Below are 144,179 nucleotides of genomic sequence, written 5' to 3'. Positions count from 1 at the left end.
CCACTAGCCACGCATGGCCTTCTGCAATCAGCAGCATGGGATTGGCTGAAGAGCCATAGTTACAGCCAGGCTCTGCACCCAACCCCGTGCAGTTGACCAACCCCTCATAGACCCCTGCACCAGGTTATGTTGGGGTCCCATTGGAGTCCTACAGAGCCACATGTGAGGGGCTACACTGGTGCCTGACATCTATAACTGCTGAATTTCTGTTTTTAATTTAGTCTAAAATGTTTATGCTGTCACTGAGAAATTCACCTAACAATAACATTACTTTAAACTTTGTTTATTCAGTATATATACATATAAATAGATACATGTAAATATAGAATCAAAACTTCTCATATCCCATCTAAAAGCACTACTGGGAAGAGCATGGAGGACTGTAATATTTTGGCATCGTGACTAATCCTTTTAATGGGAATAGAAGCACCCAAGGGTCATAACTTAGATGCTGAACTATTAGTACACCTGTAAGACTTATCTCCACCACAATCCATACTGTTTTGAAACAGTGCATGTGTGAACTTTTGACCAATATGTGTTGTTAAAGTGTGTTAAGGATGTACTATCTACTCTGCATGAAAAGGGATATTAGAGCTATGTGAACATTTAGTGGAGAAAACTACATGCAGTGTGATTTTGGATTGAGTGTAGGTTTCAGTTGATGAAAATAATATGAGAAAGTCAGACTTAGTTCCCTAACATAGCATTGTTAACAAAAGCACTTTAAGCACTTTTAAACACTATACACTTTATAACATACTAATGTTTACTGCAATTGCACTTTAGACATAGCACATTTGCATGTAAAAATGTTTAAAATTAAGCACATAGGGATACACTGTGCCTCTTTCTCTCCATACTCGCCTGGAACCAAATGTTATCAAATTGTATTATCCTTTTATCCTATATCTAATGTATTTGCACTTTACGTATAATTCTTTTGTACATTTCAAAGTTTACAATAAATAGGATCTAATGCATCTGCACTTAACATTTAACTCCTTTTCACATTTCAATATTTACATGTCAATGTATACAATCAACAATACACAGAAATCCATATATTACTTCCCTTTGTACTCATACCTATGATCCTTAATGTCTCTATTAGATTGGCATAACCATCTATTATGATTGTGATTTGATATCTTGTGGGAATTGAATTTTAATGAAGGAATGTTTTGAATAAGAATAGGAACTCTCTTGCAAGTGATAATGCTGTCTCTTTTCATCAATTTTATAATAGAGTACTTTACTATAAATTATGCTGAAATATGAGCTATATTCGCTGGCCAATTTCAATGGAAAAATATTTAAACTCAAAAGATTAGCCATTTTATGAACTATTGTTGAGTAGTCATCTCTATGAACTACTGTAAAAAAGAAAAGAATGATGTACTTTAAGGAAATCAATTAAAATATAATATGTTTTAAAATGGTAGATGATACTAGCCAACTGTATGTAGATAGTATGCAGTCTACTTGTTTTCATAGTAATAAGTGATGATGGACTACGTTGTGAAGGGCACATTAAAAAGGACGAGGGACTCTATGGTCCTGTTGAAGGCAAACACTGAAATGCATTTACTTTACCCTGTTTGTATGCAGTTTTGGTGAGAAAATCCAAATAAAAATAATAAATCCATTCTTGTGGTGCCACTCAATTCCTTCTGTGGTGGGAGAAGAAACAGAGAAGCAGGAGCTTGTGCCTATATTATCTACTGGCAGTCGCCAGTAGATAGTTATAGTTAGGACCGTGTTTCCATAGGAAATCTGAAAATTCTATTTTGATTAACTTTGGCGCCGGTTGACGAATCCTCACGAAATGTTCAACACTAATGGGGCGCTCCGCTCAGCTCCTACCCTGAAAGTCTCGGGGTGATTCGTCAAGCGGGGGCTGAGAAAAAAGGGGGGTCCCAAAACGCGTTTTCCCCATGCATTTTCCCATAGGACCTTTAGTCGAAGGTACAGCCCGACCGGCTGAACAGAATTACTTGAAATTTGGCAAAGAGGTAGTCCTCAGGTCAGGCATGTGCCTTTTGCATATATGGTGTCAATCTGTTCAGTAGTTCCTGAGAAAATTGCATTTAAAAGCACATAAATATCTATAGCCGCACACGGTACGCGCATGGTGCCGTGCGCGAGCGTAATTCTGATTGGTGGATTCATGTCAGTCAACATTCGAATCGGTCGAAATCAGGAAGTGTCTACCGCCATTTTGTTTGTGAGAGTGACAAAGAAAGGTGGAGAACGTGAAAAGGAGGCAGGGTACAGAGTTCCTGACCCCCTAGCTTTTGTCAGGGGGTCCCTGAAGGACCATGAAGGGTGAAATTTTTTTTTTTTAAATCACGGGGTGCACGCACGGTGTGCGCATGGCGGAATCATAAAATAAATAGAATTAAATCAAATTTAAGTGTTTAGATGTTAGGTGGCTCTAAAAAGAGCCGTTGTGTTAATTGAGGGACAGAGGAAAAAAAAGACATGGCAAAAATTATAGGGTGCCGCACGTGTGCTGCTGTATCTTGCTCTCTATTAGCGGAATGCTGGTGTCCGCATATGAGAGAAGAGCATTGCACGCATTGCACCGTATATGCACCCTCTTAAACAGAGGGTGTATATCCAGAGGAACCGAACCAGGTGAAGCTGCCGCCGCAGATGAAGTGCTCGGCTGAGCTGCCGATGATGTGCTCGGCTGAGCTGCTGCGGATGTGCTCGGCTGAGCTGCTGGAGGGTTTTCTATAGCAGGTCGAGCATAAGCCACAGGATGTACATCTCTAACGTGCCTAATCATAGTGAAGATACTAAAAGAGTATTTCTTTTCAGGATCTCCTCTTGATAAGACACGATCACAAAGAGTGCAGGTGACTTTTGGAGCATTCACCTTCTTCTGCCCCTGTGGAAATGTAAAAAATTGCCATATAAAAGAGTCTTTCTGTTTCCTCTGTCTCTGTCTCACAAGGGTCTCCTGCTCACTCCCAGAAGATGACTGCTGCTCTGCCATTCTCAAGTACTGGAGTACTGGAAAAGCTGCTCAGCTCCTTCTCCCAGGGAATCAGAAGTAATAATGAGGGGAGTGTGTGTGGTGTTGGAAGTTTCTGGAACTGAAACTACTATAAACCAATGAAAAGTGTTGTTTGTAAATCACATAACTTGCCGTGCACGCACGGTGCGCGCACGGAGCACGCACGAATGTGCGTACGGAGCACATGCGCGTACGCGCACGGAGCACGCACGCATGCGCGTATGCGCACGGAGCACGCGCGCATGCGCGTACGGAGCACGCACGTACGGAGCACGCACGAAGTACGCATGCGCACGTGGAGCACATACGCATGCGCACACGGAGTACGTACGCATGCGCGCACCGTGCGCGCATAGACAAAAACCCTTAAAAAAAAAAGTTTTTTTTTAAAAAGTGTTTATAAGTTTATCGAAGATATTAACTATGCTGTTCAGCTCTATCCAAATAAAAAAAAAAGAGCCATTCCATATTACAGGATAAAGTTAATCTATAACTATATATATAGGTAGCTTATTGTAAAATAAATATTTAAAAAATATAAAAATACATTCATAAATTAGCATTTAAAAAACCTTGCAAATTCACTTAAAAAACCATAGGTTTCACACACGTTATAGTTAGGAATTAGCATTTAAAAAACCTTGCAAATTCACTGAAAAAACCATAGGTTTCACACATGATATGAAGTACTGGGTTTTTCAGAACCCAGCGGTGCCAGGGAACACACCCTAAGACTTCGAGTTCTTCCTGTTTCAGACTACAGAAACACAGAGTCTTCTTGGTGAATTCAAAGATCGTATTTATTGGCTGCAACCAGTAACAGGTATCCTAGAAGTACAACACGGTGTATATTCTCAGGAGAATGCTCAAACTTACAAAGCCAGCCTTCTCTTTTTATACAAAATATTATGCTTTAGGCAAACATTCCTTATTTTACAGTTGACCATTCACATATTTTCACTACAAAGAAAAAGCAGAGTCATGATGACAAGGCCATATTTCAGTTTGTCCAGCCCTCAATCAATTATCCGGCAAGGCTTAGTACTTTCATCAGATATCGCCGGACCCCCAATAAAAACGGGCACCTCCTCCTCGTAAAGCAAGTCGTAAAGTAAGAAACAGGGACAGGTGTGTGTAAGATTAGGCATGGTTTGTGTGTGATGAAAGGTTTTATGATATGTTGTGCCTTGATACTAATCTCATTCGGCCACTGGGAAAGGAACTGGCCGAACAGGTTTGGCTTCAGGCAGTGGAGTCAGCTTGCCCAGGTCACAGAGGAGTCAGCAAAGGTGTATGTGTCCTTCAGACTCGATTTTTGGCCTAGTCATTGGCCTATGTGAGGGCAATCACAAAATGGCTGCCGTTCAATGGAAACCGAGGGTTCTGAACGGAAACTATGATTTCAGGGCGATTTCTTCACCCGAATATGGCGAAAATGCTTGTGCATAGTATCCTAATCATTTGCGGTCTGCTGATACCAAAATCGTCATGATACGGCGATGTTTATAACACAGGTCCAGAATTTTCAGTACCACAGATATAGTTAGCTGGACATTTCACTCGTAAAAAACCGATGAAATTCCCCCGTTATAGTTAGTTCAGCTAACTATAACTCTTGCGCCCGCAATCCACTGCTGATGACGTCACATATTACATCACTCATGACATGGTCAGTGACATCACTCATGACATCACTGATGCGTGCGCGTAATTTTTTTTTTTTTTTTTAAAAACACTAAAAATCAATAATCACATTACAAGGACTTTGAAACACTACAATTATTATTATTGACTTACCATACCCACTCAAAAAAATATTTATTCATTTGTTTTTTTTAAAAAAAATTGCTTTAAAAATGGTTCTAGTTTTCGAAAATTTTCTATATCAATCTGAAAAAAAAGAAAAAAGTATTAATATTTTTTAAACATTTTAAAATACAGTACTCGTATTTACATATTTACCAAAAAATATTTTTGCCTTATTTTTGCTGTTTTCAGAATATATTGCATTTCACTTTAAATTGTGAAAGCAATTGCATTCATCATTTAACAGCGGGCAAAAAAAAAATAACAATCTCAAAGATTGTATTAAAAAAGCCCAGAATCTCTTCTCACTTAAACTTAACATTACAGAAATGCATAATATTCTAAAAAAATATCATCAAAAAACAATACTTATTTCTTTAAAATACCGTCTGATATTTTTGTTTCAGAAGTATAATCACAATATTATATCTCAAATAACTCCACAATACATCTGATTCCATTTCCTTTAGGCCAAATAGTAATTTTAAAAAATGTTTTGGATTAAATTTCCAACGGTAATCCAATAAAATTCTAAAGTTTAATTTGTCCAGATCTCACCGATTCTCTGTAACATTTTGGTTCAAGAATTTTTTTTTAATAATTTAATAAGTCCACAATAGAATTGGTTACTTTTCCGCATGGCCAAATAGTAATTGTTAAAATCATTTTTGAAAAAATTTCCAATGGCACTCCAATAACATTCCAAAATTTAAATTGTGCAGATGTTACCGATTATCTCTAAATTATTGGTTTTTGAAAGTTTCATTAAAAATTAAAAAAGTCCACATTACAATTGGTTATCTTTCCATTAGGCCAAATGATAATTTAAAAAATCTTTTTTTTAGAAAATTCCAATGGTAATCCAGTAAAATGGTAAAATTATTTTGTCCAGATCTTGCCAAGTCTCTCTAAAATTTAGGTTTCAGGAAGATTAGATAGGAATTTGCTAAATCAAAAGGCAAACGTTGTTTGAAAATCAATTGGGAATCATTACACAGTGTCCAGCCTTTTTCACATTTAAGACAAACTGTGTAATGTCCAGAAGTAACAGTAGGTCCATCATGGAAAATTATTGCAACAGTTACAAAAGTTTTTCCTGAAATTGATAATTGCTGTCCTATAAACTTCTTTATTAAAGTATCCAATTTTGAACCATCAGCTCTACATCGTTGCATCATTAAAATTACATACTGTCCGTATTCTTTTAAAATTAATGTTGAAAACATGTCAGATTTACACTCACCGCATTTCATGCTATGATTAGCATCTTTAACTAATTTTGCAAAAGTGACTGTTTTACTCTCTGGCAATGTCAAATAAATAAACCTTTCATTATCAACATTAGAGCCACATATATTATAACAGTTTTCACAACTATGTTCCCATTTATAAGAGAGACCAAATACATTTTCAATGGGAACCCCTTCTTCTTCCAGTACCTGAAGAAAATACATCAAGAATTCCTGTGCATCTTGCTGTACATTTTGAGAAAACTGTGTTCGTCCTGAACATATATCTAAAAGTTTTCTAATTTCAGTAGCACTTTCTATTTGAGTTTTATCTTTACTCAGCTTTTGAAAAAGGAGACTCAGCTCAGAACAGAATCTTTTTCCCTGATTTACTATTATCTGCTCTTGCAAACTTTCCAGATAAAATGCAACATTCAGCACTACATTTGCGTAGCAGTTGACACCAGAGCTATTTTCAAAATGACATCCTACAACCTGTTCTTCATTTTCCTTTTTCTTTTTGCTTGCAATTACATCACTCCTCTTTTTTTTCCTCTTCTCTACATCTTCATTACAGATATTCTCATTTTTTCTTTTACGAGAAACTACACGTTTCTCCAACACAGGATACTGACCTAAATGAGGAGCATAGCTTCTTCTTAATCTATTATACTCCTTTACACAGTTTGTATCAGCACTAACTTTTGAATCATCAAAGTCTATCATGAATAAACCTGATAATGTTTTCACTCGTGACAAAGCAACATATGCCATACCTTCTTTGAACACAGTTGAACCAATGTTCACAAATGCACAATCTACAGTCAATCCTTGAGACTTGTGAATAGTTACAGCATATGCTAGAGAAAACGGAAACTGCTTCCTACGTACATATAAGTCTTTCACAAGCATGAAACGAACTGTACAACGACAAATATCTTTAACTTCTTCTATCTGATCAAATTTTATTTTTAAACATTCAATTCCATCTTTTTTCTGATAATTAATAAAACCCACAACTCTTCCCATAGCTCCATTAACTAAACCTTTTTCAACATCCAAATTTCTTCTTAAAAATACTCTACAGTTCATGCAAACATATAGATTTTTTTCTAATCCAGCTGTTTTGGAGATGTTCTTCTCTAGTGAGTCCAATTTATTTTTCAGTTTGCCTGTTACTGTGACAGTATTTCTTCCATCCTCAATTTTGTCCACTGCTTCCAATTTCCTGATCTCTTCCTTTTCCAATTTCAAAAGCTCCTCATTAAATATTGAGCATTCACGTAGAGTTGGCATTAAGCAGATGACACTTTTGTTTTCTGCAATGTTCTTGTATATTTTCTCTGCAACTATTTCTTCCTTTGGAAATAAATTATGTAGCAGCCGACTCTGTAATGCTTTTTTGCCAACTTCTGTGAGTAGTCCAATTCTGATATCTTTCAGAATACTTCCATATTCTTCATCGCTTGCTTGCCTCATATTAGTAGTAAGTTCCTTGTACTCAAAGAAGGACCAAATATTTGTATTTCCGATGCTTCCCAATGACTTCTTCGTGTCTTCATGTGTGACAGTACTAAACACTGGTTGTCCTTTAACTGGAGTAAGTTGCAAAAGATCTCCAAAAACTATGACGTGTTTTCCACCAAATAACATGTCATAGTCTGTCTTCAAAATTTGCTGCATTCTTAAATGCACAAAGGCAAGCATTAAGTTTGATACCATGCTCACCTCATCAATAATGAGAACTTGCATCTTCTTCAATACTCTTGAAACTTCCAAGGATGCTTCTCCAGTTATCTTGTTGTATTGTATTTTGTTCTCATGCTCCACTGGTAACATTAGCAAACAATGTAAAGTGATTCCTTTTATGTTATATGCTGCTAACCCAGTTGGAGCAGTAACCACACAAGACAAAGTAGAATCTGTTTTTTGCTGTAGGTAGCTTCTGATGACTTTTATAAGGAAACTTTTTCCAGTTCCAGCTTGTCCGCTTACATACATCCTGATTGGATGAAATGATGTGCATGAGCACTCTTTTTTTTCATGTAGAAATCCGTGATCAATTTTGTTTCTGATCTCTTCATAAATTTGTTGCTGCTCTTGATTCAGTTGTCTTTCCAAATTTTCTAAGTCTATAAATTCTTCTTGAGCTTGATTCATAGCCATTTCCACTTCATTCATGGCTATTGATGCTTCATTTTCAACGATTGGTTGTCCTAGGGGATCTTGACTGAGTGTTCCTGAACTTTGGCTGTCCTGAGAACTGTCTCTAGCTATTTCTGCTGCTATTGTAGTTTCCTGTTCAATTTCTTCATTTAACATTTGCAGATAACTTGAGAATGTACTGCATTGTATGCTGTCTTTGCAAGCATTAAAAGAATCTTCATAGCTTTGAAATTCTCCCAGTAGTTCATCCTCTGTACGCCATGGTTTAAACAACTGTAAAAGAGCCAAGTAGTAAAATTCCTTCTTGTCAGTAGTGTCGCAACTCAGCTTCCTGTGCTTTATCAAACTTCCTTTTGTTTGCTTCACCAAACATCCTTCCTCACCAACGACTTTATATTTTCCATTGTTGATGTCTTCTGCGGCTTTCCGTGAATAAATGTAGTTCTGCAGCACTTCATAGAGACACATGTTCTCCAGATGTTGACTTCTCTTGGGATAATATGTGTCCAACATGTTTGATTTCAAAATATCTGTACTTTCTGGGTCATTCTCGGCCAAATATTCAATTTCTCCAACAGATTTCAGTACCCGATTTCTCATTGCTGCAAGGCCTAAACTTGCCCAAATTATTCTTCTTGACTTCGAGTAGAGACTTGCAGAAGATAACCTATCTGAACATTCGTAGGATCCAATTTCTCGATGCGATAACATCTTCAAACTGAAACTGTACAGCTTCTTACTGACAGTCTTCTCGTGAGAAATCTCTTCCCACATTTCCTTCAATTCTGTTTTTTCTGATTTCGTAATGTAAGACGTTACATATCGAGCAACAGCAATGGAATTGTCAGCTACATACTGTATATCCATGTTAGCGTTCCACATGAATAAAATGACTGGGTTGTAGTCATTTATATTTTTGGATTCTTCTTTTCGTTTTAGGTTGTAGGTATTCTTAGGTGATTTCCTTGTGATAGTATGTCTCACAGCTGACATAAAACTGTTGACTCTTCCATTTGAAAGAACAGGTCTAGGAAATCCAAATCGACACTTAGTGTAGTATTCATCTTTGCTCTTGTATTTCCGTCGACAGTATTTTCCACACCGATGACTTTGGAAACGTAAAACTTGCTCCTTTAACTTTTTCTCTTCTGTGCTTTTTGGTATAGCACATGTTGCATATTCTTCAATGAAAGATAACACTGCTTCATCAGTATCTGTTCCAAACTTTGGGGCATCCTTGATCCACAACAGCATATGAATATGAGGAGCACCTCTTGCCTGGTACTCTTTTCTCCAAAAGAAATCTACTACTTCTCCAAGAGGTGGATTTTTTTATTGCAGATGAAGGACATCATAGCCTCAAATCTATGATTGAAATATCTGCAAACATTAACCGGATCCAATGAGCACAGTTCTCCTGCTGTCTTGTATTCAATGTTTTTAATGTTTGAATTTGCCTCTCGTAGAAAATCCAGTAAATCATCCCAAGCGTACTCCGCACAGCTTAGGGTAACGAACCAAGTTGGTGTTCCTAAATTCCGTAACATGCATTTTAGTTCACCATGGCGTCGGTACCAATATTCATTTGTCCCACGCTGACAAGCCATCAGATTGATCAGTTGTGTTTCCAAATGATCATCTCGGTGCTGCACTTTCTCCATAAAATCCTTAGCAGACACATTTTGTAAATGTACTCCACTTTTTAAAATGTGATTTACTGCATAAGACAGTGCAGACAAGTCGCTTTCAAATAAAAGATGGAACAAATAAGGAATACTTTGTCGAAATCTGGGATCTTCAGCATATAGTCTTGTAGTCCGATACTCAGAAGCTGGAATCTGTTCTGGACGTTCATCGTATCGTCCTCCTTTTCCTTTAGGAAACAGCTGGGGAAAACATCGAGCTTCCAAGCTCTCCTCCCATACACTCACGGGAGTTCCTTTTGCTTTCTTCATCTGAAAGAGATCAATATTATCTCCCATAGCTTCTTTTGAATGAAGAGGATGTATGCTAAAATGTTCATAAATTTCTTCTTCCTTTGACTTGTCCACTTTTTCAATTTGTCCAGTTGGTGTTTCTGTGTCTTCTTGTAAATCTTCTTCTTCTTCTTCTTCTTCTATATAAATTGATTCATACCATTTGTTATTCCTTTTCAAATACAAATTTGCTCTTTGTACTTTCCGCACATCTACCAGCTCCTGCCAAATCTTCTTATTCTTTGTAGGTACACCATTAACCAGAATAATTAATGGTTCAGTTTCCAAAGTATCCGCATCAATAGTTTCCATATTTTTTTTCAAATCCAAGGGCAAATACACCACTCTTCCTTTTAAACCTCTCAGTAAATCAGAAGGAGGTAATTTACCAGTTTTGGGCTCCATACGTACTATGGTCTGGAACGGATGAACACATTGAATGAGTATAGACTCATATGTATTTAATTCAGAAAGTTCAGCAGGAATAGCATCCAATTCTAAATTATTATGTACAGCTCTGGTCGGCATTCTATTTTCCTCTAACTTGTTGTAACAGTATTTACAAATACGCTGATCTTCACCCAAATCAAAACAATTTTCTAGAAATATATATGTGGCAAAATCCTTCCACTTATAATTATCTTCATTTTCACTCTTTCTGTAGAGATCAACATTCCTAGTTTGTTTTCTATAATGAGTTCTGCGGCAACAAATACAAGTAAAATTTGGTCTTTCATTAGAGACTATTGCAAATTTTGTTATATGATCATTAAATGTGTTACTTACAGAGGGTTCTACATTCTCTTCCACTTCTTCCTCATTTACTGTGTCCTTCTCTGCACTGTTTTGTTCAGGACCAAAGTAACAAAACTGAATTTCATCAACAACCTTCTCTACATCTGATACCGTTCCTCGGAACAGAGCCCTATTCAATTCATTTAACTTTATTGCTGGACTTTTGGCAAAATACAACCGTCTCACAAACTTTCTCATTTCAGTATGATGAACAGCCAGCATCCTAAAATGATGGAAAACACTATTGCACACTTTTCTAGATAGACAAGCCAGAGAATGACCCTGCAAACCAGTATTCTCTCTCACTCTGCATGGATCCAGACTTTGAAGCACCTTAATCTTCTGTTTTATACTTTTTTTACTATATTCTCTTAGAAACTCTCGAAATTTGTCAATAGATTCCTGACGCACAGTGCAAATACTACTACAATTCCAAGTGTACACTGGGGCTTTAGGACGTCTCCCCATAGCCTCATCTGCCATCACTTGTACCTCATCTCTTGGAACCATTATCTCCTTCTCCATTATGCAACCATTTTTTACTTCGTAAGAACGACCTCTGGTGTCAACTGCATGCAGCAAACTATTACTTTGAAAATAGCTCTCTTCATTAAAAAAAGGTTCACTACTTGAACTATGCATCCACTTTCCTAAAAACACTTTACAAAAGTTTGTTCTGTTCACTACTCTTTTCCTTTTGCTATGTGATTTCAGTACATTAACCATTTTGTCTAATGTACGCATCCTATTCAAAATTAAAATGAATAGTTTCCTTTTTAATTCTAATGCCTTTGCTGCAATGGCTTCTATTTCTTTTTTTCTTTTATAAAACTTTGTCTTTTTCTTATATTTCTTCACATCCTTCATCAAATTGGACATAACTCTTCTCTGAAACATTTTTCTACGTATCTCTTTAAACGCTGTTTTTCTATTTATATAAATCTTTTCAGTTGCTGAAGGTATATTTGCATTAACTAAATTGTCAATTTTTTCCTCTCCTTTTTTGTTCAAAACATCCTTTCGAGTACAGACATTTTGTACATTTTTCATTCTTTTGAATATATTTTTTAGAAATTGTTTTTTCTGCTTACCAGAAGATTTTTTCTTTTTCCCAACATGAGCATCTTCTACTAACTTTGGTCCTCTAGTTGTCTTCAAATATAGGTTTTTTCTGTGCGTTTTTTGAACTCTGGATTTTGTAGGCATCTTAAATGTTGTCCACTGCTCTTCAGCAATACCTGAAAAAAACTAAAAAAAAAATCCTTTATTTTATTTAAATATATTACTACATTTCTTTTCACAATAGTCACAAAACGTAATTTCTTTGCCAATTTGAATGCACACTTACTGCTCTTTTTTTTTGGCAAGTTAAAATCACTTTTACAGACTGACACATTATGAAACCACTTTTCTAAAAAAGCCCATGTCCAGACTGCTTTTTCAGACCACCACCATGTGTATCCTCGGTGACTACCTACACTCCAGCAAGGGCAACCAGCCTTAGTGATGCTGAATGTATTTGCATTACAGACTGAAACCTGAAAACCCCACTCGCTTCTAAATACTGTGCATGATTATACATGGAAAGGAGCTGGGTGTGTGCTAAGAGTCTGCTTCTTCCCCCAAAAATTCGCTCCCCCTTTTTCCTACTAATGCAACTGTGAAATCACCAGAGCAAAACACAATAAATCTCTGCCTGTAATTCCTATTTCCACACAGAGTCATGTTTTCACATTAGTCCCAAAACGAAATTTCTTTGCCAATTTGAAAGCACACTTACTGCTCTTTTTTTTGGCAAGTGAAAATCACTTTTACAGACTGACACATTATGAAACCACTTTTCAGATTTTTTTAAAAAAAGCCCATGTCCAGACTGCTTTTTCAGACCACCACCATGTGTATCCTCGGTGACTGCCTACACTCCAGCAAGGGCAACCAGCCTTAGTGATGCTGAATGTATTTGCATTACAGACTGAAACCTCAAAACCCCACTCGCTTGTAAATACTGTGCATGATTATACATGGAAAGGAGCTGGGTGTGTGCTAAGAGTCTGCTTCTGCACCAAAAAAATCGCTCCCCCTTTTTCCTACTAATGCAACTGTGAAATCACCAGAGCAAAACGCAATAAATCTCTGCCTGTAATTCCTATTTGCACACAGAGTCATGTTTTCACATTAGTCCCAAAACGAAATTTCTTTGCCAATTTGAATGCACACTTACTGCTCTTTTTTTTGGCAAGTGAAAATCACTTTTACAGACTGACACATTATGAAACCACTTTTCAGATTTTTTAAAAAAAGCCCATGTCCAGACTGCTTTTTCAGACCACCACCATGTGTATCCTCGGTGACTGCCTACACTCCAGCAAGGGCAACCAGCCTTAGTGATGCTGAATGTATTTGCATTACAGACTGAAACCTGAAAACCCCACTCGCTTGTAAATACTGTGCATGATTATACATGGAAAGGAGCTGGGTGTCTGCTAAGAGTCTGCTTCTTCCCCCAAAAAATCGCTCCCCCTTTTTCCTACTAATGCAACTGTGAAATCACCAGAGCAAAACGCAATAAATATCTGACTGTAATTCCTATTTCCACACAGAGTCATGTTTTCACATTAGTCCCAAAACGAAATTTCTTTGCCAATTTGAATGCATACTTACTGCTCTTTTTTTTTGGCAAGTGAAAATCACTTTTACAGACTGACACATTATGAATCCACTTTTTAGATTTTTTAAAAAAAGCCCATGTCCAGACTGCTTTTTCAGACCACCACCATGTGTATCCTCGGTGACTGCCTACACTCCAGCAAGGGCAACCAGCCTTAGTGATGCTGAATGTATTTGCATTACAGACTGAAACCTGAAAACCCCACTCGCTTCTAAATACTGTGCATGATTATACATGTAAAGGAGCTGGGTGTGTGCTAAGAGTCTGCTTCTTCCCCCAAAAAATCGCTCCCCCTTTTTCCTACTAATGCAACTGTGAAATCACCAGAACAAAACGCAATAAATCTCTGCCTGTAAATCCTATTTGCACACAGAGTCATGTTTTCACATTAGTCCCAAAACGAAATTTCTTTGCCAATTTGAATGCACACTTACTGCTCTTTTTTTTTGGCAAGTGAAAATCACTTTTACAGACTGACACATTATGAAACCACTTTTCAGATTTTTTTAAAAAAGCCCATGTCCAGACTGCTTTTTCAGACCACCACCATGTGTATCCTCGGTGACTGCCTACACTCCAGCAAGGGCAACCAGCCTTAGTGATGCTGAATGTATTTGCATTACAGACTGAAACCTGAAAACCCCACTCGCTTGTAAATACTGTGCATGATTATACATGGAAAGGAGCTGGGTGTGTGCTAAGAGTCTGCTTCTTCCCCCAAAAAATCGCTCCCCCTTTTTCCTACTAATGCAACTGTGAAATCACCAGAACAAAACGCAATAAATCTCTGCCTGTAAATCCTATTTGCACACAGAGTCATGTTTTCACATTAGTCCCAAAACGAAATTTCTTTGCCAATTTGAATGCACACTTACTGCTCTTTTTTTTTGGCAAGTGAAAATCACTTTTACAGACTGACACATTATGAAACCACTTTTCAGATTTTTAAAAAAAAAGCCCATGTCCAGACTGCTTTTTCAGACCACCACCATGTGTATCCTCGGTGACTGCCTACACTCCAGCAAGGGCAACCAGCCTTAGTGATGCTGAATGTATTTGCATTACAGACTGAAACCTCGAAGCCCCACTCGCTTCTAAATACTGTGCATGATTCCACATGGTAAGCAGCTGGGTGTGTGCTAAGAGTCTGCTTCTTCCCCCAAAAAATCGCTCCCCCTTTTTCCTACTAATGCAACTGTGAAATCACCAGAGCAAAACGCAATAAATCTCTGCCTGTAATTCCTATGTGCACACAGAGTCATGTTTTCACATTAGTCCCAAAACGAAATTTCTTTGCCAATTTGAATGCACACTTACTGCTCTTTTTTTTTGGCAAGTGAAAATCACTTTTACAGACTGACACATTATGAAACCACTTTTCAGATTTTTTTAAAAGCCCGTGTCCAGACTGCTTTTTCAGACCACCACCATGTGTATCCTCGGTGACTGCCTACACTCCAGCAAGGGCAACCAGCCTTAGTGATGCTGAATGTATTTGCATTACAGACTGAAACCTCAAAACCCCACTCGCTTCTAAATACTGTGCATGATTATACATGGAAAGGAGCTGGGTGTGTGCTAAGAGTCTGCTTCTTCCCCCAAAAAATCGCTCCCCCTTTTTCCTACTAATGCAACTGTGAAATCACCAGAGCAAAACGCAATAAATCTCTGCCTGTAATTCCTATTTGCACACAGAGTCATGTTTTCACATTAGTCCCAAAACGAAATTTCTTTGCCAATTTACATGCACACTTACTGTTCTTTTTTTTTGGCAAGTGAAAATCACTTTTACAGACTGACACATTATGAATCCACTTTTTAGATTTTTTAAATTGCACATGTCCAGACTGCTTTTTCAGACCACCACCATGTGTATCCTCGGTGACTGCCTACACTCCAGCAAGGGCAACCAGCCTTAGTGATGCTGAATGTATTTGCATTACAGACTGAAACCTGAAAACCCCACTCGCTTCTAAATACTGTGCATGATTATACATGGAAAGGAGCTGGGTGTGTGCTAAGAGTCTGCTTCTTCCCCCAAAAAATCGCTCCCCCTTTGTCCTACTAATGCAACTGTGAAATCACCAGAGCAAAACGCAATAAATCTCTGCCTGTAATTCCTATTTGCACACAGAGTCATGTTTTCACATTAGTCCCAAAACGAAATTTCTTTGCCAATTTAAATGCACACTTACTGCTCTTTTTTTTTGGCAAGTGAAAATCACTTTTACAGACTGACACATTATGAATCCACTTTTTAGATTTTTTTAATTGCACATGTCCAGACTGCTTTTTCAGACCACCACCATGTGTATCCTCGGTGACTGCCTACACTCCAGCAAGGGCAACCAGCCTTAGTGATGCTGAATGTATTTGCATTACAGACTGAAACCTGAAAACCCCACTCGCTTCTAAATACTGTGCATGATTATACATGGAAAGGAGCTGGGTGTGTGCTAAGAGTCTGCTTCTTCCCCCAAAAAATCGCTCCCCCTTTTTCCTACTAATGCAACTGTGAAATCACCAGAGCAAAACGCAATAAATCTCTGCCTGTAATTCCTATTTGCACACAGAGTCATGTTTTCACATTAGTCACAAAACGAAATTTCTTTGCCAATTTAAATGCACACTTACTGCTCTTTTTTTTTGGCAAGTGAAAATCACTTTTACAGACTGACACATTATGAATCCACTTTTTAGATTTTTTTAAAAAGCCCATGTCCAAACTGCTTTTTCAGACCACCACCATGTGTATCCTCGGTGACTGCCTACACTCCAGCAAGGGCAACCAGCCTTAGTGATGCTGAATGTATTTGCATTACTGACTGCAACCTCAAACCCTTAAAGTATTCCTTATTTTTACCAGTACACCTTAATTTATCATGAAAAAATTGTCCATATTATTTTACATGTTCCTCACATTTAAATTTCTCCCAAAACAGAAAATAATAAACACAACTTCTACAAAAGGAATTCCAATTCTATTATTCATTTCTTAATTTACCATATACATCCCCTCTCAAACTCTAAACTCACCTTTAAAATTAGTTAGTTGTGAAAGAAATGTGGCACTCAAACAGCAGATTATCAGAGCCAGGATCTCTGTTCTCTACACCTCTCTCCTCTCAGCAGAACCAGATAATGGCAAACTTTCCCTCTATTTTTTCACACATATACATGTAAGTTTCAAATCTCAGTGCTTCCCCCTTTTTTTCAAATGTAATCACACATTTCTATTGGTTGAAAACCAACCCTTTTCCAAAAGTACCCTGCCCCCAACTTGACTTCTGCCTAGTACCCTTCCCCCAACTTGACTTCTGCCTGCTACCATAGCAACAGCTCATGGAACACTGCTGTGTGGAGTTAGGTCAGAAGTTCGCCACACAATGTTTCAATTCCACAGAGCAAGAGTGCTTGACTTTTCAAACCTAACAGCAAATCCATAGTACTGTTCTTTGGTAACACATTTTTTTGTACCAATACAAAACATGCTTCTATTAATTTACACATACAGCCTAGTTTTTATTCTAGAATGGTATGAAACAGCCAATCAGTTCTTTTTGTTTTGAAAAAAATATGTATGCCTCCATTTCCAAACTGTCTTTCTTTTCATATTGCCATTCTACTGAAAGACACCTCCTGAGTGCATCCAGTTCTCCTTTGAAGATGTTCACAGTGTGGATTGTAGGGCACAGCTATGTCTTCTGGAGTGAAAAGTTTGCAGAGAAAACAGGTATGGTGAGAGACCTTGCTTTGCCAAATGTAGACATTAAATGGATTGGTCAGAGAGGGTTAAAGTGGCACCAATTGATGCCATTGGTGAAATCCTTCATGCAAATCCAACACCCTGACCTCATAATAGTGCACTGTGGTGGCAATGACCTAGGCACTTTGACTGGGGTAGGTCTGGAAATGCTTATGAAGGACACCTTTGCACAACTGTTTTCACTTTTCCCTAAAACTGCCTTTGTGTTTTCCAACATATGCCAAAGGCAAAAATGGAACTGGTCCAATCATTTCTGTCCGCAAATTGACAAAGCAAGAAAGCACGTCAACAAATCTGTTTCTGCTTTCCTCCGTGACTATGGTATGGGTGCCATTTACCACAACAACTTGCGTTATGACATGCAAGACATTTATAGAGGAGATGGTGTGCACTTCAATGATGAAGGGAACAGAGTCTTCCTCTTGAACCTTAGACTCTGCATCGGTACTTACTTGTAGGTACCACTTAAAAAATCACTTCATAAACACAACGGCTCTTTTTAGAGCCCCCTAATATCTAAACTCTTAAATCTGCATTTCATTTCTTTTTTAATTTTTTTTTTCTTCCGTACGCTTACCGTAAGCTTACCGTACGCGTACCCCGTGATTTTTTTTAAAATCAATAAATGTTTTCTTTGTACTTTTCTGTCCTTCTTTGACCCCCTCACAAATGTAAGGGGGTCTGTAACTCTCATCCTTGCCCCCTTTTTTTGTTTTCACTCTTTTTTTTCTGAGTGAAACACACAAAATGGCGGCCGCCGCTTCCTGGTTTCGGCCGATTCGAATGTTTACTAAGATCTAACAGCCAATCAGAATCGCGCTCGCGCACGCCACCGTACGCGTACGGTAAGCTTACGGTAAGCGTACCGTAAGCTGGCTCAGATATATATATTGATTTAAATGCTATTTTCTCAGGACCTACTGAACAGATTTACACCAAACCTACAAAAGGCACTTCCTTGACCTAGGGACTACCTCTCTGCCAAATTTCTAGTAATTCTGTTCAGCCGTTCGGGCTGTAGCCCTGTCTAAAGGTCCTATGGAAAAATGCATGGGAAAAACGCGTTTTGGGACCCCCCTTTTATCTCAGCCCCCGCTTGACGAATCCCCCCGAGACTTTCAGGGTAGGAGCGGAGCGTAGCGCCCCACCTATTTTGAGAAATTCGCGAGGATTCGTCAACCGGCGCCAAAGTTATTCCAAATAGAATGTTGCGGATTTCCTATGGAAAAGGGGTCCTAACTATAACTACCTCCTGGCGACCGCCAGTAGGTAATATATATATATATATAAACTCCACTCGTGCCTCGGTGAACCCACCACCTCCAGAACGAAGGGCGCGTCGACGTTACGGACCTTCGAGTCTCGGTCCAAATATGCCACAAGATCCCAAAAAAGGAGAGTGACCGCCGTGTCGTACAGTTATCCGCTTTAATGTCAGCTGTTGATGTTAGACGCGTTTCGCCTGTCCAGCAGGCTTGTTCACAAGCCTGTGAACAAGCCTGCTGGACAGGCGAAACGCATCTAACAGCTGACATTAAAGCGGATAACTGAACGACACGGCGTCGACTCTCCTTTTTTGGGATCTTGTGGCATATATATATATATATATATTCACTGAAAAAACCATAGGTTTCACACATGTTATAGTTAGCGGAAATTTTACTGATAAAAAACCAATGAAATTCCCCCGTTATAGTTAGTGCAGGCAACTATAACTCACGCGACCGCAATCCTCTGCTGATGCTAATACTGTATTTAGACACTTATTTGCCCATGTCTTCTTCCATACATTTTTAGCTATACATATATTACAAATATTTTTTTTTCATAAAGACACATATGCCATCAGCAGAAGATTGCGGTCGCGTGAGTTATAGTTGCCTGCACTAACTATAACGGGGGAATTTCATTGGTTTTTTATCAGTAAAATTTCCGCTAACTATAACATGTGTGAAACCTATGGTTTTTTCAGTGAATTTGCAAGGTTTTTTAAATGCTAATTCCTAACTATAACGTGTGTGAAACCTATGGTTTTATCAGTGAATTTGTACGGTTTTTTAAATGCTAAGTTACTTTACGCCATTCGTGGCGTGCGCGCCCACTTAACGCAGTTCGTTCCGTGCGCGCACGGTGCGCTTCGCGCACCGTGCGCGCACAGTGAGCACGCGGTGCGCTTCGCGCACCGTGCGCCCACTTTACGCAGTTAGTGCCGTGCACGCACGGTGGGCACGCGGTGCGATGACAAAGCAAGAAAGCACGTCAACAAATCTGTTTCTGCTTTCCTCCGTGACTATGGTATGGGTGCCATTTACCACAACAACTTGCGTTATGACATGCAACACATTTATAGAGGAGATGGTGTGCACTTCAATGATGAAGGGAACAGAGTCTTCCTCTTGAACCTTAGACTCTGCATCGGTACTTACTTGTAGGTACCACTTAAAAAATGACTTCATAAACACAACAGCTCTTTTTAGAGCTCCCTAATATCTAAACTCTTAAATCTGCTTTTCATTTTTTTTTTTATTTTTTTTCTTACCGTAAGCTTACCGTACGCGTACCCCGTGATTTTTTTTAAAATCAATAAATGTTTTTTTTGTACTTTTCTGTCCTTCTTTGACCCCCTTACAAATGTTAGGGGGTCTGTAACTCTCCTCATTGCCCCCTTTCCTTGTTTTCACTCTTTTTTTTCAGACTGAAATACACAAAATGGCGGCCGCCGCTTCCTGGTTTCGACCGATTCGAATGTTTACTAAGATCTAAGAGCCAATCAGAATCGCGCTCGCGCACGCCACCGTACGCTTACCGTAAGCGTACGGTAAGCGTACCGTAAGCGGGCTCAGATATATATATTGATTTAAAGGCTATTTTCTCAGAATCTACTGAACAGATTTACACCAAACCTACAAAAGGCACTTCCTTGACCTAGGGACTACCTCTCTGCCAAATTTTGAGTAATTCTGTTCAGCCGTTCGGGCTGTAGCTCGTTCTAAAGGTCCTATGGAAAAATGCATGGGAAAAACGCGTTTTGGGACCCCCCTTTTATCTCAGCCCCCGCTTGACGGATCCCCCCGAGACTTTCAGGGTAGGAGCGGAGCGTAGCGCCCCACCTATTTTGAGAAATTCGCGAGGATTCGTCAACCGGCGCCAAAGTTATTCAAAATAGAATGTTGAGGTTTTCCTATGGAAACGTGGTCCTAACTATAACTACCTACTGGCGACCGCCAGTAGGTAATATATATATATATATATATATATATATATATATATTCCTATGAACTTCGTAGGCTTACGCACGCTTTTGCAATCAACGAAGCAGAGACCACCAGGTAATCCAGCAACTGCTTTATTCTTTACTTCCCTCGACCTCTACAGCCATGACGCGTTTCAGCCCGGAAGGGCCTCGATCACATGACCATGTAGTTTTTTTACATCGATTTTCCGATGTTGATTTTTCAACCATTAGCGGGCACTAGAAAGTATAGTTTGCCCAATATTGAAGCATCACGTTAGATTTCATTGTGTAGTACAATCTAGTTCATCATGTGTATTGGATTTCTCTGATAGTGTCTCAATATCAGGTATAGTACCATCATTGTATTATTGTCCATTGGCTCTCATGGTTCCACGGAGATGTTTTTATACAGTTTATCTTGTAAAATTCAAATTGTTTCCACGATTCACAGTTACGCTGACCAGTTTGCAGTGTGTTTTATAGATGGATGTAAAATTCTTCATCCACGTTCATCCCCCTCGGATTTTTTGTGCGTAATCTGATAATATATTTCGACTCTAACTGTCTGAGTTTTTTCTTCCGGTCTCCCATTCGTTCATCCTGTTCTACTGTGTCTATTGCAAAGAAGCTCATGTTGCGCCAGTCCCCATTCTGGCATGAGAGTATGTGTTTGGCAGTGGCATATGTTAGATCTTGATTTTTCACTGCCCTGATGTGTTCTAGAATCCTTTTCTTCAGCATGCAGATGGTGCTGCCTATATATCTCATCCCAAAATTACATTGTCTTATTTTGTGTGCTTCTTGGTTCTGTTCCTCAGTGGGTATTGCCTTTTTGAACTTGGATCTTCTCGTTTTCCTGTGGCTTCTGAAGACTTTATATTGCCTCTTCCAAACCCTCTGCCTCTTCCTCTACCCTGACCCTGGTTCCTTGATAGGTTTTGATCTAAATTCACAAGACGCATTTCTTCTAAAAAAGTAGTTGTGCCGGTAGTGTTTTTGCTAGTTGTTGTCTCATTTTCGCTTCCAATGATGTCCGATTCGCTTCCTAGTTCGCCTGTCGTTTGTAGTGATTTTTTAGCATAGTTGCTTTTCAATACATCAAATCTTTTGGCGAACGTTAATATTTGACCCAACTTGTTATCCGCTTCATCTCTTGCAAATTTTCTATGTTTGCGCTGTTGGATTTCGTCTTCATATTTCTCAAGACGATCCTCCATTTCTTTGCGCAGTTTTTCAGAATCCTCTTTGTCTTTTTGTGAGATTTTGGCTTCTAGGTTTGTAATCAGGATATGTATCTCCTCCAGATCTTTTTCGGCATATTTAATTAGAATCCGCATCATGTTTTGGCTACACGCCATATTATTGGCACGCCACTCCTCTAGCATGTCTGTTCGTGTGTCCGGGTGCGTCGGCATAGTGAATATTCTTAGACCACGTGGCACTCTCTTAACTTCGAGGTATTTTTGTAGGGCGAGTGCTTCCCAGCTTTTGCTTATTTCTCGCTTGTATTGTTTCTCAATTTGAACAAATAGTTGTTTAAGTGTCGAATCTGATTCAGTGGGTTTGGCTGATCTCGTGTTTGTTGACAATTCCTCATTGCCATCTGGTAAAAACAAAGTTGCTGCTTTCAAAGCGCGTTTGACATTCCGTGCTTCCATTACTGCCTTTGAAACAATTACTCTGGTGAGAGTGAAACAATGTAACAGTTGTTATATAGTCCGTGTTTGTTGTTGGGGCTGATATCTTAACCGTTTTGAAACAAGTTCCCGCTTTGGTGGTTTAGATCAGACGTATCGTTGCACAGTATTGCAATGATATCTGTTTGTTTATATTACCACCCTCAAGTCGTTTCTATTTGGAGATAATAGTGCCGTTGCTTCAAATGCGCATTGCTTAAGCACTTACCCCGTGGGGAGACTCCTGTACGGGCGGCGCTCTCTGCTCCGTCCTCCAGCGCTCAACCCAGCGCGGGTTTCAGTGTTTTGCTCTGGCGTCTCTCGGCGTTTCTCTCAATCCGGCGCTTCCGGCTTCGATTCAATTTGCTGCAATGTGGTTTACTGCCGGATCGCTCAACAGCGGGTGCAGGCGTTGGGCTAAACCAAAGCCAGGGTCAATTTTACAATAAAGGACACTGCACTCTGGAACTTGTTATATCTTTAGAATTTATTAAACAGAGCCCAGTCTGTCATACCGACGCGTTTCGGCCTCAACAGCCTTTTTCAAGTTAGGTGGCACTACTTTTTGCTACTATTTTATCTCATTTCCTGTCAGTTACTTCCTCCCATTGACTTCTGGGAATTGTAGTTTCGTTATTTTCATATGTACAGATCACCGTATGACAGATATAATGTTTATACCAGCATGATGTTTAGTATTTCACAATTACCAGTGTGATTTCAATCACTGAGCATGCCAATAACATGAAATCTAGATATCGATGTCAAAATGTAGTTTTTTTACATCGATTTTCCGATGTTGATTTTTCAACCATTAGCGGGCACTAGAAAGTATAGTTTGCCCAATATTGAAGCATCACGTTAGATTTCAATGTGTAGTACAATCTAGTTCATCATGTGTATTGGATTTCTCTGATAGTGTCTCAATATCAGGTATAGTACCATCATTGTATTATTGTCCATTGGCTCTCATGGTTCCACGGAGATGTTTTTATACAGTTTATCTTGTAAAATTCAAATTGTTTCCACGATTCACAGTTACGCTGACCAGTTTGCGGTGTGTTTTATAGATGGACGTAAAATTCTTCATCCACGTTCATCCCCCTAAGATTTTTTGTGCGTAATCTGATAATAAATTTCGACTCTAACTGACTGAGTTTTTTCTTCCGGTCTCCCATTCGTTCATCCTGTTCTACTGTACTAGCGTGGGGCCCTAACAACAGAAAGGCCTTAGAAAAGATCATACTATGGTCACGATATATTGACGACCTGTTCCTGATTTGGAATGGAAATAAGGAAGAGTTCATGGAATACTTTGAATCACTTAACAACAATGAAATAGGGCTCTCCTTCACCTGCAACATCAACCGCAACAAAATAGACTTTCTGGACATTTCAGTCTATATTGACCAAGGGCAAATCCAAACAACTCTATACAGGAAGAAAACTGCCACAAACAGCATTCTCCACGCGGAAAGCTTCCACCCCAAAGCCCTGATAAGAAGCATCCCCTTTGGTGAATTCGTCAGAATGAAAAGAAGCTGCTCTAAAAATGAAGATGTGCAAAATGAAATCGAAAAGAGTGCAAGTAGACTAAGCAAAAGAGGATACAGAGAACGAGACCTCAACATCAGCAAAAGAAGGATCGAAGAGCTAACAAGAACCGAAATCTTGGTCAAAAGACCAATAAGTAATCCAACAGAAAAACAAGCAAATCCCAGATTAATCTTGACGTTCAGCAAAGAAGCACACAAAATAAGACAAAGTGTCCAAAAATACTGGCCTCTGCTACAACAGGATCGAGATTTGGCTACGATTATTGGAACAAAACCCCAAATCACCTTCAGAAAGGCACCTTCAATCAAAGATGCAATAGTTCAAGGCCATTTTCAATCAAAGAATAGAACCAAAAATTGGTTGGAACAACAAATTGGCTTCAAAAAATGTAACAATTGCAAAGCTTGTAAAATTGGTGTCAACAAGAAAAACATAAGAGACCCAGAGGGAAGAAACATTGAAATCAACCACAAAATAACATGTTCAACAAAATATAGAGTCTATTGCATACAATGTAATTGTGGGATGAGATATATAGGCAGCACCATCTGCATGCTGAAGTAAAGGATTCTAGAACACATCAGGGCAGTGAAAAAACAAGATCTAACATATGCCACTGCCAAACACGTACTCTCATGCCAGAATGGGGACTGGCGCAACATGAGCTTATTTGCAATAGACACAGTAGAACAGGATGAATGAATGGGAGACCGGAAGAAAAAACTCAGACAGTTAGAGTCTAAATATATTATCAGATTACGCACAAAAAATCCGAGGGGAATGAACGTGGATCAAGAATTTTACGTCCATCTATAAAACACACCGCAAACTTGTCAGCGTAACTGTGAATCGTGGAAACAATTTGAATTTTACAAGATAAACTGTATAAAAACATCTCCGTGGAACCATGAGAGCCAATGGACAATAATACAATGATGGTACTATACCTGATATTGAGACACTATCAGAGAAATCCAATACACATGATGAACTAGATTGTACTACACAATGAAATCTAACGTGATGCTTCAATATTGGGCAAACTATACTTTCTAGTGCCTGCTAATGGTTGAAAAATCAACATCGGAAAATCGATGTAAAAAAAACTACATTTTTACATCGATATCTAGATTTCATGTTATTGGCATGCTCAGTGTTTGAAATCACACTGTTAATTGTGAAACACTAAACATCATGCTGGTATAAACATTATATCTGTCATAAGTTGATCTGTACATATGAAAATAACGAAACTACAATTCCCAGAAGTCAATGGGAGGAAGTAACTGACAGGAAATGAGATAAAACAGTAGCAAAAAGTAGTGCCACCTACCGTGAAAAAGGCCGTTGAGGCCAAAACGCGTCGGTATGACAGACTGGGCTCTGTTTAATAAATTCTAAAGATATCACAAGTTCCAAAGTGCGGTGTCCTTTGTTGAAAAATTGACGCTGGCTTTGGTTTAGCCTAACGCCTGCACCCGCTGTTGAGCGATCTGGCAGTAAACCACATTGCAGCAAAAAAAAAAAAAAAAAAATGTATTTATATATATATATATATATATATATATATATATATATATATATATATAGATATAGATATAGATATATATATATATATATATATATATATATATATATATATATAGGTATATATAGTTATTACCTACTGCCGGTCGCCAGTAGGTAGTTATAGTTAGGACCTATTTTCCATAGGAAATCCGCAACATTCTATTCCCAATAAGTCTGGTGCCAGTTGATGAATCTTCGCGAAATTTTCCAAACATTTGGACAGCTCCGGTCCACTCCTATCCTGAAAGTTTTGCGGTGCTTCATCAAGCGGGGGCCGAGAAAAAAGGGGGGTCCCAAAATGCATTTTCCCCATGCAATTTCCCATAGGACCTGTTGACGCAGCTACAGCCCGAACTGCTGAATGGAATTACACAAAATTTGGCAAAGAGGTAGTCCTCAGTTCAGACTCGTGCCTTTTGCATAAATGATGTAAATCTGTTCAGTAGTTCCTGAGAAAATTAGACAAAAAAAGATAGATATATCTATGGCCTCGGAGGATCCGCGCACCCTAAGCGCACCCTATGCACACCCTCCCTGAACCGAGCGCGCACCCTCCCGATCACATGCTGAATGCTAATTGGCTGTCGAGTGTCTGTCTACATTCGAAACCAGGAACTGATGGCGGCCATTTTGTGCCTCGGTAGAAGCGAGGCTGAAGAAGTAAGGGGAATAAGTATTTAAAACATATAAAGGGGGCAGGGTAGAAATACTTTGACCCTCTAGTGTTGCTTAAGGGGTCCCAGAAGGACCCCCCTGGGGCCCCCTTTAAAAAAAATCGGCGAAATGCATGCAGGGTGCGCGGATCCGGCCGGAAAAAAACCCCGAAGCACGGGCTTCCGCGCTTTGTTAATAATTAGCCCCCGGGTGGGCCAAATCCTGGGGGTAACAAATTAGAAAATTAATAGGGGAGGGGGGCTGCGTCACCCCCCTCCTTGAGCCTTCGAGGGCCCTGGGGACCGCCACCCCCCGGGGCCGGCTCCTACAGTGTCCTGGGGTGCCCACCCCCAGGACACTGGGGAAACCTGCTCTCTCTTTCAAAATCCAAACGATATTGCTTTTCCACACGGGGAGCTGCATGTCAGCAGCTCCCAATGTGGAAAAGCAATGCCGGCTCCTGAAGGATGCGGGGAGCCGGCTGGGACCGCGGGGGCGTTGGGGCTCCCCCCGTGGTCTCCAACGTCTTATTAGCCCCGGGGGATGGGGTCCCTGGGGATAATAAAAATTAGTGATAGGGGCTATTTTTTTTTTACAGTAAAATTAGGAGTCGCGCATCCTAACGTGTTGGGTGCACGATTCCTCTCGCGCTGGGTGCGCGGTTCCTGACGCGTTGGGTGCGGGGATCCAAGGAAAAAAACTGAAATTTTTGGGAGATAAACATCTAGCTTAAGTGTTTTGTTCTTGAGTGGCTCTAAAAAGAGCCGTTGTGTTCATTGAGAGTTTTTGGTGCTTATAAGTAAGTACCTATACAGAGTCTAAAGTTGTTGAGGAAGTCTCTGTTTCCTTCATCAGTAAAGTGTACTCCATCTCTCCTATACATCTCTTGCATATGAAAGCACAGATTGTTATTGTAAATGGACCCCATTCTATAGTCTTGGAGAAAATAAGAAACAGATTTATTCACATGTTTCCTAGCTTTCTCAATTTGTTGGCAAAAATGATTGGACCAGTTCCACTTCTGCCTTTGGCATATGTTGGAATACACAAAGGCAGTTTTGGGAAAAAGTGACAACAATTCTGCAAAGGTGTCCTTAGCATTTCCAGACCTACCCCAGTCAAAGTGCCTAGGTCATTGCCACCTCAGTGCACTATTATGAGGTCAGGGTGTGGGATTTGCATGAAGGATTTCGCCAATGGCATCGATTGGTGCCACTTTAACCTTCTCTGTCCAATCCATTTAATATCTACATTTGGCAAACCTAGAGCTTTGTGAATGCCTTTGTCTTCTGCATACCTTTGGCTCCAGAAAATATAGCTGTGCCCCACAATCCACACTCTAAGCATCTTGAAGGGAGGTCTGGATGCACTCAGATGGTCTCTGTAAATGAAATGGCAGTTTGAAAATGAGGATTTTTCTAAAATGTTGGCTAAGATGCAGTTTTGAAAAAAGACAAGAAATCATTGGTTGTTTGACAACCTTCTACACTGAAAGGTAGGGTGCATTTTTCTGTTTTTTAAACGCATGATTCTTATTGGTTAACAAAAAGTGCGTGAAAGGAACATTATATATGATAAGCTGATATGTTGAAAAGTCAAGCACACTTGCTGTTTTGATTAGCAACATTGTGTGCTGAACTTGTGACCTGTGTGCTTAGTTCATTGTTCCCTGACCTGTTGCTATGGTAACAGGCAGAAGGCAGATTGGGTGTAGGGTTCAAATTTATGTCATTTGGAAAGGGTTGAAATGTTTAACCAATAGAAATGTGTGTTTGCTTTTGAATTTATGTGGGAAGGAATGTGATTTGATGTTTACATGTATATGTATGGAAAATGAAAGGGAAACTGTGCCATTCTTTGGTTTTGCTGACAGGTGCACAGTGCAGAGATTCTGTATAAGAAAATCTGGTGTGTGACTGATATACTTCTTAATTTACAAAACAACTTAAAAGGTGAGTTATTTAATTGTGAGGGGATGTAAGTGGACTAATTTGATTTTAATCAGACTAATGTATTTCTCCTGCTAAAGTGCAGGGAGTACTTTGTTTTGTCTACAATCTGATTGACAGTGTGTGTATGCATGTAGAAACCATTCTGTGATAAGCATTTGTGTTTTTCATGTGTTTGCAGACAGATAACTGTGCTGTTTTTATATTTTGGTAGAATTAGAAACCAGTCATTGCTTATGAAATTGCAAAATGAGTCATGTTTCTACACTAAAATGTAGTACTTGTAGATTAAGAAATATGTTTTGGTAAACTCCTAGAGATAGTGTTGTTTGTCTAGAATCACACTGTGAGTCTGTGTGCATTTGGGTAACCATTGTGATAGAAGCCTTTGGTAACATCATGTATTTGCTGAGAGATGACTTTTTTAAAACCTGTCATGTTGTCATGTTTTAGTAGCATTAGAAGCCAGTCTCTGCTTATGCATTGATAATATGAGTCAGGCATTGACAGTAAAGTGCAGTACTGAAATATGTAGATTGCGTGCAGTACCCTTATCCCTTCAAGAATAGTGAATGAGTTTTGGTAAACTCGTAGGGATAGTGCTGCTTGTCTAGAATCACACTGTGAGTCACTGTGCATTTGCAAACCACTGTGAGAGAAGCATTCGGTAACATTATGTATTTGCTGACAGATAAGTGTTTTAAAACCTGTCATGTTGTCAAATTTTACTAGCATTAGAAGCCAGTCTTTGCTTATGCTTTGATTAAATGAGTCTGGCTTTGACACTAAACTGGAGTCCCAAAATATGTAGATTGTGTGCAGTCCCTGTACCCCTTCCACAGTAGTGAATGAGTTTTGGTAAACTCCTAGGGATAGTGTTGCTTGTATAGAATCACACTGTGAGTCTATGTGCATTTGGGAACCACTGTGGGAGAAGCATTTGGTAACATCATGTATTTGCTGACAGATAACTGTTTTAAAACCTGTCAAGTTGTCAAGTTTTAGCAGCATTAGAAGCCAGTCTTTGCTTATGCATTGATAAAATGAGTCAGGCTTTCACACTAAAGTGCAGTACTTACATATGTAGATTGTGTGCAGTCCCTTTACCCCTTCCACAGTAGTGAATGAGTTTTGGTAAACTCCTAGAGATAGTGGTGCTTGTCTAGAATCACACTGTGAGTTAGTGTGCATTTGGGAACCACTGTGACAGAAGCATTTAGTAACATTATGTATTTGCTGACAGATAACTGTTTTAAAACCTGTCATGTTGTCAAGTTTTAGTAGCATTAGAAGTAAGTATTTGCTTATGGATTGATAAAATTAGTCAGGCTTTGACACTAAAGTGCAATACTTAAATATATAGATTATGTACAGTACTCTTACCCCTTCTACACTAGTGAATGAGTTTTGGTAAACTCCTAGGATAGTGTTGCTTGCCTAAAATCACACTGTGAGTCTGTGTGCATTTGGGTAAGGATTGTGAGAGAAGGATTTGGTAACATCGTGTATTTGCTGACAGATAACTGTTTTAAAACCTGTCATGTTGTCACGTTTTAGTAGCATTAGAAGCCAGTCTTTGCTTATGCATTGATAAAATGAGTCAGGCTTTGACACTAAAGTGCAGTACTTAAATATGTAGATTGTGTGCAGTCCCCTTACCCTTTCCATAGTAGTGAATGAGTTTTGGTAAACTCCCAGAGATAGTATTGCTTGTCTAGAATTACACTGTGAGTGTGTGTGCATTTGGGAACCACTGTGAGAGAAGCATTTGGTAACATTGCGTATTTGCTGACAGATAACTGTTTTAAAACCTGTCATGTTGTCAAGTTTTAGTAGCATTAGAAGCCAGTCATTGCTTATGTATTGATAAAATGAGTCAGGCTTTGACACTAAAGTGCAGTACTTAAATATGTAGATTGTGTGCAGTCCCCTTACCCCTTCCACAGTAGTGAATGAGTTTTGGTAAACTCCTAGAAATAGTGTTGCTTGTCTAGAATCACACTGTGAGTCTGTGTGCATTTGGGAACCACGGTAAGAGAAGAATTTGGTAACATCGTGTATTTGCTGACAGATAACTGTTTTAAAACCTGTCATGTTGTCAAGTTTTAGTAGCATTAGAAGCCAGTCATTGCTTATGCATTGATAAAATGAGTCAGGCATTGACAGTAAAGTGTAGTACTGAAATATGAAGGTTGTGTACAGTACCCTTACCCCTTACCCCTTCCACAGTAGTGAATGAGTTTTGGTAAGCTCCTAGAGGTAGTGTTGCTCGTCTAAAATCACACTGTGAGCCTGTGTGCATTTGGGAACCACTGTGAGAGAAGCATTTGGGTACTTCATATGTTTGAATATGCATAACTGCTTAACCTTCCTGTTCTCAAGTTTTGTTAGAATTAGAAGGCCGTCATTGCTTATGTAATCACCCAGGAAGTGTCCTTGCAATACTGTAAACATTCAGTTAATATTCAAGTAGTAACTAAGTGAGGCAGGCCTTAGCACATGCATTGATTCAAATGCTTATCAACTATGCATGCAGTCCTCTAACTCTAACCATCTACACAGTTCTCTTTCACACCTTTTATTCCGCAGTCAGTATTCATACACTTCAAGCAAACACTCTGTCACTCCCCATGTACTCCTCTAGTGACCCATTCATTAGCATATACTAAACCATTTACTTTGCCAAAACCCAAACACTTATAAATTCACTCAGGCACTCTCTTTGTAGTACTCTTATCATTCAGTCAGTATCCAAGTACTCATGCAGCGAGCCAGGCCTTACAACATGGACTGCTTGAAACCCCTATGCAGTATGCATACAGGCCTCTAGTCACCTACACACTTGTCTTTCACTTCTTTAATTAACTACTCAGTATCTACATACTTCAATAAACATCTTGTCACTCATCTTGCACTCATCCAGTGACTGATCCAGTACCATGTACTAATCTTTTTACTGTGCCAAAACATAAAAACTTAAACGTTTTACCCAGCCACTCTCCTAGCAGTAGTCTAATGATTCAGTCAGTTTCCAGGTACTCATGGAGTGAACCATGCATTACCACATAGAGGGCTACAAATGTCTATGCAGTATGCATGCAGTCTTCTAATATACTATACACTTGTCTTTAATAGCGTCAATTCCCCAGTGAGTATCCATGTACTTTCAGCAAACATCCTGTCACTCCCCTTGCAGTGTTCCAGTGACTTATTCAGCACCATGTAGTAAAGCATTCACTGCGCCAAAACTGAAACACTTGTAAATTCATCCAGGTACGCTTCTTGCAATAGTCTAATCATTCAGTCAGTACCTAAGTACTAATGGAGTGAGGCAGGCCTTAGCACATGGATTGATTCAAATGTGTTTCCAGTATGCATGGAGGCCTGTAACTACCAACACAATTGCCTTTCAGACGTTCAATTTCTCTGTCAGTATCTATAAACTCCAATAAACACTCTGTCACTTTAATTGCACACCTCCACTGACTCATTTGGCAGTAAGTACAAACCTATTCACTGCGCTAGAATCCAAGATCTTAAAAAGATTCACAGAGTCACTCTTTTTTGTAGTACTCTAATGATTCAGTCAGTAGTCATGTAGTTTTGCAGTGATCCAAGTGTTACTCTATGGACGGTTTCAAACATCTATCCATTATGGATGTAGGTCTCTAGCCACCTACATACTTGTCTTTCGCACCTTTAATATCCCAGACAGTATTCATACAGTTCCCGCAAATACTCTCTCTCTCTCCTTATACTTCTCCAGTGACCCATTCAGCACCATGTACTAATCCATTCAGTGCACCGAAAGGCAACCACTTATACATTCACCCAGGTAGTTTCCTTGCAGTGCTTTAATCATTCAGTCAGTACCCAAGTACTCATGCAGTGAGCCAGCCCTTAGCACATGAATTGCTTCAAACGTCTATCCAGTATGCATGCAGTCTTCTAACCACCTACACACTTGTCTTTCATACCTTTAATTCCCCACTCAGTATACATAGAGTGCAGCAAACATCCTATCACTCCCCTTGTACTCCTCCAGTGACCCTTTCAGCACCATATACTTATCCATTCACTGCGCCAAAAGTCAACGATTTATAAATTCACCCAGGCTCTCTCCTTGCAGTACTCTAATCATTCAGTCAGTACCCAAGTACTCATGCAGTGAGCCAGGCCTTAGCACATCAATTGCTTCAAATGCCTATCCACTATGCATGCAGTCCACTAACCAGCAACACACTTGTGTTTTACACCTTCAATTCCCTAGTCAGTATTCAGTCAGTATTCATACACTTCTAGCAAATACTCTGTCACTCCCCTTGGAGTCCTCTAGTGACCCACTCAGCACCATGGAGTAATCCATTCACTTTGCCAAAACCTGAACACTTATAAACTCACCCAAGCACTCTTCTTGCAGTACTCTAATCATTTAATCAGTATCCAAATAGTATTGGAGTGAGACAGGCCTTAACATATGGATGGATTAAAACATGTGTCCAGAATGCATGCAGGTCTCTAATCACCTACATACTTGTCTTTCACACCATCAATATCCATGTGAGTATTCATACACTTCTAGGAAACATCCTGTCACATACCCAGTTTGTTTCCTAATAGTATTGTAATCATTCAGTCAGTTAGCATGTACTCTTTAAGTGAGGTAGGCTTTAGGACATGAACTGCTTCAAAGTAGTATGCACTATGCATGTACTGTTTTAACCATCGTCACACTTGTGCTTCATGGCTATAGTTTCTTAGTCAGTTTTTATAAAAAATGTGTTTTTACAGTAATAGAATAGTATGAATTTGAAAGCTATTAATATACTTTTATTTGTGATTCTTTTTTACAGATGCTGTTTTTCGACGTTAAAATAGAGAAATCATGCCTAACAAAAAAGAAAAAGAAAAGAACATAGACAGGAGAATTACTTGAAGAAAAGTCAACCACAAGTATTGAATGTACAAGATAATGTGGCTAAACAGAAAAAATCTTCTGGTAAGATCACAAAGCAATTTATTAAAAATGTTTGTAGGAGGAAACAGAATGTACAGAACCCTGAATCCACTGAGAATGTTTCAACTACAAAAAAAATTCAAAATAAGAGGAAAAGCAAAAAAACAAATGTTCAGTCAAAGGAGACAAAGTGTGCTAAAAGAAGGCAAAATCAGTATAAGGAATTACGAAAAAAAACTTTTTACAAGAGAGTAGTTCATAATTTGCTGAAAGATGTGAAGTAATATAAAAAGAGAGCTCTATTTTATAAAAAGAAGAAGCATATTGAAAACATTGCTGAAAAGGCATTAGAAGTTAAAAGGAAACTATTCATTTTAGTATTAAACAGAGTTCGATCACTAGATAAACCAATCAATTTAATGAAGGACAAAAGTAGGAGGAAAAGAGTAATTAATAGAAAAAACAATTTTGATTTTTTTTGGGAGAATGAAAACACAGTTCCAGTTCAGAGCCTTTCTTTAATGAAGAGAGTTATTTACAGATCAAAAAATTACTGTTTGCAGTTGACACCAGTGGTAGAGGTTACGAAGTTAGAGATGGTTGTCCAATTGGGAAAGAGAAAATGATTGAAAGAAAATCAGAAGAAGTGATAGGTGATGAAGTTCTAGGGAGACGTCGTAAACACCCTGTGTATACAAGGGATTGCAGTAGTATTTGTAGTGTACGACAGGAATTTATTGATAAATTATGTAGTTTTTTACGAGCATATACTAAAAAAAGTGTTAAACAAAAGATTAAGCTGTTGCAAGGACTAGACCCTTGCAGAGTGAGAAAAAAAACTGGTTTGCAAGGTCATTCTCTGGCTTGTCTTTCTAGGAAAGTTTGTGAAAGTGTTTTTCACCATTTCAGGATGCTGGCAGTACATCATACTCAAATGCGGAAGTTAGTGAGAATATTGTATTATGCGAAAAGTCCAGCACTAAAGTTAAATGAGTTGAACAGTGCTCTTTTACGTGGCTCAGTATCAGATGTGAAGAAGGTTTGTGAGGATATTGAGTTTTGTTACTTTGGTCCTCAGCAGGAGAGTGGAGAAACTGTGACATTAGTAGAAGAAAATGTTGAAGACAATGTAGAACCTATGATTACAAAAAATTTTGAGGATGAAATCACAAAGTTTAAGGTAATTTCAGGTGAAAGACCAAATGTTTCTTGTATTTGTTGTCGGCGAACTCACTATAAAAATCAGACCAGGGGTGTCAATCTGTATTTAAAAAGTGAAATAGAAGATAATGATAAGTGGATGGAATTTGCAACGTATTTGTTGGTAGAGGATTGTTTTGATTTGGGATCTGAGCAGCGTATTTGCAAATATTGTTATAACAAATTAGATGAGAATAAAATGCCTGCTAGAGCAATTGATAATAATCTAGATTTGGTTGCTATTCCTCCAGAGCTGATAGATTTAAATACGTATGAGTCTATTCTCATTCAATGTGTTCACCCGTTTCAGGCTATTGTTCGTATGGAGCCAAAAACAGGTAAATTACCTCCATCAGAGTTACAAAGAGGATTGAAAGGAAGAGTTGTGTATTTACCGTTAGATTTAATGAAAAATATTGAAACTATTGGTGTAGACCATGCAGAAAATGAGCCACTAGTCATTCTAGTTAATGGTGTTCCTACTAAGAATAAGAAAATCTGGCAAGAGTTAGTGGATGTTAGAAAAGTGCAAAAGGCAACATTGTATCTGATAAAAAGAGTACTATAGAAATGTGTTTGTAGGAGAAGAAGAAATAGATTTAGCAGAAGATACTGAAACATTAAGTGGACAAATTGAAAAGGTGGACATGTCCAGATGTGAAGAAATCTATGAACATTACAGTGTACATCCACTTCATTCTAAAGAGGTGATGGGGAATACGATTGAGTTTTTCCAAATGAAAAAAGCTACAGGAAGTCCCATGAGTGTATGGGAAGAGAGTTTGGAAGCTCGTTGTTTCCCGCAGTTGTTTCCAACAGGAAAATGTGGACGATATGATGAACGTCCTGTGCAGATTCCTGCATCTGACTATCGGACACCAAGATTATATGCAGAAGATCCAAGATTTCCACAATGTATCCCTTATATGTTTCATCTTCTGTTTGAAAGTGAGTTGTATGGACTTTCATATGCAGTAAATCACATTTTGAAAACTGGAACGCATCTTCAAAATGTAACTGCAAAGGATTTTATTGATAAAGTGCATCAGAGAAATGATCATTTAGAATCTCAGTTGATTAATCTGATGGCATGTCAGCGAGGGACTAATGAATATTAGTACCGTCTTCATGGAGAACTGAAATGTATGCTACGTAACTTGGGAACTCCTACATGGTTTGTTACAATAAGCTGTGCTGAGTATGCTTGGGATGATTTACTTGAATTTCTTCGAGAGGCAAATTCCAATATAAAAAATATTGAATACAAGATACCTGGAGAATTGTGCTCATTGGATCCTGTTAATGTATGCAGATATTTCAATCATAGATTTGAAGCTATGATGTCTTTCATCTGAAATAAAAAGAATCCTCCTCTTGGAGAAGTTGTGGATTTCTTTTGAAGAAAGGAGTATCAAGCAAGAGGTGCTCCTCATATACATATGTTGTTATGGATCAAGGACGCCCCCAAATTTGGAACAGATTCAGATGAAACTGTTTTGTCTTTCATTGAAGATTATGCCACATGTTCTGTACCCAATAGCAAAGAACAGAAAAACTTAAAACAACAAGTCTTACGATTCCAAAGCCATCGATGTGGAAAATACTGTCGACGAAAGTACAAGTCAAAGGATACGTTCTATACCAAATGTCATTTTGGATTTCCACGTCCTGGATTATCCAAAGGAAGAGTGAACAGTTTTATGTCAGCTATGCGACATACCATCACAAGAAAGTCTCCGAAAAATACCTACAACTTAAAAAGAAGTGAAGAATCAAAATACATAAATGACTACAATCCAGTTATTTTATCTATGTGGAATGCTAACATGGATATTCAGCATGTTGCGGACAATTCCATTGCTGTTGCACGATATGTATCGTCCTACATCACTAAATCAGAAAAGACAAAATTGAAAGTAATGTGGGAAGAGATTTCTCATGAGAAGACTCTAAGTAAAAAATTATACAGTTTCAGTTTGAAGATGTTATCGCATCTTGAAATTGGAGCATATGAATGTTCAGATCGGTTATCATATGCAAGTCTATATTCCAAAAGTAGAAGAATCATTTGGGTGAGTCTAGGTCTTGCAGGAATGCGAAATCGGGTACTGAAATCTGTTCAAGAAATTGAATATTTAGCAGAAAAAGAACCAGAAAGTACAGATATTTTGAAAACGAATATGTTGGACACATATTACCTGAACAGAAGTCATCATCTTGAGAACATGTGTCTCTATGATGTGCTGCAAAACTACACTTTTAAACGGAATACTACAGAGAACATCAATGATGGAAAATATGCAGTTATTGGTTCTGAAGGATGTCTGGTGAAACAAATGAAAGGAAAGGAAATTTAATTATTCACAGGAAACTGAGTTGCAACACTGCTGATAAAAGGGAATTTTACTATTTAGCCCTTTTGCAAATGTTCAAACCATGGCGTTCAGAACTGGAATTACTTGGAAATTTTCAGAGCTATGAAGATTCATTTAATGCTTGTAAAGATAGCATACAATGCAGTGCTTTTGCAAATTATGCGAAAATGTTAAATGATGAAATTGATCAAGAAGCTACAATTGCAGCTGAGATTGCTAGAGACAGTTCTCAAGACAGTCAAAGTTCTGCTGCACTGAGTCAAGATCCACTTGGACAACCGATTGTTGAAAATGAAGCAGCAACTGCCATGAATGAGGTGGAAACAGCAATGTATCAAGCTCAAGAAGATGTAATACAGTTAGGAAACTTGGAAGAACAACTAAATGTTGAACAGAAACAACTATATCAACAAGTGAAAGAGCAGATTGACCATGGATTACTTCATGAAAAGAAAGGGTGCTCATGTACATCATTTCAACCTATCCGAATGTATGTGAGTGGTCAAGCTGGAACAGGAAAAAGTTTCTTAATTAAAGTATTACAAGTTATCTGCAGAAAACAACTGAATCGCATTTGTTTTGTGTTGTCACTGCTCCAACTGGGCTGGCAGCACATAACAATAAAGGAATTACTTTACATTGTTTACTAATGCTACCAGTAGAGCATGAGAACAAATTGGAATACCACAAGCTATCTGGAGAAGCTTGTTGTGAAGTTTCAAGAGTCTTGAAGAAAATTAAACTTCTCATTATTGATGAGGTGAGCATGGTCTCAAACTTGATGCTTGCCTTTGTGCATTTAAGAATGCAACAAATTCTTAAAACAGAGTATGATGTGTTATTTGGAGGAAAACACGTCATAGTTTTTGGAGATCCATTGCAACTGACTCCGGTAAAAGGACAACCGGTATTTAAAACACTTGCAAATGAAGATACCAGAAAGTCTCTTGGTAGTGTTGGTAATGTGAACATTTGGACTAATTTTTAATACAAAGAACTGACAACAAATATGCGACAGGCAAATTATGCTGAATATGGAAGTATTCTTCAAGATATAAGAATTGGAATTCTTACAGAACATGGCAAACAAGCTTTGGAAAGTCGATTACTTTGCATTGTCTTTCCAAATGAAAATGTAGTTCCTGCAAAAGTGTACATGAAAATTGCTGAAAATAAATCAGTGATCTGTTTAATGCCAACACTGCGAGAGTGTTCCATATTCAACGAAGAAATGTTGAAACTGGAAAATGAAGAAATTATAAAAATGGAAGCCATCGATAAAATAGAGCATGAAGGAATCATTATTATTTTGATGGGAAAGTTGAAAACAAAACTGGATTCTTTAGAAAAAAAATATCTAAAACAGCTGGTTTAGAAAAGACACTGTATGTGTGTGTAAACTGTCGAGTAATTTTAAGGCGAAATTTGGATGTAGAAAAAGGGTTGGTTAATGGTTAGTTAATGGCGCAATGGGTAAAGTGGCAGATTTTGTTAATTATCAGGAAAAAGAAGGAATCGAATTTTTAAAGATTAAATTTGATCAGATTGAATAAGATAAATAAATTGGTCGTTGTTCAGTTCGTTTTTTGCTTGTTAAAGATTTATATGTCCGTAGGAAACAATTTCCATTTTCTCTGGCATATGCAGTGACTATTCATAAATCTCAAGGATTAAGTGTAGACACTGCATTGGTGAACATTGGATCTACTGTATTTAAAGAGGGTATGGCATATGTTGCTTTGTCGCGAGTCAGAACATTATATGGTTTGTTTTTGATTGATTTTGATGAGACAAAGGTTACTGCAGATGCAAACTGTGTAAAAGAGTATAATAGGTTAAGAATGGTGTATGCTCCAAATTTAGGTCAATATCCTGTATTTGAAAAGCGTGTGGTTGGTCGAAAAAGAAGGTTTGAGAGTATCTGTTCTGAAGGTGTTGAGAAGGGAATAGCACAAGATAATGTTGTGATTGCAATTAAAAAGAAATTGGACACTGTTGAAGAGGTTGTTGGTTATCAGTTTGAAAATAGTTCAGGTGTCACCTGCTATGCTAATGTAGTGGTCAATGTAGTTTTTTATCTTGAAGGTTTGCAAGAACAAATTATGCAGAATCTGCAACAAAGATTTTGTTCTCTGTTGCATTCTGTTTTTGAAAAATTGACAACAGATATTATGGACTTTTTTGTGCTCATTGACTCAGTGAATATTTTTAAGCGACAACATTTACAGTTTTGTAAGTTAAACTTATTACATTTTGTTAGCCATAAGCATTTTATATATGTGTGATTTGTATCTTGTGGTATTTTACTGAGAATAGCATGTTGTTTTTTTGTAAACAATCTTTTTGATTGTTTTTTTTGCCTGCTGTTAAGTAATGAGTATGATTGAAATCCCTTTTTCTAGTGAAATTCAATATATTCTGAGAACAGCAAAAAAGGCAAACAAATTACTTTGTTGAAATTATGCTGTGTTGTAAAAAATGTATTATTACATTTTATAACTATTTTTTCTTTTTTTACAGATCCTAATTCTAAAATAAGCAGTTTACATCAATTTGTATTGTAAAAAAAATCTGAAAAAATGTATATCATATTTATTTTCTATTACTATGAAGGTAAGTTTAAGTAAATATAAATATGCAGAATGGGCAGATCTGCAAGAACCTACAAAGATTGAACAATTTTTTAAAAAACACTCTGTTCATTCCGATGTAGTTTTGAAATCGCTCTGTTACCGGATATTATGTGACCTGCAAAAAAACAGATTTGAGTGGTTCATCAAATTTCCCATTGTACCTATCGAAGGACCACAATCATTTCAATCATTTTTCTTTGAGCATCTTTGCAGACAAAACTCAGTGCTTACCTTCTATCATTCAAAGCAATTTAAAAACAGAAATATGTCACTTTTTTAAACATAGTTATTGCGCAAGACACTCTTTCATATTTACAAATAGAGGAAAAGGCGCTCTGTGCACTTTTTCTACACCATGTAAATACAACCTCATCATACACACCACTTTGCGATGAAAGGTTGTTCTATAAGTGTTGTTGTACATGATTGCACTGAATAGTCATAGAACAAGACACATCTCTAGATTAATCAGAAATAATAAATCTCGATATGTGTGTGAATGCTGCACCATTCTCTAACTGGTGTACGAATGCACAACAAGGAGAATTTTTTTTTTCTCCCGATTTTTAAATCTTCAATGCATGCTAAAATGTTCAGCATACATTGAAAGAGAAAAGTGCATTTATTGATTTTTTTTGTGCATGAAGGTGTGTCTTTCTGCACAAAAACAAACAGCACATGAGACAGACATCCTTCCACTATGGTGCAAGGGTGCCTGTGTCACCACATGGCTGCAATTGAACCACTTCCGTGCTCAGGATTGCTCCCAGCCATCACGAGTCACGGTAGTCGTGTGCTCATGATGGTCGGGAGCTGTCTGACCGTTGCCGCTCTGCCCACGCGCAGCTAATTCCCCACCTGTGCGGGTGAATTAATCAGTGGGTGGAGTTTGGATGGCTCCCAGCCGTCATGAGCAAATGCCCACCGTGAATTATGAAGGCCGGGAGCCGTCCTGAGTACCTGGGCACCACGCCCAGCCCCATCCCCCTCGCACCGCGGCATAATTTGCCGCACATGGAAAGGGTTATGCAGCTGTGCAGAGAGAAGCATAGATGTGCAACATATTTATGTACATATGTTGCATCCCTGTGCTTCGGAAGTACTACAGCACACTGCAGTTAAAGGGGTTACTGTGTGATGCTGCAGCACTTCCTCATATTTCTGCGCTATTACTTTCACCATACACTATTAATGCATTCATTCAGTCAATTACGTTCTACACATACACTCATCTAAACTTTCACACACCAACAAACAAGTATATAGCTCTTTTTTTAAACCAGGAAAGTTAGTTCTTAGAAGAACTTTTTTCTTTCTTCTTTTTTCTTTTATATTTTTTGTTTTTGCTTTTTGGAACAATTTTTACATTTTTTTGGATTTTCTTTTTTTTAAAAAAAAGGAAAAAATAGAACTGGAGGAACAAAACAATGAACTTCAGGGAGAAAAAAAATAAAACTAGCAATGGTGACTTTCTTGCTTGCAGCAGATCATATCGATAGACTGCTCCCCGTAGCATAAAGTTTCATTGCATTTTGTGCAGAGCACTTTCAAAAATTGGAATTGTGGACGGATGTCCAAATGTTGTGCAGAAGGATGCACTCTTGAAGTGCTTGGCACTGATGAATCCGTAGGAGCAGTAGCAGGAGCGACTCTCATCCTTCGGCATTCCTCCTGAGCAAGATTTACTGGATGAAGGGTCCTCAGATGCTTCATCATGCTCGCTGTTCCCCAGGAATATTTCTTATTTGGATCCCCACGAGACAGCACTCTCTGGCAGATCTTGCAAGTGACCAAGGTGGCATTGGTCTTTGTTTGCCCCTCTGGATAAGTGAAAGATTTCCACACCACAGATGAAAAACGTGGTGTGCATGCTGGCTCTACCAAAAATGCATCCTCAGATGAATGAGGAGATCCAGGAGATGCCTGCTGCCCTGAAGCCATTGTTTGGTTTGAAAAAAGTTAGAGCTAAGTGTAAACTTAGTCTAAAAAAGCTTCTTCTCTGCAAAGAGATGCTCCTCCAAAGAAGGTCAAAGAAGAATGATTGAAATGGGTGGGGTCTTTTAATAGTTTGAACAGGAAGTGTAATTAACCAATCAAATCTCTTTTTGTCAGGTCACATGGGTTCCGCGCACTGTGCGCTTATGCAGCACGCACCCAGCGCGCATCCGCGAAATTGAATTTAAAAAGAATATAGGATTAAATGTAAAAATATATTACTTTTATGAGTAGTTTAGAGTTTGTGTTCAATTAATATTCACATAAAATACATATATATATGTTTTTTTAAATGTTAAATATTTAGCGGGATTCGCGCACCCACCGCGTCTTGCACGCATATGACGCATCGCGGAAGCACGCAAGCATCGCGTAACAAGCATCGTACGTGTCGTGTATACGCTTAGAGAGGCGCACCAAAAACGTACCGAACGCTTACCGTACGCGGATGCTTTTGCGTAGGGGTCGTGAAGGGTGCGCATAGGGTGCGCGGATCCCCAAAAAATAGAAAATAAATAAATAAATAAAAAATAAAGTTTTGAAAATATAGTTTGAAAAATATTTTAAAAATATATAAAAATATATTTTAAAACATTAACAATTAAAAAAAAAGTGGAAAAACAAATATTATTTTTTAATTTTTAAAAGCATTAATTGAAAAAATATGTAAAAAAACAGAAGGTGATAAAGATGAATTTTAAAAAAACATAAGTAAATGAATTGACACACTGAAATTGAAAAATTTAGAAATCCAATGAAAATCATTATATGTCATAGCTTTAGTGATAAATTATAGATAGAAATTGGCATTTAAAAACCTTTGAAATTCACTGAAAAAACCATAGGTTTCATGCACGTTATAGTTAGGAATTGGCATTTAAAAAACCTTAGAAATTCACTGAAAAAACCATAGGTTTCAGGGGCGTTATATTTAGCTGGACATTTCCCTCGCACAAAACCCTAGAAATTCCCCCGTTATAGTTAGTTCAGCTAACTATAACTCGCGCGCCCCCGCAATGCACTGCTGATGATGTCACATATTACATCACTCATGACATGGTCAGTGACATCACTGATGACATCACTGATGACATCTCAAATGACATCACTGATGACATCACTGATGACATCATCTATGTAATAAATTAGTGCATCTTCTCACACCCTAATATAACCTTTCATACACCGACTCAAAATTTCAGACAGCCATTCACAAAACCATAAATACTCCAATACCAATAACTACATACCCACTCATTGACTCTTAGGTCTACACACACCTCCACTCACTCACCTGTAGAGTCACTCATACTTACAGTCACTCAGGACTATCATATGCATTTATACACCTATATAGACACTCAGACACCGCCAATCATCCACAGACATACTCACACACCTAGTCAATTATGCAAATAAATAATCACACTCCAATTTACTCACCTATACAGTTATACACACAAAAGTTCACTTACTCATAAAAATACTACCACATTCTTATGCTCTTGTATAATTACTGATACAAGCACACACTCATCCATACAGCCACTCTCACAATCACACACTCTCACATATAGCCAGTTATATACTCTTACAAACATATACCCTGCCTTTCACATATGTAGTTACTCACACATGTACCACTGAGATATAAATTCAATCACTAACACACCCATACAAACACTCACCCAACCATACAGTCCATCACAGATGCACTCTTAAAACCATGCACCCATAGAATCACCCACTCACACATCTATGCACAGAATCACACACACCCTACCCGCACAAACACTCAGGCACCCATACAGATACTCAGACAACCAATCAATAACCCATATAGACACTCATATAGCTATTCACAAAACCGTGCAGCCACTTATACAGCAACAGACAGACAGATACAGACATTCACACAGTTTAGTTACTAGTCTGCAGTAAGATACATTTCATGACTTACTTATAGAGTCAGTCACACACATAGAAAATCATCCATTCACCCATTTATACACCCACTCATTCTTCCATAGGTCTTTCCCTATATATATTAAACATATTAAAACTTTAAGAAACACACATTCACTGGATGATGGTTTTTTCAGTGAATATATAAATATATAACTATAATATATATATATATATATATATATATATATATATATATATATATATATATATATATGTACACACACATATATATATAGTTATAGTTATAGTTATAGTTAGAAACTAGTTTCCATAGGAAAGGCGTTTTTTGATTTGCCAATAACTTTGGCGCCCTTCGACGAATCTTCACAAAATTCTCAAAACTAATTGTTCACTCAGGTCAGCTCCTGTCTTGAAAGATTTGGGTTAATTCGTCAAGGGGGGCAAGAAAAAGGGGGGTCCCAAAATGTGTTTTCTCCATGTTAATTTCTATAGGAAACTTTGGACACGGCTACAGCCTGAACTGCTGAACAGAATTACACCAAATTTGGCAAAGAGAGAGCTCTTGGCCCAGAAAACACACTTTTTTAAAATGGTGTAATTCCGTGCAGTAGTTTTTTAGATATTTATAGATTTACAGATATCGATATTTGAGAATTATGAGATCTGATTGGCTGAGCCCTCCTTAGCACGAGCTTGCCTCTGATTGGCTGCCAACACTTCAAACCAGGAAGTGTTGTCAGCCATCTTGTACCTCGGTACAAGGAGAAGGAAAAAGGTGAGCAAAACATTAAAAAGAAGAAAAGGGGGCACGGTAAAAACACCTTGCCCCTTAGGCCTGATCAGGGGTCCCTGTCCCGAATAAAAGCATGTGTTTTTCATTTTCGGCCGTAGCCACGCCAGGTACACCAATCCGGTCAAAAATGAAAAAAATCCTAATTGCTTAAAGCCACTGGGTGGGACAGGTCCCAGAGCAATGCTTATTTATGTAGCGGGGTCACGCAGGGGCCCCCGCAGCCCCAGGGACCACTTCCTCCCCAGGGCTTAGTTATTTATGCGTGGGGGCACATGGCCCCCTGCAGCCCCAGGGACCACTACCTCCTCGGGGCTTTTATTTAAAATATGTGAGGGAACTTCTGCCCCCCACACTGCCCTGGGGACCTTGACCTCCCCGGGGCAATCCTTATTAATTTGCGGGGGGCCTCGCAGGCACCCTCAAGTCCTGGGGACCGCCACCTCCCTGGGGCTTAAAATACAAAAAAATTAAGTATGGGGAGGGCTCCGGCGCCCCCACAGTGCCCCAGGGATGACCATCTCCCTGGGGAACTCTTTAATTAAATGCAGGGGGCTGTTGCAGACCCCCGAGCCCCAGGGACCAGCACCTCCCCAGGGCTTTAAACAGTAAGGGAGGTGGGCCGCACAGCCCCCTTTCCGGAGCCCTTGATGGAACTGGGGACCGCCACCCCCTGGGCTGGCACCTGCAATGTCCCAGGGTGCCCACCCCGGGACATTGCCATTTGCAATGACAGGGCGGGAGCCGCGTGGCTCCCACCCTGTCATTGCAAACTCTGCTTTGGTTTTTGGATGTGAGTGCAGGAAACCTGCTCTCGCTTCCAAAAACCAAAGCAGATTGCTTTTGCACAAGGGGAGCTGCATGTCAGCAGCTCCCCTTGTGCAAAAGCAATGCTGGCTCCCGCAGGAGCCGGGGAGCCGGCGGGACCGTGGGGGCATTGGGGCTCCCCTATGGTCACCAGTGCTTGGGCCAGCCCTGGGGGAAGGGGTCCCCAGGGCCAGAAGTGGCCTGGGAGGGGGGCCATGGGACCCCCCTCCCTTTAAAAAAATAATAAATGGCCAGGACCCGGGGGATGGGTTCCCTGAGGCCAAAATCTGTTGGGGAGGGGGGCCACGTGGCCCCTCTACTCAAAAATAAAATGAATAATGGCCCAGCCTCGGGGGATGGGGTCTCCGGGGCCAATAGTGGCCCAGGGAAGGGGGCCACACGGCCTCCCTTCCCTATAATAGTAAAAAAACAAAAAAGCAGAAGGTCCCCAGGGCCATAATTGGCCTGAGGAGGGGACCACGCAATCCCCCCTCCAAATGTATTTTTTTTTTAAAAACAAAAAGTTTGACCATGCCCCAGGGATGGGGTCCCCGGTGCCTACATTGGCCTCGGGGGCGCACAGCCCCATTCCAGTTTTTTTCTTCATTTTTTAAATAAAAAAGTGGTCAGGCCCAGGAGGATGGGGTCCCCAGGGCACAAAAAATGCTAAAAGAAGGGTGGCCACACAGCCCCCCTCCTAAAAAAATACATTTTAAAAAAACGGTATCTCGCCGGAGGCCCCACCCCCTCCCTGCACCACTCTACAAATGCACCCCCTGGCGCGTTATAAGTTGGGGAATTAATTCCCCTTGAATACTGAGGGTCCCTGGGGGCCAAGTAGCCCACCAGGTACCTCCAGTAAGCGCCACAGAGCTGGATTGCAGAGAAGTGGTCTGAGGCCATACCCCCTTTTATACCACTCTGCAAACGCGCCTCTTGGTGTACTGCTGGTGGGGCGATGAGGTCCTCTAGTGTCCTGAGGACCTCAGAACACAAGTGGAATTCATCCTCCGAGCAACAGTGCGCAAAGCACTGTGTTTGCAGAGTGGTGTAAAAAGTGGCATGGCCTTGGACCACCTCTCTGCAATCCAGCTCCGTGGCGCTTACTGGATTTTCCTGGTGGGCTAGTTTGCCTCCAGCGATCATCAGTATTCAAGGGGAATTAATTCCTCAATTTACAACGCGCCAGGGGACGGGTTTGCAGAGTGGTGGAGAAAAGGGGAGTGGCCTGATATGAGAAGTTAGCAATCCTGCTGTGTGGGACTTACTGGAGGTAATAGGAGGGGTAGTTGGCCCCCAAGGTTGACTTTGGGGGCTAACTACCCCTGCTGTGACCTCCAGTAAATCCCACACAGTGGGATTGCTAAGAGGTGTTCGGAGGCCACGCTCACCTTTCTCCACCACTCTGCAAATGCAACTGTTATGTTACAGTTAGAAATTAGCATTTAAAATCCTTTGAAATTCACTGAAAAAACCATAGGTTTTAGGGATGTTATAGTTAGAAGTTATCATTTAAAAAACCTTAGAAATTTACTGAAAAAAAACATAGGTTTCAAGGACATTATAGTTAGTTGGAAATTTCACTCATACAAACCAGAGAAATTCAGCTGTTATAGTTAGTTGAGCTAACTATAACTCACACCCCTGCAATGCTCTGCTGATGACATCACATATTACATCACTCATGACATGCTCAGTGACATCACTGATGACATCTCAAATGGCATCACTGATGACATCACTTTGGTGACCAGTAAATTACCCTGTACCTTAATCTCCACATCCAAAAACACACTTTGCTCCTTGCTTATGTGGAGGAAAAATGTAAATTCATGTCATTATCATTAAGAGAAGCCACAAACTCATTTGCAGAAAATTCGTCCCCTTTCCAGATAGGTTTCCAAGCTATTGGGCACTTTCTCCTCCCACCAGCCCATGAATAAATTTGCATAGCTGGGGACAAAGCAGGTTCCCATCGCTGTTCCTTGTATCTGTTTATAGATACTCAGACCAAAGAGGAAGACATTATTGTAGAGTAGAGAAACTGGATTGGCCTGTAAGAAGTATCTAATGGCCTGGATCCCCAGGTCATGTTTGATGCACGTATAAAGACTGGTTACATCTAATGTAACCAGTAAATATTTGTCCTCCCTTTTTTTTTTTTAATCTGGAAAGGGGAAGAATTTTCTACAACGGAGTTTGTGGCTTGTCTTAATGATGATAACATGAATTTACATTTTTCCCCCTATATAAGTAAGGAGCAAAGTGTGTTTTTAGATGTGGAGATTAAGGTACAGGGTAATTCACTGGTCACCAAATTACACAGAAAGAAGACTGCAGGGAATAGCTTATTGAATGCTAATATTGCACACCCTTCCAGCCTAATTCAGAGTATTCCCTATGGGGAGCTGATTAGGGCTAAGCAAAATTACAGCACACAGAATGAGTATGAGTAAAAGATTTGAACAACGTGGCAATAGCAAAAAATAATTAGACAGGCTATATCATAGGCAGATGCATTAATGAGACCTGATCTACTGCATCCAAAATCAGTTGCAGTAGAGAGTATGGATCAGGTTAGATTTATAACAACATTTTCTAATAAAGCATATCAGATTAGGAAAATGCTCAATCAAAATTGGCACATTCTTAGAACTGAGTCTATAATTCGAAAACATGTCCATGAAACACCATAGATTACATTTAGAAGAGGTAGATCGCTTAAAGATGAACTAAGCTATAATGCAAAATATACCATAGATTCTAGGGGACACAGTGGCTTTAAATGCTCTAAACATTGCAAAGCACGTGCCAATAGTACAGATTGTATGAAATTGAAAATTCCAAACAGTGAGAGAGAAGTTGTAATTAAGGGTAATTTTACATGTGAGATTGTGTCTATTGTCTGATATGCCCTTGTGGCACATTTTATATAGGCAGTACTGTTCATTGGGCGAAGAAAAGAATACTAGAACACTTACGTGCAATCAAGCGCAATGATGGGCAATATCCTGTTGCCCAACATTTTTATAGGATGCATAATCAGAATGAGAAATTGTTATCCTATGTAGTTTTAAATGCGATTGCACTGCAGGAGAGAGGAGGTGATAGGGAACACCAATTAAGAAGGATGGAATCAAGATTTATTATTGATTTCAACACCCTAATACCTATAGGCTTGAATTCTAGTGAAGAGGTGGCAGTACATTTGTAAATAATTACATGATGTTATAGCCAAATATGTAGAGAATACGATTCGGGTACCAGCTTTCAGAGTACAGTAAACAGGGTTAATAATTAACTGTTGTTAACATGTATGGAACAGAATTTGTTTTTTAAAATACATGTATTGTTGGAGTTGTTTTAGAATAGTAGATTTATTAAGTAATCTTTTTTCTGTTGTTTTACACACATAGGAAAATTATGTGACGAGGCAGGAAGTACTGGCATCGCTAATCGGACAATCTAATATAACATGAAGATGGCAGTTCCATGTTGGAGCCCACTTGGGCTGGATATACATTTACCCCCTGGGGCGGTATTGTTTGTTCAGTTTATTCAATTTGGACATGCTTGCTATTGCAATAAACAGGACATTTTATTGCAAGTAAACACTGCAGTGCGATGCAATACAAACACGTCTGGAACAAAGTGAAATGTATGTCTTGGCACAGGCAATGTTTTGGTGACCAAACTAGGTTATTTTTTTCGCTATGGATGTAGTATTCTACTGTAAATATCATGAAATTTGGATGAATGATATGTAACAGAATGTACATTGAATTAATATTTGGTGATTATATTGTACAATTTATGTGGTAAGAATTGAAATTATATCATTTAATTGTGTTTATACATATGCAAGGAATGAATTGGTTACAAACGAGGGGTCTTAAGGTGGTGTTTGTGAAAACAGTTTAAACCGTATGCATTTAATGCTGTCCTTCCTTAATGTCGATGATATTGTGTGTAAAAAATTGCAGTGTAGAGGAGCTAAACATGCCGAGAGAAAGCCGAAAGGTGAAACGCATTGGTGAGGTGCGATCTTTCCCAATAAATGAATGGAAGCATCCCTGGGTGTCCTGGAATTTCTTTTCATGTGGAGAAAATTGTTCATGATAATAAGGGCTACCGGAACCCTTCTAGGACCGCCACAGTGGAAGCTCCGGACTTCACGGTTTTACGTGAGTGGAAAAATATATATATATATACATATATATATATATATATTCACTGAAAAAACCATAGGTTTCACACATGTTATAGTTAGCTGGACATTTTACTGATAAAAAACCAATTAAATTCCCCCGTTATAGTTAGTGCAGGCAACTATAACTCACGCGACCGCAATCTTCTGCTGATGCTAATACTGTATTTAGACACTTATTTGCCCATGTCTTCTTCCATTAATTTTTAGCTATACATATATTACAAATATTTTTTTTTCATAAAGACACATATGTCATCAGCAGAAGATTGCGGTCGCGTGAGTTATAGTTGCCTGCACTAACTATAACGGGGGAATTTAATTGGTTTTTTATCAGTAAAATGTCCAGCTAACTATAACATGTGTGAAACCTATGGTTTTTTCAGTGAATTTGCAAGGTTTTTTAAATGCTAATTCCTAACTATAACGTGTGTGAAACCTATGGTTTTTTCAGTGAATTTGTACGGTTTTTTAAATGCTAAGTTACTTTACGCCATTCGTGGCGTTGCGCGCCCAGTTAACGCAGTTCGTTCCGTGCGCCCAAAGTGAGCACGCGGTGCGCTTCGCGCACCGCGCGCGCACTTTACGCAGTTAGTGCCGTGCACACACAGTGGTCACGCGGTGCGCTGCGCGCACCGCGTGCCCACATTATGCGGGATGGCCCATGTACGCACGATGCGCTTCGCGCACCCTGCGCACATGGGGGACATATTATGCGCATCTTTTTGAAATGTATTCTTTGTTAATTTTATTGTTGTTATATGCCATGCACAAATGGTGCCCTTCGGGCACCATTTGCACACGGGGTGGCACCGTGCGCACATGGGGGACATATTATGCGCATCTTTTTGAAATGTATTCTTTGTTAATTTAATATGTGTAATATGCCATGCACAAATGGTGCCCTTCGGGCACCATTTGCACACGGGGTGAGGAGAATGTGGATAATTTTTTTTTTTAATAATTTTTACCGTACGCGTACGGTAAGCGTAATCGGCGAATTTCCGAAAAAAAAATTTTTTTTTTTTTGGGCTTGAGGGTTGTTTGGGGAACCCTATATCAATGCTGGGTGGTTAGGATGTGACGAAACTGACTCTTTAGCCATTTTTTGGCTTCGTTTTTGCTGCCCAACTCAGAGAGCGAGAGAGAAAATGGCGGCCGCCGCTTCCTGGTTTCGACCGATTCGAATGTTTACTAAGATCTAAGAGCCAATCAGAATCGCGCTCGCGCACGCCACCGTACGCGTACGGTAAGCGCACCGTAAGCGCACCGTAAGCTGGCTCAGATATATATATTGATTTAAAGGCTATTTTCTCAGAATCTACTGAACAGATTTACACCAAATCTACAAAAGGCACTTCCTTGACCTGAGGACTAGCTCTCTGCCAAATTTCAAGTAATTCTGTTCAGCCGTTCGGGCTGTAGCTGTGTCTAAAGGTCCTATGGAAAAATGCATGGGAAAAATGTGTTTTGGGACCCCCCTTTTATCTCAGCCCCCGCTTGACGAATCCCCCCGAGACTTTCAGGGTAGGAGCGGAGCGTAGCGCCCCACCTATTTTGAAAAATTCGCGAGGATTCGTCGACCGGCGCCAAAGTTATTCAAAATAGAATGTTGCGGATTTCCTATGGAAACAGGGTCCTAACTATAACTACCTACTGGCGACCGCCAGTAGGTAATATATATATATATATACACACACACACACACACATATATATATATATATATATATATATATATATATATATATATATATATATATATATATATATATGTTTATTTAAGGTTAAATCGTGTTGAAAATATGAAACACCAAATCTACTTTGAATGCATTTGAGCTCATATAATGTAGTCTTCAGATTAATTTGGACCAAATGTGAAGTACTATTGCCCAACATGGGCATAATCACATAATGTAGTCTTCAGATTGATTTGAACTAAATGTGAAGTACTGTTGCCCATCCAGGGCTCTATTATATAGTAAATGCTGTGAGACTGTCTGCAGTGCATATTCTGTCTCATCACTGCTTTCGCTGAAAGGCCTAACAAAGTATGTTTTTTTCTATGACATATATGTCTGAGACAACAATAATTTAGTTTCAGGACACAGTAATGAAAAACAAATCATTCAGTCCCTTGATGTATATAAATAATTATTCTTTTCCTTTTTTTCTTAAAAAAATAATTTTGCAGTGATTGAGACTACAATTAATATGTATAGGAATTGGTTATATAGATTGATTGCTCTTTAGTGATTAATTGCTCATCCAGAGCTAAACAAAGTCATACAATTTCTATAAATTTATGTCATATGGCATACTTCATGTAAAACTCTATTTGCAAAGTCAACTGTAATACCACTTACAAGATGGCGCTTAACATTGTGAGAGTATATTTGTCCTTCATTTATGTTTATGCTGATAGAAGGAGCATTGTAGATCTACCCTGTCTTGTTTCTGTTTATGCATGAATTTAAAATGCACCGTTCCCACTTTGCTGTGGAAAAAGGCGCAATGCCGAAACGCGTCCTGTCCCTCTTGATTTTCAGTAAAAAATAAAGTAATTATATTTACCCCCTGGAAGCTGTGTGCGGTCGTCTTGTTTCCTGGAGAGACAAGTTGGGAACTGATATATATATATATATATATATATATATATATATATATATATATATATATATATATATATATATATATTCACTGAAAAAACCATAGGTTTCACACATGTTATAGTTAGCGGAAATTTTACTGATAAAAAACCAGTGAAATTCCCCCGTTATAGTTAGTGCAGGCAACTATAACTCACGCGACCGCAATCCTCTGCTGATGCTAATACTGTATTTAGACACTTATTTGCCCATGTCTTCTTCCATACATTTTTAGCTATACATATATTACAAATATTTTTTTTTCATAAAGACACATATGTCATCAGCAGAAGATTGCGGTCGCGTGAGTTATAGTTGCCTGCACTAACTATAACGGGGGAATTTCACTGGTTTTTTATCAGTAAAATTTCCGCTAACTATAACATGTGTGGAACCTATGGTTTTTTCAGTGAGTTTGCAAGGTTTTTTAAATGCTAATTCCTAACTATAACGTGTGTGAAACCTATGGTTTTTTCAGTGAATTTGTACGTTTTTTTAAATGCTAAGTTACTTTACGCCATTCGTGGCGTGCGCGCCCACTTAACGCAGTTCGTTCCGTGCGCGCACGGTGCGCTTCGCGCACCGTGCGCACGCGGTGCTTACTGTGCTTACGGTGCTTATAAGCCATGCGCAAATGGTGACCATCGGGCACCATTTGCACACGGGGTGGAGAGAGTGTGGATAATTTTTTCTTTAATTATTTTTGTTTAAAATATTGTGGTTTTTCACATCACTGATAAGCACTCCACATTTGGTGGCCTGCGGCCACCAAAAGTACAGGGGGTGGGGAGAGTGTGGATAGTGTTTTTTTTTTTTACATTTTTTACCGTACGCGTACGGTAAGCATAATCGGCGAAATTAGCGAAAAAATAAAAATGGCATTTTTGGCTTAGGGGGGTCTTGGGGGACTCCCTCAACATGGCTGTGTGTGTGAGCTGTCAAAACAGCTCCTTTACATGTGTATTGGTTTTATTTAACAACCTAACTCTCAGTGCGAGAGAGAAAATGGCGGCCGCCGCTTCCTGGTTTCGGCCGATTCGAATGTTTACTAAGATCTAAGAGCCAATCAGAATCGCGCTCGCGCACGCCACCGTACGCGTACGGTAAGCTTACGGTAAGCGTACCGTAAGCTGGCTCAGATATATATATTGATTTAAAGGCTATTTTCTCAGAATCTACTGAACAGATTTACACCAAACCTACAAAAGGCACTTCCTTGACCTGAGGACTACCTCTCGGCCAAATTTCAAGTAATTCTGTTCAGCCGTTCGGGCTGTAGCCCTGTCTAAAGGTCCTATGGAAAAATGCATGGGAAAAACGCGTTTTGGGACCCCCCTTTTATCTCAGCCCCCGCTTGACGAATCCTCCCGAGACTTTCAGGGTAGGAGCAGAGCGTAGCGCCCCACCTATTTTGAGAAATTCGCGAGGATTCGTCGACCGGCGCCAAAGTTATTCAAAATAGAATGTTGCGGATTTCCTATGGAAAAGGGGTCCTAACTATAACTACCTACTGGCGACCGCCAGTAGGTAATATATATATATATATATATATATATATATATATATATATATATAGTGTGTGCCATATATTCACTGAAAAACCATAGGTTTCAGACATGTTATAGTTAGGAATTAGCAATTAAAATCATTAGAAATTCACTGAAAAAAACATAGGTTTCAGGGGTGTTGTAATTAGCTGGACATTTCACTGAAATTCCTTCATTATAGTTAGTTCTACTAACTATAACTCACACACTCGCAATCCACTGCTGATTATGTCACATATTGCATCATTCATGACATGGTCAGTGGCATCACTGATGACATCACTGATGACATCATCAAGTGAATGTGGTTTGGTTCGATATTCAAATGTGTCTTATATATATAGCAATCTGCATTGAAGAATGAGTGGAAGTATAAGTGTCTGGATGGAGGATTTACTAGCAGTGTGATTGACTGTTTAAGTGACTAATTTAAAGTGTCTCACTAAATATATGGGATAGTGATTAAACTGTGTGGATATCTGTATCACTCTGTCTCTTGTTGTATAAACTACTGCATAAGTTGGTTACTAGCTATGTGAAAGTCTACATTAGTTATTGTTTAGTTAAGTGAGTATTTTTATGTGAGAGTGAATGTGTGTGTGGTTAGGTGGGAGGTGTGTGACTGTCCAAAGATGTGTCAATAGTTGATTTAGTAGGTATATGAGGTTAAGACTGCATGTGGAAACAGTTGTTTGGGTGAGTGAATGTCTTTATGGGTGTAGTGATGAGTAAATATATTTCTCAATGATACATGTCCAACAAAGAAGAAATATAAAAGTCAGTGTATGTGACAGTTGTTGTATATAATTAAGTATACATAAGACTGAGTGATTCTATGAGTGACTGTATGGATAACTGTATACTTGTAATAGTGATTTTATAACACACTAAGTATGAGTTACTATCTATGTGAATAAATGAAGTGGTGTTTGTATAAGTGTGTAGCTGAGTAAATGTAAGTATGATCAATTGTTTGCATAAGTGTGTAGGACGACTGCATACGTGAATAGGATGTATGCTGGTGTGTAATGTTAATGTAGGTATATAAGTATTTTTGATAGTGTTCTATTGATCTTTGTTAGCATGTATGAGTGAATCTATAGGTAAGTGTTTAGATGTGTGTGTAGATCTAGGAATCACTGAGTGGGTTTTTAGAAAATTACATTGGTGTTTCAATGGTTTCAAATATGGTACTGCATATTTTATAATGAGTGATGAAAGGTTATACTAGTGTATGATGAGGTGTATCAGATTGTCACGTGGATGATGTCATCAGTGATGTCATCAGTGATGTCATTTGAGATGTCATCAGTATGTCATCAGTGATGTCATTGACCATGTCATGAATGATGTAATATGTGATATCATCATCAGCGGATTGCGGGCGCGCGAGTTATAGTTAGTAGGACTAACTATAACAAAGGAATTTCAATGGTTTTGTACAAGTGAAATGTCCAGCTAACTATAACACCCCTGAAAGCTATGTTTTTTTCAGTAAATTTCTAAGGTTTTTTAAATGCTAATTCCTAACTATAACATGTCTGAATCCTATGGTTTTTTTAGTGAATTTCAAAGGATTTTTAAATGCTAATGGCTAACTATAACATGTCTGAAACCTATGGTTTTTTCAATGAATTTCAAAGGTTTCTTAAATGACAATTTTTAAATGTAATAATAGTTATATTTATTTTTTTGATACTGATTTTCTACATTTTTGTAACTATTTATTTTCAGATATTTTATTTTTTAAATGACATTATATATTTTTAATATAAATGGAAATTATTATTTTAAATATTGAAACCAATGTTTTTTTGTTTTATATTTTTTGTAATATATTTATATTTTTTCTTTCTTTCAAATTTTTTTGGGAATCGCGCACCAAAAGCATACCTTTCTTGATCACTGCGCGGAACCTAGCCACCATTTTAGGATTGTTGTGTAGGATCCGCGTAGGATGTGCGATGGGTGCGTATTTTCGTGCACAATCGCTATGCGACCAGTACTCGACTTCAGGCGCATAAGCGACACATACGTATTACTTTACGTGACGCTCGCACGCTTGTGTGTGAAAAGCCCTGGGGGATGGTGGTCCCCGGGGCTGTGGGGGGGCTGTGAGCCCCCCGCATATATTCTAAAGAACACCCGGGGGGTGGCGGTCCCCGGGGCTTGGGGGGGCCTTAGATCCCCCCACCCATGAATATTGAAGCCCCAAGGTGTGGCGGTTCCCGGGGTTGGGAGTTTCTGAGCCCCCATACATAATTTTATAAAGCCCCAGGGTGGCGGTCCACAGGGCTGGGGGGCCCCTCTGGGCCCCCATTCACATAATAATATTGCCCCCAGGACTTGGCCCCCTGGGGGCTAATTACCAACAAAACGCGCTTTGTTTTTTTTTAATCGGCAGGATCCGCGCACCCTGCGTGCATCTTCCCATTTTGGGACCTTGTGAGACCTCCTAAGCAGGCCTAGGGGGTCAGGGTGTTTCTACCCTGCCCCCTTTATGCGTTTTGCACACTTTTTTCAAGGATTTCTTGTGCCTCGGTTCTACCGAAGCACAAAATGGCTTCCAACACTTCCTGGTTTGGAGTGTTGACAGCAAGTTGATAGCCAATTAACATGCAGCTCGTGATCGGGAGGGTGCGCGCAGGGTGCGCTCAGGGTGCGTGGATCCACCGCGCCCATAGATATATATGTGATTTTTATTTTGATTTTCTCAGGAACCACTGAACGGATTTACACCATTTAACCAAAAGGCACGACTCTGAACCAAGGGCTACCTTTTTGCTAAATTTAGTGTAATTCCGTTCAGCAGTTCGGGCTGTAGCTGCGACTAAAGGTTCCTATGGAAAACTGCATGGGGAAAACACATTTTGGGACCCCCTTTTTTCTCAGCCCCGCTTGACGAATCACCCCGAGACTTTCAGGATAGGAGTGGACCGGAGCTGGCCAAAAGTTTTGAAAATTTCGCGAAGATTCGTCAACCGGCGCCAAAGTTATTGGGAATAGAATGTTGCGGATTTCCTATGGAAAATAGGTCCTAACTATAACTACCTACTGGTGACCGCCAGTAGGTAATATATATATATATTATGCAGGATCTGTGTGGGCCATGGTCATGTTCTGCCACACACAGGGCTTTTCGACCAGGTTAGTGTGTTTAAGGAGACCAATGGTGGAATGATGAAACCCGTTTTGAGGCAAGAAGAACTCGGCAGTTTGCACCTACTGAGGTGAAACTAGTGCTATGCAGAACTATGACACCCATAATGCACCACTTGGAAAAGAGGTGTGTTCTTAACTTGAATGCTGCACTTTATCAAATTGCTTTTAACCTACCTGTGAACAAGGGCTGTGTGAGCCCGAAATGCATCAGGACTTAAATGGTTAATGTCATCAAGTGATTTCACCGGATTTTCTCTGCGCTGCCAATAAAGGGTGGTGAAAAGCGAGTGCATCTCCAAGTGCGAGGCAATTCTTTCTGAACACTTAAGCGGCGGCCCTGTCACAAAGAGGCACCACCGTAATCATTGTACAGAGAAAAACCAAAGCAAAGAGACAGCTTTCTTTTTCGTTTTTCTCTGTACAATGAGAATATGAATAAACACTATGCACTGGAAAATTATCAATAAATGATTGGAAATTATTCCACCAAAATTCATACAAATTTGGAAGGCACAATCCTTCATCAATCTCTAGACTTACCCTATAATGGCTCTTGGGTGTAGCCATTTGTGAGGAACGTGCCACCACCAAGATTGGACCCTGACAACTGTAGCACAAAAGCCCAGATTTCTCCACCCATCAGAGCATACCACAATGTATGGGTGAGTGACTAGATGTGTGGCTGTATGGGTGATTGTTTGGGTCTCTGATTACCTATATGAGTGTCTGTGTGGCTGGGTGAGAGGGTGTGTGACTGTCTGCATGGATAAGTTAGTGGGTAAGTCAGTGGCTGCATGGATTAGTGAGTATGTAAGTGAGGGGGTATAGGTGACTGAGTGTGTGTATGGTTTTGTCAGTGAGTGAATGAATGTGTCAGTGGTATATCGGTGAGTAACTGGATATGTGAGAGGCAGTATAGGTGAGTGTTGGAGTATATGAGTGAATTTATGTGTCACGTGTGCCAACAGGAGGGGCTTAGGCAATCAGCTTCCATTAATGCCGGCTGCAGCGCGGGAGCGGGCACTCTAGGTAAGAGGCCGCCACTCGGTAACAGTGATTTTTTAACTGCAACGTGTTTCACATTTTTAAACCTTTTAAAAGTGTATGAATTTGACTGTGTTTTTTTAAATTACCAAAGGAAAACTAACCGCGTTTGAGCACTCATAGTCTAGAGTGCTCCAGCAACTTCCTGCCTCCTTCCCCGGTGTCCGATCACGTGAGCCAACAGGAGGGGCTTAGGCAATCAGCTAGCATAAATGCTGGCTGCAGCGCGGGAGCGGGCACTCTAGGTAAGAGGCCGCCACCATGTAACAGTGATTTTTTAACTGCAACGTGCTTGGCATTTTTAAACCTTTTAAAACTGTATGAATTTGATTGTGTTTTTTAAAATTACCAAAGGAAAACTAACCACATTTGCGCACTCATAGTCTAGAGCACTCCAGCAACTTCCTGCCTCCTTTCACGGTGTCCGATCACGTGGGCCAACAGGAGGGGCTTTAGGCAATCAGTTGGCATAAATGCCAGTTGCAGCACGGGAGCGGGCACTCTAGGTAAGAGGCCACCACCCGGTAACAGTGATTTTTTAACTGCAACGTGCTGCGCATTTTTAAACCTTTTAAAACTGTATGAATTTGATTGTGTTTTTTAAAATTACCAAAGGAAAACTAACCACGTTTGAGCACTCATACTCAAGAGCGCTCCAGCAACTTCCAGCCTCCTTCCCCGGTGTCAGATCACGTGGGCCAACAGGAGGGCTTTAGGCAAGCAGCTGGCATAAATGCCGGCTGCAGCACAGGAACGGGCACTCTAGGTAAGAGCCCGCCACCCGGTAACAGTGATTTTTTAACTGCAACGTGCTTTGCATTTTTAAACCTTTTAAAACTGTATGAATTTGATTGTGTTTTTTAAAATAACCAAATGGAAAACTAACCACGTTTGAGCACTCATACTCTAGAGCACTCCAGCAACTTCCTGCCTCCTTCCCCGGTGTCAGATCTCGTGGGCCATTAGGAGGGGTTTAGGCAAGCAGCTGGTATAAATGCCGGCTGCAGCGCGGGAGCGCCGGCGGTGCGCCGAAGTCAAGCCCATCAGCACCTGTCCGCTCCAAAACAGCATACTTCAGACTCGACATTTGTTCCCTGAGGTCAACCAGCCCACAACACATCCCCATCGGCAACAGGAAAAAATAAATGAGCGCAAGGCTATATTAATATTCTATCTTAACACTCGATCCCTAGGTAGATACCAGCTTCAAATCTTTACTCTCCTAGAGTCAGAAAAACCTGACATTCTTCTGCTCACTGAAACTTGGCTCACTCCTGAATCCTCGCCGACATCCTAGCTGCTCTACCAAATGAATACTATATTCTGCAAACAAACCGCCCTCCAGGCAAGATGGGCGGCGGAGTAGAGGCTATCATGCACAAGGATTTGAAATTCACTGCCATCACCACACTCTGCCTCCCCGCAGTAGATAACGCCGTGATAAAACTTGAGTCTGACTCAGCCCTGCTTATATGTGTATTACTCTATAGGCCCCCTCAGCACATGCCCCTGTTCCCCCACTGTATGGGAGGACAAATTGCACACCTAGTAGCAAATCACACCAGAATCCTCCTGATAGATGGCTTCAACTACTGGGCAAACGACCCTCAAGGAGAGTCACATTCCATCGAGCTGAGTGAATCACTAAAAATCATGAATTTCACCCAACAGATCTCTTCAGCAACCCACTTAATAGGTCACACTCTGGACCAACTTTGGACCATCAACTTGGTGGTATCCGCTCTATCCATCACACCCTGTGTATGGTCTGACCATCACCTGGTAAAATTCACTTTAAAGCACCCGAATACTGGAAAAAGTCCTACTTATAGGTGGGGAATGGCGAGAAAATGGAACACCATTGACAATAACAACTTTATCGCCACATTGGTCAACACAGCTCCCCACCCCACACCCAATGTCAACCTCCATGAGGAGAGTATCTTGGCAGCAATGAACATGCCCCACTTAAACAAATTAGATTAACCCACCGTCATGAGGCACAGAGATGGTTCCCCCGAAATAAAACAACAAAAACTCCCCCTCCCCCAATCAGAAACATAAAGGAAGTGGAGGCAGGACTATTCACATGCAGGTAAAATTACCTACTTAAGGAACATAAAAAGACAATCTCCACAGCTAAGGCAGCTCATTTCTCCTTGAGAATCCTAACCTCAAACAACCAAGCCAATGACATTTTTGCAATTGTAGACAAACTGTCCAATCCAGAGAGAGTACTAAGCAAACCCACACCATCACAGGCCCTCTGTGACTCTCTGAACTATTTCTTCATTCATAAAATTGTTGCCATCAAAGCCAGTTTTCCCTCCCTTACGTCTTTAGAAATTGTCCCTCCCACGCCCAGGAAGTCCCACTCCCTTGACTCTTTTCTGCCCATTGACTCAGGGACCTTGCGAGACCTACTGGCAAAGGTCAGATCTGGCTCCCCTCTGAACCACTGCCCCCCTTATGTCTTAAAAGCAACCTTCACCACCTCCCCGGACCCTGTCCTCACCCTCCTAAACAACTCCCTGTCCCAGGGCTGTGTCCCTAATGCCTTCAAGGAGGCTATAATGGTCCTCCTCTTAAAGAAACCAAGTGCTGATCCCCAGAAGCTGGCAAACTACCGCCCCATCTCCTTGCTCCCTTATCTGGCCAAGGTATTAGAAGCAAAACACACAAGATGATGGACGGAATGTTGCACATTGGCAAAGCATTCACCCCCAGTCACAGATCTGGGTTTAATCCATCGTTATTTTGCTCACCACGCCACCCCAGTTCAGACATGGCCATATGCAAATCAGTCTTGACCCTGTGCCTCATGGGAACAGTCCAGCCCGAACTGCCAAGCCATGTCTTCCCTGGACCGGAATCAAGCATCCTAGGACCGGTTTCGGGGTTTCACCCCTCTTCAGCCAGGATAGCTTGACTCCAGAGGCATAGTGAGCATGGGACCCACGTCTGGGCATACCCTTCCCACATATGCTGAACAGCAAAACACACAAGATGATGGACGGAATTGTGCACATTGGCAAAGCATTCACCCCCAGCCACAGATCTGGGTTTAATCCATCGTTATGTTGCTCACCACGCCACCCCAGTTCAGACATGGCCATATGCAAATCAGTCTTGACCCTGTGCCTCATGGGAACAGTCCAGCCCAAACTGCCAAGCCATGTCTTCCCTGGACCGGAATCAAGCTTCCTAGGACCGGTTTAGGGGTTTCACCCCTCTTCAGCCAGGATAGCTTGACTCCAGTGGCGTAGTGAGCACAGGACCCACGTCTGGGTATACCCTTCCCACATAGGGTGAACAGCAAAACACACAAGATGATGGACCGAATGTTGCACATTGGCAAAGCATTCACCCCCAGTCACAGATCTGGGTTTAATCCATCGTTATTTTGCTCACCACGCCACCCCAGTTCAGACATGGCCATATGCAAATCAGTCTTGACCCTGTGCCTCATGGGAACAGTCCAGCCCGAACTGCCAAGCCATGTCTTCCCTGGACCGGAATCAAGCATCCTAGGACCGGTTTTGGGGTTTCATCCCACTTCAGCCAGGATAGCTTTCCTCCAGTGGCATAGTGAGCATGGGACCCACGTCTGGGCATACCCTTCCCACATAGGGTGAAGAGCAAAACACACAATATGATGGACGGAATGTTGCACATTGGCAAAGCATTCACCCCCAGTCACAGATCTGGGTTTAATCCATTATCCAGGTATTAGAAGCCCATGTTGCAAAATGCCTGTCCAATTTCATGGAACAGACTGAGTTCCTTGACCCACACCAAGAGGGTTTTCATCCAGCCCACTCCATGGAATACTGGTGGTACTGGACTCCTTACGAGAAAAGGCGGACAGAGGTACTCCTGAGGCCGTGGTGCTGTTAGATCTCTCGGCTGCATTTGACACGGTCGACCATAATATATTGGCAGACTGTGTCAGTGAGGCAGGCATCCAGGGCCCAGCCCTTAGATAGATCAACTCCTTCCTGAAAAACCGCACTCAGGCAGTCCGTATTGGCCAGTTCACAACCTCCAAACTCAAAACCACCAGCGGGTTCCCACAGGGTTCCTCGCTCTCTCCGCACCTGTTCAACCTCTACCTTCTCCCACTGATCAGATCCTTGAAGGAAAGAAGAATGGTCACTTTCAACTATGCCGACGACCTCCAACTTATATTCACAATTGACAACTCCCCCCAGTCAATATCTGACTTTCAATCCACCATGACATTCATCCGTCAATGGATGGACCACAATCACTTAAAACTAAACCCAGGCAAAAACGAACTGGTTCTGACAGGTGGTGGCTACAATCAGTGGGCCCACAGTACTGGCCACGAGAATTAGACCCCCCCTGTTCCCTCCCCTTCAGTGAAAAGTTTAGGGGTCTCCATAGGCAACGACCTCTGGTGATTTCCACCTGCTTCCTTCAGATGCAAAAAATAAGAAAGATAAGTAGGCTACTGACCCAGGCAGCTCTGGTACAGGTCCTGATAGCCATGGTGCTATCACGTCTAGTGTATGCTAATGCAACATACCTTGGTCTACCACTTGGCTTTACTAAACGGCTACAACTTCTGACTGTCCCTACCTTCGAGCTGAAGCGCCATGGGGGATGCAGGTTTGCAACTTTGGCCCCCGTCTGTGGAACTCCTTCCCCCTGGAAATCGGATCAAGCGTTGACCTATTGCGTTTCAGAAAATCTCTCAAAACCTTGCTATTCATCCTAGCATACGAATGAACTGTTTCCGGGTAGGCGACTCCCTAGTACTCAGCGTCAAGAAACCAACCGGTGTACAAGCGCTTTAGAAATCTTTTTTAACATAACATAACATAACATATGTGTGAGTGAGGGATTGTGATAGTGGCTGTATGGGTGAGCATATGCTTGTGTCAGTGACTGTATAGGTGAGTGAGTATGTGTTAGTATGTGCATCAATAAGTGAGTGAGTATGCATAACTGTAAAGGTGAGTAAATGGCTGCCTGAGTGACTCTCTAGGTGAGAGAGTAGGTGTGTGAGTAGCTCTATGAGTGATTGACAGTGTGTGAGTGGCTGTATGGGTGTATGAGTGGATATATCAGTGGCTGTATTAGTGAGTGAGATGGTATATGAGTGGCTGTATGGGTGACTAAGTAGATGTGTGTCTAGACCTATGAATCAGAGAGTGGGTGTGTAAGTACTGAAATGGTTGTGTCAATGGTTTTGAGAATGGTAGTGTGAAAGTTGGAGTGGGTGTATGAAATGTTATATGGGGGTGTGAGAGTACGTCAGAGATTGTGTTCATGATGCAATCAGGGATGTCATCAGTGATGTCACTGACCTAGCCATGAGTAATGTAAACTGTGAGGTGATCAGCAGTGCATTGCAGGGACACGAGTTATAGTTAACTCAGCTAACTATAACTGCTGAATTTATCTGTTTTTGTACAAGTGAAATGTCATTTTTCTAAGCTTGTATTTTCTTCAGTGCATTACTAAGTGTTGTTTTCTTTTTCTTTCCATTTTTTTATATTTTCGACGCTTGCAGTGATGTCGCAAAAGGCTTATGTTTTTGAGGAAGTCTTAAACACACGTATAGACAGACTTTACTTAATAGCAGACATTAGTTCTTTATTAATGTAGAGTTTATATTTGAGTTTGTGTGATAGTCGTTTGACAAAAGCTCTTAAATGTGATGTTTTATATATTCGTGGTGACTCTTTAGACCCCGCCGTCATCAGTAATCGCATAGTGTGCATGTTTTATCAGAAACTCTAGGACACATACTTAGACATATTCTAATTAATATTTGACACAAGTTGTTTATTGATAGACTCTTTGAACCTAACTTTAGGAAGACATTTTTTAATTAAAAGCCTTTTATTTGGTGTTTTGAGTGATCACGGGGATGCCGGAAGCTGCGATGACATTGGCAACCGCAATAAAACTCGAGTTCAGTAAAGTGTATAACACATATTTATACATATTACATTGTATGATACTCATTTGGGGTTTAATATCAGTCGATTAAAATTTATGTTTGACTACTTATTTTCAAACAAAATATTATTCTGTTCAATTTCTGGTATTCGCGATGACGCCGTTCGTCGTGAAGATCATGTGACCAAGAAACAAAGAACTATGATTTGATAATACACTTTTCAACTATAACATTGGAAAGAACACACCCATATGCCTTTTTGGTTCATTCTCTAGAGAGGATTATAGTGAGCCGCATCGCACCACCGGAAAGCCTGTGCCTGCACCTGTCCTGGACTGCATCTCCCAGGAGCCTTTGCCGCCCGTACCCGGGGGCACCGTATTGCCAGCAGCTGTGAGCGCCCAGGGCGCATCGCACCACCGGAAAGCCTGTGCCTGTGCCTGTCCTGGACTGCATTTCCCAGGAGCCTTTGCCACCCGCGCCCGGAGGCACCATATTGCCAGCCACTGTGAGCGCCCAGGGGGGCTTACTTAAACGCTCGCGGCAGGCCCATCAGCGCCCGTCCGCGAATGGCTGAGACCAGACCGGGCCACTCCTCTTCTGCCAGGTCATCAAAATAGGTAAGCAAAAGGACTTTTGCTCTGCTGTATCGACTAAATCTAAGGCTTAAATCCCACGTAACTGTGCCTCCATCATCTCCTATCTGACTACTGCTGTGGGGGCTATAACTAATGAGATCCAAGACGTGGAGGCTCAGATGGGGTTGGGGATCGACAATTTAGCAGAAACTGTTACTGAGGATGTCATAAGTCTAGATATTGTCCAAAGCCAAAATATAGATCCGCCTACTAACAACACTGACTTTGCTTCCATATCCGGCCCCAGCAGCAGACCGGAGTATAAGGGAAGTATGGACCTGCTTAGTGACGGGGCTGTAGCTGTAGCCTCTGTAAAGTAAGGGAGGAAAAAATGTTCAAAAACTAGCCCGGCCACCAAGAAGCTCTCTACATGGAAGGCGTGCACTGACCAACGACCCACGGAGAGACAGCTTTCTACCAATTTGGTTAATGCAGATTTGGACCCGGTTTTTATACACATTGACAAACTTGTTGAATCGCTAAAAGATGACTTATTTAAGTGTGTCAAATCTGGTTTGGACCATGTCCAAACTTGATGTCCTCAGTGCAAGTGGGAGCCAGGCCCATAAATTATATGCTGTGGGTAACAAAATAGGTCAGGTCAAGGAAGTTAGAAGTCAACTAACATCCTGTATTACAACCATTGGCAATGTAATTACACCAACACCAATGCCTTTGGGACTTACTTCTAGTTCTGTTGCCTGTAGTAGTAAAATGTGCGATAACACAACAGGAGCTGCGAGCTCCATGAAATGGAAACCCGGTACATCACCCTCTGCAGGGCCTAATTTACCAACCCCAGGAGAATTTGCTAAACAAATAATCCTGGACTTGCCCCCGGAGGCTTCCCCCTTGGTAGTGATCCTAGCAGGTGTACCTCCTCTCAAAAGCAATAGCATCGAGACAACTGAAGAGCTTATGCGTAAAGTGATGTTTTGGTGTAGTAGGGCTTCTGAGGGAGGCTTAAGTGCATCCACACACATCATAATGGCAAGGCGGGTAGGTTAGGTGGGGAACGGACCAAAAACAAAGGGTGACTGTATAGTGATTAATTTTGATCGGTTAGATGCGGTGGGGTGGGTCCTTCATGGGAGTTCTGACAGGGCCAGAGGAGGGATTATAGCTTTACCTTTGGGCTTTTTTTATCCACCTGATATGGGCACAAGGTCAAGAGATGGTAGGGGGTTACTGAGATATAGGGCTGGTCAGGGAGCATATGGTTCCTTTCCCCATCTCTTGCATAATGCTACTCAGTCTCCCAGGGTAAACATCATGGCTCTAACTCAAGACCACTCAGCAAAGAATACTACCGGAGATAATAGAACTATAGAGTCCAGGTTTGCGACATCAAACAGATTTGCCCCACTTAGCCAGCTGGACAGTAACGATTGACTAGTTCTTCGCCCTGAAGGCTATAATGGGGACGGAGTTAATAGTAAGAGATGCCTGAGTGAATTTACCCTGGGGTCACTGAGGAACCCGGTACAATGCACTAAAATCTTAAGTTGGAATATAGCAGGTCTCAAAAATAAGTCAGATGATCCCAGGTGGATAGACCTTTTAAGTGAATTTTGTATTATAGGACTACAAGAAACCTGGGACACTGAGAATAATTTCTGGTTGGACGGTTACACAATCTATATGGAGTCAGCTAAATCCTCCACTAAAGGCAGGGCAAAGGGCGGTCTTATGACCTTGATCTCCCTAAAAGTTGCAGGTAACCATTGTAAATTGGACTCAGGCTCACCGAACTGCTTAGTGGTACAGATTATTATCCCCAACGCTCCAAATCTGCTTATTGTCAATTTTTATAATTCATTTGACAAAGTTATAATTAATGAACATTTGGTCAGTCTGAATTGTTTCCTTGATTCTTATAGTAAGAAACAAACTACTTCTTATTCGGTTATCATTTTAGGCAAATTTAATATACATCGTTGTCACCTATACTGTTATGTCTTGGATAGCTTGAGTGCTGCCGTTCATTCAGAAACCCACTTTGAACATACACTGCAGGGTGGTTTTTTTGATAGTATCTTGGCGGACCATGATTTATTTTATCCTAACATTAGCCAAGAGGGTGAAGATATTCCCTCTTTTAAAGGCAGAGGTGCGCACACCATTATTGATTATATCTTTATTAGTGCAGGTCTGACCTTTTGGGTGATGGATTATACCATCATGTGGTCAGTGTATAGCGATCACAACCCTATTAGCCTGACACTAGCGGGTGGTTTTAAGAAAATTCAAAAACTGGATAGACCGGCTCCGATTCTGGATGTTCGTCCTATAGATCAGGCTCGCAGACTCAAATGGTGCTCGATAGTACAGGGGGATTTTCAGGTGAATTTGTCGTACACTGGCGGAAGAGAGATGAATCTTTGTTTAGACGCCAAATTGAGGGACAGGGAGGTCCTTACGGCATATATTAAAATTTACACCCAGGTGGCTTCTGATCTCAAATGCCCGGCTAGGGAACACCAGAATAAAGGGGAGAGATGGTTCGATCACAATTGCTCAGTTGCTCATCGAAAGCTGTTAGTGGCTTTAAAATCTAAACCACAAGATGAGTGTGTATTAGCTGCAATAAGGAAATCATATAAACTGGCAATTTATAAACGCAAAAATGAGATCAAACAAAAGGCATGGAATGATTTACTCTCTATTGATGTTATCAAAAATAGTGCCAAATTTTGGGACATTGTGAATAAGCCTATCTTCCAAGAATCTTTCCTCTCCCCCTTAGATTGTATTATACAGGAGCAAGACTGGTATAACCACTTTAAATCTATGTATGGTGACCAAGGACCCTCAGGCACTACTTTTGAAGTTAAAGCTTACACTCTGATGTTTTCGGAGTCAGAAGTTGCGGAGGCCATAGCACAAATGACTGGCAATAAAGCCCCTGGACCAGACGGTGTCCCAGCCGACCTTTTTAAGTCGGACACAATGTGCTGGTCCAAAATACTGGCTCATGTTTTTAATTCCGCTTGTAAAATAGGACTCCCTAGCTCATGGTCAGAGTCAGTAATCATCCCAATTTTTAAAAAAGTAAATAGAGGGGATGCAAGCTGTTATAGACCAATATCGCTTATTGATTCTGCTGTTAAGGTACTTGGAAGGGTGATACTTGGCAAATTGACAGCTTGGTTAACTGAATCTAACACGCTCTCGACTTTGCAATACAGATTCAGGAAAGGAAGAGGCACAATCGATCAGTGCCTCAACCTGCACCTATTAATTGGGAAGTACACCATTGCCAGGAAGGGAACACTACCTGGCGTTCATGGACCTTTCCTCGGCATTTGACCGAGTGAATAGGCCAAAATTATGGCTGATGCTTCTCAACTTAGGCGTAGATAAAAATATTGTCTATTTCCTCGCCGATCTGCATAGGGACCTGACTGCCACCGTGAGATATGATCAATAGGGGAATTGCACCCAGAGAATATGTATTACAAATGGTGTGAGGCAGGGGTGTATTTTGGCTCCCTTACTTTTTACCCTTTACTTTACCAACCTGGAGCATGTATTAGGGAAAGCCAGTAAAGAAATCCCACGTGTAGGGGCGCGACTGATCCCGGCACTCCTATACGTGGATGATGCCGCACTATTAGCAAGAACGGCGGTTGGTCTACAACATCTTTTAAACTCCTTTGCCATATTTATGAAATATTTGGATCTAAGCGTACATTTTTCAAAATCGCACACAATGATAATTGGCACTAAGCCTAAAAGGGTCAAAACACTTCAGTGTGAGGGCAATGTGATCACCAGGGTTACTACCTTTCCCTATCTGGGTGTTCTATTTGATGAACGAGGCACATGGATCCCGTAATTACACGCAAAGAGGAATGTCTTGGCAAGATCCACATCCGCAGTCTTAGCCTTCGCACAGAAACTAGTGACAAAACCAATGCATGCACTCTTAAAAATATATAGAGCATAATGTATCTCTAGTGCAACCTATGGTGCGGACATATGGCGTTTCAGAGAGGCTAGTGCAATTCAAGTGGTTGAGAACAAATTTCTAAGGAATTTGTTAGCGGTCCCACAATCCTCTCCTGCATATATAATCCATCAAGAGCTTGGAATTGGCTTTGTTGAGGACCAAATTTCCCTAGCACTTCTCCTGAAATGGATTACAACCTGGTTAAACCCCGAATTAGAACTAAACCATGAGATATTAAGCGATTGTCTGGATTTAGATCATGCTTGCCGTATCCCTTGGTTGAGCCATGTTAAAAGGTTGGCGGAGAAACTGGGTCGGCCAGAGTTATTTAACTCGCCAGCTAAATTATTTAAGGGTGACTTGCAGTGGGCAAAGCGTTCCTATCTATATATGGTCTCCATGGAGAGAGAAGGAAGGGAGTTGACAAAATCAACTGTACGCGCCCATCAATTATTAAAAACATCTCCTGCAATGGAACCATATTTGATTGTGGAAACTAATCCTAACCACCGCTTCCTTTTGACAAGATTTAGGTTAAATCAGCTACACTTTCTTCTTGCTGATCCTCCAGGTTGGAAAAAGGTGGAGGATCTGGGTGTCTGGTCATGCGATAACTTTTCTGTGTAGGACACAATACATTTTATCTTTTTTTATGAGCACTTTTTGCACATCCGGTAGCGCTTTATTCTCCCAATCCTAAAAGACAAAGGCTTCTTACAAGTAAAACCAGCACTTATGTACCTACAGTTGCTGTCTAATGTTTGGGAGATTTTTAGTATAGCAAGCTTTCTCATTGCAGCAACTAGGGTAAAGAAGAAAAAATGAGTGATTTTATAATTATGACTATATTATTTGATCTTAATGAATTTAGGATTTTATGATGTCTTTTTTTTTTGGTTGTCTTTCCTGATTTATTCAAAATTTTTAAATCGTGTTGACAATTTATACGGGGGAAATAATGAGATGGATTCTCAAGATTCAGCTTAGATTAATTGACTTAAGGTTTTTTATAAATGTCATATTATAGATTGTTTGTTCCTGACTGTTTAATGTTTGGCCTTGTGTAAACATTTCTGCTGCTAATCAATATTTTATCAATTCCAGTTTTAACTTCATGTATAGTATGCTTTTATGGTTTTAATTAACCGAATAAAGTATTTTTGACTGACTGACTGAGACAAGGTGTATTGAATTTTCTGATTAATTTTTAACAACTTTATTAAAGAAATGGCAATTCAAACAACAGAACAACAACAACAACAACAGGGGAAAACCAGCAACAACAGGAAAACCAGGAAGTCCAGGAACTGCATTTGGAAGTCTCTGAAGATGAGGGGCTTCCAAAGGAAAAAAAGCTGCATGGCATGGGAGCTGTTAACAATTCCTTCTGAAGAACCCAAAACTGCATCAACAATTGTGCAATGCATAATTTGTAGGAAGAGGTTCTCAAGAGGTACAAATAAAATAAGAACTTCAGTGCTCTACCTTCTGAAAACTTTCCACAACAACCCATTAATGCTACAATGAGACAATGAGAGGCTGAATGTCCGTCTACATCTTCAGCAAGTGCATTAACACCTGGACAAAGAGTGCTTTCTGAAGTTCAACAATAGTCTCAAGACATCGATCCTCAATGCAGCCAGATGGCCACTTATTGTATGGATTGTGGAGTTGTGGTTAGTGCTGAAGAGCAGATCATAACAGCTTTCCACAACATATGTAAGACTCACAAATGTTGATTTTGTCTTTGGGTTCTTGCAGTATTCTCTTGTTTTTAAGAGCTTCTTCAAGTTTTTCCACTGCCAGCTGCTGTTATTTTTTGCTTCAAAAAAGAGAAAAAAAAGAAGTTGTAAAATCACAAAACAAATCACAAAAACATTTTTACAGTTATAAAACCACTGAATGAATGAATGTGTGTGTAAGTATGTGTAAAATGTTTGCAATAGTGAATGACTGGTTGAGTGGTGTAATGAAGAATGAATGAATGCAAGAATGGTACATGGGTAATGGAATGAATGCATGGGTAGTGCCTGAGTGAATGGATATGTGTAGAGTTAGTGTCTGGGTGATTGCATAGTGCATGGGTAGTGCCTGACTGAATGAGTGAGTACATGAGTAATGCCTGGGTGAATGGATGAGTACAAAGGTAGTGTCTGGGTGATTGGATATGTGCTGGTTAGCACCTGCATGAATGGATGAGTGCAAGGGTAAAGCCTCGGTCATTGGATGAGTGCATGTGTAGTGCCTGAGTGAATGGATGAGTGCACGGGTACTGCCTGGGTGATTGTATGTGTGCATGGGTAGTGCCTGTGTGAATGGATGAGTGCATGGATAGTGCCTGAGGGAATGGATCAGTGCAAGGGTAGTGCCTGGGTGACTGAATGAGAGCAAGAGTAGTGTCTGGGAGATTGGATGAGTGCATGGGTATCACATCATTGAATGGATGAGTGCAAGGGTAGTGCCTGGGTGAAAGGATAAGTGCATGGATAATGCCTGGGTAAATTGGTGAGTGCATGGATGGTGCCTTGGTGATTAGCTGGGTGCATGGCTACTGCCTTGTTTATTGGATGTGTGCATGAGTAGTGCCTAGGTGAGTGTATGAGTGCAAGGGTAGTGCCTGAGTGATTGGATGAGTGCATGGGTCCTGCCTGGGTGATTGGAGGACTGCATGGGTAGAGCCTGATTGATTGCATGACTGCATGGATAGTATCAGAGTGAATGGATGAGTACATGGGTACTGCTTAGGTGATTGGATTAGTGCATGGATAGTGCCTGGTTGATTGTATGAGTACGTGGGTAGCACCTGATTGAATGGATGAGTACAAGGGTAGTGCCTGGAAGATTGGATGAGTGTAAGGATAGTGCCTAGGTGATTGGGAGAGTTCATGGAAAGTGCCGGAGTGAACGGATAAGTGCATGTGTGCTGCTTGGGTGATTGGATTAGTGCATAGGTAGTGCCTAGTTGATTGTATGAGTGCGTGGGAAGTACCTGGGTGACTGAATGAGTGCAAGAGTAGCATCTGGGTGTTTGGATGAGTGCAAGGGTAGTGCCTAGGTCATTGGATGAGTGCATTAGTAGTGCCTGGGTTCTTGGATGACTGCATGGATAGTGCCCGAGTGAATGGATGAGCACATGCATAGTGCCTGAGTGAGTGGATGAGTGCAATGGTAGTGCCTTGGTGATTGAATGTGTGCATTGGTAGTGCCTGAGTGAATGGATGAGTGCATGGGTAGTGCCCTGGGTGATTTGATGAGTGTATGGGTAGTGCCTGAGTGAGTGGATGAATGCACAGGTAGTGCCTAGGTGATTGGATGAATGCAATGGGTACTGCCTGGGTGATTGGATGACATGCATGGGTAGAGCCTGGTTGATTGCATGACTGCATGGGTAGTGCCTGAGTGAATAGATGAGTGGAAAGGTAGTGTCTAGGTGATTTGTGAGTGCATGGATAGTGTGTGGGTGAATGGAAGAGTGTATGGGTATTGCCTGGCTGACTAGATGAAAGCAAGAGTAGCACCTGGGTGATTCAATGAGTGCATGGGTACCACATAATTGAATGGATGAGTGAAAAGGTAGTGATTGGATACATGCATGAATAATTCCTGATGGATTGGGTGAGTGCATGAGTAGTGCCTAGGTGAGTGGATGAGTGCATGGGTAGTGTCTCAGTGAATGGATGAGTTCAAGGGTAGTACCTGGGTGATTGGATGACTGCATGGGTGGAGTCTGGTTGATTGCAAGACTGCATGGGTAGTACCTGAGTGAATGGATGAGTGCATGGGTCCTGCTTGGGTGATTGGATTAGTGCATGAATAGTGCCTGGTTGATGTATGAGTGCGTGGGTAGTACCTGATTGAATGGATGAGTGCAAGAGTGGTGCCTGGGTGATTGGATGAGTGCATGGATAGGTCCTAGGTGAGTGGGAGAGTGCATGGGTAGTGCCTGAGTGAATGGATGAGTGCATTTGTACTGCTTGGGTGATTAGATTAATACTTAAGTAGTGCCTGATTGATTGTATGACTGCATGGGTAGTGCCTGAGTGAATAGATGAGTGCAAATGTAGTGTCTGGATGATTGTGTGAGTGCATGGATAGTGCCTGGGTGATTGGAAGAATGTATGGGTAGTGCCTGGATGAGCCAGAGTAGCACCCAGTAGATTGGATGAGTGCATGGGTAGCACATCATTGAATGGATGAGTGCAAGGGTAGTGCCTGTGTGATAAGATACGTGCATGGATAATGCCTGATTGATTGGGTGAGTGTATGGACAGTGCCTTGGTGATTGGATGAGTGCATGGGTACTGCCTGGGTGATTGGATGAGTACATGAGTAGTGCCTACGTGAGTGGATGTGTGTATACGTTGTGCCTCAGTTAATGGATGAGTGCAAGGGTAGTGCCTGAGTGATTGGATGAGTGCATGAGTACTGATTTGGTGATTGGATGACTGCATGGGTAGAGCCTGGTTGATTGCATGACTACATGGGTAGTACCTGAGTGAATGAATGAGTGCATGGGTACTGCTTGGGTGATTGAATTAGTGCATGGCTAGTGTCTGGTTGTTTGTATGAGTGCGTGAGTAGCAACTGATTGAATGGATGAGTGCAAGGGTAGTGTCTGGGTGATTGGATGAGTGCATGGATAGTCCAAAAATGTCCGGTCGGCAAGCTTGGCAAGGGACTCCAAACACAACTTTATAATTATCATCCAACTATCACAAGTCCCAACAAACTGATTGTGCATTGAAATATAAACCTGTCTATTCCTGTATGATAACTCTACAGAGTCTAAGACCACTTCATCACAATTAACTCTTGAATAAAATGATTATTAAATGTTGAGAAACTCTGTTCATGTTGTCTCCTTCTGTAATCGTTTTTTAAAAATTGTATGACATTGTTCTGCTGTGTTGTGTACAAAGTACCGATATAGAAAGCATTTGTCGACACAAAAAAAGTGTGTTATAGAACATAGAAAATAAAATGTTACATGCTTGGAAATTCCCTTAATATTGTGGTCCCTTTAATCCCATTGCTCAGTGCAGTTGGTTGCACCTGTGACATCCCAGCATTCTTATTTCAAAGGTGAAATTACCCTGCTGGTTCTGAACTTTTTACTGCAGTAGGGTGATCAGATTTTGATTAAAGAAAACCAACACAGACCAGACATAAAAGTAGGACTAAAGCCTTTACATTACTTTCATGTATGACCAGTCCCGATTTTGAGTAGCCTTGCAAATGTGTGCACACATACATGCACACACACGTGGTAAGTGTGTGTAAATATATATGTATGCCACACATTTACAAGCGACATATACATAACATTAGCTATGCCATGACCTGAGCCCCCTGCCCTCCACCCCCACTCTGTCTCTCCATCTGCTGCAGCATGCATGCAGCCGCTGGCTGAAAGAACCTATATCAATCACTCAATCACGTGTTTGTAGTTTGTAGAGTGTGACTAATCACCCCTAAGGGTCTTAAGGCGCTCTGGAGGAGGGTAGGTACAGGTTCCAGTCCATCAAGATGGGGGTTTGTCAAAGAGCCAACTTTTGAGGTTTCTCATCTAGATGGGGAGTGATGTGATCTGTCTGAGGTGGAGCTGTAGGCTGTTCCAGGCTCTGGCCGCGAAGAAGGAGAAGGAGAGGCATCCTGATCTGGTCTTTCTGCCGCGGGGAGCCATGGCATAGGAGAGCTGGGCTGATCATAGGGTTCTTTGGAGTACATGGAAGTTGAGTCAGCTGTTGAGGTATGCTGGTCCGGTGTTGTGGAAGACTTTGTGTGCGTGGATGAGGATCTTGAAGGTGATTCTAGCCTCGATGGAGCCAGTCTAGTGTGCGCAGGCACTGGGAAATGTGGCAGTGTCTTGGTAGGTTGAGGACCAGTCTTGCGGCGGCGTTCTGGATTTTTTGTAGCTTGCGGTGAGGTTTTTGTTTATTCCGGTGTAGAGTGCGTTGTCGTAGTCGAGTCTGCTGGTGATGAGTGCATGGGTGATGTTTTGTCTGTGCTCGAGGGAGATCCAATTGAAGGTCTTACATGAGAGTTGGAGCGTGTGGAAGCAGGAGGATGCAAAGGAGTTGATCTGGCAGTCCATTTTGAGCTCGGAGTCTAGGATGATTCCAAGGTTGTGTGTGTGGTCTGTGGGGGTGGGTGGGCTTCCGAGGGTGGGGGGCCACCAGGTGTCGTTCCAGGCATTGGGATGTGGGCCAATGATGAGTACTTCTGTTTTGTCGGCGTTGAGTTGTAGGCATTTAGCGACAGCTTCCATGCCTTCTTGGATGTTGTGTTTGGCTGCATTGGCTTCGTTGGATAGGGAGTTGGGTGTCGTCTGCATATGAAACAATGTTGAGTCCGTAGGTTCTGACGATGGGGGTGAGCGGAGTCATGTAGACATTGAAGCGCGGTGGGCTGAGGCAGGACCCCTGGAGGACTCCGCAGGTGGTTGGTGTAGGGTCCGGGAGGAAAGGGGGGAGTCTGACCCGCTGCGTTCAGCAAGAGACGAAAGAGTAGATCCAGTTGTGGGCCTTCTCTTGGATCCCTGTGTCTTGGAGTCTGTGTATTAGGGTGCGGTGGGATACCGTGTCGAAGGCCGCTGAGAGGTCTAGGAGGATGAGGGCCACTGTTTCTCCTTTGTCCAGTAGGGAGCAGATGTTGTCTGTTGCGGCAAGGAGGGTGGTTTCTGTGCTGTGGTTTTTTCTGAAGCCATATTGGGATGGGTCGAGGATGTTGTGCTCTTCGATGATGGTGGCGAGTTAGCTGTTGATGGCTTTCTCGATGACTTTACCTGGGAACTGGAGCAGGGAGATGGGTCTGTAGTTTTTGAGGTCGGTGGGGTCCGCCGAGGGCTTCTTTAGGAGGGGGTTGATCTCAGCGTGTTTCCAGTCGTCAGGGAAGGAGGCGTTCCCCAGGGAGCAGTTGATGATGTGGCGAAGCATGGGTGCGATGGTGCTGGCGGCTCTGTTGAAGATGTGGTGGGGGCAGGAGGCTGTTGGGGCCCCCGAGTGGATTGACTTCATCGTCTTCAGTGTGTCTTCGGTGGTGAGGGCAGTCCACCTGTCAATCATATTTACTTAAGGAGAGCACAACTGTCAATTCTCCTTTCAGGAGTACTAGACCTTTGTCCCAAAAATCGGAACATAAGTTTAAAATGAAGGAAATCTTCTGGACACTGGGATTGTCCTTTTGAAAACTGGGACTGTCTGGCGAAATCCGGGACGTTTGGTAACCCTATACTAGGGATTGTGTGAGAAGAGGCAGGCCAGTGAAATCATGCAGGAAAGCATTTTCTTAAGAACAAAGCAGTAGTATAGCCAGTGTGTCGTGGGCAGGGCTTTAAGTGGAATGAAAAAACTGGGGGGTTTCTCTCAAAGGGGCGTGTCTGATGTAATTAATGGTGATGGATCAAACCCAGATCTGTTGACTGGGTGTGAGTGTTTGATTGGTTCTGATGCTCCGTCCATCACCACCCCCTTTTGTACCGCTTTGATGTAATTAAGGGCATGGCTTAAAAACATGTAACCTAAAACGTTGTGCTTAGCACAGTTAGCGGTCCAACTGGTTTTTTGCTGCTTCCATAATTGCATCCAGATGTATAATACAACAAGTAACATTGAAATGCTCACTCTCTTATGTGGCTACCTGGCAAAAAAGCTCAGCTTCTTATAAATGTCCAAAATATAAGCTCTGCATCTTTTAAATGTCCAAAATAAATGAATACCATGCTGGCGCATTCAGGTACACATGAGCCTGCATTCACCTGGACCCCGTAACAGCCTCTGCATGCTACAGCAACGCTGGTGCTCCCGATGGTGAACCGGTCTGAAGCCTGCGTTGAGCCGCGTAGTGCGTGCATGCGCAGTTGGGCCCCTACATCATAATTACAGTGCACGAGAGGCATGCAATATGCCTCTAGGCGCAGAGCACTGCATCTTTGCCTTTCCCTCGCCCCTCACTGGTCACTGGGGCTGAGCCACTCAGGAAGGAGGAGCCAGGCTGCTAATATCACAGCCAGCCTGGGCAAAGCACAAGGAGGCGCATATAGACACCTTCCCATTGCCACCCAGAACACGTGGGGTGCAAGTGGATATCTGCACTCTTCAACTGAGGTTTTCTTTCCTCAAGGTTGGAGGAGGAATTAGCCTGACGCCAAGTGCACCCTGCAGACACAAGTATGACTGACCAACAGGCCCACCAAGCACCACTACCGGTGCCACCTGCTCAGCACGTAGGGCCCCCTGCTGCTCAACCAGTGTCCCAGCACTCACAAATTAACACGCTGCCCCATTCAGCGAACTCATAGACTCAGCCGCAGCGTCTCCCAGATGGAACTCTGGATCAGCAAGCTGAACAACTATTTCACAGCAATGCGGGAAAGAAACAGAGTAGTCAAAAGGTCACTATTACTAATCTTTGCAGGAGACGAGATCTATAAGCTGTTCACCCACTTACCGAACACGGGAGCACCACACGACTATGATGCTGCTGTCAGAGCGCCGAATGCGCACTGCGACCCTCAACTGAACCCGAACTACGAGAGGTTCAAACTCCGCCAAGCTCATCAGAGAGAGGGGGAATCGATGGCTGCATTCGATGCGCGGTTGCGTGAGTTGGCAAGCACGTGTATGGATGACGACCAAAACAAGGAAGTGAGGGCCCAAGTGATACAGGGCTGCCAGAACAAAGACCTTTGGACCCACATCCTACGCCAACCAGGGATTGTTCTGGAGGATATCCTCATTATGGCTAGGTCGCATGATCTGTCAGTCACCAGATCTACGGCAATGAATATTGCAATCACCCAACAGGCGCAGAAACCTCCTACCATCAAGACAGAAAGAGCAGATGCAATCCGATCCCAGAACAAAAACACCCAAGGCAGGTGGCAAGGAAGAGGGGCACACGGCCGCGCTGTGGGTACTGCGGAAATGAAGAACAGCCGCAGGAAGAATGCCTGGCTCAAGGGCAAACATGCTCTAAATGTGGCACACCCAACCACTTTGCAGTGGTGTGTAGAGGAGGCCCGAGTACCCGGGTAGCCCGAGGACGATGGCCCCCGTCAAAGGCGGTCAAACAACTGTCACTCGAAGAACCTGATAACACCAGATCAGCCAGGATGCCAACCAGACAGAGGCATTACCTTGAGGACTCATCAACGGATGAGGAAGGCGAATGTTACCAAATTTCTTTTGCAAGTGACCTTAAGCCGAAGAGGCGCCCACAACCCACCTGCGCCATCGAAATTGCAGGATCCCAGGTCACCGCACTGATTGACACAGGAGCATCCTTGAACATGATGGGGTGCCAACAATACAAGCGGCTCAATCCACGGCCCGCATTGTCCCCTGTTGCACGTCGGGATCCTCACGTATGGCAACCAAACCCCTCTGCCATTTAAGGGGAAGATGACCATTCAGGTCAAAGCAGAAGGACTCAAAGTCACAAACACCTTTCATGTAGTTGACAGAGAAGCAGACATTCTGGTAGGGAGCCACACAGCCGAAGACTTTAGGTTGGTCACCTTTGCAAACACCATCAAAACACTGCAAACGGTAGACGTCCTAAACCTATTCCCACATCTGTTCAGTGGCCCCAGATGTATGAAAACAGCCCGATCAAATTACACATCGATAAAGCTGTGAAGCCAGTAACCGTAAGACATAGACTCATTATTTTCCACCTAAGACCACTCGTGGAGCAAGAACTGCAAGAGTTGGAACGACAAGTTGTCATTGAGAAGGACACAGGGCTGACACCCTGGGTATCCCCTATGGTAATTGCGGAGAAGCCGAAGCAGCTAGAGAAAATCTCGCTGTGCATCGACATGCGCCTGCCCAACCAGACAATCAAGCGTGAAAGGCTTCTGGCGCCCGCAGTTGATGACATCCTAGCTGACCTCAACGGATCTCACTGGTTCTCTAAGCTTGACCTCAACGCAGGCTACCCCCAACTGAGGCTGGCTGAGGAAAGTCGATATATCACTACCTTTTCGACCCATATCGGTCTCCCACGCTACAAAAGACTCAATTTAGGCATCCCGTCAGCCGCAGAAATCTTCCAGAACGTTGTCCGGGAGGTGTCGTCAGGACTCAACAGAGTACTCAATGTCAGTGATGAAAGAACACCATTGCCATCTCCGGGCTACACTCCAACGTCTTGCTGAGCATGGAATCACCCTTCATAGTGACAAGTGTTCATTCTTCCAGAAGTTGATTGAGTTCTTCGTGTATGTCTTCAGCCAGGATGGCGTCAGAGTAGACCCAAGGAAATCACAAGCTATACAACAAGCCCCTGCTCCAACAACGGCATCAGAGGTCAGAAGCTTCCTTGGGATGGCCACCAACTGTGGGAGGATCATACCGAACCTGGCCACGCTGACCGAACCACTACGCGCCCTGACAAAGAAAGATGCAATTTGGAAGTGGGGCCAAGAAGACAACACATTCCAGAAGATTAAGTGTGCCCAGCTAGGAAGGACCACATGACATACTTTGACACCACGCAGATGACAGAACTGATCGTGGACGCTAGCCCTGTCGGGCTAGGAGCCCTCCTGACTCAGGAGATAGAACCTGCAAGTGGACACTACTCGCCTTCAGAAGCAAGGCACTCACTCCAATGGAGAGGGAGTCACTGGCCATCAAGTGGGCCTGCAACCATTTCCACCTATACGTCAGTGGACATCCATTTTGGGTGGTGACCGACCACCAGCCACTACTCCCACTGTTCAGAGGCATGGCGCCACACCCTCCACGAGAATCGAACGATGGGCCATACAACTCAAGCACTACCAAATGGAGGTGGTATATCGACCTGGAGCAAAAAAAAACACACATTTCCAATCATAACACCCGACGGAGACAGCCAGAGACAGCGGCGACCAGGAAGTAAGAACAGAGGAATTTGTGGATATGATATCTCAATGGGCCTGCCCGCGAGCCATCAACTTAGATGAGATCAAAGCTGAGACAAAGGCTAACGCTGTGCTAATGAAAGTGCTGCATTCTCTTCAGCAAGTATCCTGGAAAGATTTTTTACACGGAACGAATGGGTGGATTACGCCAGAAAAAGACGGGCTGAGCAAGCTCTGCAGAGTGCATGAGGAATTAAGAACTGCAGCGGATGGAATAGTACTAAGGGGTTCATGTATAGTTCTCCCGGCAATTCTCCAGGAGAGGGCAACCGCTCTAGCACACGAGGGTCACCAAGGCACAATGCAGATGAAATGCCGCATGCGTGAGAAAGTGTGGTTCCCCGGACTCGAAGCCGCGGTAGACACGCTCGTAAGAAACTGCCGACTGTGCCACCTCACAAGCAGCCAGGAACACCCTGCCCCGCTAGTAACAGAAGACCCAGTAACAGCCGCATCGGACAGAATAAGTATAGACTTCAGAAGTTTTCCCGATGTTCAAGTAACTGCAGTGATTATTGACAGCTGTACAAAATACTCTATAGTTGAAGTCATTGCATCTACGTCATTTGCTCACCTGCAACCTGTACTGGAAAGGACATTCTCACTCTTCGGACTCCCACAGGAAATCAAGTCCAACAACGGACCCCCATTTCATGGAACCGAGTTCAAGAATATGTTAGCGTTACTAGGGCTCCACCACCACCGGATCACCCCGCAGTGGCCACAGGCTAACGGAGAAGCAGAGCGCTTCATGAGGACCCTAAACAAGATCCTGCGATCGCTATCTCCGAACAAGCCGATCCAGAAGTGGCGATGCACCGGTTCCTACGGGAATACTGCAGTACTCCACACTGCACTACCCAGCGGTCACCGTGGTGACTGATGCTAGCAGGAACCCAGCGTGACACCATCCCAGCCAGTGACGGTTGGGTCCCAGAAACCTATGACCCTGCCACCACCCAAAGGAAAAGGATGGCGACCAACGAGCGAGCCAGTAAGAAAAGGAGGGCCAAGACAAGGGCTATCCTGCAAGGATGCATCGTTCTCGTAAGAGCTCGCCGCAGCGGAGGCAAGTTCCTCACCGCATACAAACCTGGGGCATGGACCGTGCTGAAAACCAACGGGATAGCCATAACGGCACAAAAAGGTGACAAAGTCATCACCAGGAAAATGTTGTGGTTCAAGCGAGTGCATGAAACCAACACCCGCTGGGTGCCTACTGGCCCAGTTGAAGATGGAGGTGCCACCACTGGGAGCCAATCTCTAAGCCCCGGGGTCAATCAAGACACAGCAAATCTGCCTCCACCGATGGCCACCGAGGCTGAGGTCACCGCGACCGATACTATCACCAAGGCACCCGCCAACCATCAAGCAAGTCGTTGTGGATACTGCCAGCGGTATGAACTGAGGCCCAATCCGAGGCCGAGTCAAAGACTTACAGACTTTATGTGTTAACCTATTGTTATTTCATTTGAATACTGATATGGGATGGGATGTAGCGGTCTAGTTGCCGCTAAGTTTCTATTTTGAGACCCTTAGCTCGGAAGGGCTAATTCACATTGTATCAACCTCTGGCCAGGCGTGGCCAGAGGGTATAAATAAATGGGAAGAGATCGCTCGTGACTTCCGGCCCACAGTGCCTAACAAGTTGTCTGTGTGTGTTTGTAGGGCCCAGCCGCACGAGGCCTGCTTACCGTGTGCAGCACCATCACACATGCCATAGTGCATCAGGAGATTATGCCCAAAATACAGTTTGGAGATGTGCCATTAAAAGTTGACTTGTGATGTAATATTATTTTCTTATATGCTTCTTTTTAAAATTATTATGAACACGATGTATGTTGTCTTATCTAAACAAACATTATTATTTTCACGCATTTTCTTTTGTGTCAATTCTTTTCTACCATATTGATGGTGACAAATATTCACATCTATTTCTCAGTGTGCTATTAGCTGGTTTTTTTTATTGTACCCCACACGCCCACAGAGATTTGCTCCTTTCCCTTTTCTAACCACGTACAATGTTAGTTAGTTTCAGTATTTCCATGAGCAAACTTTTGTGAGGCATTTTTTTTCTAGTTGAAGAAACCATATTGCGTCTTGGTAAAAACGTCATTTTTTATGTCATTGAAATGTGTATCAATATGCAAACATGTTCTACATTTATATTTATTCCGAAGTCATTTCACCATTTACTCAAATGAGTTTCCGGTTGTTGCAACTGAAATTAGACTCTAATCACTATATCAACATATACTTTGGAGCGCTGCCTGTTTTCTATTTTAATGTTGATGCTGGGAGGCAGCGGGAAGACCTTCTGATGGGCACTGCCAGTTTTTTTATATCAAGAACCCTTAGGTTGAGGGCAAAAATGGAGATCCCAGCAGGGACCCAACTCAGCATCTGCTTTTCAGGTCTCGCCTGGCGTTGGCGCGCTGCTCTCGCCATGCGAGGGCCTTTTGGAATCAATACAGTTATGGAAGGGACTTTAAGCCCCGTCCTTGTTTCCAATTGGCACGCGTCATCGTTTATGTTAAACGCTGGCACGTGATTGAAAACTGGGCTTTTGGGTTACCACCTTGCCCACTTTTAGGCTGGCCCATCTGGACAGGCCGATGCCATTATTGTTCCCGTGAGTAGGGGGTGTGCTTCTAGCTTGTTTACTAGCTTCTGATTGGGAAGATAATTAACTGTGAGATGTCTTCACTGCAGGTGCTTATATGCATGATCTAAAGTGCTCCACCCTCTCTAGACTGTATCTGGCCCTCGCTTTCCCCCTGCCTCTCTCTGCCACGCGCTCTCTGTGTTTCAAATCTTGTTTTTTGTGTGTTGATCGGCTCGGTATGTCCTCTACTGCTCTACGGCTTCCCGTCCAGCTGCCCCTCGTCCGCCTGTACTGGCGTCGCATTTAACATTAATATTCCTTGAGGCCACCGCTCGTCCACGCTCTATCCGTGCTGCCCCTGTCTATGGCTAGCACTGCTCGGTGATTTCAACACATGTGTGGTTAAACCAGAGGCCCAGAGCGGCTCTGAGATTATGTGTAAGTGCCGCGATTTCTCCTCCGCTTTCCACTGTGCTTCCCCCATCGCAGACTCTTTTACTGGCAGTGGTTTCGTGAGCACCACGGCCATGCACTTTCCTCATTCGATCTGCTGTGGTGGGATTTCTCCTCCCTTGTTTGGAGAGGCGCCTCCCAGGTACATGCTACAAAGGGCATCTGTCTCCATCAAGTAGTTATTTCTGCTTCCAAGCTTCCGTTTGGTGAGCCACATCTGAGGTGACTGCTGTGTGAACACCTCAATTTGCTGTTCTTTTGAAGTTATCCATCCATCTGTGAGCATGTGACGCAAATATGAATAACCAGATTGCTGAGAGCAAGAAGCTTCCAACCTCTGCAGAGAAAACCAGAGGCAGTGAGTGATATAAGTTCTGCAGATGAAGTATGTTCAAAAAGGATTAAACTTTGCCACCAGACTCAGCTAGCGGCTGCAATATGCACGTGAAACCCTGTGTGACATTCCCTTAGTGCACGCGCTCCAGGGTAAATGGCCAGCCCGTATCCTATGGAATAAATGTACTAACGGCGGGAGGCGCACAATAGCAGCGGTTTGCAAGTTTACCCAATAAGGAAAGATAACACACTACCGTGTAAATTACAACTTCAGATCAATCCATCCGCATTAATCCACCAATGTGGTAAAAAAAACAAAATGCACAAAGACCGCAGTCTTATGTGGCAACATTAACTCTGAGTCTGTCTGCAGCTGAGCTCTGCACTTCTGTTTTGCGTCAGTGAAGGCCTAAGATTCTGTGAATAATAAGAGTGATTGCCTTCACTTAGGTGTTGAGCCTCTCTAAAATCAGTCTCTTTGCTAAGTCAGAGGAAGCGGATGGCATTAGCAAACAAGCATTGAAAATGCACTAGTTCTTGTTTTTGATTAAGTAAAAGCCATTTGCTTTGCTAATGGTATTGTATAGCCAAGCAAATGGCTTTAACTTAATGAAAGGCGAGACCTAATGCATTTTTAATGCTTGTTAGAACTGCAGGTGCTGAGCACACGACCTGGTATTCTTAAAGCCCTGGTCGTGGGCCCTAATGGTAGGAAGGAAATTCCCCTGGCAGCTCTCTCTGAAATATATATATATATATTACCTACTGGCAGTCGCCAGTAGGTAGTTATAGTTAGGACCTATTTTCCATAGGAAATCCGCAACATTCTATTTGGAATAACGTTGGCGTCGATTGATGAATCTTCGCGAAAGTTTGCAAACTTTTGGCCAGCTCCGGTCCGCTCCTACCCAGATAATTTCATGGTGATTCGTCAAGCGGGGGCTGAGAAAAAAGGGGGATCCCAAAACAGGTTTTCCCCATGCATTTTCCCATAGGACCTGTTGGCGCAGCTACAGCCCGAAGTGCTGAACGGAATTACACCAAATTTGGCAAAGAGGTAGTCCTCAGTTCAGACTCGTGCCTTTTGCTTAAATGGTGTAAATCCATTCAGTAGTTCCTGAGAAAATCAAAAGTAAAATCATATATATATCTGGGCGGAGCCTAACCACACATCTCATTGTGAGAGCTGATTGGCTGACAGCACTTCATCCAAGAAGTGTTGGCAGCCATCTTGGGACCAATATACATGATAGCACCTCATTAAAAAGCACTGCAGTTACTAGAAGGTTTTAAGACTTTAGTTACATTATAAATCATTTGTTGATGGTACCATACTCATTTTAGGAATTGTGGTGATTTTACCATGTGAAAAAGCCTTCTGCTGTGATATCATGAATGATGTTTTAAAGAAAACTATTTTCTCAAGCTTTTCTCACAGATGTTTGTAAGGTGATCTATAAGCTAAACTAAGAGCATATTTTCTGTAACTTCACATTATCTTTCTCAGTTATGTGAGAATGAAGTCTGACATTCTCAGTAAAACATGTACATCCAACAAGGGCAGAGACTGCCAGTTGATTCCTTTGTGTTCTACTACAGCTTCCCAGAGTGTTCTAAAGAACAACTAGAGCGCGAACAGTCCTACTTATGACAAACGTATGGCACACCTGAAGCCATCTTGGTTGGAATAAAGTGGTAACTCTTAAAACATTTAATTTAAAAAGGAACAAAATTAGGGGATCATTTTGCCATAGAAAGTATTATTAGTGCTGCAGAAAGAAAAATTAGAGCACATTTTGAGTGACTTCTCAAATCCTCTTCTATTTAATTAAAAAATGCTGACATGCAGACTGAAACATGCACTTTCAATATCAGCAGCAGACTTCCCTGGTGAGCAGTAGCTTTACTACAGTGATCTAATAAGCAACTAGAGTGCTAACATTCTGAATTTATGGCAAATGTGTGACACATCTGAATGCCTTCTTGATGGAATCGAAGTAAAAAACTGAAAGTATTTCCTACTGAGGAGACTGTAGTAAATGAGGAAATTAGGAAACATCATAACAAATAAGTCTCCCAAAATGGTCACCAGAGACAAAAGAGCCCAAATGTAGCCCAAATGTCACCCAGATGTAGCCCAAGTATAGCCCAATGACAGAATGTCCCAGAGTGTTCTAACGAACAACTAGAGCGCTAACAGTCTTACTTATGACAAAAGTATGGCACACCTGAAGCCATCTTGATTGGAATAAAGTGGTAACACTTAAAACATTTAATTTACAAAGGAACACAACGAGGGGGTTCATTTTGCTATAGAAATTATGATTAGTTCTGCAGAAAGAAAAATTAGGGCACATTTTGACTTCTCAAATCCTCTTCTCTTTCATAAAATAATTCTGACATGCAGACTGAAACATGCACTTTGAATACCAGCAGCAGACTTCCCTGGTGAGCAGCAGCTTTACTACAGTGATCTAATGAGTAACTAGAGTGCTAACATTCAGAATGTTGAGCTGAAGTTGAAACTCCAACCTGGTTCCCCAGTTGCAAAGTCTGCAGCTCTGGAAGTAACACCACATCCTCTGCCCTAGGTGCAACATTTAATCAAGTGGTCAACTGGATAAAAAAACATAAAGATTACAAATAATTTAAAAGTTCTTTGTCGCTATTTGAAAACTCAGAAAATATGTCCTCATTTTAGTTTTTTAGAGCACTAACCATAATTTTGATGCAAATAAGACCATCTCATATATGTAATTTCTAAAGGATATACTCTAGGTATTACAGTTTTGATTACATCAAGATGACGTCAGACGTTCCACACTTTTGTAATAAATAAAGAATGTTAGCAATCTAGTTGTTCATTGGGATACTGTTGAGAGGCAGAGGCTAGGGGCACGGACTTTGAAAATTGAAGGCAGGTAGGAGAGTGCAGAGGCAACAATTGTACCACACTGGGCAGGCAGGAAAGGCAGTGGCAGCACAACAGACTATGGAGGGCAGTGGAAAGGGGGGCAGGGGCAACAAACCAACAATACAAGACTGGCAAGAGAGGCTGTGGCAATATAATAGACTATTGTGGGGAGAAGGAAGAGGCAGTAGTAGTACAACCATACATGCCAACAGACCCGATTCAGCCAGGAAACGTCCAATGTTTTTAAGCTCAAATGGGCTTTATTTGATCTGTCTCCTGTCTACAATCTCCTCTATTTCAATGTAACTCAAAGGGGAAAATTAATACACCAGTTTTTTTTCAAAATCTCCCTCTTACCAAGTTCAAAATGTTCGCAAGTATGGTACAGGAGGGACATGGAGAGGTGCACCAAACTGACCCTACAGGGCAGGCATCAGGGTTTGCAGCAGCACAATACACCACACAGGGCATGTGGGACGGGAGTGCAGCACAACAATCCATAGAAAGCAATAGGGAGGGGACAGGACCATGCACATTGACAACAGAGAAAAGAGGGGAAAGAGGCAATGGTAGCTAGCTGACCATAATGGACAGACAGGAGAGAAAGCTGCAGCATAACAGACAATAAAGGGCAGGAGGGACGGATCAGGGGCATTACAATGGAACAGACAAGCCAGGAGGGAGGGAATAGGGGTCTCCACATGGAAACAGAGGGCTGGGGGAAAGGGGGCACGGCAGGAGATGACCATGGAGGTCAGGCAGGATAGGCACTAGAAACAAGACACACCATGGACAGCAACAATGAGACTATGATGGCATACACACAGACCATGGAGGGAAGGTGGTATGGGGTCAGGGGCTGCTAGCTGACCACACAGGGAAGGTGGGAGTGGCCATGGCAGCACAGAAGACCATGCATGGCAAGCGGGAGGGTTAGTGGCAGCACAATGGCTATGATGGGCAAGAAAGAGGGTGCAGGGGCATGCACAAAGGACCATGGAGGATAGAAGGGAGGGTCAGGACCTGGGCACAGAGAAGAGAGTTCAGGGGAAGGGGCCTCACAACAGACCGCGTGGGGCAGGCAGGAGGAGCAGTTGCAGCACAACAGACCAGGGAGGGCAGAAGGGTGTGGCAGTAAAATTAACCATGGAGGACAAGAGGAAGGGGATAGGGGCATGGCATGTGGACAGGCAGGGTGGAGGTGGTAGGGACAGGTTACAGTCATCTGACAATGCTAGGCAGGTGAGAGGGGAGTGTCAGCTCAACAGAACACTCAGAGTAGATAGGAGTGGCAGGTCCATGGAACATGGTGGGCAAAAAGGATGGAGCAGGGGCATGCACAAAAACATTGGAGGGCAGGGGGAAGGAGAATAGGGGCAGCAAGCTAAGCACAGAGGCTAAGCAGGAGGTCCATGATGGGCCATAGAATTGGGCAATGGAGGGCAGGAGGAGTGGACTGGTACATCATGCTAAATGGAGGGCAGTGGCAGCACATCAGACCATGCATGGCAGGAGGGAGGAGGCTAGTCCATGGATTCAGACAAAAGAGGATAGGGAGGAGGTGGATGGGGCAGCAAGCTAACTGTTCAGAGAAGGTGGGTATTAGGAACTTTATTGTTTTTAAAATGTGTGTCTGTGCGAACTACTTAAAATATGAACAAGTATGCAGCATAATCTCACTTTTATTCAGGAAGAAGAGGACGTTTGTGACTGTGACTCCGGGCTCACTTGGCAGAAACACCCCCTGATCCTCCACCCCCCATCGCAAAATGTAATGCCCATGCAAAGGGTAGGTGGACGCAGTGTTATATAGAACATAGTCCTGAGAGCACGATTAAAAATGAAAACTAGATATAGTATATGGTATAAACTATGCACCAAAAAGTGTGATATAAGATTAACTGGGGCATGAAATATAATATGCAATACATTGTGCGCAATGACAGATACATTGGAGAGCGCAGCTAGCACAGGCACTAGCGCGTGCTATGCGATATGCACCTTGGAGTGTAATATGCACAGGGCAGTGTTGTGTAAACTAACTAGTCTCTAAAGTTGTAATATAAAATATGTGCTGGGGAGTTGCATATGCACTGTGACAAAGATATGGATCCCAGATTGTAATATGTATGGTATAGCGCTGTGCGTTATAACATAGGCATCGAGGAAGGCACATTAGATGGGGCAATATAACCCGTGCGAAGGCAAGTGTGGCATGACATATTCACGGGGTGGTGTTACAGTGCACATCGGCTAGAGAGTGTCATAGCATATGCACTAGCTGGTGGAATACAACACAGAGGTGTGAGGCACGCGGCGGGCACTGGTGGGTGTAACGCAGCATTGGGCTCAGCCCGGAGCACGCTGTGAATCTTAAGAGAGGTTGGACTCCTTTCCAGAGAGTAAAATAAAAAGTATTACACATCCGGCGGTGGATGTGTATTTTATTAACCGTGAGGGGGGTTTCTTGCATAGTTTGGTCGAATTTTTGTCGAATCCCCTTTGAATGGCTTGGTGTGCGTGTATATTAAATGTGCCCATCAATAGCTACCCATGTTTGTATAAATAAACAACAAGGGTGTCTACTTGGAGAGTACCCACCGGCGGGGGCGCCGGGATTAGGCACGGTAGGGCGCCAGACACGTCAGAGCTTCACTAGCGGTGTAAATACATTGCATGTGGATTCATTCTATGCATAGTCGCCTTTTAATGAATATCACGCAAATCGACATGGTGATAGGTACATACGGTTTGTCCAGCATGTCCTAGATGTTTCTATAAATATATTTTTTTTTTTAAATAATAAAAAACAAAGGCCGGCCCCGGGGGATGGGGTCCCCGGGGCCATAAGTGGCCTGAGGAGGGGGGCAACGCAGCCCCCTCCTGAAGAATAAAAAAAAAAAAAGGCCATGACCCAGGGGTTGGGGTCCCCGGGGCCGATTAAGGCCTTGGGAGGGCTAAATTTAGTTTTTTCAACAAAAAAAATTAGGGTGCATGCCCTGGGGGATGGGGTCCCCAGGGCCAGTAAATTAGAAAAGAAGGGGGGCGACACAGCCCTCCTTCTTAAAAAAATAAAATAAATAAAAGACCGGCATCGTGCCGGAGGCCACGCCCCCTCCTTGCAGCACTCTGCAAACGCGCCCCCAGGCCAGTTGTAAATTGGGGAATTAATTCCCCTTCAATACTGAGGGTCCCTGAGGGCCAACTTGCCCAACAGGTATCTCCAGTATGCGCCAGGGAGCTGCGTTGCAGACAGGTGTTCTGAGGCCACGCCCCTTTTTACACCTCTATGCAACGCAGCTTTGTGGCGCTTACTGGAGGTACCTAGTGGGCTAGTTTGACCCTAGGGACCCTTAGGATTCAAGGGGACTTAATCTCTCAACTTAGAACGGCCACAGGGCGCGTTTACACAGTGGTGAAGGGAGGGGATGGGGCCTGAGGTGACGTGTGCAAACACGCCCTGTGGCGCGTTTTAAGTTGGGGAAATAATTCCCTTTCAATCCTGAGGGACCCTGGGGGCCAACTAGCCCACCAGGTGCTTCAAGTAAGCGCCACTGCTCTGCGTTACAGAGAGGTGGTGCAGGCCGTGCCCCTTTTTACACCTCTCTGCAATGGCGCTTACTGGATATACCTAGTGGGCTATTTTGCCCCTAGGGATCCTCAGGATTCAAGGGGACCTAATCTCCCAACTTAAAAAACGGCCACAGGGCGTGTTTACACAGTGGGGAAGGGAGGGGACGGGGCCTGAGGTGACGTGTGCAAACACGCCCTATGGCGCGTTTTAAGTTGGGGAAATAATTCCCCTTCAATCCTAAGGGCCCCTGGGGGCTAACTAGCCCACCAGGTGCTTCCAGTAAGCGCCACTGATCTGCGTTGCAGAAAGGTGGTCCAGGCAGTGCCACTTTTTACACCTCTCTGCAACGCAGCTCTGTGGCGCTTACTGGAGGTACCTAGTGTGCTAGTTGGACCCTAGGGACCCTCAGGATTCAAATGAACTTAATCTCCCAACTAAAAACGGCCACAGGGTGTGTTGACACAGTGGTGAAGGCAGGGGACGGGGCCTGAGTTAACGTGTGCAAACAAGCCCTGTGGCGCGTTTTAAGTTGGGGAAATATTTCCCTTTCAATCCTGAGGGACCCTGGGGGCCAACTAGCCCACCAGATGCTTCCAGTAAGCGCCATTGTGCTGCGTTGCAGAGAGGTGGTCTAGGCCGTGCCCCTTTTTACATCTCTCTACAACACAACTCTTTGGCGCTTACTGGAGGTACCTAGTGGTCTAGTTGGACCCTAGGGACCCTCAGGATTCAAGGGGACTTAATCTCCCAACTTAAAACAGCCACAGGGTGTGTTTACACAGTGGGGATGTGAGGGGACGGGACCTGAGGTGACAGTGTAAACACACCCTGTGGCGCGTTTTAAGAGGTAGTTTTAATCCCCTGCCCTATTATATACGAGAGGCTTAAAGAGGAGGTCATGCTGATCACAGGGGGACCGGCTCTAGGACTGGTTAGTCAGACTCAGTTACCACCAGTATCCGTCTGAAAACGTTGAGGGTACAGGATGATTTTGCAACAAGGCTTCTTTCTGCTCTTCTGTTTGTTATTTCTGCATGTTATCCTTCTTCCTGCTCGTTTCTTCGTATTTGAGGTCTTCTGTTGCTTCTTTCTGCATTTCTTTTTTTCTTTCTGTGTGTTTTTTCTTCTTTCTTCACATGTCCTATCTCTGTAGGCATAGTTAGAAATTAGCATTTAAAAAACCTTTGAAATTCACTTAAAAAACCATAGTTTTCAGGCACGTTATAGTTAGGAATTAGCATTTAAAAAACCTTAGAAATTCACTGAAAAAAACCATAGGTTTCAGGGGCGTTATAGTTAGCTCGACTTTTCACTCGTACAAAACCATTGAAATTCCCCCGTTATAGTTAGTTCAGCTAACTATAATTTGCGCGCCCGCAATGCACTGCTGATGATGTCACATATTACATCACTCATGACATGGTCAGTGACACCACTCATGACATCACTGATGACATCTCAAATGACATCACTGATGACATCATCCTTGTGATAGAGTGGCAGACCTTCTCTCCCCCTTTGATACACACATTCAAAAATAGAAACTAAAATTTTCAAAAAAATGGACATACCATTATCAGTTACAACAACCTATTCAGTAATTCTAAGATCCACATACACATCCACTCATTCACCAACAGTCCTATACAGTCACTCATACATGTGCTCACTCATCATATGTACTCATACACCTATACATCCTGTTACACAACGCCACTCATCCATAGAGTTACTCACACACATAGTCACTCATGCTAATAAAGAATCAAACATCCATTTACTTGCATATACAGTTATACACACACCACCACACTTACTTCTACAGAAACTTACACATACTTAGTCTTTTAAACAATCACTTATAGAAACACATACTTATTCATACAGGAACTCTTTCAATCTCTCACTCTCACATAAACTCACTTATATACACCAATAGTCACACATACTAGTTTAAAACATATGTAGTTACTCATAAAGACACTATTGAGACAGTCATTCACTCACTAACACACCCATGCACACACTCATCCACCCATACAGTCCTGAAAACATGCTGTCTTCAACACATACAAACAGTGAGTCACTCATTCATGCACCTATGCACTATGGAATACCCCCCACCGAACCATACAGGCACTCAGACACTCATACTGACACTCAAAAAACCAACTAATAACCTATATAGACACTCATGTAGTTACTCACCAACCCATGCAGCCACTTATACACAAAGTGAGAGACTGATACAGATATTTACATATTTAAACATTACTCACTAAGCCATGTATTCATTAAGATACACTTAATCAGTCAGTTATACAATCAATTTTTCAAAAACAAATCATCCATTTAGACACTTATATAACCATTTATTCTTCCATCGACCTTGAGATATACATATATAAAACATATGTAATTTTCAGAAAAAACACACATTTACTGGATGATGTCATCAGTGATGTCATGAGTGATGTCACTGACCATGTCATGAGTGATGTAATATGTGACGTCATCAGAAGTGCATTGCGGGCACGCGAGTTATAGTTAGCTGAACTAACTATAACGGGGGAATTTCAATGGTTTTGTACGAGTGAAAAGTCCAGCAAACTATAACGCCCCTGAAACCTATGGTTTTTTCAGTGAATATAAATATATATTATATATATATATATATATATATATATATATATATATATATATATATATATATATATATATATATATTCACTGAAAAAACCAAAGGTTTCAGGCATGTTATAGTTAGAAATTAGCATTTAAAAAACCTTAGAAATTCACTGATTGGGTCTGTATTCATTTGTTACTTCCTATCCCTACCTCCCTAGGGACCCTTGTAGCACAAAATAATTGATTCCCGAGGTCCCTGGCTGACTTTACTTGGGTCCCCTTGTTGTTTGAAAAGATGTTTTTTGCTACTGGCAGCAGTCTACGAGGTACTTTAAGGGGACCTATGAACGGTTTGATTTGTTTTCACCTCATATCTACTCACAGTGGGAGCCCACTTTGTGTGATCTCCTGCAGGCACTACATATTTGACTCTACAAGCTACACAAAATGGCAGCAATAGAGTTAACAATCAAGAAAGGACTAACCTCGGCACGAAGCTGATTAGAAACAGACAAGGGTCCTTGAGATAAAATTACTTCATCGAAAATAAAGAATGGACTACTAAACACATTGCATTCAAAATGGAAACAGGACAACACCCCAATAGGAACAATTAATGGAAAGAGAGAGAGGACTTCCCCTCTGGAACAGCTCCTTGTAGTAAACAGAGCAGCCATCTTGAACTGTCTCAATTAGAATGGTTTTGTCCCCAGATAACACAGAAATCTTCCATGTTTCCCTACTCAACCAATTCTCAGGTGAGAGTTCTTGCCCCGACTCAGCCCCACCTAAACCTCCTAGTGCTCTCTGCCTCATGTACCCCCTACCATTCTCTACCCCCTCCTACAAGCTTCAACTATACTATGGAGCTCACTGGTCTGCACACATATGCCATCAAATACACCCGAACCTTACAAAGAAAGTAGCTAAAAGTGTTAAACACAATCTATTAAAATCCTACCCGAAACACCAATCTCTGACCCTTACTTCTCTTCTAACAAAGGACACATAACTAACAACATCATTTTTTATACTAAAAGAAGAGCCCAGTAGAGTAAAGCCTTTCTGGCCCTACTCTCAATCACCTCAACTAGGAAATCAGCCCATGGCCTCACATTATCTATCATCCCCTCCCCAATCTACAATGCAGCTGTGACAATCACCATCTACCATAATAGGATCATCCTTATACAAGCATCAGACTGTAAACTAAACTTACTGGATAATATCTTTCCTTTTATTATGGAAAAAGTTTTAATACCCCAACTAACTATCACCCTTCAAGATGACTCACAGCTCTCCAAGTCCTACTTGTCCCCCAGCACTTCCAATATTCATATTGTTCCATTCTCACCCAACACCCCACATCCTCCGTACCTCCTGCCCAATCTCCCCTCACCAACACTACTTTTATCCCACTCATACCCCTATTCATACCTTCTCACATCCTTATGATTACACTCATCCCCCTATTCCTTCCCCGCCCCCACCGACAACAATAGTCACACTGTCCTAATCTCACCCCACACACCTATCTCCTCGCATCTAGCTATCTCACCTGACCCTTCCCCCACTACTAATCCCATTGTCCCACACACAACCCACTTCCACACCTCTTCACATCTCGCCTCTACAACTCCTCTCAGACAACCACACACCTTCCTCCTCACCTCCTGCCTTCCTACCTGCTCCTTCCCCCACACTACTAATCCCATTGTCCCAAATATAGCCCATATCCTAACCTCCTTACATCTCGCCTCTACACCCCTCTCTCCGACTACCACACACCTACCTGTCACATCCTGCTTTTCTACCCGCCCCTTCCCCCACTTATAATCCCATTGTCCCACACATAATCCACATCCTCTCCTTCTCACATCTCCCCTCTACACCCTCCCCCTCTGACAACCACACAGGAGGATTACTTTACAACAAATCAGAATACGATTCCCACCCAAACTTCACACACTGCATTTCCACTCTTCTCCTTAACCACAGTCCAGACAGCCAATATGTCACCTCCGACACCAGACTTGACGAGATACTACTATCTCTACAACAAGTCAAAGAGGACCTGCAAACTCTTCAAGGCCTGATTTGACAACAACTCAAATTCACGCGATCCGAAACAGAACCCAGAAATTACCACCACATCAACCATTCGAAACGTACCCAACAGCTGCACACAAGCTCCCCGAAACGTGTTCCACCAAGGTGGCAGTGCCCTACACCAATCCATCATCCCCTCCGATCAGAATGACAAACTCTAAAGACTTAACCTCCCTACTCCGTTCCTATAAGCTACCGACCCCCCTTACTACTGCGCACCCAGACAACTTGCCTAAACTTGTCCTTATCCAATCCATTCCCTCCAATACTCATAGAGATACAAGACACATTTAGGTATAGTGGAAAACAACCTCATGCAAGTCCCCATATGACACTAACTAACCCCAACACCCATCAAAACTTGGTTAAAATGTATACTTCTGAACTGTAGGTCTGCCTCAAGACATGCAACCGATATAGCTGACCTCATACTTTCGAATGAACCTGACCTACTAATTTTGACTGAAACATGGCTAAACAAATCATCTACACCCATCCTAGACATACTAGTACCCCCAAACCATCACATAACAAGACTTGACAGAACTGATAGGCCAGGTGGTGGTATTGCATGTATACATCGGAGCAATCTCTCAGTGAACTGTTCCCACTCCCCGATACTATCCTCCTGTTAATACCTGTGTTTAAACATCACTAGTAATAATAAACCAATATGCTCTCTAAACGCATTCTACCACCCACCAGGTGATAACTTCACCTTCATCGAGCATCTTATGGACATTCTAGCTACAAAGGATGGACAACAAATTACTCAAATAATCCTTGGTCACTTCAGTCTCCACTGGGAGGACCTTGATGGCCCAGGAGTCAAAAGCCTAAAAGGCTTCCTCTCAGATTTTAACCTCGCCCAAATCTGTGACAGCCCTACACATGATAAAGGTTTAACCGTCAAACTAGTAATATCCAAAGCCGACTCCACTCAGTTTGATTCGATCCTCCCTTGTGACTGGCCATATCACCACATCATTACATTCCACATCAACGAACCAGCTAGATTACTTTCTACCCAACACACGAGATCTAAAATTCAGAAGAGAAATCTAAATAATGTTTCCGACCTACTCACAAACTACAGTCCTAACATCCTGCTTCCCCCTGAAGGCCTAGCCGATGTACAAGATCTGACCAACCATTACTTCCACTCAATGAACACGGTACTAGACAATATAGCTCCCTTACAAATGAAAAGAGTAGCCACAAAAGACTCAAAACCCTGGTATGATGGTAGGCTAAACGAAGACAGACGTTCCCAAAGACTAATCGAACGAAGATGGAGAGCGGCACCATCATATGACCACCTCAAGCTACTAAGGAGCACGAGAAACTCTTACTACAGAAAGATCAGACAATCAAAAGCAGACTTCTTTACTAAGCAATTGGACGAAGCAAAGAACCATCCCAAAAAGCTTTTCTAATGGATCAAATCACAATCTAAGGAGATAGCCCATCGCCCCCAAGCTAACCTAGACACACTACCCAATTGTGAGGAATTTGCCGCCTTCTTTACAAAAAAGACAGAAAATATAAAGACCTACCTGCGCAACGACTTAATTTCCTTTACCGACACCCACATGGACGCTTCATTGCCCTCGCCTGATGTCCCACTCATAGGTCCTGCAAAGTTCGACCTCAAAAACAACGTATCCTGGTCCTCCTTCTACACCTACAGTGAAGAATCTATTCTAAAAAACGCTCACGGCCCTGGACCCCTCCAGTCACTTCACAGACCCTCTGCCTGCAACCACATAAAAAACTTCATTCCACTGATACTGCCACTCTGGACCAAGATTATAAATACCTCTCTTCTTCAAGGAATGATCCCAGAAGTCCTTAAAGCAGGGCAGGTATTCCCTATCTCCGGCCATCGGCGGACCCATCGGACTTGAATAACTATCGCCCAATTTCCAACATCCTCACCTTGTCGAAACTCTTAGAAAAATGTGTCCACATGCAGCTTGTCAAACACATAGACCAATTCAACCTGCTTCACCAATACCAATCCGGCTTCCATGCTGGGCACAGTACTGAATCAGCCATGACCCACATAATAGATGACCCACTAAAAATCCTTGACCAAAATGATGCCTGTTTACTAATCTTGCTGGACCTCTCCTCGGCCTTTGACACTGTCAATCACGACACCTTCATAGATCTCCTGAAACACAGAATGTTCACCTCTTTCCTCCAAAACATATCACAAAGATTGAAAGTCAATCAATAACTATCCAAGACCGTCCCAGTCACTTTAGGAGTACCACAGGGATCATCCTTTTCACCTGCACTTTTCAACCATTTCATGGAACCACTCACCCAACTTCTCAGCTCATCAAACATACATTATCACATGTACGTGGATGACACACAACTCTACATAAAGATCTACTCACTTGAGGACATCAAATCTCTCAATTCAACACTTCACAAAACGCAGACCTGGCTGACCGAAAACCATCTGAAACTAAACGCCCTCAAAACTGAATTCCTCTTAATCGCTCCCCCAACTTATCGACCACCATCCTCGATTGGATGTACCCCCTAACAGCACTCAATGGTCAGCCTCTCCTTATCAACTTAGCGAAATCACTGGGAGTGACCCGGGACAGAAACCTAAACATGCAGAAACACATCAGCGCCTCTACAAAAGGAGCACATTTTCAGATGAACACCTAGAGAAAAAAGAAACCCTTCCTGCCCGCAAATGACTTCTAGCATGCAGTTCAGGCTCTAATAATCCCCAGAGTGGAATATGGGAGTGTACTCTCTGCGACCTCCCCAGATCGATGACAGTCTCTCTAAGAGCTTCAATAAATGCTGCTTCTAGACTCATCACTGCCTCCAAAAGAAACAGTCACATCTCCACTGACCTCTGAGCCCTCAACTGGTTACCATTCGAGACCAGAATTTATCTGAAAATCGCCTGTATGACGCACAAGGCATTGCATCATAAAACCCCAAGTTATCTAGCTCAGAAATTTGTGCTATCTTGTGGTAATAGATCCACCAGGAGCTCCAGCAATCTTCTACTGAAACCACAACGATTTGTCAAGAAGGAAACACACAACCGGTCCTTCTCAGGAATGGCTCCCAGGATTTGGAAGGCTTTGCACCCAGAAACGAGACAGAATCCTTCCTATGCATTCATCAAAAAATAAGTGAAAGCTATTCTCATGGCTACATTTACTTGAACTATTTATATGTACCTGTAATATATCTACTAGTTTGTTTTAGTAATATTTTGTATTAGCCTCACCTACATTTTTTCTATGCTTGTATTTGTCTTCTTACATCGACCCTGTAAAGCGCTCTGATACCTGTAAGGGTCTTTTTCGCGCTATACAGAACTTTCAACTAAATAAATAAATTTATAGAATTCAGAGTTATTACATGGAGTGTGAAAGGTTTTATTAATCCGATAAAATGGCAGAAAGCTCTTTCAAATTTGGGTAGGTTTAAGCCAGACATGGTTCTCTTTTAGGAAACGCATATTACTGAATTTGAAGCTTTGAAACTTATACAAAGATGGGTGGGAACGGCTCTTGTGTCCTCTACTCTCAATTAAAAAAATTGTGTTATTATTTTATGAAATGAGTGATTGAACTTTACTTTTTTTTTTCAAGAAGTTGATTTTGTTGGCAGATGGATAATTGTAACATTTTTTATTAATAACGAGGGGTGGGTGGAACTCGCGGAGTTACAGAAAAGCTCTGCGAGATTCCATGGGATTCCATCAATGGGCAGAAAATATGCAACTAGCAATGCTTGCACTACAGTTTAGTGCCCGATGAACAAGCAGCGCAGAAAATCAGCGAATATGGCACCTTGCAATCTACTCAAGCAACAGCACATCTACTCAAACTGCAGTCCTCTGACCGAGATCAATCACAAACTCCAGCAGCGGTCCATGTTTGAAATTTGCGCCCAAGTAGCTAAATCTCACTCGCATATTCTGGAGCCTTTTGGGAGAAAAATCCACCATGCAGTGATTGGTGAAATCTGGCAAGAACTCTGAGTTAAAGAGTAATGCATAGTGGCCAAAATTCTGCCAATTCAGTGGTAGAATAGAAAAATCTGCCCACCCCATTAATAGAATTTCTTTAACAGTTTTAAATGTGTATTGACCCACTCAGATTGATCATCATTTCTGGACTGATGTGGGAAGGAAATGCCTTCAATATGTGGATGATTATTTCATACTGGGGGTGACTGTAATCATATAATTGGTCCTTTTCTCGGCCGGCAATCATCAACTCATGGAGGTTTTGTAACCCTACTGCCAGAGAATATACTTTTTACTCCGCAGTTCATGGCACTCTCACTAAATTAGATCATCTTTTTTTCTAGAAAAAACCTATCTCAAAATGTTGTATCCTCTGAAAATGGGTCCATTCTGATTTCAGATCATGCCCTAGTAATTGCTGGTTTGGATATGATCCTTGTTCAAAGACAACGAGGTCAATGGAGATTTAATACTGCTTTATTGAAAGACATGGAATTTTTCTAATTTGTTCTGGAAGATTTTGACATTTCACCTTGACATATATATAATACATATTTAAACTTTAAGGAAACACACAGTCAGTGGATGATGTCATCAGTGATGTCATTAGAGATGTCACAGTGATGTCACCAGTGATGTCACTGACCATGTTATGAATGATGTAATATGTGACGTCATCAGCAGTGCATTGCGGGGGCACGACTTATAGTTAGCTGAAATAACTATAAAGGGGGAATTTCTATGGTTTTGTACGAGTGAAATGTCGAACTAACTATAACGTCCCTGAAACCTATGGTTTTTTCAGTGAATTTCTAAGGTTATTTAAATGCTAATTTCTAACTCTAATGTGCCTTTTTCAATGGTTTTTTAAATGCTAATTTCTAACTATAACGTCCCTGAAACCTATGGTTTTTTCAGTAAATTTCAATGATTTTTTAAATGGAAATTTCTACTTATAATGTGCCTCAATCCAATTGTTTTTTTCAGTGAATTTCTAAGGATTTATAAATGCTAATTTCTAACTATTACATCCCTATTAAGTCCCCTTGAATCCTGAAGGTCCCTGGTGGCCAAGTAGCCTACCAGGTACCTCCAGTAAGCGCCACAGTGCTTCATTGCAGAGAGGTGTTCCTAGGCCAACCCCTTTTTTCACGACGCTGCAAACACGGCTTCTGGTGCACTGCTGCTCGGACTATGAAGTCCACTTAGGTCCTGAGGTCCTCAGGACACAAGAGGACCTCATCGCCCCACCAGCAGTGCACCAGAAGCTGCGTTTGCAGAGTAGTGTAAAAAGAGGCGTGGCCTCGGACCACCTCTCTGCAACGCAGCTCTGTGGTGCTTACCGGAAGTACCTGGTGGGCTAATTGGCCCCCAGGGACCCTCTGGATTCAAGGGGACTTAATCCCCCAATTTACAAAGTGCCAGGGGACGTGTTTGCACATTTGTCATATCAGGCCACACCCCCTCCCTGCACCACTGTGCAAATGCACCCCCTGGCGCGTTGTAAGGTGGGGGATTAAGTCCCCTTGAATCCTGAGGGTCCCTGGGGACCAACTAGCCCACAAGGTATCTCCAGTAAGCGGCACAGAGCTGCGTTGCAGAGAGGTGTAAAAAGGGCCGTGGCCTCAAACCACCTCTCTGCAACTCAGCTCCCTGTGGCCCAAAAGGGGAGCGAGTGCCTGCCAAACCTGCGCCGTCGCTAAGATCCTACTTCAAAATTATGGAGCAGGTTGAAATTTCCCAGGAAAAGGGGGGCAAGTCTCAGAATGTCCCACTCCCCCTGGAGAATCGATTCACTCCATTAGTAGGGCTCACACAGGGTGATGAGTCACAAGCTGAGTTACAAGCTGAAAATGTGAGTCCAGAGACAACCCCTATCTTAAGTTCGGAGTTGTGTTCTAGCCCTACTCCAACTTACATCACTGAGCCATTCCAAGGAAGTACAAATTTGGAAGGGGTGGAGAACCCCAATCAAAGCGACAGTAGCATAAGTACTAGCGGTAGTCAAAATTCTATCGAAAAGATGTTCTTAAGTCTGTGTCAAGATATTTTAATAAAATTCGAAATATCTGAGACCAATCAAAAGGGGACACGAGACAAAGGTGAGATACTTGAGGAGAAGCTCGATGACCTTGTGAAGCGTTCTGGAGTCCTAGAGGAGGAGGTTAAAGTTTTATCAGTAGCAGTCACTGGTAACTCTAAGGATATTGAGTTACTAAAAAAACAGAATAGAACGCTACAAGATGACTTGGCAAGGCTGAATATCCAAGCTCGACGCAACAATTTGAGATTCCTCAAAATCCCAGAGGGGGCCGAGAAAGGAAATGTCAAGGCTTTTATATGTGGCCTACTGAGGGAGGAAGTTTTGAAGGATAGACCAGAAATTGACTGGGAGAAAGAGATTCAGAGGGCCCACAGAGACACCTTTAGGTTGAATCCTGACCGGAAGACCCCTAGGAAAATCCTGATTAATTTTTAACTTTTGCTGTAAAAGAGTTAGTGCTGGAACAGACTTTGAAGGGGGAATCTTTGAGTCATGATGGGTTCTCATATCAAATTAGGTCTGACCTTGGGAAAAGGACAGCCCAGAGGCAGTGGGAACTGGGTTCCAGAAGGACTGACTTGAGAAGTAAGGGTGCCCAGGTCCAGTTAAAATTCCAAGCCATGTTAAAAATTATGTGGCAAAACAAAATGCACAACATAAGCAACCCAGAGGAAGTCAATACATTTATATCACAGATGGAATGAGAAGATATAGGTTATATGCAATACATAGGATATAAGTCTTTGTTACAAGGATATGAGTTCTCAATTTAGTGGCTTAACGCATTAAGAAGTGGTATGGATAGGCTGTTTCATTTTTTCAGGTCTCTCCTCTCCGGGTGAGGAGGGGGAATCACAAAGGGCGGAATGCATCGCCCAAGGTATGGAGAGGGGGTTTCCCGGGGGGAAGAGGGACTTGGGGGCACTGGGTGTGGGGAGCAATGACAGGAAAAAAAAATAGTCCTCATTAGCCTATCTCTTGAAGGGGTGGAAATAAGATCAGAAATAGTCATGAGCCGGAATGAAGCTGTATTGGATAACAACTGGGATTATAGTTTCTTAGCATGGATAAGTTAAAAGTATTTCATTTTTTAACATGGAATGTTAATGTGTTAAGGTCCAGAAGAAAAGTGTCTCGGGTTTTGGAAATTCTTAAATAAAGCCCAGCCCAAATCATGCTAATGCAGGAAACGCACTTAGAAAGAAGTGAATGTAGGCAATGCTTTAAAAAATGCACATGGGTTCAAGTGGTAGTAAGCTCAGATCAGAGGGGGAGTACGAGAGGAGTTGCCATCTTAATTAAGAGTAACGATGGAATAGGATTAGTAAAATATAAAACGGATTGCTGAGGGAGATGGTTGGCGGCAACTCTTACAATACAAAATAGGCCTCTGATCTGTGCAGTATATTATGGGCCAAATAATGATAACCCGGAAGCATTAGTTAAACTGGAAACATATTTATTAGAAACCACTGCACCTATTGTGTTGGAGGGAGATTTTAATTTAGTTATGGACAAAGGGCTTGATAGGACCTCAAAAGTTAAGTACATTAACCCGCCAAGATCATTTTCTAGATTGAAAAGTATGATGAGGGAGTTTAATTTAATCGCCATTTGGTGTATTAAGATGAAGGAAGTTAGAGAGTTTACTTTTTATAGTAAAAAATACATACACCACACCTGTATTGATTATTTTTTAGTTGATCAAAATATGTGTGGAGAAGTTAGTGGGATAACGCATATTCCTGCAATAGTGTCAGATCATTCGGCTGTCCTTCTGGCTTTGACGGCGCAGCAAAAGGAGGGGCAGAGAAGATGGACATTGGACAGGACCGTATTATTAGACAAGGAGGTGGTTCTAGACTTAAGAGAACAATCTGTGTGTTATTTCCAGGTAAACAATGGTTCGGCGTCAAACCAAATAGTTTGGGATGCCTATAAGGCCTATTTGAGGGGGGTCTTGAGATCTATAAGTGCAGGCAAAATACGGGTGGAAAAACAAGAGGACGAGAAAAATATTTAAGATATTAAGGTAAAGGAAAGGGAACTCCAGAGGGCCTCGATGGAAGATACAGACAGAGTGCAGGTCTTGAGCAAAGAGCTAGAGGGGTTACATGCAGCCTTCCAAGGGTGGATTGATAAGAAAGTATTGGATAGAGGGAACAATTAGTAAGCTCCAACATTTCGCCTATGGAGAGAAGTGTAGCGTCTTACTAGGCTGGAAGGCCAAGGCCGACAGAACTAGAAATGCAATTCAAGGACAAACCAGCAGGACCACAGGGGAAGCACTATATACCAATGTTGATATATGTCAAGAGGCCTGTAGTTTTATGAGAGACCTATATATGGAAAACATCCAAACAGAGAAGGAAGTTATCGCTGAGTGGTTAGGTTTAACGACTCTCCCGCGGCTAACTAATGAACTACAGAAAGTTTTAGAAGGAGAGATAGGGGACTGGGAGATTAGAATTCAGCTTAAGAAAATGGTAAAGGGGAAGGCTGCGGGGCCTGATGGTCTCCCTGTGGAGGTTTATTTGTATTGTGATTGTATTGTGATTTGTATTGTGATTTGTAAAGCGCGATTGCTGCCCAGTGGGCGTCCAAGCGCTAAGGCATAAAAAACAGAACTGATGAGTGATGGAAAACGAGCTTTAGGTGGACCTAGCAAACAAGTAAGTTTTCAGCTGCTTGCGAAATGAGAGTAGGTTGGGATTGGACCTGATTTGTAGCGGGAGTGTGTTCCACATCTTCGCAGCGTTTAAGGAGAACATCCTTCCTCCGGTTCTGGCTCTCCGCACTCTTGGGACGACGGCTAGAAAGGCTTCCGTAGATCGGAGAGTTCTGTTAGGATGGTATTGAGTGACCAGTTTGTTAAGGATCCTAGGACCGGACCCCCAGAAAGCTCGGTGGGCGATGCATAGTGCCTTAAATGCCACTCTCTGCTTTACTGGGAGCCAGTGTAGGGCGACCAGGGCGGGTTTTGCAGACTGTGTCCTCGGAATCTGCAACAACGCGCGGGCTGCGCAGTTCTGGACAACCTGCAGTTTTCGCATGGACAGCTCTGGGGCTCCCACATACAGAGCGTTATTTGAGTCCAGCCGGGACTGGATCAGGCCCTGAACTGCCACTTGTTTGGCTTCCGTTGGGAGGAGGGGGAGGACCTTCCTTAATGTTCTAAGTAAGCCAAAACAGATAGCGGATAGTTTGGTAGCCTGGGTGGAGAAGGAGAGGTTTTTATCCAGCCATACTCCCAGGCTTTTTACACTCTCTTTGGGGGTGGGAGGGGTGCCCAAGCATCCAGGCCACATGGGGGGGAATAGAGTGGGTGAAGCAGAGCCTAGGAGCATGAGCTCCGTTTTGTCTCCATTCAGCTTTAATGAAGAGCCTGTCATCCACTTTTTTATATCCTCTAGGCAGTTCATCAGGTTTCCTGAGGTGTGGCCGGTGCTTTCCTGAGTCAATGAAACCACTAGCTGGGTATCGTCGGCATATGATACAATTTTTATGCCTGACGGTTCGACGAGCCCAGCCAATGGTTTCATATAGACATTGAAGAGCACAGGGCTCAGAGAGGAGCCCTGTGGTACTCCACAGTCTAGGGGTTTTCTGACTGATGTTATGTCCCCATCGAAGATCTGAAAGGATCTGTTATGCAGGAATGATTCCAGCCATTTTAGTGCGTCGCCTCCGACACCGATGTTTTGCAGACGGTTCAGCAGAGTGGCATGGCTGACAGTGTCGAAGGCTGTACTTAGATCAAGGAGGATCACTGCCACTGATCCCCCCCTGATCCAGTATCCTTCGAGACTCTTCGACGACTGCCAGCAAAGCAGTTTCCGTGCCATGTTTTGGCCTGAAACCTGTCTGGGATGGATCCAGGAGTGCATGGTTTTCCAGAAATTGTGTCAGCTGGGTATTTATGTGTTTCTCTAGCACCTTACTTACCCAGGGAAGTAATGAAATTGGGCGGTAGCTAGAGTGATCTTCTGGATTGAGGGTGGGTTTCTTTAACAGAGCCCGTACCATGGCTCTCTTCCATCCGGTTGGTACTGTGCAGGATGATATGGATGAGTTAAGGAGCTCTAGCACCACTGGAAAGATGGCTTGGCCTGCCTGGAGCAGTATTTCTGGTGGAGCCGGGTCGAGGGGGGACCCAGATTTGACTTGGACTGCCAGTTGTTGCAGTGTCTCCAGATTTAGTGGGGGAAAATGGTCCAGCATAGGCTGTCCTTGTAGGGGGGAATTGTTCAGGGGTCTTTGGTTAGTTGAATTGTTAGCTGTTACCGGGAAGGCAGAATAATTCTGAGTGACTTTATTGTGGAAAAAGTCTGCAAGTTCATTACATTGCTCTAATGATTTCGGGACTGGGGGGGCAGTGTTGACGGTAATGCATTTTTTGACCAGATGGAAGATTTCCTTGGGTTTTGATTTTGCTGTCATTATTTGGTCTGCAAAGTAGGAGGACTGAGCTGTTCTCACCCCATTTCTGTAGGCCTTAATAGCCTCTTTGTATTGTTTTTTATTTTCCGGGAGGAAATCTATTCTCCAAGCTCTCTCTTTTTTCCTGCAGAGGCGTTTCAAGTCTCTCAGGGAATCTGAGAACCAGGGAGCAGACTTGTGTAGTCTCTTGGGAGCGGATTTTCGTAGAGGAAGGATCGTGTCCAATGATTTCCTGATCCAGCCCTCATAGTTGTTATTTGCTTGGTTGGGGTTTGTACAGGGAGGTGGGCGGGAGCCTTCAAGGATAATTGTCCAGGGCTCTATGGGAAGTTTTTTCCAGTTCCTCCTGGTTATGGGACGGGGAGGCAGTGAGGGAAGTTTGGTGGTAGACCAGGTAAATGGGATGAGGAAATGGTCTGTCCATGGGAGGCGGGTAGGTTGCCCGACCGTTAGTCCGGTGCAGTTACTAAAGATTGGGTCGAGCAAGTTTCCCTTTTCATGGGTGGGGGACCTAACCAACTGAGTCAGTTGCAGAGCTGCTAGGTCCTCTGTTAATTCCCTAGCAACAAGGTCTGTGGGGGAGTCAAAATGGAAGTTAAAGTCTCCTAGAACTGTATAGTTAGCCGGGGTTAGGAGCCGATTCGCGATGATGTCTGGTAGAGATATAAGGAACAGCTGTCCTGAATCTGGGGGACGGTATATCAGGGTACCAGATAGGGAGCTGTTCGCCGAGAAGTCTATTCTGAATGCAATGCTTTCGCATTCGGGGATAGCTTCGGTAGTAATGTGGCAGCAGTATTTCTCTTTTAGAATAATAGCCAGGCCTCCCCCTCTTCCCTTGGTCCGGTCCATTCTATGAATTTGGAACCCGGGGGGTAGGGCGGTGACTATGTCTGGCTCTGAATGGGACGTGAGCCATGTCTCCGTCAAGAAGATGGCGTCCGGGTTGTGATCCTCTAGGAGTAGACATATCTGCATGCTGTGTCGGGGAAGAGATCGGCAATTTAACAGGTACATCTGGTATTCCTGTGACGTGGCTGGTGACTCACTAGTGTCAAAGGAGTGTTTGCAGCCAGGGCATTGAGTAGAGAGATCGGCTGGGAGGAAGGGGTGCGGACATTGAGCCATAATAGGGGGCCTTATCTTTTTTATGGCGGCTGAGCTGTATGTCCTGACCTGGATGGTGTGGGGGGCAGGGGTTGTGGCCCCTGGTCCCGTCAGGTCGCGGACGGGCGCAAACGGGCTTGCCTTTGGCGCGCCTTCGGCGCACCGCCGGCACGCCCGCTGCACCCGTCCGCTGCGCCTCCGGAAACAGCACATTGTGAAATGGGGAGAAGGGGGGGGGGGTGTGGCCTAACTCAGTGGGCGTGTCCCTGGGGTTTCACGGCGGCTGTCCTCAACCCGCCTCAGCGCCTAGCTCAGCTGCGCGAGGGGTCGAACGTCAAGGGGCAGTGGTTAGGCTTCAGGAGAACACAGTTGTCAATCACACTCAAACAGTTTTAAAATCGGTCTTTAAAAATGAAGAGTTACAGTATTCACACACACAATGTTAAAAGAATCTTAAAAGTGCGTTTTTTCCCTGCTCTCGGCTTCCGCCTCAAGAGCTCTATCTTTATCAAGCGCTGACAGGAGAGCGCACGCTTTTATAGCGAGAGCGAAGGGGGGCGTGGCCTAACTCAGTGGGCGTGTCCCTGGGGTTTCACGGCGGCTGTCCTCAACCCGCCTCAGCGCCTAGCTCAGCTGCGCGAGGGGTCGATCGTCAAGGGGCAGTGGTTAGGCTTCAGGAGAACACAGTTGTCAATCACACTCAAACAGTTTTAAAATCGGTCTTTAAAAATGAAGAGTTACAGTATTCACACACACAATGTTAAAAGAATCTTAAAATTGCGTTTTTTTCCTGCTCTCGGCTTCCGCCTCAAGAGCTCTATCTTTTATCAAGCGCTGACAGGAGAGCGCGCGCTTTTATAGCGAGAGCGAAGGGGGGCGTGGCCTAACTCAGTGGGCGTGTCCCTGGGGTTTCACGGCGGCTGTCCTCAACCCGCCTCAGCGCCTAGCTCAGCTGCGCGAGGGGTCGATCATCAAGGGGCAGTGGTTAGGCTTCAGGAGAACACAGTTGTCAATCACACTCAAACAGTTTTAAAATCGGTCTTTAAAAATGAAGAGTTACAGTATTCACACACACAATGTTAAAAGAATCTTAAAAATGCGTTTTTTCCCTGCTCTCGGCTTCCGCCTCAAGAGCTCTATCTTTATCAAGCGCTGACAGCAGAGCGCGCGCTTTTATAGCGAGAGCGAAGGGGGGCGTGGCCTAACTCAGTGGGCGTGTCCCTGGGGTTTCACGGCGGCTGTCCTCAACCCGCCTCAGAGCCTAGCTCAGCTGCGCAAGGGGTCGATCGTCAAGGGGCAGTGGTTAGGCTTCAGGAGAACACAGTTGTCAATCACACTCAAACAGTTTTAAAATCGGTCTTTAAAAATGAAGAGTTACAGTATTCACACACACAATGTTAAAAGAATCTTAAAATTGCGTTTTTTCCCTGCTCTCGGCTTCCGCCTCAAGAGCTCTATCTTTTGTGCCTTATTGATGTCTTGATTCCAGTCCTAAATGTTTTGTTTAATGAAATTTATATGAGGGGGGAATATACACCGAGGTCCTGGTCCGAGGCTACAGTCACTTTGATTTTAAAACCCGAACAAAGACCCACGGAAAGTTAACTCTTACAGACCGATCTCCCTATTAAACACAGACTACAAGATTTTTTCTGGAATTATCGCAGCTCGGGTAGCTAAGGTAATAAAACAGGTTATTCATCCCAATCAAAGAGGTTTTATACCTGGGAGGCAACTTAACGAACTAACATTTCAGTTGATAGGGGCGGTAGATATCGCTGTGGTTCGGAATATCCCTCTTACTATAGTGGCAGTCGATGCGGCCAAAGCTTTTGACAAGGTACATTGGAAGTATCTATGGGAGTCCTTATGTAGTTTTGGATTTCCTCAGAATATGGTTACGGCGGTGCAAAACTTGTATTATGGCCCGAGGGTCAGGGTGTTGGTGAATGGGGAGTTGTCTGATTGGTTTGAAATGTTTAGGGGAACAAGACAGGGTTGTCCTCTTCCACCACTATTCTCCCCTTCAGATTTAATGATTTTGAAGTTAAATTGGCATTATACGCCGATGACATGATGTTATACACAAGTAACCCATTGAAAGCAATCCCTAATTTGATGGGAAAGACAGAAATATTTGGTCAGATCTCTGGGTATAAAGTAAATGTTGATAAAACGGAAATAATGGAGTGGAATCAGGACCCACAGAGTCAGGGGGTAAAATCACAAATACGATACCTAGGAGTTTTAATCACACAGAAACTAGAAGACTTAGTTAAAACTAACTGGAATAAAAATAGTTAGCATGTGATAGGATTAATGGCAAAGTGGGCAAACCTCCCCCTAAACATTTACGGTAGGGTAAATTTAATAAAAATGATTATTCTTTCGAAAGTCACTTTTCTTTTTAATTCTATTCCATTAACATTTAAGAAAGAACACATAGCTAAACTCCAGGGAAAAATAGGGAGTTTTATTTGGTCATCAAAAGGACCCAGAATATCTTGGAAGAAATTGGGAGAAGACTGGAGTTGGGAGGTTTGGCACTTCCAGATTTGCTCGCATATTGCTAAGCATTTCATTTTAAAAATGTGTGTATGTTGGCAAATAAGATGGATAAGACATCTATCGGATCACTCTTTGAGGCCATGCTGGAAGATATCCCGCAAGGTCAAAGGCACTTTCTTTTTAAATACTGAGACCCTAAGTTTTTTAAGAAAGTCAGATTGAAGGTCCTGAAGGCTGCACTGAATACCTGGATGTAGGTGAGGAAAATTCTGAGAGTTCCATACTTCTTGTCTTAGGCTCCTATTTGGGATTCTCCAGGCACCGCAGAGTGCCTGAGTGATCAACTTAGCCAAGCTTTGAATTCAGGGGGTATTTTTTATTGGGCGGATCTCAAGGATGGCGTTAATATGATAAGTTGGGAGGCTATGAACAATCTGTCCAATGGACGGCTAACAAGGTTTTTATATTACCAACTGAGTTCTTGGTGGGCGACACAAGACTGGGTTGAGGAAGAGGAGACTAAATTTAGCCAGGTGTTTAGAAATGACCAGTGGAAAAAAGAAATGTCATTTTGGTATTGGGCTTTCTTGGAAGCAGATACAGAATTTGAAGGTGATATTATAAAATTATGGGGTCAGGAGTTTGGCAAGAGTAATGTGAAGCGAATGTGGTGTGAATCATACGGTATACTACGATCCGCCGTCAAACCTGCATCACTTAAATGCAACCACCTATTTACCACCTACAGAGTGTATTGGTCACCCGCTAAGCTCTCCAGGATTACCAACAACATATATAACTGCCCAAGATGTAAATTGACAGCGGCGGACGATATCCATTTATTTATGCTTTGTCCAAGACTATCATCATATTGGAACTCTGTTTGTGATTTTATAGGGGAAACAACCGGGACACCGATCTCTGGAAGTCCTCGCCTTATTTTTTTGGGGTTAAACTCCGAAGCAGAAGTGCAGCTCTCCATGAGTAAAATAAAATTTGTGTTTTATGTTATTCTTTTGACAAGATGAAACATCTGTAGACTATGGAAATCGGAAAGTCTTCCATGTTTTTCTGAGTGCCTTAGAAATGTTATTTATACTAGTGAGTCTGATATGGCATGTAACACTACCAGTGAAAAGAAAATCTGGGCTCCATTGGTAAAGTTGAGAGAAAAGACAATGTGAGTCCTCTGATTAAGCCAATTTCGCTGTCGGCTACAGTCTCTCCTTTTTGGCGGTCTCATAGTAGTAAGGAGATGGAAGTGGACACAGCTAAATACTTGTGGGTCACTACCTCTGTCTGTCCCATGGGTTATCGGACAAGCCCCTCGGGTAAGACCCAGCGGGCTTTTTTTTTAAAATTAAGAAGGGGGCTGTGTGGCCCCCCTACTTTTCTCATTTTTTGGGCCCTAGGACCCCAACCCCCAGGGCCGGACCCCTATTAAAAAAAAATATATATATATATATAAATGGAAGGGGGCCACGTAACCCCCCTCCCGAGGCCAATTTCGGCCCCGGGACCCCATCCCCCGGGGCATGGTCAGACTTTCTTTATTTTTTATTTTTTGTTATGGAGAGGGCCGCGTGGCCCCCCTCCTCAGGCCATTTATGACCGCGGGAACCCCATCCCCCGGGGCTGGCCTTTTCCTTTTTATTTATTTTTTATTCTTTTTTTTTATTAGAGACGGAGGGGGGTCACGTGGCCCGCCTCCCAGGCCACTTCTGGCCCCTGGGACCCCATCCCCCGGGGCCGGCCATTTCCGTTGGGGACCGTGGGGAGAGCCCCATTGCCCCCACGGTCCCTGCCGGCTCCCCGCCTCCTGTGGGACCCGGCATTGCTTTTCCACAAGGGGAGCTGCTGACATGCAGCTTCCCTTGTGGAAAACCAATCCTGCTTTGCTTCATTGAAGCAAGAGCAGGTTTCCCTGCTCTCACTTCAATGAAGCAAAGCAGAGTTTGCAATGACAGGGTGGGAGCCGCATGGCTCCTGTCCTGTCATTGCAAATGCAAAAACAACAGTTGATGGACACAATGCAGAACAATGTCATACCTGCTCAAGATAACACTCCTCACCACTTGTATTCTGGCAGAGACTGGCAGTAGCGGCAGAACCTTGCGTAACAGTCCAGTTACTCACCACACCACCCCAGTTTGGACCCAGCCATATGCAAATGAATCTTGACCCTGTTCCTTGTGGGAACAGTCCAACCCGAACTGCCAAGCCAGGTCCTCCCTGGACCAGAAATAAGCACAGGTATGCCCAGACACCACTGGAATCAAGCTATCCTGGCTGAAGAAGGGTGAAACCCCAAAACCGGTCCCAGGATGCTTGTTTCCGATCCAGGGAGGATCTGGCTTGGCAGTTCAGGCTGGACTGTTCCCACAAGGAACAGGGTCAAGACTCATTTGCATATGGCTGGGTCCATCTGGGGTGGTGTGGTGAGCAAAAGAATAATGGATTAAACCAAGATCCTTGTGACTGGGGGTGAATGTTTGCATTGTCCAGCATTCCGTCTATCAATTGTTTCTTTTGCATATGTCGCCCTAAGTGGAAGTGAGAAGGGTATGCCCAAAGGTGGGTCGCGTGCTCACTACACCACTGGATTCAAGCTAGCCTGACTGATGAAGGGTGATGCCCTGAAACCGGTCCCAGGATGCTTGTTTCCGGTCCAGGGAGGAACTGGCTTGGCAGTTCGGGCTGAACTGTTCCCCCAAGGAACAGGGTCAAGACTGATTTGCATATGGCTGGGTCCAAACTGGGTTGGTGTGGTGAGCAAAAGAAAAATGGATTAAACCCAGATCCTTGTGACTGGGGGCGAATGTTTGCATTGTCCAGCACTCCTTCCATCAATTGTTTCTTTTGCATCTGTCATTGCAAACAGCAGTGTCCGGGGGTGGGCACCCCGGGACACTGCAGGAGCTGGCCCTAGGGGGTGGCAGTCCCCAGGGCCATCAAGGGCTCCAGGAGAGGGGCCGCATGGCACCCTCCCAATGTTTGCAAAGCCCCAGGGAGGTGGTGGTCCCCGGGGCATGGGGGTCCATAATGGACCCTCGTAATTTATATACAAAGTGCCCCGGGGAGGTGGTGGTCCTCTGGGCGTGTGGAGGGGCTCGAGCCCCCCACACATATTTTAACATTTTAAACAGAGCCCCGGGGAGGTGGTGGTCCCCAGGGTTGCCCCCGCGGTTTATTCTGAAAGCCCCTGGGAGGTGGCGGTTCGCGGGGCAGCATGGGAGGGATTAGGACCCCCCATGCATTTCGTTTACAGCCCTGGGGAGGTGGCTGACCCTGGGGCTGCGGGGACCACAGCACCCCCGCATACAATGTAATAAGCCCCGGGGAGGTGGCGGTCCCCAGGGATGTGGAGGCCCCCATGGGCTCCCGCTAATTAATTTGTGAGTTCCCCCGGGACCTGGCCCACCAGGGTTTTTTTCGAAATGAACCGCAGGAGCTCGCGCTTTGTTTTTCAAAAATAATTTCGGCGGGATAGCGACCCCAACACGATTTCCACCGAAATTATAAAAAAAAGCTTTTTTTGGCCCTCGGGGTCCTTGTGGGACCACCTGAGCAGGCCTGCCCCCTTTTCTTGTTTTTTCACTGTGTTTCACTTAAACTGACTGCTGTTCTATGTATTAGCCTACAACAGAAAATGTATCTTGATGCAAAACTCAGAACTGATCATCCCACACACAGGTTTTGCAATTCTACTTGTCTAAAAGGAGTGTTCATTAGATGTCATTGACTTTTACCCAAAAGATGTAAGGGATGGTCATTTTGTCTGTGGACTTGAGGGCGATGAAGGTGATGCTGTCATAGAGGTAGGTGTAGCTCAGGACGCACGGGCCGAAGATGGCATTCTCTGGAGTTCGGTGTCGCATGTGGTGAAGACGCTGGTGAGAATGTCAGGCACTGCTGCACCGCCTTCGCATCGCCGCTCCACGTGCCCCTCTGGGGCCCGACATCCTCCATGATGGAACTAAGCCTGGGAAGAGAGAGTGAACACCGTGAGTCATTCGCCATTCCCCGGCCGGTATGCCACTCCAGGTCAGCTGCCCCGAACAACTAGTTCATTGCAAAGCACGGGTGAATTTGCGAAACATGACAGGGTAATAACATCGTATCAATGCGGCAGACACACAAAATGCAGAAGAAACAGATTGTTTGTGATATTTTAATGGAAATACGGCATAGGGAGCACTGTGGGAGCTATCAATAAACAAGCATCTGCAATGCAATAGGTCTCACATGTACACGAATTTGAGCTATTGGCATTTTAAATGACAATGCCTTTTATTTATGTGTTTTAAAAAAATTATCCTATTCACAACAGGTACCTAATGGAAAATTCTTTATAGATCAAAAAAAGCACAATGTGTCCAATAACTCTAAGTTGGGCATATGTCTTTTAAAGACGAGAACCCTCACTGACCACTAGGGTGACATGCATTTAAAAAAATGAGTCCGGCAACATGGGAACAATAGGTGAAATCAATCAATACAAAATTTTACCTGGCAGGTCTAGGGCGAAGGGGGGTCTTCATTGTCAATGGTGAGGGGGGTTGACATATATCCTCATGATAGAAATTCCACAGGCCCCACACATGGGCCCACTTCTTAGGGTAACCACGGGCCATATATACCGTCTTTTCTCTAAACATTGACGATGCCAGATCTTTCTCCCAGTCACCCACTGCAGGAGGTTTAGATGCTCCCCACTGCTGTGCAACATTTCTCTTAGCGAGCATAAGCCCCAAAGTGACCCATTGTGTTAGGTAATCATTCAGAACTGTTGGTTCCCAGATATTCAATAAACATCTACGAACTTCGAGATGGAGTTGCGTGGATAACACTGTGTTAATGATGTCATGTACTTTGCGCCAGTAGGGTTGAATATTGTCACATTCCCAAATTATGTGCATAAAAGTACCCACCTGGCCACATCCCCGTCTACAATCCCCCCCGTCCAGTCTCCCCATTCATACCAACTGGGGTCCTGTCACATAGATCCTATGAAGTACTTTTAGTTGGACTGGTCAGAGGCGCGCTGGTATTGCCACGACTCTAGGCGAGGAAATGGCCTCTTGCCATTCCTCGTCGTCCATCTCGATTCCATCCCTGGACCATTTATCCCGAAGTGATTGAAGAGGGTCTGGCATGTTATTTATCAACTTTTTAGTTATCAATGAGATAGTGCTATCTGGGATGTGAACGTCCAAGACTCTGTCTTCCAGCGGGAACAATTCGGGAAGGGTGGTACCATGCTGCAGATGGGAACGCAGAGCGTGTCTGACCTGTGTGTAACGGAAGAATTCCGAGTCAGCTAGCTCGAATTGCTGTTGCAGGGTGGCAAATGACTTAATATCTGACTTGTCCCACTGATCACCTATACGCGAGAGACCTATGAGGTCCCATTTGTCGAACCCTTTGCTTTTCCACAAACTACCCAGCTGCTCTGAGTCCCATAACGGGGTAGCAAGTGTGAGCCTGCGATTCCACCCAAGGCTTTTAGTGGCAGTGTGCCAAACATGGACTGAATGTTTGGTGGGGCCTGTGAGCTTGAAGCGTTGTGGTTTAGAATAAAGGGCTCTATTATAGTTCCCACCAGAAAGAAGCCATCTATCCATCTTATAGCCTGGGTCACCGGGACGGGTGTAGGTGCCATGGTTGATGGCAGCTAGGTGGGCTAACCAATAACACTTTTAATATCAGGGATGCTGATGCCACCGTCATACCAGTTCAGGGTGAGCTTACTAAGGGCGATACGTGACTTTCCATTCCACAATAAGTCCCGCTGAAGGCCTTCTACCTCCCTGATATAGGACGGTGGGACCGGGTTAAGGAATTCTGCAGGGCGTATAAAAACCGAGGCAAAGACATCATTTTAAAAAGTGCCTTTTTTTCCCAGTAAGGAAAGAGGAAGTGACTTCTAGTTGATTATGTCTTTACGCAGTCTGATTAAGGGGGGGAGAAGGTTCTGGGAGTAACAAAGTGATAGATCTAGGGAGAGAAAAATCCCCAGGCACTTGAAGCCCTCTGTTCGTAATTGTATTGGGAAGCCCTTCAGTGGGATAGGCGGCTCTCCTGCCAAAACAACCCACAGGGATTTACTCCATTTAATAGAGTATCCGAAGAACCTGCCAAAAATAGCAAGAATATCTAGGACAACAATCAGGGACCGCTTTGAGGAAGTCAAATAGAGTAGAATAATGTCTGCGTAGAACGAGATACGGTCCTCCCACTCTGGGGACCAGCGCATGCCCCGAATCATCGGGTCTCTGGGTATCCGGGCTGCCAGTGGTTCCAAAGCAAGGGCAAAAAGGAGGGAGGACAAAGGACAGTCTTGCCGGGTCCCACGACGCAGTTCAAAGGTAGCCGATGCTTTGCTGTTGTCAACTACTTGAGCTAGTGGTTTAGCATACAGAAGCTGCACCCATTGAATATATTTCGTATGTTTTGGTTTTAAAAACAAATAAAAGGCATTGTCATTTGCAATGCCAATAGCTCAAAGTAGTGTAAATGCGAGACCTATTGCATTGCAAATGCTTGTATCCAAAAGGTGAAGTGCCCCTCCTCATCGAAGTCAGACCTCTATCGGAGTTAATAGAATAAGGCAACACGAGTCGTTGAAAAACGTGGGAATCGGTTAAAAAATCAGAATTGTCTTCTGGCAATAAAGGTTTTTCAGAATTTTCCATTTATCTGAAAAGGGGTCAGTTTAATCCAGACTCTCTTGTATCGGATCAAATGGACTGTTTAAATGTTCAAGCCAGGAGTTAGCGCCTCGACTGAGGTCATCGCAGGGGGCCTCGGTGTCTTCAAGTTGAGCTTTCCAGGCATTTTTGTGTGCAGAATGGAGAAACAGCTGCTCAGTTTAAAACAGTGAGTCCTTTGGAGTGATGGACTCAAACTTCAGTATGCTTTCTGGTGTAACGCATGCAAAGCTGCTGACGAGTGGCTATTTGAGAGCTCTGCGAGCAACATGCAGGCGTTTCAAGCCTCCGAGGCCAATACAGTGTATGAAATGTATTGTGTTATATTATAACACAAGGTAACATGGGTTTTCATACAGTTAAAAGTAATCTGAGCTACTAGAACTGTGCAACAGCGGTGACTAATTTATGTGCCAAATCAACATTACATCATAGTATATAGTGTGGCCTTAACAAGTGTAAATATAATCAGGGCCATTTGAATTAGACAGCGATAGAAGATCAAATAAGGGGTACATCTGGAGACCAGGTGGTACTACTGACAGCAGTCCGGCGGGACCCAGCACTCCTCTGCGTTCTATAATCCTGAAAACTAAAGCTATAGACAAACAAGAAAAGGAGATGGAAGGGGATATACCCAATACTGAAGGGCTACTTTGTAGTAAGGGGGGATAAAACTGGAGTGTGCGTGCCTATTTGAAACGTTGCTTCTCTACTCTAAATTGAGTGTGTCAGACAGAGGTAAGCGAGTGTTGTCTATAACAGTGAAATCTGTGATCTCTCTGCGCTTCAGCGAGTGTGCGTGTTTGGTGTATGTGAAATGTGTCCTAGATATTCCCTGCACTGTGAGGTTTTCACGCCGCCCGGTGTTCTCACTGCTGTGCTTGTGCTTTAAAAGTTAGTTCAGACTGTGCCCAGCCTGTCTTTAGCTTTTCGGTTGTGAGACTGTGTGGGAGGGCGGGTCGGATAATCAGACGAGGAGGCTGTATATAGTGAGATGCTCTGCGAGTTTTATTCGAAATGACAGGTAATGGGCCACTCGAGGGTGATATGGATGTCTCAACAGTCCCCGGTGGTTCTTCTGCTGTTACTGGTCCTTCGACTGCTGGTTCTCCGCCTCTTCCGACCGCTCCTAGTCCCTTGGAAGATTCTTCTTCTCCTAGTTGTATATCCGGACCCACATTCGTCCCAGGGAGGCTCATAGGAGAGAGGAAAAGACGGCTGTCAGTAACTTATACTGTATGTGCCATGGTTGCAAACCATCACCGCAACACCACGTGAGAATTGTGCTCTCCTCCTTTCTTATGAACAAGTGAACTCGGGCGAGAACGGTGAAGAGGTTAAAAAAAGGGGGGGGAAAGTGATGGGAATAAGGTTCAGATCAGGAGTGCCTATCGCACGGTGAGAAAGGGCCTCGTACTCTCTTCTTTGACCGTGTATGTGGCCCCTAGGTAACTCAAATCGACAAACATAACAGGGGGGAAAGGGGTTTTCAGGTGAGTGCAGTCCTAGGGATGACTAATCAGTACTATTGACAAACCACGGTCACGGAGGCAATTGCGAGCTTTTACTCTAAACAGTTCTCCCTCTCGTTAGCCAATCCCTCCCCTCTTGTACCCGGTCCCAATCTCCACCCGCTCCTCTTGCGCCCTCGCTCAGGGTTACTCACAGGCTCCGCCGCAACTCTCCTTGAGTTGCGGCCGCTCTCCAGCCTCCTCCGGTGGGGACCACCACTCCTCGCACCACGTCTCGTCGTCTTCGGTATTTCCGTCGTCTTCGGTCTTTCTCCTGACTCGATCTCTGTCCTCGCGTCCTTCTTCTCCGTTGCTTCCGCCTTTCGCTTCTCCTAGTCCTTCGACCGCTTCCTCCCCGATCCTGTGTCCCTCGTCTCTTTTCACGGCCTGGTCCGTAGTGCTTCCGGGGTTAGCCCCTCCTCCTACCACGCTCTCCACGTTGCTGATTCGTCCCTGCGAAGGGGAAGGACAAGGGGGGGCGGTTATCTTTTCCGTCATCTGTTCGACGGACCTGTGACGTCGGGTGTCGACTCTCCGGGCTCCCCGAGACCAGGGGATACGGGGCCCCCCGGAAGGTAAGTGACGGGGGGAACCTGTTTCCTTCTCACAGACTGCCCTCTTGAGTGTTCAGTATTATGAGGACTGTTGTTGAAAAACAGCTGAAAATTTACAACATAGGTTTCATTTATGGCACTTGACGTTTACAGTTGGATGCTGAAAAAGCATAATGGAAATGGACATCATTGTCTGTGCAGGGATGTCAAGCTTTGAAAGTGCCAGAAGAGGGACCTAATACTGACGGTCTGAGCAGAGGGAGCACAGGAAGGCAGCTTTAGGAGAAATCTAGTGCATTGATAGTGACCTGAGTAGAGAGGCCATGTGGAGACAAGCACTGCCAGGTGATGCCCGGTACGGGGTGGGTGGAGTGGTTAAGTGCCTCCTTAATGTGTGGCCACCTTATGGGACTACAGGGCAGCTGCCAGGACCGGTGCCATCACAATTTCTCTTTTTTTTTTGTCAAAATTGTATTTATTAGCAACAGACAGAAAGAACAAGCCATGACATCTTCGATACATCGGAATGGACTGGCAAGTGATAATAATACAAAACCAGACACGGAAGTGGAAGAGGCATGCTTCACCAATAATAACATACGCTAATGTAGGGGTACAGTAGTGCGAAAGAGGAGGCGAAGCAAGCCCTAAAAACACGCCCTGGAGATCCCAATTGGGCAATACCTAGAGTCTAGTAGTCCGGTGTCCGCAGTCTATGGAGAGAGGAATTGTCTATTCAAGCAGCCTCCGCGCCATGGACGATTTCTCTTTTGCAGGATGAGTGGGTGAATAAATTCCGGAGTCTGCATTAAGCTACTGCTTTGGTCCTGCCACTGACTGCTGATGATAGGGCAGCAGTAGAGGCCCTTAGTGCCTCCTGTGCATCGGCTCCTCTCACTGAACAATATCAGCTTATTTTATGGAACACTTTGCTAGCCCTCCATCATAGCGCCACTGGAACGGGCGAAAAAGCAGACAAAAGGCAAGAGTGAACAAGTGGGAGGGGTGGGGGAGTGCGCGCACACGCTATTTAGCAGCTGTTTGCTCTATTTCAAAGCACATACTCGTGCTTGTGGCGTGCCGCTGTGCACTCCCGCAAGGCGTATACTGCCACAAGCACACGTATGTGCTTGGAAAAACAGCTGCACGACGGCTAAAGGTTTACTATCGCACTGCATAGGCGAGACCTAAAAAAGGGATTTCATTAGTATGTTCAATGCAACACGTTGTGCCCCATTATTGCACTTATTAAAAATGTGTATATCTTTGATTTCGGTGGCACGTCAGAGGGGAGTGCATAAGGTAGGAGGTAGACCCCCCGGAGTGTACAGACATGAGGGTGACCCCCCTAACCAGACCCCCCTTGTGTTCTAGCCATTTTTCATGCATCTTGCACAATGAAGAACTGCCAATGGACCTGTTTTAAACACACATAATTGTAAGTGCTTGAGCACACGCGCTCCCAGTGTTAGAAAAGCGCGCACATGGACCTCAAGTGATCTGTCAGTTTCTTGGCATCTGCTAATTAACCATTAGCCCCAGAGTTCGAAGAGCCGATCTTGCGGATTACCATAATCACGCACGTTCCCCAGTGGTATGCATTCTAACCAGGGAGCAGGGATTTTTGTTAGAGAGACGCGCTTATTTTGATGAGGGTTGTAAGCACCCACCACCCTTTAGATGCAGCACACGGACAGCCCAGAGCCCCCTCCTCAGATACTTCTCCCTCCCCTCTCCTCCTCCATATATGTCACATGCCTGACAAAGTCTTGCCTCCACACATGCCACTCATCCCCATTTCTTCTACAGCCACCATATTTGTGGCAGTTCCAGCAACCACTGAGAATTTTTGCGGTTTCCAGGGCTGTTAATGCTTGTGTCTGACCATCTTCCTTCACTAGGGGCATGCATCTCTCAAAGAGTGTTGTGGGAGGCTCCTGGTGGCAGGTTCACAGTGCACAGCTCCACCCGAGGAGTTACACATCCCCAAGTGGAACAGGTCTCTATGCTGGTGCTGTTCAATGATTAGGGAAATGGATACAAGGGAGGAACTTTTTTTATCATTGGAGGTATTATATGCAGGTGATTGTAAGTTTAATACATATGTGCAAACATGGGTTTACATACAAACATACTTGATACAGTTATCGTTTTAAGTTCAATTTATAGGTCTTTTTACAGTGGATATGTCTTTTATGATGGTGGCAACAGGTACCTGTGCATGTTTTATTTCCATCTGTAGTGCAAGCATTGAAAGGATTTAGTCGAATCTGTTTGCATTACCAATGTGGGCCTTATAAGAGCTGCGTGGCTGCTGCACTCCACAGAGGGAGGCTGCAGAGCATGGCAGTCCCACTGCTGCATTCTTGTGACTGCAGTTCTGTCTCCAAGTGTGCGCACTGCAAGCCGAGCACACTCAGTGGGAGAAGGTCAGGCCGTGCCACAGCTGTTCATCTCCACTGATGTTGTTTGTGCTTTCAGCCGTAAAAATACCAACTGGTAAAGCCTGAGAGCAGTCGCTGTGTTTCCTCTCAGCAGCGCACTGCACCGCACTGTCCAATGACCACTAGGGACATTGTTCCAGCCAATTAGCCCATGGCATGGCTGAAAAATTCCATTAGTGCCTCAAACCCCTTTCTAGATCTGCTGGTGCTCTCACGCCTTGGGAGGACTGGCATGGAATGCAGCCAGGCTGGAATCAGGCCTCAGCGATGCCCACTGCCAAAATTTAATTAAAGCCCCGGGGAGGTGGCGGTCCCCGGGCTGTGGTGGCGATGTGCCCCCGCACATAAATTATTAAGACCGGGGAGGTAGAGGTCCCTGGGGCTGTGGGGGCCCCCACACCATAATTTGGCATTTCGCCCACCCAGGTCAGCCGGATTTGCAGAGCCTGCGTGAATTCAGCTGAAATGTTTTTTAAAATGCTTTTTTTGGCCCTGGGGGTCCCTAAGGGACCCCCTGAGCAGGCCTAGGGGGTCAGGACTTTTCTACCCTGCCCCCTTTTCTTGTTCTTTACCTTTTTTGTACTCTTTTCTTGTGACTCGGTTACTGAGTCACAAGATGGCTGGCAACACTTCCTGGTTTGAAGTGTTGACAGCCAATCAGAAACAAGCTTGTGACCCAGAGGGTTCTCAAACCCTCCTCGATGCTAAGATATCGAAACTTTTCTTTTTTTAATTTCTCTGGAACTACTGAACGGATTTACACCATTTAAAAAAAGGGCTCTTTCTGAACCAAGACCTACCTTTTTGCCAAATTTGGTATAATTCCGTTCAGCAGTTCGGGCTGTAGCTTTGTCTAAAGTTCCTATGGAAATTAATATATGGAAAACATGTTTTGGGACCCCCCTTTTTTCTCGACCCCCACTTGATGAATCACCTCGAAACCTTCAAGACAGGAACTGACTGGAGCGCCCCATTAATTTTGAAAATTTCGAGAAGAATCGTCAACTGGCGCCAAAGATATTGGCAAAAGAAAAAACACTCTTTAAATAGAAACAAGGTCCTAACTATAACTACCTACTGGTGACCGCCAGTAGGTAATGTGTGTATATATATATATAGATTTATTACCTACTGGCGGTCGCCAGTAGGTAGTTCACGTTAGGACCTATTATTCATAAGAAGTTCGTAACATTCTTTTCCCAATAACCTTAGCGCCGGATGACGAATCTTCGCAAAATGTTCAAAACTGGTGGGGCGCTCCGGTTAGCTCCTATCCTGAAAGTTTGGGGGTAATTCGTCAAGCGGGTGCCGAGAAAAAAGGGGGTCCCAAAACTTGTTTCTCCATGTTATTTCCCATAGGAAATTTTGGAACAGGCTACAGCCCGAACTGCTGAACGGAATTACACCACATTTTGCAAAAAGGTAGCCCTTAGCTCAGAAAGAGAACCTTTTTTTTAAATGGTTTAAATCCGTTCAGTAGTTCATGAGAAAATCAAAAAATAGAGGTCAAAAAATCAATTTCCCTTAGGAAAGTTTAGACACAGTTATAGCAAAAACTGCAGAACGGAATTACACCAAATTTGGCAAAAAGGTACTGCTTGGCTCAAAAAGTGTCCTTTTTAAAAATGGTGTAAATCCGTTCAGTAGTTTTTGAGAAATTAAGAAAGAAAGATAGTGATATCTATGGCCGCGGTGGATCCGCGCACCCTCCCCATCACGAGCTTCATTCTAATTGGCTGTCAACACTTCAAACCAGGAAGTGTTGGCAGCCAATTAGAACCGAGGCACAAGAAAATAGAAAAAAAAACGTAAAAAATAAGGAGGGCAGGGTAGAAACACCCAGACCACCCTAGGCCTGCTCAGGGGTCCCACAAGGACCCCCAGGGCCCCAAAAAGCATTTTTAAAATAAATAAATAAATAAATAATCAACGAGATTCACGCACCCAGCTTGAATTTCTGCTGAAAAACAAAACAAAACACGAAGCGCAGACTCCCGCGCTTCGTTTAATTAAGCCCCTGGAGGCAGTTAAAAAATGTGTGGGGGGCCCCACTTGCCCCCACACTGCCCCGGGGTCCACCACCTCTCCAGGACTTGATCAAAGAGGTGCACAGCCCCCCCAACCCTGGGGACGGCCACCCACCGGGGCAAATTTTTAAATGTGTGGGGGGCCTCTAAGGCCCCCCCAAGCCCCGGGGACCACCACCCCCAGGGCTTTCATTAATTGTTTGCCGGGGGCACACTGCCTCCCTCAGCCCCACGGACCGCCACCCCCGGGGCTTTTTAAAAAATAAAATAAACCTGTGTGGGGGGGCCCGAGCAACCCCACACGCCCCGGGGACAACCATCTCCCTGGGGCACTAATTATTCAAATTAGGGGTCCGTAACAGACCCCCGAGCCTCGTGGGACCACCACCCTTAAGCTTTGCATTAAGTGGGTGGGGGCCGTGCGGCCCCCCTCCTGGAGCCAGTGATGGCCCTGGGAACCGCCACCCCCCAGGGCCGGCTCCTGCAGTGTCCCGGGGTGCCCACCCCAGGACACTGCTGTTTGCAATGACAGGGTGGGAGCCACGTGGCCCCCCTTCGAAAAAACACAACAAAAAAAGCAATGGCCAGGCCCCGGGGGATGGGGTCCCCAGGGCCAGAAGTGGCCCGGGAGGGGGGCCACGCGGCCCCCCTCCCAAAGGAAAAAACAAATAAAGGACGGTCCTGGGGGATGGGGTCCCCGGGGCCAATAGAGGTCCTTAGGAGGGGCCACGCAGCCCCCCTCCGTAATAAAAAAAAAAATGTGCCCATTCCCTGCTGTATGGGGTCCCCGGGGCAGGAATTGGCCACGGGAGGGGGGCCCACGCGATCCCCTTCCCATAAAATTTATATATTTATTTAAAAATGGGGGTCAGGCCCTGGGGTATGGGGTCCCCAGGGCCCATAAAATAGATAAGGATGGGGGGCCACACAGCTCCCCTTTTTAAATAAATAAATAAATAAAAAAAGATCGGCATCGCGCTGGAGGCCCCGCCCCCTCCCTGTAGCACTCTGCAAACGAGCCACCTGGTGCGTTGTAAGATGGGAAGTAATTCCCCTTGAATACTGGGGGTCCCTGGGGGCCAACTAGCCCACCAGGAACCTTCAGTATGCACCAGGGAGCTGCGTTCCAGAGAGGTGTTCAGAGGCCACGCCCCTTTTTACACCTCTCTGCAACACAGCTCTTTGGTGCTTACTGGAGGTACCTGGTGAGCTAGTTGGATCCCAGGGACCGTCAGGATTCTAGGGGACTTTATGCCCCAACTCAAAACGCGCCACAGGGTGTGATTTTGCTCAGTGGTGAAGGGAGGGGGCGGGGCCTGAGGTGACATGTGTGCAAACACACCCTGTGGCACGTTTTATGTTGGGGAATTAATTCCTCTTCAATCCTGAGGGTCCCTGGGGGCCAACTAGCCCACCACTTACCTCCAGTAGGCACCACTGCGCTGCATTGCAGAGAGGTGGCCCAGGCCATGCCCCTTTTTACACCACTCTGCAACGTAGCTCTGTGGCGCTTACTGGAGGTAAGTGGTGGGCTAGTTGGACCCCAGGGACCATCAGGATTCAAGGGGACTTAATCTCCCAACTTAAAACGGCCACAGGACGTGTTTGCACACATGTCCCCTCAGGCCCCCCCCTCCCTTCACCACTGTGCAAACACGCCCCGTGGCACATTTTAAGATGTAGTTTTAATCCCCCTGCCCTATTATGTACTAGGGACTTACAGAGGAGATCATGCTAATCACAGGGGTACCCCAATGCATAGTGTTCCCTAGTGTATGTAGGTGTTTTCACTGTATTCTAAGTGTCTTATAGCATAGCACTGGCTCAAGTCCGAGTTACCACCAGTACCCGTCTGAAAAAGTTGTAGGCACAGGATGATTTTGCAAAAAGGCCTCTTTCTGCTCCTCTGGTGGTTCTTTCTGCCCATGTCTTGCTTCTTCCTGCATTTTTCTTCATCTTTGTGGACTTCTGTTGTTTCTTTCTACATTTCTTTTGCTTCTTTCTGTGCATTTTTTCTTCTTTCTTCACATGTCATACTTCTGTAGGCATTGTTAGAAACTAGCATTTAAAAAACCTTAGAAATTCACTGAAAAAAAACATAGGTTTCAGGCACGTTATAGTTAGAAATTAGCATTTAAAAAACCTTTGAAATTCACTGAAAAAACCATAGGTTTCAGGCACGGTATAGTTAGAAATTAGCATTTAAAAAACCATAGAAATGCACTGAAAAAACCATAGGTTTCAGGGGCGTTATAGTTAGTTGGCCATTTCACTCGGACAAAACCTGTGAAATTCCCCCGTTATAGTTAGTTCAGCTAACTATAACTCGCGCCCCCGCAATACACTGCTTATGACGTCACATATTACATCACTCATGACATGGTCAGTAACATCACTGATGACATTACAAATGACATCACTGATGACATCATCCATGTGATAATTTCATGCATCTTATCACACCCTAATATAACTTTTGATACACCCACTCTAAATTATGGACTGCCATTCTCAAAAACCATACACACTCCAGCATCAATAACTACATACCCGATCATTAATTCTTAGGTCCACACACACACACATCGACTCACTCACCCGTACAGTCACTCATACTTACGGTCACTCAGTACAGGACTATCATATGCATTTATACACCTATATAGACACTCACACACCACCACTCATTGATAGAGGTACTCACACACCTAGTCACTCATGCAATAATCACACTCCCATTTACTCACCTATACAGTTATACACACACCAGCTCACTTACTCATACAAATACTAGCACATTCTAACGCTCTTATACAATCACTGATGCAAGCACACACTCATCCATACAGCCACTCTCACAATCACACACTCTCACTTATAGCCATTTAAATACTCTAACACACATATATACTACCTTTCACATATGTAGTTACTCACACATGTACCACTGAGATATACATTCACTCACTAACACACCCATAAGGCAAGCCCGTCTGCGCCCATCAGCGCTAAGTCAGTGCTCAGGGCGAGTCATTCTTTCAGTCTGGACTCAACAATTAGAAACAACCTTCAGTATTCAAGCGTGTTTTTAAAGTCATTTAGAACTCCACTATGTCCGTCTCACAGCGACAACTTGGTAGGTTCTACTAGTGTTTCTGTCTGTGTGGACTGTGGTTTCTTTTTAACACCGCATCTTCTTTCAGTCAACATGTCTGCTGTCTCACGTTTGCAGGGGAGCATTAGTGCCGGCCTCATTAATGCTAGATCTTTGAGGAAGCATTATGTAGACGTCGCAGATTTGGTCTCTGATAATCTTCTAGATCTATTGTTCATCACTGAGACTTGGCTTGATGCATTCTCTAATCCCATTGTGGCCTTGACCACTCCTGCTGGCTATAAAATCTATTGAGTTGATCGCCTAGTTGGCAGAGGTGGGGCCTTGCAATTTTATATAGAGAATGCTGGTCCCAACATAGTGAATCATGTATTTTCTGGGGTGCATGTGAGGTCCTTGATTTCAGCTTACAACTCTCTGCCCATTTCACTCTGGGGGGGACTCTGATATATCGTCCACCGGGAACAGCCTATATATTTTTGGAATCATGTTGGGACGCTTTGGCAGATAGAGCACTGCGTTTTTCGAACTATTTGCTCCTTGGGTATATTAATATCCATCTCGATTCTATGGAGGTGGCCGATTCGGCTGCTTTTATGGACTCCCTCCATTTAGTCCAGCTCTCCCAATGGGTCATATATCCGACCCATCAAGGGGGGCACACACTGGACACCATCTGTGACAATTTTCCTATTTCATTTGAAAGGCCACTTCCTGTCGCCTGGTCGGACCATTTTCCCATATTTTTCTCATGGGATATCAAGCGCCCACCACAACCTTTTAGTTCCTATCGGACTCCCACCTTTAGGAAACTGGATGCCTGGCAGCTGAGCTGCTGCTTGGCAGCCTCGCGTCCTTCCCTTTCTGAGGACCTTGAGGATAATGTGTCAAGGTTTGCAGATTGGATTACTGCTTCAGTTGGCGCTCTATCTGTTCCAGGTCAGCCTAAACTGAGGGGAGAGTCCCCCTCCAAGCCTTGGTATACTTCTGAGCAGAGGACTTTGAAACATGCTTGCAAGGTATTGGAGAGAGCATGACGTTCCAGCGGCTACTGCCCTACAGCCAAACTTGCAATTAGAGCCAAACAGAAACTTTACTGTGCGGCTATTGGAATGGCCAAAGGCCGGCACTTCTCCGATCGCATTGATCGGGCTAATAACAATTCTAAAGAAATATTTTCTATTGTGAAGAGTTTTGTGGCTCCCAGTGCTCAGGTTTTGGCGGTACCCTCCTCTGATACCTGGTGCAACACCTTGGCAGCATTTTTTAGGGATAAAATAGTCAGCATACAGGATTCCTTTTCAACCGTTTCCAAGAATTCTACTCTTGCCTTGCTAGGGAAGCAGATGATAGAAACTACTTCCATCTTTTCTGCATTTAAACCTGTTGATCTACCTTGTACCCTTAGAATTCTTGAGGCACTTAAATCTGGATCACCTAAGGATCCATGTGCAGCTAGGCTTCTGTCAGAAGTGGCAGACACAATTAATTTTGAAGTTAATCTTATGGTTAACAAGTCACTTCGCGAGGCTTGTGTTCCACTATCATGGAAGCAGGCGCTGATTCTCCCCCTCCTCAAAAAGCCATCACTTGAACCTCTGCTCCCTGAGAACTATCGTCCTATCTCACTCTTGCCAAGTTTGGCCAAAGTATGTGAGAAGGTTGTTACGTCTCAGCTCACCAACTATGTAGAGGTGTCTGGTTTGCTTCATCCAGCACAATCTGGTTTCCGTGCCTCTTATAGTATGGAGTCAGCATTGCTGGAGGTGACTGAGGTGATCTGAGAGTGTTTGGATGCCAGCGGGAGAGCAGCCTTGGTTATGCTTGATCTCTCGGCGCCATTCGATATGGTGCCGCATTCTTTGCTCCTTGATCGCCTAGAGGAAATTGGTATTTCTGGATCGGTGCTGTGCTGGATCAGATCCTTCTTGGAAAATAGGTCGAAGCAGGTTTGGCTCCCACCTTGTGCCCCCATGCCTATGCAGCTGATTACTGGTGTACCGCAGGGGTCATCACTTAGCCCTCTTCTTTTTAACATCTATGTGACTCCGCTGGTTTATCTTGCCGAGTTACTAGGGGCTAAAGTGATGGCCTACGCAGATGACACTCAGCTTCTGTTTTCCTGGAATAAGGGTGACGACTCTGTTGGGACGGCCCAGCACTGTTTGTCCTCTGTGTTCCATTGGCTGGCGAGTGCACAATTGAAGTGCAATGAAGAAAAATCTGAAGTGCTCTTGTATGGCTCGTTCCCAGGGGACTTCAGGGAAAGGCTATGGCCCCCGGATTTTCCTCGTCCTACTATGGGCAAGGGCACTGCAAAAAACCTTGGTGTCTGGTTTGACGAAAACTTGAACTTCTCAACACAAGTGAAGAAACTGGTAGGGACCTGTTTTGGCACTTTGAAAATTTTTACCTGGCAAAGAAATTGCAAGTAGTCCAAAACTCAGCAGCTAGACTGCTATTGGGACTCTCATCTACATATAGTGTTCGGATCCATTTGCGTAGCTTGCACTGGCTTCCAGTTGAATCTCGTCTGAAATTTAAGATGCTGTCTATTGCACATCGGGCCCTTTATGGTTTAGACCCTATTTATCTTCAGAAGAGATTTGCTTTTTATATACCTAGCAGACAGCTTCGCTCGTCCGACCAGCTTCTGATACAGATTCCTAGGTTCAAGCGTCAAAGGCTTGGCGGGTTCTCTTTTGTCCGTAAAGCCGGCTTGTTAGGGAATATGCTACCATTGGCACTCCAGGGCATTCAGTATCCACTGCTTTTTAGGAAAAAGCTCAAAACGTTGCTTTTCTAGTTTCTGATTTGCGTGCAGTTTACTTTTTTCTGGAGTAAGCGCCGGGACACTTTAAGTAGCCGTGCGCTTTATAAATTTAACATAACATAACATAACATACACACACTCACTCACCCATATAGTCCATCACAGACGCAGTCTTAAAACCATGCACCCAGTAAATCACCCACTCACACATCTATGCACGGAGTCACACACACCCCACCCACACAAACACTCAGGCACCCATACACATACTCAGCCAACAAATCACTAACATATATACACACTCATGTAGTTATTCACAAACCGATGCAGCCGCTTACACACCAACAGACAGACGGATACAGACATTCACACAGTTTAGTCCCTAACCCATGCATTCAGTAAGATACGTTTAATCACTCACTTATAGAGTCACTCACGAAGCTACTGAATAATTCAATCAAACACTTATACAGCCACTCATTCTTCAATATGCCTTTCCAATATATATTAAACATGTTTAAACTTTACAGAAACACACAGTCACTGAATGATGTGATCAGTGATGTCATCAGTGATGTCACTGACCATGTCATGAGTGATGTAATATGTGACGTCATCAGCAGCGCATTACGGGGGCGTGGGTTATAGTTAGCTGAACTAACTATAATGGGGGAATTTCACGGGTTTTGTATGAGTGAAATGTCCAACGAACTATAACGCCTCTGAAACCTATGTTTTTTCAGTGAATTTCTAAGGTTTTTTAAATGCTAATTTCTAGCTATAACGTGCCTGAAACCTATGTTTTTTTCAGTGAATTTCAAAGGTTTTTTAATGCTAATTTCTAACTATGACGTGCCTGAAACCTATGGTTTTTTCAGTGAATATATATATCTGGGATGGATTGAGGACGGCATTGCATGTGGGGGCTCATATAGAGCTTCAAATTATAATTGCAGTAAAGACAGTGCACCATCCATGGTATAAATGAACTCTAACTCCCATAATGCCACAGACATCGTGACCATTGAGGGGTGTGTCATTGCCAGTAACAGCGCTATGGGAGAGAGGCATGCATTCTTTCTTCAAAACCTCTGATGAAGAAGAAATTTGAAACGCGTAAGGCGAGACAAACTAACTGCCTTCCTGCATGTTACACGCCGCCCGAACCATGAATTAAAGGTTTAGAGGTGAACCTGCACAGCTGTTTGAGTGATTCCTACGTGTGTGGTAAACCTCAGAGCTTGATTTATTTGCGGCAGCCCAGCCGTAAGGAATGCACCACCCCAAGATCACTGGGGGCCATGAGGTACGTGATACACTCACCTCACTGCGGGGCATCTGTGATGGATTGAGGACGGCATTGCATGTGGGGGCTCACATAGAGCTTCAAATTATAATTGCAGTAAAGACAGTGCACCATCCATGGTATAAATGAACTCTAACTCCCATAATGCCACAGACATCGTGACCATTGAGGGGCGTGTCATTGCCAGTAACAGCGCTATGGGAGAGATGCACGCATTCTTTCGTCAAAACCTCTGATGAAGAAGAAATTCGAAAAGCGTAAGGCGAGACAAACTAACTGCTTTCCTGCATGTTACACGCCGCCCGAACCATGAATTAAAGGTTTAGAGGTGAACCTGCACAGCTGTTCGAGTGATACCTAAGTATGTGGTAAACCTCAGAGCTTGATTTATTTGCGGCAGCCCAGCCGTGAGGAATGCACCACCCCAAGATCACTGGGGGCCGCGAGGTACGTGATACACTCACCTCACTGCGGGGCATCTGTGATGGATTGAGGACGGCATTGCATGTGGGGGCTCATATAGAGCTTCAAATTATAATTGCAGTAAAGACAGCGCATCATCCATGGTATAAATGAACTCTAACTCCCATAATGCCACAGACATCGTGACCATTGAGGGGCGTGTCATTGCCAGTAACAGCGCTATGGGAGAGAGGCACGCATTCTTTCGTCAAAACCTCTGATGAAGAAGAAATTCGAAACGCGTAAGGCGAGACAAACTAACTGCTTTCCTGCATGTTACACGCTGCCCGAACCATGAATTAAAGGTTTAGAGGTGAACCTGCACAGCTGTTCGAGTGATTCCTAAGTGTGTGGTAAACCTCAGAGCTTGATTTATTTGCGGCAGCCCAGCCGTAAGGAATGCACCACCCCAAGATCACTGGGGTCCGCGAGGTACGTGATACACTCACCTCACTGCGGGGCATCTGTGATGGATGGAGGACGGCATGGCATGTGGGGGCTCATATAGAGCTTCAAATTATAATTGCAGTAAAGACAGTGCACCATCCATGGTATAAATGAACTCTAACTCCGATAATGCCACAGACATCGTGACCATTGAGGGGCGTGTCATTGCCAGTAACAACGCTATGGGAGAGAGGCACGCATTCTTTCGTCAAAACCTCTGATGAAGAAGAAATTCGAAACGCGTAAGGCGAGACAAACTAACTGCTTTCCTGCATGTTACACGCCGCCTGAACCATGAATTAAAGGTTTAGAGGTGAACCTGCACAGCTGTTCAAGTGATTCCTAAGTGTGTGGTAAACCTCAGAGCTTGATTTATTTGCAGCAGCCCAGCCGTAAGGAATGCACCACCCCAAGATCACTGGGGGCCGCGAGGTATGTGATACACTCACCTCACTGCGGGGCATCTGTGATGGATTGAGGACGGCATTGCATGTGGGGGCTCATATAGAACTTCAAATTATAATTGCAGTAAAGACAGTGCACCATCCATGGTATAAATGAACTCTAACTCCCATAATGCCACAGACATCGTGACCATTGAGGGACGTGTCATTGCCAGTAACAGCGCTATGGGAGAGAGGCACGCATTCTTTCGTCAAAACCTCTGATGAAGAAGAAATTCGAAACGCGTAAGGCGAGACAAACTAACTGCTTTCCTGCATGTTACACGCCTCCCAAACCATGAATTAAAGGTTTAGAGGTGAACCTGCACAGCTATTCGAGTGATTCCTAAGTGTGTGGTAAACCTCAGAGCTTGATTTATTTGCGGCAGCCCAGCCGTAAGGAATGCACCACCCCAAGATCACTGGGGGCCGCGAGGTTCGTGATACACTCACCTCACTGCGGGGCATCTGTGATGGATTGAGGACGGCATTGCATGTGGGGGCTCATATAGAGATTCAAATTATAATTGCAGTAAAGACAGTGCACCATCCATGGTATAAATGAACTCTAACTCCCATAATGCCACAGACATCGTGACCATTGAGGGACGTGTCATTGCCAGTAACAGCGCTATGGGAGAGAGGCACGCATTCTTTCGTCAAAACCTCTGATGAAGAAGAAATTCGAAACGCGTAAGGCGAGACAAACTAACTGCTTTCCTGCATGTTACACTCCGCCGAACCATGAATTAAAGGTTTAGAGGTGAACCTGCACAGCTGTTCGAGTGATTCCTAAGTGTGTGGTAAACCTCAGAGCTTGATATATCTATATATTCACTGAAAAAACCATAGGTTTCACACATGTTATAGTTAGCGGACATTTTACTGATAAAAAACCAATGAAATTCCCCCGTTATAGTTAGTGCAGGCAACTATAACTCACGCGACCGCAATCCTCTGCTGATGCTAATACTGTATTTAGACACTTATTTGCCCATGTCTTCTTCCATAAATTTTTAGCTATACATATATTACAAATATTTTTTTTTCATAAAGACACATATGTCATCAGCAGAAGATTGCGGTCGCGTGAGTTATAGTTGCCTGCACTAACTATAACGGGGGAATTTCATTGGTTTTTTATCAGTAAAATTTCCGCTAACTATAACATGTGTGAAACCTATGGTTTTTTCAGTGAATTTGCAAGGTTTTTTAAATGCTAATTCCTAACTATAACGTGCGTGAAACCTATGGTTTTTTCAGTGAATTTGTACGGTTTTTTAAATGCTAAGTTACTTTACGCCATTCGTGGCGTGCGCGCCCACTTAACGCAGTTCGTTCCGTGCGCGCATGGTGCGCTTTGCGCACCGTGCGCGCACAGTGAGCACGCGGTGCGCTTCGCGCACCGCGCGCCCACTTTACGCAGTTAGTGCCGTGCACGCACGGTGGGCACGCGGTGGGCTACGCACACCGCGTGCCCATGTTACGCTAGATGGGCCATGTACGCACGATGCGCTTCACGCACCGTGCGCACATGGAGGACATATGATGCACTTCGTTTTGAAAGGTAATATTTAAATTTTTCACACCTCTTATAAGCCATGCACAAATGGTGCCCTTCGGGCACCATTTGCACACGGGGTGGGGAGAGTGTGGATAATTTTTTTTTTTTAATATTTTTTTACCGTACGCGTACGGTAAGCGTAATCGGCGAAATTAGCGAAAAAATAAAAATTCCGTTTTTGGCCTTGGGGGATCTTTGGGGACTCCCTCAACATGGCTAGGTGTTTTGGAGCTGTCCAAACAGCCCCTTTACATGTTTTTGTGCTTTGTATTTTAATCCACACTCTCAGTGCGAGAGAGAAAATGGCAGCCGCCGCTTCCTGGTTTCGGCCGATTCGAATGTTTACTAAGATCTAAGAGCCAATCAGAATCGCGCTCGCGCACGCCACCGTACGCGTATGGTAAGCGTACCGTAAGCGCACCGTAAGCTGGCTCAGATATATATATTGATTTAAAGGCTATTTTCTCAGAATCTACTGAACAGATTTACACCAAACCTACAAAAGGCACTTCCTTGACCTGAGGACTACCTCTCTGCCAAATTTCTAGTAATTCTGTTCAGCCGTTCGGGCTGTAGCTGTGTCTAAAGGTCCTATGGAAAAATGCATGGGAAAAACGCGTTTTGGGACCCCCCTTTTATCTCAGCCCCCGCTTGACGAATCCCCCCGAGACTTTCAGGGCAGGAGCGGAGCGTAGCGCCCACCTATTTTAAAAAATTCGCGAGGATTCGTCGACCGGCGCCAAAGTTATTCAAAATAGAATGTTGCGGATTTCCTATGGAAACGTGGTCCTAACTATAACTACCTACTGGCGACCGCCAGTAGGTAATATATATATATATAGTGTTCTCTGTGGTGCCGTGCTTTCCTTTATTGCGACGAACCCCAGGATCAAGGGTGAAGCGAGAGAGAAGTTTGCTCCATATATATATATATATATATATATATATATATATATATATATATATATATATATATATATATATATATATATGTATATATTCAAAGTTCGGAGTTCCAAACGCGCTCGTGGAGCAAAAATTCATACCAAGGAAACTATTGGTTAAATCAACAAAAGGTAGGTTTATTCAGGTCATGAACCAGCCGTGACGCATTTCACCCGCAAAACGGGCTAGTTCACACAGCGTGTCACAAATCTTTACCACAATACATACTTTTCCGTACCAAAATCAATGACATCGAGAAAGGACTTTTGGAATTACATAGTGTCTTCAAAGTTGCGTTTCACAAAGCACCATTTTATAATGTATAACAAGTAAGGTAGAAACGCTGTAAGACAACATAAATTTCTAATGATGCCACCCTATTTGTATGCATATTGCTTACCCTAGTATAATTACATTGAATATTAGGGTATTGCTGATTTGTATTCTAAATACTTGCGAAAGTTCGCCCAATGTAAAAGTTATTACCCATATTGCATGCTTTATTCTACATATGCCTTTGATGATAGAAACTTTAAATAGTACAATCTGGGTTTGACAATAAAATGATCGTATCACGGAACCTCCAATGGTAATATACTTTTGATTTTAGTCCTTGTTCTAGTTTGATAGACGGCATTTGAATAAAACTTTACTCAGTCAAGTGCTTACACGAACAGAATGTTGTCTGATAGTAAACAAAGTATGTCACCCAATAGTGGCAACGCTCAATTTACATTCTATCTATGAGATAATGTGAAATAGATGTCACAGCCCAATAGTGGCAACGGACATGTTCGCAAATATACAGTGTGAGAAATACTGATGTTAGTAGTAATTACACCTGCTCATAATTCGTCTAAAATCTGATTGGAGAACAGTAAGTGGCATGTTGTGCTTACCCTATTACATCATTCTTCCTATACTACACCCATCAGTGAACACCAAATATGATCATTTAAAAAGAAAGAAGAATTCATCTAGAAGCCAGAGAGGGGAGAAATCACATTTTCTTAGCTAATGACATAGGCAGTGATAGAAATCACATTTTCTTAACGAACGTTTTAAGCAGCAGTAGAAAAATAATAATCAGACAATGTAATCAAGGAATACCAATGAGTTACTTGATAGTGGTTTAAACAACATTGTCTGGAAGGTTAGTGAAGAAAAGGGTAGGGATCCCGTTGTCCCTTGTAGACATGGTCCCTTCCTTTCCTCCTGCAAAGAGAAGAGCACAAAGAAAAGGATAAGAAGGAAAAATATTTTTTAGCACTTTCTAAACCTTTATAACGCTTTTTTGTGTATACGATTAAAGAACATCAGCATAGCAATAAGATGTAGCATACACAAGGTTCTTGAAAGATAGATATTTTCTTAAAATACAGAAAGTACTCAAAACGTTATTATGGGTACACATGCATATACCAGTGAAATGTTAATTTGCTCATTCAGTTTGTAAGTGGATTGATATCTCCTCGTCAATTTTATGTCCATTAGGGAATTTCGTACACATACCAATAATGTGTCTCGATTATCTTTGTCTGAGTCTCAGTATGTGATTTCCACCTTGTTTATTCGGTAGAACTTGCTCTATCCCATAATAAGAAAGTTTCTTACAATCTTAAAAATGAAACTTTCAAAGTGACGGGCAATAGTATATTGCTTATCTTTGTTCGTTATCGCCCTCATGTGTTCCAAAATCCATTTTTTTGCCATATGTGTTGTACTGCCCACGTACCTTAATTTGCATGGGCATTCCAACACATAAATTACATAAGTACTGAAACAGATCAAGAACTGGTCAATGCTAACCATTGTGTTAGTACTTGTGTTCCAGAATTATTTGATCATGCGGCTGTTGGCACATGCCTTGCAGTGCCCACATGGAAAGAAACCTTGCAAAATAATGTTTCTCATGACTTTGTTAGTGGTTAAATCACTATGGACCACCAGATCTCTAAAAGTACGGCCTCTTCTGTAGGTTATGTTTGGTCTGTCTGATAAACACTCACCTATTATGCGGTCGTTATTTAGCAATTTCCAATTGTGTGCCAAGATTTTTCCTACTGGCTCAGAATTACCATTGTATGTTAGGATCATGCGTGTAGTATTGGATTCATCATCTTCGCACATGGGTACAATGGGTCTATCTTCCAAAAGTTTACTTCTGTCAATGTTGGATATTTTATCCGTTGCCCTTTTGAGTACCCACAGTGGATATCCCCTTTCTCTGAACCTTTTCACCATTATTTTTTATTCATTCTGGTAATCATTCAGATTACTGCAATTTCTTTTGGCTCTGAGTAGCTCACCATACGGTATACTCCATTTCAAGTTGTCAGGGTGGCTACTCATCGCATGGAGCAGAGTGTTCCCTGCTGTGCTTTTACGATAAAGAATAGTCTGTAATCTATTGTTCACCACTTGTACTTTAGTGTCAAGGTAATTAACTTCTTTTTTACTAATAGTACTGGTAAAAGTGAGATGATTGTTGTTCTGATTTAGGGTCTCTATAAAGAGTCCTAGCTCATTGTCATCTCCTTGCCAAATGAAGAAAATATCATCGATATACCTTAGCCAAAGTATGACTTTGGTAAAGGTATTTCGAAGGTTGGAATTCATGTGGATGTCCTCCTCCCATGCTCCCATGAACAAATTGGCAAGACTAGGCGCAAAACAGGTGCCCATTGCAGTCCCCAGTGTTTGCTTGTACATGTCATTGTTAAACATGAAAAAGTTGTTACATAGGCAAAATTTTATCATGTCAAGAATCATGGCAGTGTGTCCCAAAAATCTGATGTTTCTGCGTTTTAGGAATCTAGCACGTGCCTCTATTCCTTGATCATGGTCAATTACCGTATACAAGGAATTTACATCCAAGGTAACTAGAATGTAATCCTTCCTCCACTTGAGATTGTCAATTTTACTCAAAAAATCTTTGGTGTCTCTTACGTAAGAGGGTAGAGTGAAAACAAAATCCCTCAAAAAATGGTCCACATACCGTGAGATATTCTCTAAAACACAGCCTCTTGAGGAAATAATGGGTCTTCCTGGTGGATTTTCCGTATCTTTGTGAATTTTAGGGAGTTGGTACATTACTGGAAGAATAGGAAAATCTTTTTTAAGGAAACAAAATTCCTCCCATTCTATAAGTCCTTTATCTTTCCACTCAGTCAACTTCTCCCAGATACTATTAACACTGTTATTATACTCTATCCGAGTTGACGGGACATATGTGTTGTTATCATTAAGTTGTCACAAAGCCTCTGTGATATACATCGCTTTTGTCAAGATTACAATGTTGACCCCTTTGTCTGCAGGTCTCACTACGATATTATCGTCTGCAGCCAATTCTTCCATTGCTTTTTTCTGGACAAATGTCAGATTGTACCCAAACTTTCTTAATTTCTTGGGCCAGTTTTTTTGTCTGAATTTTAGAAGATCATTACCAACTAGATCTTGGAAGGTATCAATGTTATTATGAGTCATCTTGGGCAGAAATGTGGACTTGGGCCTAAATTGGCTACACGCCGCTCTGTCGTGCTTGATTTCTAACTCTTCCAAGATGAGTAAAGAATCTGTGCTCATTTGTGCTCCTTCTGGATTGCTCTGTAATTCATGGAGAGTGACCATAGCATCAATATCTCCAATAGTGAGGTCTGATTCGTGCATGGATTTTTCAGGTTGTTGGTAATCACAATTTTTTTACTGGTTTCAAGTTGTGCCATTTCTTTAATTTTAACTTTCCGCAAAATTTAAAAACATCAATCTTACTATGCTGATGTTCTTTAATCGTATACACAAAAAAGCGTTATAAAGGTTAGAAAGTGCAAAAAAATATTTTTCCTTCTTATCCTTTTCTTTGTGTTCTTCTCTTTGCAGGAGGAAAGGAAGGGACCATGTCTACAAGGGACAATGGGATCCCTACCCTTTTCTTCACTAACCTTCCAGACAATGTTGTTTAAACCACTATCAAGTAACTCATTGGTATTCCTTGATTACATTGTCTGATTATTACTTTTCTACGGCTGCTTAAAACATTTGTTAAGAAAATGTGATTTCTATCACTGCTTATGTCATTAGCTAAGAAAATGTGAATTCTCCCCTCTCTGGCTTCTAGATGAATTCTTCTTTCTTTTTAAATGATCATATTTGGTGTTCACTGATTGGTGTAGTATAGGAAGATTGATGTAATAGGGTAAGCACAACATGCCACTTACTGTTCTTCGATCAGATTTTAGACGAATTTTGAGCAGTTGTAATTACTACTAACATCAGTATTTCTCACACTGTATATTTACGAACATGTCCGTTGCCACTATTGGGCTGTGACATCTATTTCACATTATCTCATAGATAGAATGTAAATTGAGCGTTGCCACTATTGGGCGAGATACTTTGTTTACTATCAGACAACATTCTGTTCGTGTAAGCACTTGACTGAGTAAAGTTTTATTCAAATGCCGTCTATCAAACTAGAAGAAGGACTAAAATCAAAAGTATGTTACCATTGGAGGTTCCGTGATATGATCATTTTATTGTCAAACCCAGATTGTACTATTTAAAGTTTCTATCATCAAAGGCATATGTAGAATAAAGCATGCAATATGGGTAATAGAATTTTACATTGGGCGAACTTTCGCAAGTATTTAGAATACAAATCAGTAATACCCTAATATTCAATGTAATTATACTAGGGTAAGCAATATGCATACAAATAGGGTGGCAGCATTAGAAATTTCTGTTGTCTTACAGCGTTTCTACCTTACTTGTTATACATTATAAAATGGCGCTTTGTGAAACGCAACTTTGAAGACACTATGTAATACCAGAAGTCCTTTCTCAATGTCATTGATTTTGATACGGAAAAGTATGTATTGTGGTAATGATTTGTGACACACTGTGTGAACAAGCCCGTTTTGCGGGTGAAACGTGTCACGGCTGGTTTATGACCTGAATAAACCTACCTTTTGTTGATTTAACCAATCGTTTCCTTGGTATGAATTTTTGGTCCACGAGCGCGTTTGGAACTCCGAACTTTGAATATATTAAGAGCCGGTTTTCTCCGCTGGTCCGCGCCACCCCTCCTAAGGGGGCTTGAACTTCGGAAGGAGTAACTCTGTGAATATATATATATATATATATATATATATTTATATGTCTATCTATGTTCAGGACAGCTATGTTAGATACCGCTAATGCATTTGATTAAGTTGAATGTGGTTATATGTTTGCGGTGTTGCAGTGCATGGGGCTCCCTCCCAGTTTCCTATAGTGGATCAAACTATTCTACACTGGCCCAGCTGCTCGTGTTCATATTAATGGACTTATTTCTGCTTCACTCTCTATTCGTAGGGGTACTAGGCAGGGATGCCCCCTCTCCCCGCTATTATTTTCTGTCACGTTAGAACCATTGGCATGTATCTTTAGCCAGAGGTATGCCACATTGGCTTTGCTGTTTACGCTGAGCATTTTACTTTATTTAGATTGTATGGTGTTGTATGTCAAGGACCCTGCTACTTACTTAGTGTCTATCATAAGAGAGTATTTGCATTTTAAGTGACACTCGGGCCTGGTTATCAACTGGTCTAAATCGATTATTTTTCCTCTGACCCCGGTCACTAAGCCTTGTGAGTTGGAGTATCCTTTGCAGTGAAATATTTTGGGGCTTGGATTCAAAGGGATCCTGAACTGGTAATTGGTTCTGGCTTTCCCTGTATATGGTAGATAGGATATTTGCCATGAAAATGGTTATACTCCCTAATTTTCTATACCTATTCATCAATATCCTTAATGTTCTGCCGCAACACCTTTTTAGAATGCTTAAAATACATTAAATAACCCTGGCATGGGCGGGTAAACAAGCTAGACTATGGTAGGAGGTGCTTACCATACCCTATACACAGGCTGGATTCAGGGCCCTTGACTTTGAAACGCTACTACTTTTGTGCACAAGCCCATTTTGTCCATTTATGGTACCTCCCTCATGATTATATTCGGCACCTGGTGGTGGAACATAAGGACACCAGTCCCATACCATTTTCTGCTATTCTAATGCATAGACGAGATTGTATCGAGCAGACTGAATTTAATATGCTACATTGCACTACGTTGGCTGGTTCTCTACTTGAAGCACAAGCTAACAATCTAGCCCTGTACTCCCCAACACGTCCTTTATCATTCCACGTCGGTTACTCATGAGCCTTGAGCACTGGCTTAACTAGATTTGGCTGGTTTGAAGACAATGGAGTCTTTGTACCCTGGGGGTTATGTATTGCCCTGGAGGACATCTCTCATATGCAGTGCCCCACTTCTTTGTTAAAGTTTACACACTTATGTCTCCATGTGGCAATCAGGGCACTGTTTTCACAATTCCCTGACTGAACCCCCTACACTACATGCCCTCCATACACCGCTGACCAGCTCTACACGCAAGGGGATAATTACTAGGTTATATACCTCTATGCAAACCGACTGACTCGTAAGCCCGGACCTTGCTCTAGAAAGGTGGAATGCGGTCTTAGATCTGCCGTTATCAGTAGAGGACTGGGGGCATATGTACAAGCCCCTATCACCACCACAATGTCACCTGTAGTGCCATTGTGGTGGCGAGAGGGGTTGCACCTTATGTACAAGGCAGCATTAAGCCACTTAACATGGCTTAATGCTGCCTTTTACATAAGGCCCCCTTTCACATTATGGTTAACATGAAAGGGGTGGGCAGTGGGTGTTGTGGTGGGCGTTTCTCCGCAACACCCATTATTTTGATGCTGCCCCCTATGTACATGGGTGGCATACATAGGAGGCAGCGCCAAAATTAAGATCAGGTAAAAACTGGTCTTAAGATGGTGAAACAAGGACAAATGCATTATTTCTCCTTGTTTTTGTTTTTTCTATGTGTGCTACCTTGTGCAGCACACATGAAAAAAGCTAAATGCCAGTGTTTGTTTATGTACAGGAAGATGCCCCTTCCTGTACATAAACAAACTTTTTTTTTAAAACGGCATTTTGTCACTTTCATGTGTGCTGCATAAAGCAGCACACATGAAAGTGACAGAATAGCATTTCTAAGATTGTTTATGTGCAGGGAGGGACACCTTGCACATAAACAATCCTCCCCTGAACGCAGACACCCTTGCACTCTGGTGCAAGGGTGCCTGCTTTTGCGCTAAGTTGCTAAACTCAGCGCCATCGCAAGGAGCAAAGCAAATGTTTGCTACATTCTTGTAAATATGGTACAGCCTTGCGTTTTAGAAGTGGAGGAGAGAGGCGCTAAGCCAGAAAGGCTAACACCTCTCTCCTCCACTTCCTTGTACATATCCCCCTGGGTCTTTTGTTGTCCGCAAACCCATAGCTAGTACCCAATTGTAATTTACGTATAATACACCTTAAATAACTCCACCAAATTCCTACTAATCTGTATAGGTTCGGGTTGCGGGATGATGATCATTGTTTCATATGTGGAGCGGCTGCTGCTGATTTTTTTCATTTGACTTGGTGCTGCCTCATGGTGAGGCAATTTTGGGAATGGGCCCCTGCTGCCCTGTCGGGTATGATGACGGATCCGGTGACATGTGAGCCACACAGGTTATTTCTTGGAATGGTGTGGGACTTGCAACCACCGGTGCGTAGGCTCACAGCTGTGGCACTCTTGTTGGCTAAGAGGTGAGTGGCGATGTATTGTGGTACACGGATGGCTCCTACGAGGCAACAGTAGCTATGAGATAAGGCCTTTTACAAAGAACAACTGGAGTTTTGTACTAAGGATATATTTTGCAGACCACTTTCAAAGACAGTATTCAGGTTAGTGGTCCCTTTACAGGTTAATTCCTTTTCGAACTTTATTAGGATTACAGATCCGGCTATCCTCCACATTTTCGAATTCCCCTTTGTACCACTTTTGGTTGCCACTGGGAGATCAATCCTTAGAGACTATGCATACCATACGAAATCATGGAACGCGTCACATAAAAATTACCTCCTACCACATAATTAGTCATTATCATGTGCACTTCACATGTCCACCACAAACATTTGTTTCTGATGTATATAGACTGCACCTGATCATCTGTCACTGTCTGTACACCTCGCATGAATAAATGCCACAATTGTGTGACACCATCACACCGAGCAATATAATGCCACTATAATCACCCTGGGAGCACATTTGTTGTATAATAATAACAAATGTTTGCGAAAATGACAATATCAATTTATTAATGTCAGATTCCTATCAATCTCTACCTAGCCGTGAACAAGTCGCATGTACGATCTTACAAAGGCGACGAAACACGTGTTGGCTTGGGAACTACTGTTAAATCAGGAGTATTAAAAACAAGAAAATCACAAGAAAGAAGCAAAGATTGATTTATTATGTTTCATGTAAAGTGACTTACTAACTCTGCAAATTGAAACTCTGCGTGTGCTTGGGTGTACTTTTTGATGATTGTTTGTTGCTGTTGCCACAATAACTTAGGGAGGCTGGTGGTTCTCCCCAACCCTTTAGCACCGCAAATAATATAATTCCCACAAATACAAGGTGAATCAACCATAAGCGCCTATTATCTATTTCCAATACCACTGCCCAGAACAAAAACTGTGTACTAAGGAACGTCCGTTATAGTCACAGCCTAAAGACTTCCGGGACCAATTTATGACATATCTGCTCACCACGCCTGATTCCCCTTGAAGGTGATATGTAGGCAATGGTCCATGCACCGAAGCCCACTGACATAATCATTGCTTATATGTTGTCAGGTACTGCTGATTGTGTAATTTTTATGGTGTACTGTGGCACTGTTGTATTCCATTGTTCTTTTTTGCTTTTGTACAAAATAACAAAATAATTAAAAAAAAAAAGAATTTTCATTGCCAATGAGAACAGCAGTGGGATAGAGGGTACCGTTGCCTTGTCCCCTTGCCCAGGGGGAATTCACTGGAAAGACTATAATTCCCCTTTACCTAACACATTGTAGAGGAGGTGGACCCAATCTCTAAATTCAGGGCCAAATCCCATTTTATGAAGCACCAACATTAAATTAGACCTTTCCAGGGAATTAAATGCCTTCTCAGTGTGTGGTGCCATTACAACCGCAGGCTCCTTGGCAAACCCCTAGGATTTTGCGATTTGCAAAAAAATCGCAAAATCAGCACTTTTGTAAAAATGCCACGATGTTTACAAAAGTGCCCGCAAAATATGTAAAAATAAAATAAAAACTGCTTTTCACCCTCTCTTTACTGACTCTGATCTGCTTCTGAGCCAGTAGAGGGAGGATGAGCGACAGGCCATCAGGCTGCAGAGGTGTTAAATTCCTCTGTCGCCTGCCTTTGAAAACGCACCTAGCCCACCACTTGAACAATTAGCCTGCAGGCAACATCACATGTTTGTGTGCCACATGAGTCCATTGAAAGGCTCTCCTGTGCCCCACCCTCCACTGCACTTCTCTCCCTTGGCTCCACATTATCTCCCATTAACCCCTAATCTCCCCATATCTCCTAATTTTGTTTTACATACCCTCCCCCTTCTCTGCCGTGACTTGCCCCCTCCCTCCACCCCGCTGCGCGCAAAGACTGTCTGATGCCAAAAAGAGCAGGTTTCATATTGTAATCAGCTCTCTTTGGTATCAGAAATCCTCTGATTCCAGGTACTGTGCTGCCGGAGACTGTGCAACATTACAGACTGTGACATAACTCAGTCGCCAGCAGTGACAAAGCACAAGCCTTCAGTATTTTTCTGGCGGGCACATTTTTGCCCACCACAAAAATACCACAAATTTTGAGGTTATTGGGATGCAAATGTAGCTTTTTTTGGCTGCCCCATTTGCCACCCAAATTCGTAAAATTCTGGGGGTTCTGCCTTGAGGATCCCCAACCATGCGAAGGCACTATGCAGGTGGCGAAAATTGTGGTGGGTGGAACTGAGCAGCATAAACCGAAATAGGGCTAACTGGGTCAGATGGTCTATCACCTGTTAGACACAAATGGCCAATATATTTGCATTGATATTAAGCAGTTATTTTGGCCTATTGGGTGGTCTCCGAAAGTGGCAGTCCTGAGGTCACAGGAGAGCAAATCTTGCTTCATTGCGTCAAGAAACACACACATGAGTAATCCCTCACTCACCCAGCCAGGCATTTCCAAATTCTGTGGGGAGGCCATTGGATGCTGATGTTCTCCCACCTTGCATCTGCCCAATCGATCCGTTATTTTCCCAACCTATGATTTCCTGTCTAGGTGTGAGGCGTCTTCCTAGGATACCTGTGGTGTGGAAATATCTCTGACAGACTCCTTCAGACCTTCCCTGCGGCCGTCTGCCCTAGACCTGTTAAATAGCTCAAAATACACCACAAACTCTGCACAACATTTACAGTGGTGTTCACCAGGACCCCATGTTCGTTCATGACTCTCTTAATCCACCTTCGATTCTTGTCTCTCTTAGCCAGTCAAATGAGTAATGTGCCCACTTTTTTCCCACTTTACTTGTGTTTGGCCAGAAACAAGTCCTGTGCCTCCCTCTCAAAAGCCTGTCTATGTCCCTCTCTGAAAATCTCTCTTCTGTATAACATGCTCACCCCAGGTTTTCTGTCTACAATTGTTAGTAGAGAGGGCTTCGCTTGAAACCCCCTTGGGGGAGGGAAGCATAGAAACACGCAAGTACGTACACCCCTTAAATTCAAAGTAGCACATAGCACAATTTGCATAACTACAAGACTAGTTTCTTGTTAAAATAAGGTTTTGCAGTGGAAAGTAAATACTATATCAACAGTTTGAACCCGTTTGAGTCCCAAATTGTTTCTTTACACCAGTACAAAGCAGCGTTAAATCTGCACCCAATTGTGTTACCTGCTATTGTGGATAATGCCAATGTGAGAGGAAATTGCATTTTCTTTTGTAATTTGCAGACACAAACAATATTAAGTTGTCATCTGCAAAGCAGTTGTAATAGTTTAATGATATGCCTTTAGAAAGCAACTTCAGAGGTAACGGTGATTTTCAGCGACAACAGGGACATTGAGGGTTAAAATAACGCAAGACAAATAAGTCAGGTGAAGACACTTGATGGGTGGTAACTTACATATGCATGCTTTGGTGTATTAAAAGGCAGCCCGCCAAGGGCTGGGTGGCTTCAGCATGATCACACTGTGCACATCTGGAGAATTCACTCCCTCACTGTGTGTTGGTTCAGGATCATTTCATACTTTGCAGACATAAATATGAAAGTCATGTTTTTAGTTCAATCTTTACCCGAAAATACATGTTTCCTCCGAAAAAGGTCGCTACCCCTGCACTCCACACGCTGCCATATCATTGGTATTTCCAAGTCTTCACATCGGATTTCCAGTTCCTCTGACCTGATCAGTCGTGCTGCTCTGGCCCCTCGTTGTACAGTCTCATAGCTCTTCCCAAAAAAAACAAAAATCAGGGCGGAAGTCGTAGAAGTGTTATTGAAAGTATTTTTTCTCCCTTCGAATATTAGTACCAACTTCAATTTGTTAGAGATTACAGCCCCAGAAATCGTTCACGCCACTCCACCGTCTGCGGAGGACGACATTTTGGATTTATCAAACTAATATTATATTTTTCGGAGACGTTCATTTACTAATCGTTCTAATAGAATCCGAAACTACATGTTTAGGATTCTATTTGAACGTGGGTACCACTGAAGTTATTATCAATCTAAAAAATACAAAGAAAAACACTCTCATTGAAGACACCCACTGTTGTGTTCCTTAATTAGGGAGCTGCTCCTGAACAGATTCGCTCTTGAGGTACATTAAGAGTTATTGTTTAACTCCTGGACCCGCGCTTCTTCTATTACTTCTGGACCAGCACATCATTTGTTAGGAAAAAAAATTAAGGGACCGAAAGTTGTATTGAGGAGCCCGTCTTTGCTGCTGTTGAATGTCAGGGCCTGGTCTCGATTCCATTTATAACTCTTTTTTTTACCAACTTATATTTCCTGTCTCTTTTATCTCACGTTTGTATTTTCGTTTTCAACCTTGTATTCTCCGTCTGTCACTGTATCCCTATCTTTCTCTACTCTTTTAATTTATCTCTTATCTGCCTTTCTCTTTTTTCCTCTGATCTCATGGGCCGGTGTTACTGTTGCTTTCCCTGATATTACCACAAATATCACCTGTAGGAAGCCCAAATGCAAGCGCACCATGCAAAAAACACCTGTACAACGCTGTAAACACTGAAACTAATTAAGCAATCTGTATTTCGGTGTGTATTTTACCTGATGAAATAAGGCTCATTCTCTCAACTAACAAGGCTATTGTTGTCTTTGTTCACTTCTGAGCCGTCACCTCGTAAACAGGAAGTCATGTGCAGTTTTTAGATTCACT

The sequence above is a fragment of the Triturus cristatus genome, chromosome 6 (genome assembly GCF_964204655.1).
Source record: "Triturus cristatus chromosome 6, aTriCri1.1, whole genome shotgun sequence".
Lineage (NCBI taxonomy): Eukaryota > Metazoa > Chordata > Amphibia > Caudata > Salamandridae > Triturus > Triturus cristatus.
This window is presented reverse-complemented; position numbering follows the sequence as displayed.